The 143856-nt window shown below is 47.1% G+C and overlaps 4 protein-coding genes across 16 annotated transcripts in view; all 4 read left to right on the top strand.

Moving 5' to 3' along the window:
* brpf1 (bromodomain and PHD finger containing, 1) overlaps positions 1-26873 on the top strand; it is a 63350-nt gene extending 36477 nt beyond the window's left edge. For 3 of the 12 annotated variants that reach the window (XM_038812459.1, XM_038812458.1, XM_038812461.1), the window contains exons 6-15: positions 1-313; positions 2356-2667; positions 7076-7363; positions 8871-9018; positions 10422-10555; positions 10632-10688; positions 12231-12346; positions 14989-15143; positions 18174-18315; positions 26302-26873. In XM_038812459.1, the coding sequence (XP_038668387.1) occupies positions 1-313; positions 2356-2667; positions 7076-7363; positions 8871-9018; positions 10422-10555; positions 10632-10688; positions 12231-12346; positions 14989-15143; positions 18174-18315; positions 26302-26418 (1782 nt within the window). In that variant the 3' untranslated portion in view covers positions 26419-26873. Of the gene's footprint in view, positions 314-2355; positions 2668-7075; positions 7364-8870; positions 9019-10421; positions 10556-10631; positions 10689-12230; positions 12347-14988; positions 15144-18173 lie in introns of all 12 variants that reach the window. The other 9 variants (XM_038812460.1, XM_038812462.1, XM_038812463.1 and 6 more) reach the window with 7 other exon arrangements.
* A 23621-nt stretch (positions 26874-50494) lies between these two features.
* On the top strand, positions 50495-69978 carry ogg1 (8-oxoguanine DNA glycosylase). 2 transcript variants are annotated; one of them, XM_038812477.1, is made up of 8 exons: positions 50495-50612; positions 54842-54983; positions 57337-57803; positions 58995-59174; positions 63503-63681; positions 64552-64699; positions 66239-66288; positions 68383-69978. In XM_038812477.1, the coding sequence occupies exons 2-8, from the start codon at positions 54874-54876 to the stop codon at positions 68464-68466; spliced, it is 1218 nt and encodes a 405-aa protein (XP_038668405.1). In that variant the 5' UTR covers positions 50495-50612; positions 54842-54873; the 3' UTR covers positions 68467-69978. The 2 variants fall into 2 exon arrangements, with proteins under 2 accessions (XP_038668405.1, XP_038668404.1); XM_038812476.1 differs by having other exon boundaries at positions 50497-50537.
* Positions 69979-71255: 1277 nt separating this feature from the next.
* Positions 71256-103679, top strand: LOC119973892 (elongation factor 1-alpha, oocyte form-like). The gene is made up of 8 exons (XM_038812475.1): positions 71256-71579; positions 94101-94272; positions 95216-95395; positions 96852-97148; positions 98365-98515; positions 98602-98858; positions 99298-99532; positions 103272-103679. Exons 1-8 carry the CDS (start codon positions 71560-71562, stop codon positions 103391-103393), a joined length of 1434 nt encoding a protein of 477 aa, XP_038668403.1. The 5' UTR covers positions 71256-71559; the 3' UTR covers positions 103394-103679.
* A 37418-nt stretch (positions 103680-141097) lies between these two features.
* LOC119973894 (flocculation protein FLO11) overlaps positions 141098-143856 on the top strand; it is a 144356-nt gene continuing 141597 nt past the window's right edge. The window contains exon 1 of the mRNA XM_038812479.1: positions 141098-141496. The gene's annotated coding sequence lies outside the window, so the exon portion shown is untranslated. The remainder of the gene's footprint in view (positions 141497-143856) is intronic.

Below are 143856 nucleotides of genomic sequence, written 5' to 3' on the forward strand. Positions count from 1 at the left end.
GTTCCAGATTATTTGGATCACATTAAAAAACCAATGGATTTCCAGACCATGAAGTCACAGCTTGAGGGCCATCACTATCGGACGTTTGACCAGTTTGAAGAGGATTTTAGCTTGATTGTGAACAACTGCTTACAGTACAATGCCAAGGATACAATATTTTACCGTGCAGCAATCAGACTAAGAGACCAGGGCGGTGCAGTGCTGAAATATGCTCGCAGGCAAGCAGAGAAGATTAGCTTTGATTATGAGACAGGAATGCATGTGCCTGAGCCTGGGCCAGCAGCAGACACGGGACAGCTCTACTGGGAAGAAGGTGAGTGCAGTTTGAACGTTCGGTAATATGTATTAATTTTAAATTATTGGTTGGGAAGAGTCAGCACATCATATCCCATGTGTTTTATAACGACCAGCTTACCAAATTTGATAGCTCATTGCATTCCATTTTACTTTGGAGCCCAATTTCAATTCTCAAACCAATTTCTGCAGGTCCTTGGCCATATATTATATCCAAAGCAGAGAAGGCAGAGGTTTGATAATTGCAGCTGTTTAATGAATTTCAGAAATTTGTTTTTCATATTCGATGTTCTCCCTTTTCTGGCATGAAGGATTTCATGCTGGGCCCATTTCCACAGCAAGTAGCAGCCTACGATTAATCTTTTCTTCTTCTTTGGCGATCACTCGCTAACGAGTATGATTGTCCACCTAAGAAACTCCGTGTAACTGGACTAATCTATGCGTGCAATCTTAAATAGTGACTGTGGCACGACTTTTCCATTTTGAAGGGTATCAATTCAGAGGCTGATCCTGTCCTCACCCGATTTGTGGAATTCTTTGCTGTAGAGGTTTGGACCTTAAAACATGTTCAAGGCTGAGATAGACACAGTTCTAATCAGTAAGGGAATAAAGGGTTATGGGGATAAGGAGAAAAGTGGAGTTGAGGATTATATCAGATCAGTCAGGATCTCATTGAACAGTGGAGCCGACTCGATGGGCCAAATGGCCTACTTCTGCACCTATGTCTTATGGTTTTACAGCCTCATGGACAATGGCATGCATACACTTTCCAGCAAAGGTGGGCCGGCAAAGTCAGCAGTTTTGGCTGCTGTTCTTTCAACCTTCCTGAGCAAAGGGTCATGGCCCTTCCACCATCATCCCAACTGAGCTCACACCATAAGAGATGAAACCCAGTGTTTGAGATCAATTAATTCGGAGACTAAATCTGTCACCTTTCTTGGCAGCGTGATATCTGATGAATCTCTTGTTACAACTCAAAGAGTTCAGTGTTTAAAAATTAAACCTTGTTACCTGCAAGGCTCAGCTTGTGTAGTTAAGTAGAACAATAAAAAGAAAGTAATAATACCATTAGCTGAAAGTAACATTTTTTTGTTAAAATACATGTACAAGTCTGAATCTTGAACCTGCGCAAGATCTTTTAGATACCATAGTTTTAAGAGGTCTGTCAATGCAAGAGATCCCCCCACCCCCATTTATTTAACTGATGAAAAGAACTTTGAAATAGCTCTTTTAGTAAAGACAAAATGTAACAACACTACAGATCGAATGGTGTCCAGTTTATTTCCCAACCTCTAATATTAACTGCAATCGCAACGCCAGCAGAGATGTGGCAAACAGCACTCGTGTTCTAGCCTTGGAGAGGGAAAATCCGTCCTAGCTGGAACAGATACTTGTAGGTTCAGCAAGAATCTGGGCAACCTCAATTTCTCACAATACTGTACAGTCTGCTATCTGTTAACTAATTAATCTCACATTAGAAGAACAGTCACTTTGATTCGCTGGCCGAAACCTGCTATTGCTCGGGAAGAATCGATGTTTTCCAAAGAAGGAATTCTCCAAGAGAAAAATAACAATAAAAAATTACACCGAGATCTTTGAGGTTTTATAACATTGTTATACATTTAAAAGAGGCATTGGTGTGGCATGTCTATAACCTGCACTGGGATGCCTGTGATCTTTGTTCCAAATCATTAAAGTTGTTCAAGATTTGTCTTGCTTTATAATTGAAACAAAATTGGAGCTGTTAATGTTGTGTGTATTCTTGAATCTAATTGGCGTTGTAGGTATTTACACAGTACATGAACAAAAAAATGTACGATCAGTAATAAGTGGCAAAAAGCTCTTGCTACTGCTTTATCATTTTGTCTACTGCTGAGTCCCTAAGATCATGATAAAATAATTGTAATGTATCTTTACAGTCACATCCATCATTAGAAACCTGATTGTGAATGTTTTCTTTGGCTTGCTTCTTTTCTATCTGTCTGTTTCTTTCTCGTTTTCTCTCTCACAAACAACTTCTCTGTTTGCCTCGGCCTTTCTCTGGTCTCCGTGTCTTGCCAGAAGTGGATCGACTGCTGGTCCCCGAGAACAGATCACATATGCCATTGGAAGAACAGCTGAAAGTGCTTCTTGACAAACTGGACACAATGGGATCCACGAAGCAGAACAACGGGCGATCACGTCGAGCCAAGCTCCTGCGAAAGGAGATCGCCATGATTCGACGGAAACTCGGTCAGCACAGAGAGCCAAATGTAGGATCAGACCGGCACGGTGCACCAGGTCGTGGATCTGCGGCTGGACTCAACCCGTCGGCTAAAGACGGACAGACAGACAGTGCTGCCGAGGAAAGCAGTAGCCACGAGACTGGGAAAGGTATGGATGATCCTCGTTTTTTTTACCCAGAGTCTGCAGAGAAATGTTAAAAAACCCAGATGAGGAACCACTAAATTATTTCACGCTTTAAAAAAATGGATTAAGAAAATATATGGATAGATGGCAAGGGTGTGGGGCATTGAGATCACATGAGGAGATTTGAAACCAATTAGATTGTGGGAAGATCAGTGTACTCCAGTGATTGGGACTCTTCAAACGTTATTTGAGCAAGTACTTGTGTCTCAGCACATGATATAGAAATTGCCAACATTTACCTCCCTAACCTTTGTTTCTGGTACAGGGGAACCAGATGTTTACTTCAGTTTTAAACTGTGTGTGAAGCCACACACCCCACAATCTACACAAAGCTTTAATATCAGCTTATTAACGGGAAAGTACATTCCATGAGTTTTCATGTCGTCCTAAAAGTTACAAAGGGATGATATCAACACAATTATTAGTGTCTCTCAGTTGCCCATTGTTTTAAGTGTTTGAGAGTGCGATTCTCTCAAAACGTTTCAAAGTTAATGTGTGGCGGGTTTTTCAGAGAGTTTCCTGCCGGTTCTGCCGGCGAGTTCCCCATTCAGTGACACGTTTTGGGGCCCTGGGGAGTTTCTCATCGGTTTAGCCCACACTTAGAATTATTTTTAGCATTGGGGAGCTGAACTCTGAAATCGGGCCGCCATTTTGAAAGTGTGCCCCGATCTCTTAAGTGAGCTCGTGGGTCCCCCATATCCCCCACCCATGGGCAATGTCACCCCCCACACACATGGTCACTACCATTCCATGGCCACCAAGCTCCTTTACAGCGCCCCCTCCCTTCTAGGACCCCCATCCATCCCCATCCCCCCCCCAACCTCTCTGAGGCCCCCTACTTACCTGCCCTGAGGCCCCTACGTACCTGCCCTGAACTCCCCCACCCTTCAAACCCCACCATCAACCTTTGTTTCAATGGCATGGCCCCCCCTTGCCCCCTTGGCAGTGCCACACTGCACACGGGCATCCTTGCCTGGCACCTAGGCAGTGCTCCTGCTGGCTTGGCAGTGCCACGGTGACCACATTCCAGAGGGATAGCCAGGGAGCCACCGTGCACTTACCCTGACCGCCCAAAGGTCTCCGGTGTACCGGGAGACATCCTGGGTGCTGTTCTGCCTGGCCCGTGTTTGTGTGGATCAGCACTGATCGGCGCCTGGCTGCATCCTCCCTGGGGAGGCTGAAGAATCGAGGGAGGCCGGTGGATCCTGCGCAGGTAGGTAAGTTGGTTTAAGACCTACTTCCGCAAGCGTTATTCGGTCTTGCCCATTTGGGGCGTGGTTCTGATTCCTCTGTCCCGCGGGACTTCGGAGAACCTCGTCTCTGGAGAACGTTGGGAGGCACGAAGCCTGTCAGGGGGGGCTCACTGGAGGCCTTTCCCGGCATTCACCGGCTGCGTTACTCTGTCCCTTGAGCACAACGCGGCTGGAGAATCGTGCCCGTAGATTTTAAAACTCTTGGCTCAGTAGCCAGGGAGCAGGGGTTCACTGTGAAGTCCTAGCATTGCCAGTAGAATGAAGCGAGATGTAGAAACCAGCTTTTGCATGGGGTCCATCTTATCCTGGCACCGAATTGTGCCTAACACCCTATCTTTATGAATTACTCTTGTTCAGAGAAGATCAGGCTGCTAGCCTAACATTGGACGAAATTTCAGCTCGGGCAAATCCAGAAAATCTAGTTCTCCATAGCCGCACTGTGTCATCTTATAGTTTGTAAAAACAAATTAAGGTGTTAAGGAGTGACTGAGAAATAATGAATATACAAATGCTTCAACTCTTAATGTGAAATTAGTACAAAGTCCGCCATTAGTGTTTCCCCCTTTATAAGGGAATGTATGCCTTTGGTGAAAATCTGATTTTTGAAGAGGAAAATATGAAATCAAATGGCAATAGTATGTTGCATCTGTTGTGTCTTTTACTTTCGACCTATTGGTAATATTTTTATTTAATGCCTTTGCTCTTTCCTGCCTTCAATTTTCCAGATTGCTGATGCTGTGATGATAATGTGGTGGCAATTGCAGACTTTATCTCCATAAAGCAGCTGAATGTTTGTGTTTCAATGATTGGTTGATGAATTGAGATCTGTTTGGATTTGACTAATCTTGCAAATTCCCTGTTAGTGGAAATTTCAGTCAGTGACCGCTGTTCTCAGCAGAGTTCTCATTTGTAAAGCATCTGCTTCTAGTCACCCCTTAGAATGTGAATTGAACTAAAATCATTTACGCTTACTGTTGAAGAGAATTGCCAAGTGTTATATGGAATAATGTACAAATGTATGTTTGCAATTGGGAATTGTTTATAGTTCCTGGCTGTTTGATGCTTGTCAGTTTGCCTGATGGTTCATTAGACAACCAAAGGTTCCCAAGAGTATTGTTGGGATGTAAATCTCATCACGGCCCAGAGGACCATAGGCTGCTTTCCCCTTGGAGAGAAAGCTGACTGGTGGTGGTTTAAAAAAAAAAAAAATTTAGCGTACCCAATTATTTTTTTCCAATGAAGGGGCAATTTAGTGTGGCCAATCCACCTACCTGCACATCTTTGGGTTGTGGGGGTGAAACCCACGCAGACACGAGGAGAATGTGCAACCTCCACACAGACAGTGACCCAGGGCCAGGAACGAACCCGGGTCCTCAGCGTTGTAGGCAGCAGTGCTCCACCGTGCCGCCTGACTGGTGGTGGTTTAACCTGAAGGTCACCGCACCTCGCCGAGAGGCAAGGTTGACAAGGCGGGGCCTTCATGAATAACCTCAACTGGTTTGGGAATTGAACACGCACTGTTGGCATCGCGTGTCATCACAAACCAGCTGTCCAGCCATCTGAGCTAACCGACCCCCAACATTGTGTTTATGTATGCTTGTGCAGAAAGAAAAGCAAGGAGGAAAGAAGTTGAAGGGGGTAGGGCTTAGTAAGCTCCATGTGTACAGTATAATATTATGAGACAGTTTTAGGGCAATTTTAGTGTGGCCAATCCACCTAATCTGCACATTTTTGGGTTGTGGAGGCGCAACCCACGCAGACATGGGGAGAATGTGCAAACTTCCACACGGACAGTGACCCTTAGCCGGGATCGAACCTGGGACCTCAGCGCCGTGAGACAGTTGTGCTAACCACTAGGCCACCGTGCTGCCCTATTGTCCCCTTATTCTGAGACTCTACCTCTTGTGTTCTAGATTTCCCATCCAGTGGAAACAACCTCAGTGTCTCCCCTATCAAGCCGTTTCAGAACTTTGTGTGTTTCAGTATGATCATCTCCAAATCTTCTAACCTCCAGAGAATATAGGCCTAATTTTACTCAGCTTCTTACCATAGGCCAACCCCCTAATCCTTGGGACTAACCCTCACTGTACCACCTCCAGTGAAGCTATGTCGTCCCTTAAATATGGAGACCAAAACTTGGCACAGTATTGCAAGTGTGGTTATGATGAACCTTAATAAAACACTGGTTCGTCCTCAACTGGAATATTGTGTCCAGTTCTGTGCACCACACTTTAGGAAGGAAATGAAGGTTTTGGAGAGATTGCAGTTTTAATAAAAAAAAGATTAATGAAACTGGTTCCAGGGATGTGGACTTCAGTCATGTAGCTAGATTGGAGAAACTGGGGTTATTGAGAGGAGATTTGATGGAGGTGTTCTAAATCATGAGTGGTCTAGGCAGTGTAGATAGAGATGAGCCATTCCCATTGTCGAGAAACAGAGGACACATATTTTTTTTTTTTTTTTTTATAAATTTAGAATATCCAATTCATTTTTTCCATTTAAGGGGCAATTTAACGTGGCCAATCCACCTAACCTGCACATCTTTGGGTTGTGGGGGTGAAACCCACGCAGACACGGGGAGAATGTGCAAACTCCTCACAGACAGTGACCCAGGGCCGGGATTCGAACCCGGGTCCTCAGCGCCGTAGGCAGCAATGCTAACCACTGTGCCACCGTGCCGCCCTGAGGACACATATTTAAGGTAAATGGCAAAAGAATCAAAGCTGACATGAGGAAAAAGCTTTTTATGCAGAGTGGTTTGTATCTGGAGTGCATTGCCTGCGAGTGTGGTGGAGGCAGATTCAATAGGAAATTGGATAAACATCTGAAGGGGAAAAGAACCTTGCAACACTACCAGGATAGGGCTTTTGCAGAGATCTGGCATTGACACAATGGGCCAAATGGCCTCATCCTGTGCTATAACTGTTCTATGATTTTTTTTTTCCAAAAATCCCAATGCTACCATGAGGATTTGATTCTATTTGATTTTAATTTTAGAAACTTTTAGGTAGTCATTTGATTATGTATTTTAAGTGATGCAAAGGACATTCTTCTCTCAAAGGATCTTAGAGCATTAACGTCTACCATTTGGCTTTTATTGAAAAATATTCCTCTTCCAGGTCTTGGCACTACCTCTTCGTCCGCCTCGGCAGCAGAAGTGGGTAGACGGACAAAATTCCTTTTCACAGCAAAATCCAAAAACAAATGTGTGGGTCTGCCCAAACGTCCAGGTCGACCACCGAAGAATCGTGACACTCAGCTCCCGCCGAACCAGGGCAGTAGCCCTCCGAATCCAACTGCACCACAAACTCTGAGCAGATCCAGCCAGCCAAGGAAACGAGGCCGCAGCCCAAGCACGAGCTCCGAAAGCGACAGTGACAAATCGGCTTTAGGCGACGCACACATAGGTAAAATTAGTGCTTGAGAGTGACTTGAAATAAATTTATCTGTCTGGATTACCAGCGCTAAACATTTGAAATTCTGACAATGAAGCTGTGATTAAAATGCTGAAGGAGCAGTCAGTTAGAATGTTGGCCAAAGCTAATTGCCATTCATAGTCAATAGGCGGAAGGAAAATGCATCCCAGTGACATTTCAACTCTGGGACCTGATGTTGGCTCAATCCACTATTGATGAAATGAACATCTTTTTTTGTGTGGTTCATGCAGTTGCCATATAAATTGCATTTTTGGCAATCTCAGTCTAGTTGCTAGTGAAGTTGAATTCACAGTTCAAATCTGATTATAAATCGGCACAAACCATAAATTTAGCTTTTTGGACTGTAATTTAGCAGTGTCGATTGCTTGCATTCATAGTATTTATAAAGAGGGGGGGGGGGGGGCAATCTGTTTAATCAAATTACCATCCAAACAGTAAAGACAAAAATCTGCTCATGATCTGATTTGGAGAGTCTGCAGCTTTGAGGCAGTGTGCAGGATACTTGTCCTGATCGAATCTGGCAATATTCAGTCTGGGAGCACTTGAAGTTGGCAGTGGAAGCAGCGGGCATAAAATAGTCTGTTTTCCAGCACTGACATCCGTAAGCATGAGGGGTACCTAAAAACAAAAAGTTTCTTGGGTATGTAACTTTTCACTTGTGTTGAGAAATCGTAGTTTTCTTTCGTTCTCAGTGGAAATTACCATCTTCTCATATTATCAATATTCCTATATCCTGTTGTGGGGCTATTTAAGGCAGAGTGCACAGTGCTGTAACATTCAATATTTTGAGCTCTTGCTGGTGTTATAATGTACTGCAGTTGTGTTCAAGGTTTCAGTTGCAGTTTTCACTCTATTGTCAGATACTGACAGGAAGATAATTGACTGACACTTCCACCACGTAGAGAGAGGGGGAAAAAAGGTGTTGTTTGCCTTCCTCTAATAGTCCCCAAAGGCACTATCGGAATGATGGCAAAATCAATTTGTGAGAAAGCTTTGGTAGAACAAAGGATGTAAAGGAGAAAGGTTCGGTTCATCAAACTGGGTTTTCCATTGACCCCTCGCCTGTAGACCAGGTCAGACCTTTCCTGTGGCGGAATGAACCCAATCTTTAAACGGTTACGCCGGTAAAGGTCTTTGAAATACCGTCTAAATTCTGAAAACTAATCAAGCAAAACTCCGGGATTGTCACCAGTTTGATGCACCTTTTGATACCTGTACAATTGTGGCCCTTATTACTCGTGGTGACCCAAAGTATAAAATGTTAATTTGACTTGAGTAGCACGGGTGGCATGATTTTGGTGGAACCACAGGCCCGCAAGTGAAGATCTGATTATAATGTAAAGGCCCATGTAATTCCAGTACAGAACATCAGTAAATAGAGCTGTGTGAGGAATTAAGCGGAAAATGACCATTGACAAAATAAACTGTGCTTATTGCGTGCGTAACAGATCTTTTCCAATCTGGTTTGCATTTTCAGGTTTGCCAACAAATGGGTTTGATGGAGGAAATCAACCTGTGAATGAAAGTTTCCGTGTGTATCGGAACGAGCGAAGCCTCCCACGTAGCAGTTCTGACACTGAGTCCAGTTCCAGCACAAGTAGCAGTGCAGCTTCAGACCGCACTAGGTAACTGAGATTTCTTTTGTGTATTCATTACCAAAGTAAATAATCTATGTAGCTCAATGTCTTGTCCATTTCCAGTTCTCTCTTACTTTGATAAAGAGTCATCCAGACTCGAAACGTTAGCTCCCTTTTCTCTCCACAGATGCTGTCAGACCTGCTGAAATTGTCCAGCGTTTCTGTTTTCGTGTCTTGCCCTGTCTCATGCCTGGGTTTGAATGCAGCCCAGATTTATGAGAGGCAAGTTTTCCATCTATAGCCATAGTAAGGATCCTACTCGGGCATTATCAGCTGATTTTAGTTGCCACAAGTCTTCTACACAAAACCTGGGACTATGCTTTTCCTTAAAACTAACACATTTACTAAATGAAACAATGATTTGGCAATCAATTGATTGTCTTATTCCGAAAGGCTATAATAATAGCTGATTGAATTTGTACTATTTCAGTAGGGTGTGCACTCCGAAGGTTTAAGATGCTTTGTTCAGGTAGACCAGAAAGATATTTTCTCTGATTTTGGCCTTGCTGGTCTGACCTTGGTTTATTGGTATAAATTATGTCCACAAAGCACTCATTATATAGGCGAAATTGTATTGATTATAACCTACAATACCAGTTAGGATGGTCACAATTTTGTTTTGTTGGTAAAAGTAAATCGATGTTCAGAGTAAATCAACAGAATCGTAATCACCTTCAGTACAACAGTGAACTTTGTGCCTTAGCTGGGTTTAACCAAACGATAATAGAGTGTAACAAAGTCACATTTGAAAAAATGAAATGAAAATCGCTTATTGTCACAAGTAGGCTTCAATGAAGTTACTGTGAAAAGCCCCTAGTCGCCACATTATGGCGCCTGTTCGGGGAGGCTGTTACGGGAATCGAACCGTGCTGCTGGCCTGCCTTGGTCTTCTTTCAAAGCCAGCGATTTAGCCCAGTGTGCTAAACAGCCCCTTTTGCTGCTCAAAGCAACAGTACGGATTTAAAAAGCATATGTTCAAAGTCTGTATTCAGCATGCAATTGGTAGGCTTCCTGTGTTCACGATGTCCCTTGGGTTAACAGAGTTAATGACATATGCTTTCTCTGAATAGCAGCTTAGCTGGAGGGTTGAGTAATTGTGTTTTCCTCTCTGATGCTTTGTTTTAGTGGTTAGGTTAGATCTGCGATGTGCTGTTTAGGTTAAAAGGGTCCCCTATGTCTTGCCGTGCTGCAACATATTTCATAATAGTACCACTTTTCACTAACAATGTCAAAGTTTGCAAATGATTAGTGAGAGGCACACGAAAGAGTGAGTAGCACACATCATCCGGAGGATGCTAAATAGAGTAGTGCATGCACAGAGGGACTATAGCATTTTCCTAGAACTCCCCAATGTAACTTCTATCCTAAAGGCATTTTCTTTCTCACACTAGCACAACCCCTTCGAAGCAGGGTCGAGGGAAACCTTCTTTTTCCCGAGTGAACTTCCATGAAGATAGTAGTGAGGACACTTCCTGTACAGAGAATGAATCCTATCCAATTGGATCAAGCAGGCATGGACATGGTGGTGAGTCCACTTTTGGAGGGGGTAAAAAGTTTTTGAATTTGTCACTTAAGTTCTAAAACATTTTCCTTCTATCAAGTCATAAACACAAATGGTGCTGTCAAGCAAGGAAGATTAAAGAATTTTCTGAATGAAGGTAGGTGAAAAGGTAAAAGTGTGTGTACTATCAAGTCTGACAACAGCAGTAGCACCTGACATTTTAGTAGCAGAATATATGAAAACATCATGTTTATACACATGTCTATGTGCACACATATGCATATAATATGATGTTGTATAAAATGCCACTGTATTAAATATGCTGCAGCTATATTAGGACATATATTGCATAACAATGTAGCACACAATATGAATAAGAAAAAAGTTCCCCTATGTAACAAAAATGGAATTGTATGAAGTTTACAAAGCATTAGATCAAAGTTAGTTACAAGGCCAGCATATAATTGCAAGACAGATAGTGTGAGAGGCTAATAGCAGATAAGATAGGTTAACATTTTGGGTGTACACCGTCAAAAGGTTCATGCATCTTTTTTTGCAGCTGCTGATGGACCTGCTTTGTGGTTCCAGCATTTTCTGTCCTAATTGCGAGGGCGGCACGGTGACGCAGCGGTTATCACTGCTGCCCACGGCGCTGAGGACCCGGATTCGATCCCGGCCCCGGGTCACTGTCTGTGTGGAGTTTGCACATTCTCCCCGTGTCTGCGTGCGTTTCACCCCCACAACCCAAAGATGTGCAGATTAGGTGGGTTGGCCACGCTAAATTGCCCCTTAATTGGAAAAAAATAATTGGGTACTCTAAATTTAAAAAAAAACTCTGTCCTAATTGGAATTGCCAGCAATAGTATATTTTTAAATATTTCTTTATGTTTAATATTTATGCCCAGTCACAATTCAGGAGAGGTTATGGGTTTGAATTGCTCTGACCAGTAGTGTGTGTTACATGCCATTTAACAGGTTCTTGAATCTGTACATTGCATGCACGCTCTACAGTTAAGTTTTCCTCTGTTCTAATGCAGAATGTAATCTTTGTGCACATCTTCTTCTGCTAACTCTGCCAGCATCACATTAGTTAGTGTGAATAGGTTGGGCATCATCCTGAGAAAACTATTGGTGAAAATGTTTGCACCCTGTTCTGGTTTTGTAGCATTCTCCCTCATGCTGTGTAGAAGTAACCCAGATTCCAAATAAGGATCTTCTAATGCAACTCTTAACTTGATTTCCCATTGTGGTCCTTGTATGATATCACTTGGGAAGGAGCTTGTTTATCATAACTGTTTTTAACATTTTGAAAATGGGCCAGTTGAAGCTTAATGACTTTTGTTTTAATGTATCGTTCCCTCATATCTTTTTGTCCAGTGCAATAATCTCAAGGACTTCAAGCTGTTTTAAAATGTGCTCTATTGCATGCGACTGTGAGGACATGTAGCATTTTAAATGTACCAAATCACTTGATTTGCAATGGGAGATCTAAAACAAACTCAATGCTAGTATTAAAAACAAGTGACTTCAATTATCTGTAAAAACACATGTTTTCTACTTTCCACATTGGGAAGTTTGAATGATTCCTAAATTTCAGTTAAATTTTGAAGTAGTTAGGATTCCTGCCACATGGTGCGACTGCATTCAGAACTTTCATTCGAATCTGTACTGAATGTACTAAATCTTTTTCTTATAATAGTGCGCAAGGGACTGAGCCGGTCTACAGGCTGGATGTCAGATGATGAGGACAGTCCATTGGAGTCTCTGGATTTGGTCTGGGCAAAGTGCAGGGGATACCCATCGTACCCGGCTCTGGTATGTCCTTTAACAATGACGAATCAGATGTTTGGCTGTGAGATATTCCTTGCTGCTCCTTTTACTTATGTGCAACTTCTTTTCATTGCCATTTAATTTCTATAAATTATAATATTGCACAAAGGGGTGGGACTAGTTTTTAATAAGATTTTTTAATGTATTTTTTTTAAGGACAGCATATCTCATTAGTAAATAGAATGAATAGACTGATTTCTAGGCTGTTGACCAATCAGTGAAAAAAAACTTGCATTTATTTAGCGCCTTTCACAACCAGAGTATGTTCTGAAGCACTTTTCAAAACAAAACTTCATTGCTCACTGTTGTAATGCATAAATGCAGCAGTCAATTTGCCCCCAGCAATTGCCACAAGTAGCAATGTGAAGAGCTGATTTGTGTAAAGTTGATTGAGGGATAAATGTTGACAGGACACTAAATCCCTTCCCATTCTCTCTAATTAAATCTAATTCATATCGATTGAATTATTCCTGGCGTATAATATTCCATAATATAATCTATTTCCATTTTGTAATATGCTCTTCAATTTCAGTTGTGACTATAATTTAAATAACTTGCTCAATTGTCCATGATGTGGTACAATTGCACTGACATCGCTGAACACGAATTGTCCATTTGTGTGGTCGTTAACTTCCTGCCGCCACTTTATGGAACTCCGAACAAAAATATCTGCTGTGTCCATTTTGACAAAACTAGACTGTAAAACATACTGTTAATAAGAATTAAGGGGCAGTAGTTCGGTTTATGTGATAACCAAGCAGCAGAATGCACTTCCTCACTTCCCCATCATTTGATACTGGGGCTAGTGGAAACTCAATTTCGACACAGTTTTGACCCTTTGGAAACAGAGCTGGCAGTGGTACATATCCATATTGAAAACTAAACTTTCCAAATTTTCTGAAATGCGCAACAAATTAAAATGAATCTCTGCAGCATAATACTCGCTGGAATTCCATACCTTCCATTTGAAAAATCAGATTTTCTGAAATAGACCTCTGGAGAAATGGCGCAGCCGAGATCAGGAACTTGCCACACAGAGAATCATTGGTGCAGATCCATGGCCCACCACTCTGTGGTGCTGTTACTTCTACTTCAACATGTTGCACTGCCGTTTATAAAATACTTGCCCAGGATTCCTGCACACAGAGTGGTGGCTAGACCTCAACAGAATCTGGCTACAAATATCGATGTGAAGCTGTAGTTACAAGGGAATCAGGTAGAGCATGCCCCTGAATGTGTGCTACTTCTTGCTGTTAGCTTCTAATGGGACAAACTCAAGCTGATCTTACATTACAGAGAACAAGGCTGGCATGAAGATTTCAAATTGTACCAATTGATCGCTGTTACAATCCTCGTAGGGATCAATAACTTAAAAAGATATTTAAATTTCCAGTGACTGACTAGAATGATTACACGACGAGATGACAAGTTTTAATCCAACAAACAAACCAAAAATAACATTGACTAAATGCTATTGCCCATTTAACTTTTAAAATGACTGAAAATTCCCACGCCATGATTATATTTACATTGTTTCTGAAGTGGATGTTATTCTTCTACAACCAGTTCAAGTCAGGGGCTGGTTTAGCTGGCTTTTAAAGCAGGCCAGCAGCATGGTTCAATTCCCGTACCAGCCTCTACGAACCGGCGCTGGAATGTGGCGACTAGGGGCTTTTCACAGAAACTTAATTTGAAGCCTACTTGTGACAATAAGAGATTTTCATTTCATTTTTTCATTTTCAAGTTATTCTCCATTCAAATGGCCAGCTTCCATTATCCTTTTCCAGCCAGGTAACTTCTAATCTCAGGACTGACTTTATGGTGAGGGTTACCCTGGAGATTCCTCTCACTAGCCAAGGATGGACAAATCTTCCAACCCTTTTAAATCTTCATGAACGTGGTTGCTTCAATCTGAAAATGGACTCCCACTCGCCTTCTGTGTGGTGAATAATGAAGACAAAATGTTCTCTGCTTTGGATGCAGGACTGTCTCTTTCTCTTTGACTCTTGTAGACTTCCTCGTCTCTTGTGAGTTTCAAAGTATATCAGAAAATCCCTGTAATCTAATTCTACAATGGATTGCTATGGTCCCCTCCCCTCGCAACACTAATTCCCATGGCAATGTGAATCATATGGCCTTGTATCCAGGTGGAAATGCTAATTCGCTATCCTCTGGACTCCTAACTCCATTCTGCCTGGGAATTAAATAGACAGTTCAAAGTACATCAGTTTATAAAAATTGACTTTCCTGACACCTCCTTGTAACACTTGGGAGACTAATGGTCTATCCACTGTCAGCACAGATGCCTTTGCCATTGTCTAGAGTGTACAGGTGTGAACATCTTGCACTTCCTTCCTCTTTAACCTTTAACAACCAAGTCACCCAGCCTCGTTGAGGGACAGAATTTGGAGTATGTCACATGATCCCTTTCGTTCCTCCATTTTGGCCTAAATTAAAGCGACAGTCCCAAAACATAAACCACCTTTTTCTGTTTGTATTTGTAACATTGCTGAGAAGAAAAATAAATTATTTTGAACCATCTGGTATAGACTGTATTAGAAAAGCGCAAAGATTCTAGAGAATGTAGTTATTAAGATGCCATTGTAAATCCACATCTACTTCCACAGATTATAGATCCGAAGATGCCTCGGGAAGGGCTGTATCATCACGGTGTTCCAATCCCTGTTCCACCATTGGATGTGCTCAAACTGGGAGAACAAATGACCGTGGAAGCACGGGAACACCTCTACCTCGTTCTTTTCTTTGACAACAAGAGAACATGGTAAGAATGAAATAACTTTTGTTCAGGCCACAGGGTTTAATCAGATCAATTTGAGAGGATGTAGGTTCTGGGAAATCGCCAAGTTCTATTAATCACTGAGAGTAAGTGGAGATGACAGGAGAAATGTATTTATAGGGAACAGTGAAGAATTTGCCACAGGAGTAACTGAGGGAGAAAGTACTGCATCTTTTAAGGGAAAAGTAATTCAATATTTGAAGCAGGGTAAGATATTGGGAGATATGAAACAGCAAGGTATGGTGATTAAATGCAGATTGCTCCAGCAAAGAGCCCTTGAAAGGTTGCATTCCCTTGTGGTTATTCACATCTCTGGGACAAAATCAATTCAGTAGATTCTATAATTGTATAAATTCCATATGACCTGTTGAAAGGACAAGGCTGAGTGAGCTAAATGGCCTCTTACCTGTCCATGTTTTCTTATGTTTTCATTTATTTACTCTAATGGATCACATTTCAGCTTTGCATAAGGAGCATTTGGTGAAATGAGAGTGAACCTGTTAAATTCGCAAAACACTATGGAAATGAGAGATTAAATCAAATAATCCGATTGAAGTTTTCTTTTAAACATATGGCTATAAAGTAAACAAGTTAATTATATTATCAATGTTGCATTAATATCCCTGGGTCACTGTCTGTGTGGAGTTTGTACATTCTCCCCGTGCCTACGTGGGTTTCACTCCCACAACCCAAAGATGTGCAGGTTAGGTGGATTGGCCATGCTAAATTGCCCCTTAATTGGGGAGAAAAAATATTTGGGTACTCTTTAAAAAAAAAATTTTTTTTAAATGTTGCACTAATATTTACCAAAGACAGCATGTTTTGAGATTGTGAACCCAGATAATAAAGCTCCAATTTGTACATGGATGTTTATCGCAAACAAGGGAAACATTTGGCCGATTGTCCCTCGGCTGACTCCTTGCTAGAGCAGTCTGAAATTAATTTTTGCCCTCTCATATTTCTCTATATCTTTCTCTGCTTCAAATAATTATTTACTTTTCCCTGAAAAGATGCAGTGCATTTTTTTTCAGTTGCTCCTGTGGCAACCTCTTCTCTGCTCTGGATAAATACATTTCTCCTATATCTCACCTTACTTTCAGTAACAATTTTGCAGCAGCACGGTAGCACAAGTGGATAGCACTGTGGCTTCACAGTGCCAGGGTTCCAGATTCGATTCCCCGCTAAGTCACTGTCTGCACGGAGTCTGCACGTTCTCCCCGTGTCTGCGTGGGTTTCCTCCAGGTGCTCCGGTTTCCTCCCACAGTCCAAAGATGTGCAGGTTAGGTGGATTGGCCATGCTGAATTGTCCTTGGTGTCCAAAAAGGTTAGGAGGGGTTATTGGGTTATGGGAATAGAGTGGAAGTGAGGGCTTAAGTGGACCAGTGCAGACTCGATGGGCCGAATGGCCTCCTTCTGCACTGTATGTTGTATGTACAATTTTACATTGGTTAGCCGTCATTAGGGAGTCCCACGTATAAAGAAAATAGTATTTTCCAATGCACGCTATCAAAATCTTTTAACAATTTTACAACGTCTATTAAATCTCCTTGTTTCTTTGTCTATTATAATCTCAATTCACAATTTTTTACAACCCCCTAACTAATCAGATTAAAATTGCTTAAACATTTCAATATATTATGAATAAATCTACTTCAGTAAAGCAATGAAAATGTTTTCTTTTCTCAGATATGGGTTACTAGACTAGTCAATCTAGGCTCCACCATCACTAATAATCCAGAGAACATGAATTCAAGTCACACAATGTCAGTCCGACAATTTTAATTCCGTTTATAAAAATTTGGAAATCCAAAAGCTGATATCAGTAAAAGTTATGATTTTTAGTCAATAAGGATTTATTTGATTACCATATTAACCCAACTAGTTCACTCATGTCAATTTTACACTTGCCATCTTTACCAGCTCTAGCCCAATCTCCAATTCCACTCCAATGTGGTTGACTCTAATGTGCCCTTTGAAGCAGTGGTTCAAGAAGACCCATTGCCATCCTCTCCGGACACCGAGGAATGGGCAATATCTTCTAATTTTGCCATGAGCACCCGTATCTGAGAATTATTTTTCTAAAAAAAAAAATCAAAGGATGTACGCCACAGTGGCAGAGTGGCTGCCTCACAGATCCAGAGACCCGCGTTCAATTCCTACCTTTGGTGACTGTGTGGTTTGCACTTTCTCCCCGTGTGTGCGTGGGTTTCCTCCGGATGCTCTGGTTTCCTCCCACTGTCCAAAGATGTGCAGGTTAGGTGGATTGGCCATGCTAAATTGCCCCTCCAGGAATGTGCAGGTTAGATGGGGTTACGGGGAGTAGGGTGGGGTGCTCTTTCTGAGAATCAGTGCAGACTTGATGGACCAAATGGCCTCCTTCTGCACTGTAGGGACTCTATGGATCAATCTACCGTATATATTCAAGCAATAGTCAATCTCGTGTAAATATCGACCAAAAATCCTTATTCACTAAAACAGTTTGGAGTGTCATTACATTCGCCTAACATCCAATGAGTGCAGTAAAAGTAAATCAGTCTGGAATCGAGTGCCAGGCCACCTGAAAGACTGGGCGCTCCAAATCAGGTTCAAAATCCATGGAACTGGAAAAAAGGATCTTCAGGGGCCGATTAAGCCCTGGCACTGTGTTTGGAAGCAAAGATAAATTCCACAGTTTAGAACTGTTCATGGGCATGTATCCAAATGATGAGAGTGCAAGTAGGATGTTTCCATCTGTTTCGGCAACAGCTTCCCCGTTAGCTTTTAGTTGAAAGTAAGCCCCTCAAAAACAGCACCCGTGTAAAAGTCCACAAAACTTTTGCTGAAAAAGCGGGTCTCAGAAATTTGATGCTTACACAAGTATACATGGCGTTTGACCAGCGGGAGCAGGGGGATACAGGAAAAGATGAGATTGAAGCAGATTGTTTAGTGGCAAATAAAGCTTTTGTGAAAATATTTGCATATTTAAGCAGGCCATTTGTAGACAATGCTGGTACATAATGTGTTCTTATTACCCAGGCAATGGCTCCCTCGAACAAAACTCGTTCCTCTTGGCGTGGACCAGACCCTGGATAAAATGAAGATGTTAGAGGGGAGGAAATCAAACATCAGGAAATCGGTGCAGATTGCATATCACCGTGCCATGCAGCATCGAAGCAAGGTGCAGGGCGAACAGAGCAGCGATTCCAGTGACACTGACTGACCATAGAAAGTTCATTCATTTTTTAATGTTTTATTTTTTTAAAATAAAAGTGGACCTGCAGCTCAGTGATACTGAGCGTAAAATGCAGAAGACAGCAGCGTCTCAAAGCACTGAATTTTAAACTATAAAGTATGGAGCAGAGACAGAACAGTGCTGGCCGCTAGACATGAACCGATGGACAGCCGAGGGTTCTGAAAACAGGAAGCAGAGCAGCTATTCCAGCAGTACTAAACTGTGTTGAGCAAGAGTCAAACCATTCTTTAAAACACAAAATTAAAGCAAGGGACAGAGTCATCAGATCTGGTTAAACCCAAGTCTAGATTTTTAAAAAATATAAAGCTGGCGAGATCAGAAGCCATATAATTTGCTTTAATTAAATTCAGAGCATAAAATGAGCAATATAGAGCATCGGATACTGTGAAGCCATGGATTGCCTTAACTCTTTTAATTGCTTAGAATTATGAATAAGTGATATTATGGACTTGTGATTCCTGTATAAAGTCCATCTTTTATGATATTCACATTTACATAATGAAAACCCTGCTTATAGAGGACAGGTCTATACCAGAACTTAAAACTTCTCTATTACATTATTTATGCATAATCTCCAGTTGAAAAATATACCCTACCAGATGACCGAAAAAAGAAAGTGAGCGTGGAGAGCTCTGATCAGAGGGGTATAGTACCCGAAAAACCATTGACGACAATTAAATGGGGAGAAAAGCGACTAATAATGGAAGTGAATGTGTTCACTGCTAGATTTCAGTTCTTCTAAATTACAGAAAGACAACTCTCTATTTGTTTTGGGACAGTAATTGTGATTTTAAACCTGCTGCTAAATACCACACTTCAAACCACACATAACTGTAAGACGTACTCTGCATTTTAATCAGAAGTAAAAGTCCTTTTATTCCTTCCGATAAAATCAGTAAAGACTTATACTATTGAAGTTACTTACCCTGATTACCCTTATCTACATTACATTCATGTTGCACACACTTATCTGTAACTCTGGGGTTTCTCTCACACGATCACATTTGTATGTTCTGATTTAGCCTTAGACTCACCTGTTACGTTGCAGGAAAAGTGTTACTGTCTGACCTTCTGCAAAACAAGTTAAGCATAGAACTTACCCAAAGATAATATGGTCTCCCATTCAACTTTTGTTTTTGTTAGTTGGCTGAAGTTATGCTGACGGTACTTTTGAAACTGCTGGTCGGAAGTATTTTTCTTGACCAAACAATATGTGTGAGTCAGTTATCAGAGCTTTACAGGCTGTTAAAGTTGCACGTTCACAATCTGGGTTTGTGAATTGTTTGCACAGGTGGGGTGATAAAGTGACCATCTTCTGCACTCCTGTTCACAGTCATATTTTCACCTGAGAGTGTTGTGGTGAGAGGGGGGATGTGGTACCTCCTCAGAGAAGGCACTTTAATTAATGTGGCTGATTAACTGGTTAAAGTAGGCTGCATATGTAGTTTAATAAATCTATGAACTGAATTGTTTCCTGCTCTGAGTTGGACTTTAAGCCTGTGTTTTAAAAAAAAGACTATGATGAGCTTAGTAGAATTATTAGGTTTCTAAATCTTTGTGTGCATTCCAGATAGGGGAATCAGAGATACGTAAAGGCTGTGCCTTGTGTAATGTTACTTTTAAAGCAATTGATAGCCTCAGCTGAGCACAATTAGTTTTTATAGAATTTCCCAGGTTGTTTACAATTTTCAATTAATTTGCCACCACTTTCTGTCTGAAGCATACACCATATTTGGTTGTTGGTGCATGGTTTAAGGGCATCTTGCGTTGTATCAATAGCAAGCACAAGATTGCTGTAGGGCCTTCTGTTTTGAGGCAACTTATGGCCTAATAGAGACCTGAAAGAGGAAGTCACCAGCACTGAGTAGCTAGACGGATACAGAAGCCCATAGTTACAATAACGTGAATGGAGTTTGGTGCACCTCCTGAAGACCCTAATTAAAACTTGAGCATTGAGGTGATGAGTTCTGCTGAAAACCTGCATCTGTGGTACTTTAAACAGGAATCTATGATTGAAAGATAACGTTTTTAGGAAGACAGCTGGGACACGTGTGTCCCCAGTGGAGGGAGGAGTACTTTTAATGTAAAGTATTTCAATGCCCCTCCCTCCCCCAGAGAAAATGGAAAACGATGAATTAGAATATTTCATTCCTGGGTTAGTCTCATTGTGGGTAAATGGATCGCCTGATATAATACTGAGCCACACAGACCAAGAAGGTCCAAATTCACTCCCTGGTCTCTGCTGTTTTCAGCTCCAGGGATAGTGGAGATTTTACAGTTGATCTCGATGTTGAGTACAAGAGGAATTACTTACCTAGGGCCTCTGCTTCTGATCACAATCCAGTGTCACCCCGACTTTCGTCCACCGAATCGCTACTGGAAAACACACAAGGTGAATGATGCCCAATAGACACTCTGCACTTGCGCTTAAAGATTTAGCAAGTTATAGGATTGCTGGTGTCTGTGGAACTCTACGCTATCCAAAGATGTGCGGGTTAGGTGGATTGGCCATGCTAAATTGCCCGTAGTGTCCTAAAAAGTAAGGTTAAGGGGGGGGTTATTGGGTTACGGGTATAGGGTGGATACGTGGGTTTGAGTAGGGTGATCATTGCTCGACCGAAGGGCCTGTTCTGTGCTGTACTGTTCTATGTTCTATAACAGTTGAGGTGTCCTGATCAGCAATCAGAAATAAAATACTAAGAGTACATTTCTACGGGTAGATATTCCCAGTTGTAATCCTGAGATTGCAGTGTGATGACCTGCCTATTTTGGTTGTTCATGTAGAAAAAAGGTCATAAATGGGTGGCATATCCAGTCGGCTGTCATAAGCTGTGTTTTTATGGTGGACAGGAATGGAACCTTGTTGGTCTTGAAGCTGCTTGTCAACCCAGTGATGGTATTGAAAACTTCAGCTCTTGTCAGTATTCCTGATATATATACATTTGTGTAGCACCTGATCATACTGAAATACCAAAAGCACTTCACCATACTTTTTTGAAGTACAGTAGCAATGTCAACAAACATGTAATACTACACCAGCATTGAAATCGCAGGCTGAGAGCAATCCTGATCTCCACTCTCAACTTTTTAACAGGCGTCAGTGAGAATATGTGCTCCTGGGAAGGCGATGTTTTAAGTTTTGATTTAGTTTTTCTGAGCGTCAGACTATAAATAGGTATCATCGTGTCTCCTCCACCCCGTCACTATTACTGTTTGAGGAGATCTAAAGGAGAGCGTACAGTCTCTCCATTAAGTGCTCAGATGGATTCTTATGTAGAACCAACAACTGTCTTATGAACCCTAGTTTATGGTAGAAACATACCAAGGAGAAGAATTCTTGGACAAAGCCCCAATGCAATTTTATCCTTGAGTATTTTTCTGCAAAATGAGATCCTGAGTTTGATTTTTACAGACAAATGTTTTTTAAAAGTATGAGTTTGCTGATCTTTCAATTGGGTTTACCATCTTCTGTTTTTTTTCCAGAGGCTCAGCATGAAAGCACTATATTTCATTGCCTAACCTTGGATTCTAGTACTCATGCAGCTTATTGAATGCAATGACTGAGAGGAGTGTAAATGGCAAAATATCACATTATTGTGCCTAGCCTCAAGACTCCCAAAAACATGGTGGCTTTCATTAGGAGAGCAGCCATCTTTGGTGAGTTGAATATAAAAGTATTTGAATGCAGCAATGTGCTGATGCCACATTGTACCACATCGAAGAATTATAGAATGTAGACTTGTACCCTCCCGTATCATGGCATGCTGTGATGGCACACTGGGCTAAATCGCTGGCTTTGAAAGCAGACCAAGGCAGGTCAGCAGCACGGTTCAATTCCCGTACCAGCCTCCCCGAACAGGCGCCGGAATGTGGCGACTAGTGGCGTTTCACAGTAACTTAATTTGAAGCCTACTTGTGACAATAAGCAATTTATCTTATCTTGGAGAAAGGGTTTTTCCTGATTTAGCACGTAGAAAACCCTTACAGGCTTGCTTTTGGCTGACTTTAAATTGACATTGGTTCAATTTATTTGTGTTTCCGATGATTGCGATTGCGCAGAAAATCTGGGAAATGGGCTACAATACCTTACTGGAGAAAAATAATATTTCAAGTCATTTCAAATCAAACATGGGCATGCATTTTGCAGAGGAATACTTAAAGTTACTGTATTTGTATGGTTGGAATTTTCCCTTCAAAGAATAGCATAGTTTCCCAAATTGGATACAAAGCTTGCTAGTAGCTTTCGTGCGAGCCTTTACGTCTAGTTGGTGATGTCTAACTCTTCTGAAATGCTGTTTGGGTGACACGGGTGTCAAAGGTTAAAATCAAATTTAGAAAAGTGACCATTTGTAAAGGGGCACAACAAATAAACCTCCAAATTATAAGAAAAGCGAAAGGAAAATGATAAAGTTAAATTGTTAATATTGTCACCCATGCCTACTTCAGTCCCTCCTGTGTCGACCTGTTGTAGAAGGCATCAAGCATCCCAGTGGACACTCCCTAGCAAGACCCAGGCATGGATGGTGCCATGGAAGAAAGGCAGTCAGTTGGGCCAGTTAGTGATATCTGCAGCAACTACTTGGGGACACGTTACTGTTGGAAATGGCAGCCTCAAATTTATCGTTGTCAGTATTAATGCATGAATGTCCAGTATGTGAATTTTATATTCTGCTATATGTTGCATTAATGAAAGTATTACTACGTCTATTAGATTCCCCTTTCAAATAGCAAAAACGATCCAATGTTTGTCGACTAATACCACCAGCAGTAATTTCTTACTTTTAAAGTATTCTTATCCGATTCTAGAAATCAAAGTCAGAGTGTTTGTGTATTCATTGCTTTTTTCTGAGATGCCTTTAGTCTGCTTTATACATATGACCAAGTGTACATTCAATCTGCTAATAACCTCTGCTAAATATGGTGCAAGGCTTTATTTAATGGCATTCAGAAATTGTATTAGCGGGTCATTTTTATCCTTTCCACGCTGTCTAATTGAAATGACAGCCACCAATTGGATATCTGACCAGATCTAGCAATAGGTGGATGAATGAGCCATGCACCAGCCAGAACTTTTAAATATGTTCAATATATAGCCCGATCCTTAATAATGTGTCCGCTAAAAAATATTTTGCTGCATAACTTTTTCAGCTTTGATTAACAGATGGTGTGTATGGTTTGTCTATAAATAAAAAAAGAAATGGCAGTACAAAATAAAAAGAAACTTTTTAAAAACTTGCTAATAACCTAAAACATAAATTCGCAAATTGTTTTTTTTTAAGCAAGGAACAGAATAAATCAAATCTAGATCCTCTTATATTTTCAAGTTTACTATCTTTCCATACTTAGTAATAGTTACTTGGTGTCTTGTATTGGTGAATACAAGCCTAAATTACAAATCAGCATCAAATATGATGCTGAATTGTGGTAGTGAACCTACTCTATTGAAATTGTGATTTTGCTCTTTATTTAATTTTTGTCCCCTTTTCCACCCACAATCCTATCTTTCCTCTGCTGGGCCCACTCTGCCCTGGGCCACCCTCCTCAGCAAGCAGTCTGGAATTTCTCGAACCTTCAAGTGAGAGCAGAAGGACTCATTTCAAGCGGGTTGGGCATGTTTACTTCCTGCTCGTCCAAGTTGGGAGTGTTTGTCATGTGTAATTGCCTCAGTATCTAAGGGAAGTGGGTTGGTAGGCTTGTCTTTTCGGAACATTTGACCCGTTGGATGTTGGTGGAACATTCAGTGCTTGAACTGCTGAGCTTCTTTCCTGCTTTGTTTCTAATCACTCGCTGTATATTAGACCAAATTAGAACACACAAATAATGATTCTCTGTTACTAAAGATCTTGTTTATCTGGCGACCTTACAATGCGACACCCGCACTGAGTTTTGGTCTAGACTAAGTAAGCTAAGCTAGTTTTCCATGCAGCCCAGTTCTTTGTTCTTTCTTCTAATCCCTCAAGGACTTTTTGTGAAGATGAGTTTTGGATGGTTTGAAATTCAATTTAGTTAGACCAACAAATAAAGGATTCTGTTTGCTTAGTATTGATTGCACCTCAACAGATAGATAGTGATTTAGACTCTCAGCTGCCATTCGGGAATTGGATTGTTGAAGATGTTTCAGATAAAGTAATCTTTTCGAGCCCATGCACAATGATAACTCCACTTGTGCGATATTTGTATACTATATAGTTCATGTCATCAATCCCCATGTTATTTAAAACTCATTCCGGAATACGTCTGGAAGAATGGTCCTGGAATGAACAGGTGCCACAGTGAAGTTTTTTAATGGTTTTAATTTACTTCAGGGATCTTTCACTGGCTCATATGATTTGAATTTGCTATTTGCTTTCCTGAAAAAAATGCCAGCTCACAGCGACAATAGGAAAATTGTAAAGTAGAAAAGTACTCAGACTATTGGCACTGGTTAGAAGCTGTGAAATTGGGCAGTGATTCAGAACACTAGGCTTTAAGGCACTAATGTTCAGTTTATGTTTGACAGCTCAACCATTTCCTCTTGAAACAGTGTCATACACACTTTACAGCTGACCACAGCTAACCCTGAGTTTAACAAGATGACTCACCTTGGGTAAGAAGGAATGGTTTGATTATTTGTCTTGCAGAATAAATTTGTATGTTTTAAAGGAAAAATTAAATTAATCCATTTCTTTAATTGTTCCCATCTATTTTGTAACATTTCCGACAACTCGTTTATTTTCACATTGTATATCTAACTCTTTTCATTAGTTTTTGTTTTGTATAAGCCCAGCTGATATAATTGTGATGTTAGATCTCAAACATGAGAAGGACCATGAGTGTTGCTATTGAAGACTGTCTCTAAAGCTATGTTGATGTTTCCTTTCTCGGGGAATCTGGGCAGAATATTCTGCCAAGTGTCCATTTTGGATGTCCATAGTTAACGGAATTTTACTGTAACCTAAGTGATTTACAAAGTAGTGGATTCCACTTGAAGACTTGAGCAGAATGTTGTATTTGCTTGCCGTTTATGGATATATATATACATACCCTTCGCTCCAGAAAAAACGTATTTTACTAATTTAAAAGTGTTGAAAAGGGGAATGGTTTAGAGAGATAAAACTGCTGAGCATGTTTTGCCACTACATGAGACTGTTTAGTGTGGTAAGTGGTTCCAGCGAGAAAACCAAGATCAGATGATCAGTGGTCATTAAGCGTATTGGGAGGTTGTTAAATACAATTGTAACTATCCGGAGCAGTAGTTTCAGTATAATGACATCCTGCTCCCCTGTACAGCTTATCTTTGTAATGGAGTTGTCATGGCTGTTAGTATGCAGCAGGAAGAGTGGTTGTTAACTAGGAAACTCCATTTTAAATGTAAACCTGTACAGGAAGACAAAAGGATTTTCTTAATCTTGACTGTTCTTCCCTCAAAATTAGCCATCTACTTTAAATTTAATGGTTCACTTTTAATGTGTGTTTAAGTGGCACTAATTTTGCAGAATTGCTGTGTACTCTGATCCAGTGCCATTCTTGATCTGGAAATGCTTAAGCCTGTCATTTCGCAAGGTAGAAAAATGGTCAATCTCTTTCCCCTCCATCTTATCTCTTACCCTTTAAAAAGCCCTCTTTCCCCCAACAAGCGTACAAGAGCGCTTTTCTGCATGAAGGTTCAGACAGTCGATGTAACACCCCTTTTGATCAAACTCTAAACTATCCACAAAGTGTGATATTTTGCAGCGTCCCTCATTACATTTCCATCAGGTCTAAAATTACATTTCAATTGTAATAAATATGGAGATATTGAACCGTCTGCTAGTTTGTTGGGTAGACTTCCCCCACCCCCTCCCAAACGAAGATATATTTTTTAATGTAATTTGCTTTCCAAAAGGAAAAGAAACATTTAAAAAAACAAACCCTCTGGTTTTTTACACACAGGACATGGGTACCAAAATTGGTGGTTCATTGGTGGAGAACAAGGACACCAAACAGTGCAATGCAGAAGGAAGTTGTCTACCTGGAAAACGCATTTTATATAAAAGCTCTGTCTGTTAACAGGTGAACATGAATCGATGGCTCAGTCAGCTCAAGGTTATGCCCTAGGCAAATCCATTGTAAATAATGTACATTGTTATGTTAAGGATTTTTAAATTATTTTTTGTTTGTAAACTTCTCTTGACATTTCTAGGCTTTCAGCGAAAACACTTCTTTGAGTACATTTAAAATGAATATCATGAAACCTTTTCTAAATTTTTGCAGGTAACTCTAGTGGGCAGCAAACTGATGTGGTGTGATAGCAGAAGCACTATTTTAAACAAGTACATTTAAAAACAACTGTACTGCAAACCCTTTCATACTTTGGGCTGGGAGCACGGTACTCCAATCCAGCAAAAAAAAGACTAGATACTCCTTTAATTTCTAGAATGTTTTTTTCAGTTTGTATTTATTTTGGAAGAAAAAGATCTATCTGATTCTTAGGAAAATAAATAAATGGCTATTTGAAAACCTGACTCACCTGCCTCACATTATTCAAACTCTTCCCAACTCTGACCTCACCTCCTACCCTGACACTACGGGGAAAACTGATTACAACTGCTCGAGAAACCCACAAATAAGAAAATACTGACATCACATTCTAACTAGTTCATATCTGATGAGGGAAAATTAACATTTTCGGTGTCGGTGGTACTATTCTGAATGGGCTCAAGAGCAGAGGGACCTGGGAGTGCATATTCACAAATTCTTCAAGGTGGCAGGATAAGTCGAAAAGGCAATTAGGAAAGCATGCGGGTTACTTGGCTTTGCAAATCAGGGCATTGAATACAAAATGGAAGCCCCTTTAAACCTGGAAAAATTTGCATTTATATAGCACTTTCCAAGACCACTGGACGTCCCAAAGCATGTTACAGCCAAATGAAGTGCAGTGACTAGTGCACTGCAGGAAACAGCAACCAATTTACACATCACAAGCTCCCATGAACAGCACCTTGATCAATGATCAGATCATTTTTCTTTTGTGACATTGAGGAAAAAATAGTGGCAAGGACACTTGCTATTGTTCAAATTACTGCAATGGAATCTTTTCCAGCTGCCTTAGAGAAGACGGGTCCTCAGTTTAACATCTCATCCAAGGGACAGTGTGTCCAACAGTTCAGTATTCCTCAGTACTGCAATAGATCCTCAGCTTTGATTTTTGAGCTGAAGTCCTGGAGTGGAATCTGATCTTCTGATTTGTCACAGAACTAACCAGCTGTGCCACAGTTGGCCTTGTGTACAATTCTGGGCCCCACACTTTAGGAAGGATGTCAAAAGCTTGGGAGGATATAGAGGGTGTCTACTAGGATGGCATCAGGGACGAGGGACATAAGTTATGTGGATAGACTGAAGAGGATTTTGTTATTCTCCCCAGACAGAGAAGGTTAAAGGGGGACCAAATAGAATGATTGTAAATTACTTTGTTTTGAGCGAACACGTCGAGAGAAACTCCTTTTTATAAATGGGTTGGTAACCAGAGGTCATAGATATGAAACAATTGACAAAAGAATTGGAGGAGAAATTATTTCACATAGATGGTGGAATCGGATGCCATAGGAACTATCAATAGACAATTCCACATGTATTTTAAGAGTTTTTTTCCCGGGTTATAAAGTCTAAATAGTTCATGTTTTTCTCCAATAACTTACGCTGTGAGAGACCAAATGATAGTTTCCGATATTAACTCATATTTTTCATGAGCTGTTATTGGTGTTTTTTATTCTCTGCGCAAGTAAGTGATCCCAAGTCTTAACGATTAACCCTGATCTGTGGTCAATTAATGATTTGAGAAGATGCTTGGTGTGCATTACATCTGTGAATTTGAGAGATGGAAGGATCACACTGGTCAAAGTTGTAGAGACACTTTACAGCCCAGATTTATTCACAAATAAAATGATTACAGAAACAAAACCAAGATAAAGTAATGGACAACACAATCATTTGAGTGACACAATTGCATGTTGGTTGCTTTGATTTTTCAAAGAAATTATTTGAATTTCAAAGAGGAAAATAAAAGCGAATTCTTAGCGTGGTTTCTGTTTGTTGTGTAATTACAAATGAATTGTCAATCCAGCTCCATATTTACAAACGCCTGCTTTTCAACCAACCGTTTTAAGCCAAATCTAACAAAGGCAGTTATTGCTGGAGAACTTTGATTCCAACAATGAAAACTATTGGGCCCAAATTTGATTCTGTAAGTGAGCGAGTTGAAATCTGTAAATTTAATCCTCCTGATTATTGACCATATCCCTAAATTTGGGGTCATCCAAATATTTGGATATTGTGTTTGTTGATTCCAAAGTCAAAATAGTTGATGTAAATTGTGAACAGTTCCTGTCCTAGCACTTTGGAACACCTCTTCCCACCTTCCATCACACTGAATAACTACTCTTTACTCACTCTCTGCATTCTGTATTGAAGCAGCTGGCACTCCATTCTGCCACCTGTGCCCTGACTCCATATTCTCTGACCTTTTCATCAACCTATTCTGGGCCACCTTATCAAAGGCTTTTTGAAAATCCAGATAAATTGCATCTACTGCCATACTATTGTCAACTCTGAATCGAGTTATACAGCACAAAAAGAGGCCCTTTGAGCCATCGTGTCTGCACTGGCCATCAAGCACCATATCTATTCCAACCCCTCTTTTCAGCACTTGGTCAGTAGCCTTGTATGCCATGATGTTTCAAGTGCTCATCTAAATGTGAGGGTTCCCATCTCCACCACTCTTCCAGGCAGTGAGTTCCAGCTTCCCTCTAGGGGAAAAAGCTTTTCTCAAATCCCTTCTAAATCTCCTGCCCCTTACCTTAAATCTATGCCCCCTGGTTATTAACCTCTTTACTAAGGGGAAAGGTTCCTTCCTATCATGTCTATGTCCCTCATAATTTTGTACACCTCGATCAAGTCTCTTCTCGTAGCTGTAATGCTCCAGCTCAGGCAAGAAACTGGTGAATCTCCTCTGCACCCTCTCTAGTGCAATCAATCTTTCCTATAGAAGTCTTACACCAGGCTGAAGTCCAACAGGTTTGTTTGGAATTACCAACTTTCGGAGCGCAGCTCCTTCATCAGGTGAGTCTCACCTGATGAAGGAGCTGCGCTCTGAAAGCTAGTGATTCCAAACAAACCTGTTGGACTTTAACCTGCTGTTGTAAGACTTCTTACTGTGTCCACCCCAGTCCAACGCCGGCATCTCCACATCATGGCTTCCTATAATGTGATGACCAGAACTGTACGCAGAACTCTAGCTGTGTTTTTTTTTTAAATAATTTTTATTGGAATTTTTTACAGAAAATATAAAAATATAACAAGTAATAATATGCAACTAACTGCCCCATAACACCCACAAATCCCCCCAAACCGTAACATCACATGTATCACAGTCCCCCCACCCCCAACAAGAAAACTTAACCATAAATTAAAATTAAATAAATCAAATTTAAATAAAATAAACAAACATAGTCATCGTCTCCCCCCCCCCCCCCCCCCCCCCCCCGGGTTGCTGCTGCTACTGTCCCAGCACCCTATCGTTGAGCCAGAAAGTCGAGGAAAGGTTGCCACCGCTTAAAGAACCCTTGCACCGATCCTCTCAGGGCGAACTTGACCTTCTCTAGCTTAATGAAGCCCGCCATGTCATTGATCCAGGTCTCCACGCTTGGGGGCCTCGCGTCCTTCCATTGTAGCAAAATCCTTCGCCGGGCTACTAGGGACGCAAAGGCCAGCACGCCGGCCTCTTTCTCCTCCTGCACTCCCGGCTCTACCCCAACCCCAAAGATCGCGAGTCCCCATCCTGGCTTGACCCTGGATCCCACCACCCTTGACACCGTCCTCGCCACCCCCTTCCAGAACTCCTCCAGTGCCAGGCATGCCCAGAACATATGGGTATGGTTCGCTGGACTCCCCGAGCACCTGACACACCTATCTTCACCCCCAAAGAACCTACTCATCCTCGTCCCAGTCATGTGGGCCCTATGCAGCACCTTGAATTGAATGAGGTTAAGCCGCGCACACGGGGAGGAAGAATTAACCCTCTCCAGGGCATCAGCCCATGTCCCGTCTTCGATCTGTTCCCCCAGTTCCCCCTCCCAATTTGTTTTCAGCTCCTCTACTGACGCCTCTTCCACCTCCTGCATAAGCTTGTAGATATCGGCCCTAGGGATAAAGATGGGCAAGCACTGGAAAAGGAACAAGAACCTTGGGAGAACCGTCATTTTGACGGATTTCACTCTGCCCGCCAGCGATAACGGCACCATGTCCCAGCTTTTAAATTCCTCCTCCATCTGTTCCACTAGTCTGGTGAAGTTAAGCTTATAGAGAGCCCCCCAACTCCTGGCCACCTGCACCCCCAGGTACCTGAAACTCTTCACTACCCTCCTGAAAGGGAGCCTCCCAATTCCCTCCTCTTGATCTCCCGGGTGCACTACAAATACCTCGCTCTTTCCTAAATTTAGCTTATAGCCCGAGAAGTCCCCAAATTCCGCTAACAGCTCCATCACCCCCGGCATTCCCCCCTCTGGGTCCGCCACATATAACAGCAGGTCGTCCGCATACAGCGATACCCGGTGCTCCTCCCCACCCCGTACCAGACCCCTCCATTTCCCTGACTCCCTCAACGCCATGGCCAGCGGTTCAATCGCCAGTGCAAAGAGCAGGGGGGGACAGGGGGCACCCCTGCCTGGTCCCTCGATAGAGCCTAAAGTACTCCGATCTCCTTCCATTTGTGACTACACTCGCCATCGGAGCCGCGTAAAGCAGCCTCACCCATTTGATGAATCCCTCCCCAAATCCAAACCTCTCCAGCACCTCCCACAGGTACCCCCACTCAACTCTATCAAACGCTTTCTCTGCGTCCAGCGCCACCACTATCTCAGCCTCCCCCTCCACTGCCGGCATCATGATAACATTGAGCAGTCTTCGCACATTCGTGTTGAGCTGCCGCCCCTTGACAAATCCTGTCTGATCTTCGTGAATTACCTCTGGCTCACAATCCTCTATCCTGGTAGCCAGGATCTTCGCCAGCAACTTAGCGTCCACGTTAAGGAGCGAGATAGGCCTATATGATCCGCACTGCAAGGGGTCCTTATCCCGTTTTAGAATCAAAGAGATCAGTGCCCGCGACATCGTCGGGGGCAAATCCCCCCCCCCCCTCCCATGCCTCATTGAAGGTTCGCACCAACAGGGGACCCACCAGGTCCGCATATTTTTTGTAAAATTCCGCCGGGAACCCGTCCGGCCCCGGGGCCTTACCTGACTGCATTTGTCCGATCCCCCTAACTAGCTCCTCCAACTCTATTGGCGCCCCCAGCCCCTCTACCAGCCTCTCTTGAACCCTTGGGAAACATAGCCTGTTCATGAAGCTCTCCATCCCCTCTCTCCCCCTCGGAGGTTCCGACCGGTACAATCCCTTGTAAAAGTCCCTAAAGACCCTGTTTACTTCTGTCCCCTTCTGCACTACATTTCCACCCCCATCCTTCACTCCACCAATTTCCCTAGCCGCATCTCGCCTACGGAGCTGATGCGCCAACATCCTGCTCGCCTTCTCTCCATACTCATATACCGCGCCCTGCGCCCTCCTCCACTGTGTCTCTGCCTTTCTGGTGGTCAACAAGTCAAAATTGGCCTGCAAACTGCACCGTTCTCCCAGCAACCCTTCCTCCGGTGCCTCTGCGTATCTCCTGTCCACCTCCAGGAGCTCTCCCACCAGTCTCTCCGTCTCCTTCCTCTCCCTCCTTTCCCTGTGGTCCCGGATGGAGACCAGCTCCCCCCGGATCACTGCTTTCAGAGCTTCCCAGACCATCCCCTCCAGATACCCCTCAATGCTTCTCCGAACCCTCTTACACACCTCCTCCTCCGCCAGCATCCCCCCCATCCAGGCGCCAGAGCGGGCGCTGGTCCCGCGCCTCTCCCATCTCCAGATCAACCCAGTGCGGGGCATGGTCCGAAATCGCTATGGCCGAGTACTCGGCATCCTGCACCCTCGGAATCAATCCCCTGCTCAGGACAAAAAAGTCTATCTGGGAATAAACCCTATGGAGGTGAGAGAAAAAGGAATACTCCCGCGCTCTCGGTCTCCCAAACCTCCAGGGATCCACCCCTCCCATCTGGTCCATGAATCCCCTCAGCACTTTGGCCGCCGCCGGTCTCCTACCCGTCCTTGAACTGGACCGGTCCAGTGTGGGATCCAGCACTGTGTTAAAATCTCCCCCAATGATCAGGCCCCCTGCCTCCAGGTCCGGAATGCGGCCCAACAAGCACCTCATGAAGCCAGCATCATCCCAATTCGGGGCATATACATTCACCAGCACCACCTTCTCTCCCTGCAGCCTACCCTTCACCATGATATATCTGCCCTCCTTGTCCGACACCACCTCAGCCGCCTCGAACGCCACCCTCTTCCCCACCAGAATCGCCACCCCCCGGTTCTTCGTGTCCAATCCTGAATGATAAACCTGCCCCACCCACCCCTTCGTCAGACGAACCTGGTCCGCCACATTCAGGTGGGTCTCCTGGAGCATAGCCACGTCCGCCTTCAACCCCTTTAGATGGGAAAACACCCTGGTTCTCTTAACCGGCCCGTTCAGCCCCCTCACGTTCCAGGTAAACAGCCGGATCAGAGGGCAACCCGCCCCCCTCCCCCGCCGACTAGCCATAGCTTGGCAGATGTTCGCCCCAGGCCAGCACACCCGCTCGACCCGTTCCCCATGGTGATAACACCTCCTCTTCCCCCCGGCCCCCATCGGCTCCTTCCTAGTCGGTCCAGCAGCAACCCGGTATCTCCCCCCCACCCCCACCCCCCAGGCTAGGACCCCTCCTAGCCGCGACGCACCCTCCATGGTACTTCCGTGAGTCAACTGACTTCTGCTGACCCCAGCAGCTCCCGTCAAAACCTATCCCCTCCCGGCATGGGGTCATCCCCCTCTTGCCACACCTCCTTGGCATTGCTGCAGCGCGGGAAAGAAGACCCGTAGAGGCCCTGCCCCCACCACAAGCTCCACCCCCCCTGCCCCGCAGCGCGGGAAACCAGAGGGAAGCCCGCGCTTTCACACTGCCACACCCCACCCTTCTGACGCAGCTCCCCAAAATCCAGTTTCACCCCAACCCCCAGCCCCGTACAGAAGAAAACATATAAAGCACATACCCCCAACGTTCCCCACATACCCCACACCCATACCCAACAGACAAACCCACCCGGAAACAGCAAAAAGAAAACCAGCATACATAACACACATGTCGAAGTTAAAAAAGTTGAAACAGTTGAAACAAAACAGCCACAGCGGAAACAACGAAGGCCAAAGTATGTCCCCAGGCCCGAGTTCGAGGCCAGCTTCTCTGCCTGTACAAAGGCCCACGCCTCCTCCGGGGACTTGAAGTAATGGTGCCGGTCCTTGTATGTCACCCACAGGCGCGCAGGCTGCAGCATTCCAAACCTGACCTGCTTGGCATGAAGCACCGCCTTCGTCCGGTTGAACCCGGCCCGCCGCTTAGCCACCTCCGCACTCCAGTCCTGGTAGATCCTCACTACCGAATTCTCCCATTTACTGCTCCTCTCTTTCTTGGCCCAGCGCAGCACACACTCCCGGTCACTGAATCAGTGGAACCGCACCAGCACCGCCCTCGGGGGCCCACCTGTCTTGGGCCTCCTGGCCAGCTCCCTCAAGCTCCAGGGGCAAATGGAAGGACCCCGCCCCCATCAACGAGCTCAGCATTGTGGTCACATACGCCGGGAGATCCAACCCCTCCAGCCCCTCCGCCAGGCCCAGGATCCTCAGATTCTTTCGCCTCGTGTGAACGTCCAGCTTCTCCAAGCGATCCTGCCACTTTTTATGTAGTGCCTCGTGCAACTCCACTTTCCCCACGAGGACCACGGCCTCCTCCCTTTCAACGGCCTGCTGCGCAACTCCCGAATAGACTCCTCCTGGGCCACCTGGGTCCCAAGCAGCTTGTTCGTAGTTGCATTCATGGAGTCCAGCAGCTCAGCCTTCAGCTCAGCAAAACAACGTAGGAGCGAGGCCTGTTGCTCCGGCGCCCACTTCCACCAATCCTCGGGTGTTGCGCCGGCCGCCATTTTGTTTTCCTTCCCCGTTTTTTTGGGGGAGTTGCTGCAGCCTTTTTCTTCGTCCCACTCCGGGTGAGCACCATATAGTGTGGGGCAAGTTCTTCCAGGCACCTTCCCCCACCGGGATGCGTAAAAACAGCGCCGTTTGGGGCCCTCGAAACAGCCCAAAAGTCCCTAAATAGCGGGAGCTGCTGAACGTGCGGCTTAGCTCCGCATAGCCGCAACCGGAAGTCCTCTAGCTGTGTTTTAACAAGTGTTTTATACAGTTCCATCAAAACCTCCCTGCTCTTATATTCTATGCCTCGGCTAATAAAGGCAGGTATCTATATGCCTTCTTAAACACCTTTTCTGTCTGTCCAGCAGCCTTCAGGGATCTATGGACATGCAGCCCAAGCTCCCTTTGGTTCTCTGTACTTCCTAGGGTCCTACCGTTCATTGTGTATTCCCTTGCCTTGTTAGTTCCGCCCAAAATACATCACTTCACACTTTTCAGGGTTAACTTCCATTTGTCATTGTTCTTCCCATCTGATCAGCCTGTCTATATCGTGCTTTAAGCTAAGGCTTTCCTCTTCTCTAGTTTCCACATCACAAATTTTTGTGTCATCTGCGAACGTACTGATCATACCTCCTACATTCACGTCTAGATCATTAATGCGCACTACAAAAAGCAAGGGACCCAGCATCAATCCCTGTGGTAAACCATGAGACACAGGCTTCCAGTCACGAAAAGAACCTTTGAGCGTCACCCTCTGTTTCCTGTCACTAAGCCAATCTTGGACCCAATTTGTCAAATTTCCCTGAATTCCATGAGCTCTTACCTTCTTGACCAGTCTCCCATGTGGAACTTTGTCAAAAGCCTTACTGAAGTCCATGTAGACTGCAGCAACTACATGGCCCTAATCTACACACCTCGTCACCTCCTTGAAAAATTCAAGTTTGTTAGTCATGATCTCCCCCCTGACAAAGACATGCTGACTATCCTTGCCTCTCCAATTGGAGATTAATACAATCCCTCAACATTTTTTCCAGCAACTTCCCTGCCCCAACTTTAGATTCACTGGCCTGTAATTACCTGGTTTATCCCTACTTCTGAACTTGAATAAAGGTACCTCTGTCCTCTAGTACTTCTCCTGCAGCCAGAGAGGATTTAAAATTAGCATCAGAACCTCGGCAATCTCCTCTCTTGCCTCACAAAGCAGCCTAGGATACATTGCATCTGGGCCTGGGATTTTATCCACTTTTAAGCCCGCTAAAATCACTTATACCTCCTCCCTCTCAATGCTAATTTGTTCAACAGGGAGGCGGTGGTATTCTTGCTTGACAAGTAATCCAGGGTAATGCCACGGGGACCCGGGTTCAAATCCCACTATGGCAGATGGCGAATTTAAAAAGTCTAAATATCTGGAATTAAATGTCTAATGATGGCCACAAAACCATTGTCGATTGTCACTAATGCCCTTTAGGGAAGGAAACCTGTGTCCTTACCTGGTCTGGCCTACAGCAATGTGGTTGACTCTTAATGCCCTCTGAAATGACCTAGCTCAATTTCAACCACTATCATGGATCAAAAAGGAATGAAACTTGACAGACCACCGGGCATCGACCTGGGCACCGGAAGCGACATCAGCAAACCCCGCCCTTCCAATCCTGCAAAGTCCTCCTTACTAACATCTAGGGGCTTGTGCCAAAATTGGGAGAGCTGACTCACAGACAAGTCTAGCAACAGCCTGACATACTTATACTCACAGAATGATACCCTCCAGTAAATGTCCCAGAAATCACTTTCGCCATTCCTGTCCCGTATCACCAGCAGGACTGATCCAGCAGAGGTGGCGACTCCGTGGTATCTAGTCGGGGGGAATTACCCTGAGAGTCCTGAACATTGACTCTGGTGCCACGTCAAACATGGGTAAGGAAAACTCCTGCTGGTTACCACATTCCATCCCCCTTCAGCTGATGAATCAGTGCTCCTCCATGTTGAACACCATTTGGAGGAAGCACTGAAGGTAGCAACGGTGCAGAATGTACTCTGGGTGGGGGGACTTTAATGTCCATCACCAAGAGTAGGTTGGTAATACCACTACAGACCAAGCTGGCCAGGTCCTAAATGACATAGCTGCTAGACTGGGACTGTGGTAGGTGGTGAGAGTACCAACAAGAGTGAATAACATACTTGACTTCATCCTCACTGTCCATGACAGTATTGGTAGGTATGACAACCGCACAGTCCCTGTGCAGACAAAATCCCATCTTCATATTGAGGATGCCCTCCATTGTGTGGTCCCATGCTAAATGAAAGAGACTTTGAATAGATCTTATTAGCTGAAACCTACACATCCTTGTGGTGCTCTGGGCAATCAGTAGCAGCAGATTGTACTCAGCCACAATCTGTAACCTCATGGCCCGTCATATCCCTCACTCTACAATTACCACCAAGCCAGGCGATCAATCCTGGTTCAATAAAATGTGCCAAGAGCAACACCAAGCATATCTAAAAATACCTGATGAAGCTCCAAAACAACAGGTCTACTTTTATGCCAAACAGCATAAGCAGCAATTAATAGAGCTAGGCGATCTCACAACCAATGGATCATAAATAAGCTCTGCAGTCCTTCCACATCCAGACAAGAATGGTGGTGGACAGTTAACTCACTGGAGGAGGAAGCTCCACAAACATCCCCATCCTCAATGATGGAGGAGCCTGGTACATCAGTGCAAAAGATAATGTTGAAGCATTCGCAACAATCCAGAACTGCCGAGTGAATGATCCATCTCAGCCTCCTCTGAAGGTTGTCTGCATCACAGGACCAAAGCAACCCAGCCGATTACTATCCCATTGGTCTACTCTCAATCATCAGCAAGGTGATGGATGGAGTCATGAACAGCACTATCAAGCGGTCAGCGCCGGCCCTAGGGTTGCTGGCGCCCCGGGCAAGCTGAACTTCGGCGCCCTTGGGGGGGGGGGGGGGCCGCGGGGGGGGGGCCGAGGGGGGGGGGGGAGGGGGGGGGGGGACCGAGGGGGGGGGACCGAGGGGGGGACCGAGGGGGGGGGGACCGAGGGGGGGGGGCGGGGGGGGGGGAGGGGGGGGGGGGGCGGGGGGGGGGGGGAGACCGGGGGGGGGGGGGGGGGACCGAGGGGGGTGGGGGGGAACCGAGGGTGGGGGGACCGAGGGGCGGGGGGGGACCGAGGGGGGGGGGGACCGAGGAGGGGGGGAGTGGACCGAGGGGGGGGCGGGGGGAGCGGACCGAGCGGGGGGGGGCGGATCGAGGGGGGGGCGGACCGAGGGGGGGGCCGCCCTGGGGGAGGGCGGCCACCGCGCATGCGCTGGTTCGCACCGGCCCAACTGCGCATGCGCGGAACCCGAGTCTCTGGCGCCCCCTAGCACATGGCGCCCCGGGCGACTGCCCGAGTTGCCGGTGCCTTGAGCCGGCCCTGCAAGCGGTACTTAAATCATAGATCATAGAATTTATAGTGCAATACTCAGCAATTACTTACTCAGCAATAACCTGCTCACTGACACTCAGCTTGGGTTCTGTCAGGGCCACTCAACTTATGACATCATTACAGCCTTGGTTCAAACATGGACAAAAGAGTTGAACTCCAGAGGTGAGGTGAGAGTGACTGCCCTTGATATCAAGGCAGCATTTGATCGAGCATCAAGGAGCCCTAGCAAAACTGGAGTCAATGGGGAAACTCTCTGCTGGTTGGAGTTATACCTGGCACAAAGGGTGATGGTTGTGGTGATTGGAGGTCAATCATTTCAAATCCAAGACATCATTGTAGGAGTTCCTCAGTGTTGTATCCCAGGACCATCCATTTTCAGCTGCTTCATCAATGACCTTCCAACATAAGGTCAGAACTGGGGATGTTCGCTGATGACTGCACAATGTTCAGTATAATTCGTGACTCCTCAGATACTGAAGCAGCCCATGATCAAATTCAACAAGACTTGAACAATATTCAGGCTAGGGCTGTCAAGTGGCAAGTTACATTTGTGCCACACAAGTGCCAAGCAATGACCATCTCCAACAAGAGAGGACCTAAACATCAGCCCTTGACATGCAATGGCATTACCATCGCTGAATCCCCCACAATCAACAGTCACAATCAAATGGGGGTTACCATTGACCAGAAACTGAACTGGGCTAGTCACCTTAATACTGTGGCTACCAGGGCAGGTCAGAGACTAGGAATCCTGTGGCAAGGGATTGAGTTCCGGAGCCATGAGGTCATGTTGCAGTTGTACAAAACTCTAGTACGGCCGCATTTGGAGTATTGCGTACAGTTCTGGTCGCCTCATTATAGGAAGGACGTGGAAGCTTTGGAACGGGTGCAGAGGAGATTTACCAGGATGTTGCCTGGTATGGAGGGAAAATCTTATGAGGAAAGGCTGATGGACTTGAGGTTGTTTTCGTTAGAGAGAAGAAGGTTAAGAGGTGACTTAATAGAGGCATACAAAATGATCAGAGGGTTAGATAGGGTGGACAGCGAGAGCCTTCTCCCGCGGATGGAGGTGGCTAGCACGAGGGGACATAGCCTTAAATTGAGGGGTAATAGATATAGGACAGAGGTCAGAGGTGGGTTTTTTACGCAAAGAGTGGTGAGGCCGTGGAATGCCCTACCTGCAACAGTAGTGAACACGCCAACATTGAGGGCATTAAAAAATTTATTGGATAAGCATATGGATGATAAGGGCATAGTGTAGGTTAGATGGCCTTTAGATTTTTTCCATGTCGGTGCAACATCGAGGGCCGAAGGGCCTGTACTGCGCTGTATCATTCTATGTAAGTAGCTCACCTCCTATCTCCCCAAAGCCTGTCCAACATCTACAAGGCACAAGTCAGTATAACAGAATACTCCCCACTCCCCTGAATGAGTGCAACTCCAACAACACTCAAGAAGCTCAACACAGGTCAAAGCAGCCTGCTTGATTGCTCCCCCTTCCACAAACATTCAATCCCTCCACAACCAATGAACGGGGCAGCTGTGTGTACCATCTACAAGATGCAATGTAGGAACTCACCAAAGCTCCTTAGACAGCGCCTTCCAAACCCACGACCAATACCATTCAAAAGGACAAGGGTAGCAGATTCCTGGGAACACAACCACCTGGAGGTTCCCTTCCAAGTCACTCCCCTGGCGGAGCCCAAACTGAGTGTTCGTGAGCAGGTTATTGCTGAGTAAGTGCTGCTTGATAGCACTGTTGATGACACCTTTTCAATGGTAAATAGGGCTGGGCAATAAATGCTGGTCTAGCCAGTGTCACCCACATTCCATAAATTAATAATTAAAAACTTATATCACAGTCCTCCTCCCTGATTTTTAACCTACATCATCACCCAAAGTGAACTCTCTGTTATCTCCTGAGAAAATCAATAAAGTTGGTCAAGTAAGATTTTCCCTTTTGAAATCCATATATTCATTATGATATTTAAAACCTCTAGATGCTGTTCTATTCTCTCCTTTGGTAGGAATCCATTTACTTTCGATTTTGCAAAAATCTACTTTATTCATAGGATAGCTGAAAGAATATTACAAACATTTCAAAGTGGCCAGCGCAGAAAGTGCAATAATATGCAGGTTTTCAACATAGATCAGGTTTTGATTTGATTTGATTTATTATTATCACATGTATTAGTATACAGTGAAAAGTATTGTTTCTTGCATGCTATACAGACAATGCATACTGCACATAGGGAAGGAAGGAGAGACTGCAGAATATAATGTTCCAGTCATAGCAAGGTGTAGAGAAAAGATCAACTTAATACAAGGTAGGTCCATTCAAAAGTCTGATGGCAGCAGGGAAGAAGCTGTTCTCGAGTCGGTTGGTACATGACCTCAAACATTTGTATCTTTTTCCTGACGGAAGAAGGTGGAAGAGAGTATGTCCGGGATGTGTGGGGTCCTTAATTATGCTGGCTGCCTTTCTGAGGCAGCGGGAATTATAGATAGAGCCATTGGATGGGAGGCTGGTTTGCGTGATGGGCTGGGCTACATTGACAACCTTTTGTAGTTTCTTGCGGTCTTGGGCAGAGCAGGATCCATACCAAGCTGTGATACAACCAGAATGAATGCTTTCTATGGTGCATCTGTAAAGGTTTGTGAGAGCCATAGCTGACATGCCAAATTTCCTTGGTCTTCTGAGAAAGTAGAGTCGTTGGTGGGCTATCTTAACTCTAGTGTCAGCATGGGTGGACCAGGACAGGTTGTTGGTGATCTGTACACCGAGAAAACTTGAAACTCTCGACCCTTTCTACTTCGTTCCCATTGATATAGACAGGGGCATGTCGCTCTCTGAGATGCTTCAATACTGTAAAATAAAATGACAGGCATTTCAAAATGGTCATTACAAATGGTGCAGTGGTACATAGATCAAGTTGCACTCTGAAGTGCTTCCATACTGTTGTGTATTCATGTTTGTTCCTAGTTGGAATGAGGTCACTTTAGAGACCGATCACGTGATGTATTGATGAAATCATCGGCATTTTAGATGGGCTAACTGTCAGTCTACCTTTACAGCCTGTGGAGTAAATACGTTTCAATAAAGCTCTTGTTTGTTTACACCTGCGTGGTCTGCAAGCCTCCCATCCTTTAAAAATACCACAAAGAAACTGGCGATGAGGTTGTTGATCCACACTACAAACATCCGAAAAAGAACTGCAGAAATCTGGTGGAGTGAGAAGAATTGTCGATCCACAGCTGCAGCCATCCAAAAAGGATCAAGAAGATAAAAACATTGCAACACCAAAGCTGGCAACGGAAGGGTGCAGCAACCATCAAAGGAATCAAAGTTGGAACACAAAATTTCGAGGAAAACAACATTGAAAAGAAGCTTGCCACGTGCTCTGCCCGGAAAGTTTTGTAACAGGGCTCCCTCTATTGTGAGTAGAAAATACCCTGCAACAATAGTTTAGAGCTATTGTGGCACATTGTGCTCACTCAAGCCATTTCCATAGTAAAAATGGCGCAAATATTTGGGGTCGTGGGAACGTACAATGAGAACATTGAGTGGTGAAGTTTATATACTGAAAGATTTGATTGTTTTGTCCCAGCAAGCAAAATTGCAGCAGACATCGTAGTCCCAACTTCTTGACTACAATAGAACATAGAACATAGAACAGTACAGCACAGAACAGGCCCTTCGGCCCTCGATGTTGTGCCGAGCCATGATCACCCTACTCAAACCCACATATCCACCCTATACCCGTAACCCAACAACCCCCCACCCCTTAACCTTACTTTTTTAGGACACTACAGGCAATTTAGCATGGCCAATCCACCTAACCCGCACATCTTTGGACTGTGGGAGGAAACCGGAGCACCCGGAGGAAACCCACGCACACACGGGGAGGATGTGCAGACTCCACACAGACAGTGACCCAGCCGGGAACCGAACCTGGGACCCTGGAGCTGTGAAGCATTTATGCTAACCACCATGCTACCGTGCTGCCCTAAATGAGGGGGAAAACCTTCAACCTCCTATGAAGTCTGGTGCTACAAGAAAAATCAGGCTTGAAAACCTATGATGAGATTGTGGAAATATTGCAGGGCCATTTTTCACCTCAACTTTTGGTCATCACCGAGAAGTTCAGGTTCCATCAACGTAACCAACAATAGCTGAATATTGTGAATTTGGAGATGTCTTGAATGACACTATTAGAGACAGACTAGTGTGTGGGTTAGGAAGTGAAGCTATCCAAAATAGGCTGTTAACAGAAAGCAACTTTAACCTAAAAAAGGCTTTAGAAGTCGTGACCTCTATGGAATTAGCAGATGAGGAAGCCCAACTATTAAGTTTCAGCACTGAAATTCATAAAACATCAGCCGAGACCTCAACACAGACACAGGTTCGAAACAACAACCAATGTGCATAAACTGGTCACCCAGCAGTGGGTTAAAGATGCAAAATGCAGAAATTGGGGTCAAAGGGGGCACATTGACCATGGGTGTTGGAGAAAGAAACAACAAGCTCCAAACAAGGACTATAAAAAACAAGAATTAAGTGCGCATCATACGGAAACCCGAATAGAGGGAAAAAGATGCACATGATAAAAAAGAGGCATGCAAACGGACCAGAGTCACAGTCAGATGATGAAATGTCATTGAACGTACTAACCACTGTGGGTGAAATGAACCATTTCTGGGTTATTCCTTTACTGGACGCTCAACCGGTGAAAATGGAGGTGGACACTGGTGCAGTTGTTTCATTGGAACCAGAAACTGTTTAGCAGAGAAACGACATATCACTGTAAAATCCTCAAAGATAACACCGAAACTGGGAAAGTAGTGCCATTGAGGGGTCGTATTGATGTAAATGAGCAGCTAAACAGATAGACCGCAGACTTGTCCCTGCGTGCCGTTAAAGGCAACTCTGCAGTCCTAATGGAGAGAACCTGGCTGGAGAGAATCAAACTAAACTGGGCCAAGATGAATCTCATATTGGAGTCTGAAGCAGGTCTACTGAAGATTTTAAAGAAACATGCCATTGTCTTTAATGGCGAGCTGGGAAGCATGAAAGGGATCTCAGTCAAGCTAAAGATTAAGGACAAAAACCAAGCAAGATGTTTAACAGCTAGATCAGTGCCGCAAGCCATTAGGCCTCAGGTGAAAGCAGAATTAGAGAGGCTGGTCAAGACAGGGGTCCGCGGACCCATTAAGATAGGTCACGCCTATAGTACCAATGGTTAAGTAAGATGGTTTGGTATGCACATGTGGCGATTGTAAAGTCACTATCAATCCGGTACTGTGTGTCGAGCAGTACCCTCTGCCCTTTATTGATGATTTATTTGCTGGGTTGGCTGGTGGCCACCATTTCAGTAAAGTTGATCTTAGTCAAGCCTATCTCCAGAAAAATGTAGATCCAGATTCACAACAATATTTGGACAATCGAGGGGGCAGCAGCGTGACACAGTGGTTAGCACTGCTGCCTCACGGTGCCAAGGTCCCAGGTTCAATCCCGGCTCTGGGTCACTGTCCGTGTGGAGTTTGCACATTCATGGGGACTGTTTACGTGGGTTTCGCCCCCACAACCCAGAGAAATGAAAATGAAATTAAATGAAAATCACTTATTGTCACAAGTAGCACAGACTCGCTAGCTAGGGCACACTGCCACCCACGTTAGCACAGGCCTCAATCTCGCTGATACCTAAGAAAGACAAAGACCCAACGGAATGTGGGTCATACAGACCCATATCTCTGCTGAACGCAGACGCCAAAATACTGGCCAAAATCCTAGCCAAAAGGCTTGAAGACTGTGTACCTGAGGTGGTCACAGAGGACCAGACGGGCTTCGTCAAAGGTAGACAGCTTACCGCGAACATCAGGCGCCTGCTGAACGTGATAATGACCCCCTCCGGGGAGAGAACACAAGAGGTGATCGTCTCCCTGGACGCAGAAAAGGCCTTTGACAGAGTCGAATGGAAATACCTCATAGAGGTACTGGAGCGGTTCGGGCTTGGAACAGGGTTCACCGCTTGGGTAAAGCTCCTATACAACGCTCCCATGGTGAGTGTACGGACCAACAATACCAACTCCCAATACTTCCAGCTGCACAGGGGCACCAGACAAGGATGCCCACTGTCCCCGCTGCTGTTCGCACTAGCAATCGAACCGCTAGCAATCGCGCTCAGGGCAGCAAAAAATTGGAGGGGGATCCGAAGGGGAGGTAGAGAGCACAGAGTCTCACTCTATGCGGATGATCTGCTCCTCTATATCTCGGACCCACAAAGCAGCATGGACAGAATCATAGCGCTCCTGAAAGAGTTTGGAGCCTTCTCGGGGCTACAAACTCAACATGAGCAAAAGTGAGATCTTCCCAGTACACCCGCAAGGGGGGGGGGGGGGGGGGGGGGGGGGGGGGGGGGGGGGGGGGCAGCACTAAAGGGGCTGCCGTTCAAACAAGCCCGAAATAAATTCCGCTACCTGGGGATCCAAATAGCCCATGACTGGAAAGGGATCCACAAATGGAACCTCACCAGCCTGACGGAGGAAGTTAAAAAGGACCTGCAAAGATGGAACACACTCCCGCTCTCCCTCGCGGGGAGAGTTCAGACGATCAAAATGAACGTACTGCCCAGGTTCCTTTTCCTGTTTAGATCCATTCCGATCTACATCCCCAAGGCCTTTTTCAAAGCGCTGGACAAACATATCATGGCGTTCGTATGGGGGGGTAAAAATGCTAGGATCCCAAAGAAGGTCATACAAAAAACAAAATCCAGGGGGGGGCTAGCCCTCCCGAATCTACAATTCTACCACTGGGCGGCAACAGCCGAGCGAGTAAGGGGATGGATCCAGGAGCCAGAAGCCGAGTGGGTGCGTGCGGAGGAGGCCTCCTGCATGGGAACCTCCCTCCGGGCCCTCGCCACGGCAGCACTCCCATCCCCACCCAAAAAACACTCCACCAGCCCAGTGGTGACAGCCACCCTCCAATCCTGGAACCAACTGCGGCAGCAATTTGGCCTGTACAAAATGTCGGACAAGGCTCCCATCTGCAACAACCATAGGTTCAAACCAACACTGACCGACGCCACCTTCAAAAGGTGGAGGCAGGACGGGGGGACACTGACAGTCAGGGACCTATACACGGACGACAGGATCGCAACACTGGACGAACTGACAGAGAAATTTCAGCTAGCTGGGGGGAACGAGCTACGGTACCTGCAGCTCAAAAACTTCCTACGAAAGGAGACAAGGACGTACCCACAACCGCCACGACAGACACTATTGGAAGACCTACTGGACGCAAGTATCCTAGAGAAAGGGAACTGTAGTAACATGTATGACCGACTGGTAGATAGGGACGACACCGTACTGGACGCAACAAGAAGGAAATGGGAGGACGACCTGGGGATGGAGATAGGGTGGGGACTCTGGAGCGAAGCACTGCATAGGGTCAACTCCACCTCCACGTGCGCAAGGCTCAGCCTGACGCAACTAAAAGTGGTACATAGAGCCCACTTAACGAGAAACCGTATGAGTAGGTTCTTCCCGGAGGTGGAGGACAAATGTGAGCGGTGCCAGAGAGGCCCGGCCAACCACGCCCACATGTTCTGGTCTTGCCTCAGACTTGTGGAGTACTGGACAGCCTTCTTCGAGGCTATATCCAAAGTGGTGGGGTGAGGGTGGAGCCATGCCCGATAGTGGCGGTCTTCGGGGTTTCAGACCAGCCAGATCTATTCCTGGGGAGGAGGGTGGACGCCCTTGCCTTTGCCTCCCTGATTGCCCGCCGTAGAATCCTGTTTGGTTGGCGGTCAGCAGCACCACCCAGAGCTGTAGACTGGCTGTCCGACCTCTCGGAATCTCTCCAAATGGAGAAAATCAAATTCGCCATCTGAGGGTCGGACGACGGCTTCCACAGAACGTGGGAGCCATTCATGCAACTGTTCCGGGACCTGTTTGTGGCCAACGTACATGAGGAAGAATAGTCGAGTGGCCAAGAACCAGGGGAAAATGGACGGGAATCAGGGGAAGGTAGCCGGGGGGAGGGGGGGGGGGGGATACGGGCTCGGTATGGGGGTTTGATGGCAAGCCAAGGCCCAAAACCAAACTATAAATACATTTTTTTTTTTTTTAATTTAGAGTACCCAATTATTTTTTTCCAATTAAGGGGCAATTTAGCGTACCCAATCCACCTATCCTGCACATCTTTGGGTTGTGGGGGTGAAACCCACGCAGACACAGGGAGAATGTGCAAACTCCTCACGGACAGTGACCCAGGGCCGGGATTCGAACCCGGGTCCTCAGCGCCGTAGGCAGCAATGCTAACCACTGTGCCACCGTGCCGCCCCAAACTATAAATAAATGCCTATAAACATGTGCCTCGGCCATATTGGGGAATGTAAAATATGTATGCTGGCTAAAGGGGGCGGCTACAATTATTGTTATGAAGATGCTTACCTGTAAATATTCATGTTAAATTTTTGTGTTTTCCTTTTTTTTTCTCTCTCTCTAATAACTTGTAATTTGTCATATATAAAATATGAAAACTCAATAAAAAAAACATTTATAAACTCTAAAAAAAAAAAAAAAAATTGTCACAAGTAGGCGTCAAAGGAAGTTACTGTGAAAAGCCCCTAGTCGCCACATTCCGGCGCCTGTTCGGGGAGGCTGATACGGGAATTGAACCGAGCTGCTGGCCTGCCTTGGTCTGCTTTCAAAGCCAGCGATTTAGCCCTGTGCTAAAGATGTGCAGGGTAGGTGGATTGGCCACGCTAAATTGCACCTTAATTGGAAAAAATTAATTGGGAACTCTAAATTTAAAAAAAAATAATAATATTTGACAATCGTGACACACAAAGTGCTATTCAGATGTAAAAGACTTCAATTTGGCATCACGTCCACACCTATGTTGTTCCAACGTGCCAGGGATCAAATCCTAAGTGGACTAGAAAGAGTCCAGCGCTACTTAGACAATATCTTAGTTACCGAAGAGAACGAAAAAGAGCATCTTCAAAATGTAGATGCTGCACTCCAGGGACTCCAGAAGATTAGAGCCTATGAGAGCGGAAGGATAAATGTGAATTCCTCAAATCTTCTACTGAATACCTGGGGCGTGACATAGATGCAAAGGGTTGCACAAATCGCCTTCAAAAGTAAAAGCCATAACTGAGGCACCTACAGCTCAAAATGTAACTCAATTTTGCTTGTTTTTGGGCTTATTAAGGTATTATGGAATATTTGTCCCTAATCTAGCAACTGTTCTCAATCCTTTACACAACTTATTGTGTTAAAATGGGAAATGGAAATGGTTGGATCAGGGTGAGAAGGCCTTCGTACAATCTGGGGAGGCACTATTAAAGTCAGAAATCCCGACACACTTTAACATAAAAGATATCTATTGGTCCGAATCATCACTCCTGGGGTGAAGTATCCTTTCTTTACAGTTTTACACCTTTAAAAAAAAATTGTTTAGGATTCTCGTCCGGTATCCTAACAAATGTTGGCGTCTGGTGCAGTATCTGAACACATCAAGTGGCTACACTTCAATGGTAGGGTGACCAGACATCTTGATTTTGGTAGGATAGTCCCGGTTCATCATTAAATATCCCAGTGTCCCAGCACTTTGGTGCAGATTACTCAGAATTTCCTGGTTTTGTCTGCTCACTTTCTCTCCCCAGACTCCCCTCCCCTTTACTCCACTCCTTGTGTTCAATTTACTGTCGGCAACCCAAAAAGAAAACCTTCTTCTCCACTGTGCTGCACACACGGCAATTTAAATGCTGCGTGCACGCAAGCCTTGCCAGAATGCTCCCACAGGCACGGAAAACCTTCTCACCAACACCCAGAACCAGGTGTGAATTTATTTTCCTCCTTACTTGCCTTTCAATGGCCTGATTGGCCTTTGTGTCAGGACACTTGGATTGGCCAATTGGGGATGTCCTGGGAAGGCACATGACCTAATGGTGGTCACTGTTTTGAAGAATTCACCTTTTACCAAGCTGTCATACTCTCACTGTTTGAACTGGTAAGATTGGGAGAAAAAACATCAACTCCCAAAAAATATTGCTTTGACTGCGGCTTTGAATGTTTGTGAAATAATTGAAGGTAGGGCAGCATGGTGGCGCAGTGGTTAGCACTACTGCCTATGGCGCTGAGAACCTGGATTTGATCCTGGCCCTGGGTCACTGTCTGTGTGGAGTTTGCACATTGTCCCCGTGTCTGCGTGGGTTTCACCCCCACAACCCAAAGATGTGCCGGCGAGGTGGATTGGCACACTAAATTGCCCCTTAATTGGAAAAAAAAATTGGATTTTCTAAATTTAGGAAAAAAAGAGAAATAATTGAGGTTAATTCTGCTGGTGCCAATTTATAGGAGGTACAGGGGTTAATTTATGGGAGGTATTGATACTGATTTATAGGAGTGATGATGTGGAGATGCTGATGTTGGACTGGGGTGAGCACAGTATGAGGTCTTACAACACCAGGTTAACATCCAACAGGTTTATTTGGAATCACAAACTTTCATTGACCTGAAGAAGGAGCTATGCTCTGAAAGCTTGGAATTCCAAATATACCTGTTTGATTTATAGGAGGTACTGGGAGTGATTATTAGGGGATACTGGGGTTAAATTCTGGGAGATACTGGCATGATCTCTTATTCATTAATCCCAGTACCTCCTATAAATCACCCCCATGACCTCCAGTAAGTTAACCTCAACACCACTCGGGAACCAGGAAGAATCAATCCACCACTGGGTGGTGACAGAGGATTGACAGCAGCGCCCACCAACTGCAAACAGCACTTGTAGATGTAGGCAGTCAGCTCCATCAGTAATCCACCAAACTGCACTACTGTGGCCGGCAAGTTTGGTTCAACCAAACCTCTCAATGAAAGGCTGTGAGGCTTCCTGTTTGTGGCTCTGGGTGCAAACAAAATCTCCCACACTGGAGGCATCTTTGCTTCCAGTTTTAAATCTAGCTTCTAGCTGAAACATCAATTGTTAGAACCCAGAGTGCAAATTAAAATAAATGGGTCCTTTACATGGAGATAGGTCTTAGTAAAATTAGAGTGGAAGAGAGGAGTCTGGGATCTTGTGACAAACAAAGCCAGGTTTCCGTTCTTTTAAGAAAGTGTGGCAGGAATGTCATTGAAACACGAGGCTGTGGTTCAAAACTGCTGCTTTCAATAATTGGTTGCTGTAATGAACTCCAATTGGCTTTATTGGTTGGCCAATTGGAGTATGAGCTCCCTCAATGATAGCTCATTGAGGGGGCCCATATAAGCACCTGTGTAGGCTTTGTGAGCCAGTCTTAAGTTGACTGGACTGCTAACAGCACTGTTTGTAGCTGCTCCTGTAATATCATTATTGTAAATACATATTGGTGTGATGACGGAACTCCTGCCTCCTGTGGATTACTACAGTTGCCTTCCTTGGGTTTTCAATTCCAGCTGGACCTGGGAGATATAATCACTGACTTCCTACCTTCAACCTTCCCTTCCTCAGACTCCTGCCCAACAGCTCTAATCATCACAGAGCCGCACCTCCTCTCGGCCTTTCAATGTTCCCTGGTTTTGACTTCTGAAAAATCTGGTCATCCTATTGGTAAATTCACTTTGTGGTGGTAAAGCACTTTGGGATTTCCTGCGGTTCTGAAGTGCCTCAGGTTGATGAAGCTGTAAAGGCAGAACTGCAATGCAGTGGTTGGCACGGCTGCCTCACAGCACCAGGAAACCAGGTTTGATTCCGACCTTGGGTGATTGTCTGTATGGAGTTTGCCCCTTAGTATCAAAAGATGTGTAGATTGGATTGTGGGGATAGGGCGGGAGAGTGTGCCTAGGTGGGGTGCTCTTTCGGAGGGTCGTGCAGACTCGATGGGCCAAATGGCCTCATTCTGCCCTGTCAGGATTCTATGATATGGAAATGGCAAGGTAATGATAAGTCTACAAGATCGTAACAGGGTTTCAATTTGAGTGCAAGGTGCAGTATTTGGCTTGACTATAAAGAGTATATAGAGGGTTGAAGGCAGCGCCACCAAATAAGGAAACATAATTTTCACGCAGTGAGGGCTGCCTAAGCTTCAATTGGAGCATTCAAAAGTAAATTTGACATTATCTGAAAAGGAAGAATATGCAGGGTCCCGGATGAAGGCAGGGGAATAGTAAGAATTGAATTAAAAACAGGAAATGCTGGATAGACTCAGCCGGTCTGCTATGGAGAAAAAAAAAACACAGTTCATGTTCCAAGTCCAGATACAGAACTCCATTGATGATTTGATTTTTTGGGGAGCCAGTGCAGACACGAAGGGCTGAATGGTCAGAGCTGTAACAATTCTGTGATTTAGTGATGGTATAATGCAGATTCACACTCTGCTCTTTTGAATTATGCATTTAGTACTTTTTAAAAATAAGATGCGTCAAAAAGATGAATCATTTTTTAAAGATAGAGCCTTTCACCATGGATAAATGGCAGGCTCTTGTACAGCAAGCAATTTGCTGCCGGCCCATCAGTGAGGCTGGAGCTGGCTGGTGCGAACTCCGGGAGACGCACACTCGGCCAACATGTATACTGGGTACACGCAGTTTAAAACAGACACTCCGCGAAAGGTTCACTCGGCCACCGCGGGATGAGGCTCAGGCTGCGAGGCTCAGGTACCAGAGCGGCGGATGGTCATTAGACCGGGACCGGGACCGGCACCCGGCCGGTGGGGGGAGGTGGGAATACAGGTTAGTGGCGAGGGGGGGAAATGAACCAAATTACATTGGCAAACCGTCCAGAATAGAGGCGGAAGTGAGAGTTCTGATGGACAGGAGGCGGGGTCTGGGTGCTGATGGACAGGGGGCGGACTCTGGGTGCTGATGGATAGGAGGCGGGGACTGGGTGCTGATGGACAGGAGGCGGGGTCTGGGTGCTGATGGACAGGGGGCGGGGTGTGGGTGCTGATGGACAGGGGGTGGGGTCTGGGTGTTGATGGACAGGGGGCGGGGTGTGGGTGCTGATGGACAGGGGGTGGGGTCTGGGTGTTGCTGGACAGGGGGCGGGGTCTGGGTGCTGCTGAACGGGGTGGGGTCTGGGTGTTGATGGACAGGGGGCGGGGTCTGGGTGTGGATGGACCGGGGGTGGGGTCTGGGTGTTGATGGACAGGGGGCGGGGTCTGGGTGTTGATGGACCGGGGGTGGGGTCTGGGTGCTGATGGACAGGGGGCGGGGTCTGGGTGCTGCTGGGCAGGGGGCGGGGTCTGTGTGCTGATGGACAGGAGCCGGGGTCTGGTGCTGATGGACAGGGGGCGGGTTCGGTGCTGATGGACAGGGGGTGGGGTTTGAATGGTGATTAGCAGGGGGTGGAGTTTGAATGGTGATTAGCAGGGGGTGGAGTTTGAATGGTGATTGGCAGGGGGTGGGGTTTGAATGGTGATTGGCAGTGGGTGGAGTTTGAATGGTGATTGGCAGTGGGTGGAGTTTGAATGGTGATTGGCAGTGGGTGGGGTTTGAATGGTGATTGGCAGGGGGTGGGGTTTGAATGGTGATTGGCAGTGGGTGGAGTTTGAATGGTGATTGGCAGTGGGTGGGGTTTGAATGGTGATTGGCAGTGGGTGGAGTTTGAATGGTGATTGGCAGGGGGTGGGGTTTGAATGGTGATTAGAAGGGGGTGGAGTTTGAATGGTGATTGGCAGTGGGTGGGGTTTGAATGGTGATTGGCAGTGGGTGGAGTTTGAATGGTGATTGGCAGGGGATGGAGTTTGAATGGTGATTGGCAGGGGGTGGAGTTTGACTGGTGATTGTCTGGGGGTGGAGTTTGAATGGTGATTGGCAGGAGGTTTAGTTTGAATGGTGATTGTCTGGGGGTGTGGTTTGAATGGTGATTGGGGTGGGGTTTGAATGGTGATTGGCAGGGGGTGGAGTTTGAATGGTGATTGGCAGGAGGTGGAGTTTGAATGGTGATTGTCTGGGGGTGTGGTTTGAATGGTGATTGGCAGGGGGTGGGGTTTGAATGGTGATTGGTAGGGGGTGGGGTTTGAATGGTGATTGTCTGGGGTGTGGTTTGAATGGTGATTAGCAGGGGGTGGAGTTTGAATGGTGATTGGCAGGGGGTGGGGTTTGAATGGTGATTGACAGGGGGTGGGGTTTGAATGGTGATTAGCAGGGGGTGGGGTTTGAATGGTGATTGGCAGGGGGTGGGGTTTGAATGGTGATTGGTAGGGGGTGGGGTTTGAATGGTGATTGTCTGAGGTGTGGTTTGAATGGTGATTAGCAGGGGGTGGAGTTTGAATGGTGATTGGCAGGGGGTGGGGTTTGAATGGTGATTGGCAGGGGGTGGGGTTTGAATGGTGATTGGAGGTGGGGTTTGAATGGTGATTGGCAGGGGGTGGGGTTTGAATGGTGATTGGCAGGGGGTGGAGTTTGAATGGTGATTGGCAGGGGATGGAGTTTGAATGGTGATTGGCAGGAGGTGGAGTTTGACTGGTGATTGTCTGGGGGTGGAGTTTGAATGGTGATTGGCAGGAGGTGGAGTTTGAATGGTGATTGTCTGGGGGTGTGGTTTGAATGGTGATTGAATGGTGATTGGCAGGGGGTGGAGTTTGAATGATGATTGGCAGGGGGTGGAGTTTGAATGGTGATTGGCAGGGGGTGGAGTTTGGTGATTAGCAGGGGGTGTAGTTTGGATGGTGATTGGCAGGGGGTGGGGTTTGAATGGTGATTGGCAGGGGGTGGAGTTTGAATGGTGATTGGCAGGGGGTGGAGTTTGAATGGTGATTGGCATGGGGTGGGGTTTGAATGGTGATTGGCAGGGGGTGGAGTTTGAATGGTGATTGGCAGGGGGTGGAGTTTGAATGGTGATTGGCGGGGATGGAGTTTGAATGGTGATTGGCAGGGGGTGGAGTTTGAATGATGATTGGCAGGGGGTGGAGTTTGAATGGTGATTGGCAGGGAGTGGAGTTTGGTGATTAGCAGGGGGTGGAGTTTGAATGGTGATTGGCATGGGGTGTAGTTTGGATGGTGATTGGCAGGAGGTGGGGTTTGAATGGTGATTGGCAGGGGGTGGAGTTTGAATGGTGATTGGCAGGGGGTGGAGTTTGAACGGTGATTGGCGGGGATGGAGTTTGAATGGTGATTGGCAGGGGGTGGAGTTTGAATGGTGATTGGCAGGGGGTGGAGTTTGAACGGTGATTGGCGGGGAGGGAGTTTGAATGGTGATTGGCAGGGGGTGGAGTTTGAATGGTGATTGGCATGGGGTGTAGTTTGGATGGTGATTGGCAGGGGGTGGGGTTTGAATGGTGATTGGCAGGGGGTGGAGTTTGAATGGTGATTGGCAGGGGGTGGAGTTTGAATGGTGATTAGCAGGGGGTGGAGTTTGAATGGTGATTGGCAGGGGGTGGTGTTTGAATGGTGATTGGCGGGGTGGAGTTTGAACAGGGAGTAATAGGGACAGTGTTGTCTTGTGCTCGCTGACCTTCGTTGGCTGCCAGTCAAGCAACATCTTGATTTTAAAATGATCATTCTTGTTTTCAAATCCTTCCAAGGTCACGCCCCATCTTATCTCAATAATCGTCTCCAACCTAACAAATCTCCAAGGTATCTGCGCCCTTCCATGTCTGCACGTCCTCCCCGTGTGTGCGTGGGTTTCCTCCGGGTGCTCCGGTTTCCTCCCACAGTCCAAAGATGTGCGGGTTAGGTGGATTGGCCATGCTAAATTGCCCGTAGTGTCCTAATAGTAAGGTTAAGGGGGGGAGTTGTTGGGTTACGGGTATAGGGTGGATACGTTGACTTGAGTAGGGTGATCATTGCTCGGCACAACATCGAGGGCCGAAGGGCCTGTTCTGTGCTGTACTGTTCTATGTTCTATAATTACTGCACCATTGGTTGTGCCATGACTGTCAGTGTGTCAAAATCCTGGAACTCCCTCTCTCTCTGACAGTCTAGTTGTTGCCGAGGAACCAAGCTCTCGAATGCCCACTGTACAACTCTCTGCCGCTCTATCTTGCTTTCCTCTTTCAGACACCTCTTAAAATCTACATCTTTGACCAAGCTTGTGGTCATCTGACTTAATAGTGACACAAAACTTGGAAGCATTGAAAACTGTGAGGAGGACAGTGTAGAACTAAAAGGAAGACAGACAAGTTGTTGGAGTGGGCAGACAGGTGGAAAATGAAGTTCAATGCGGAGAAGTTTGAGGTGGTGCATTTTGGTTGGAAGAACACGGGCAGAAAATATAAAATAAGGTGGTATAAATCTTAAGGGGGTGACGGTAGCAGGACAGGTGGAGAGAGTAGTTGATAAATCACACAGGGCTTTATTAAATACCCTCTGCAATGGCCTACAAAGCCATTCAGTTGGAGGGCAATTAGGGATGGGCAATACATTCTAGCCCAGCCAGCGACGGCCACATCCTGTGAATTAATTTTTTAAATAAATAGAAGTAAAATACAAGAGCAAGGCGTTTATGCTGATCTTATACAAGGCGCTGGTCAGACCTAAGCTGGAGTATTGTGTACAGTTCTGGGTGCTGCACTATAGAATGGATGTGGGAAAGGTTTTTCTTCTTGTGGGTGAGTCCAGTGCTAGGGGAGGGGGCACTGTTTTAAAATGAAGGGTCGCCTGTTTAGGACGAAGATGAAGAGAATGTTTATTTTCTCTCTGGGGTTGTGCGCCTTTGGAACTCTCTGCCTTGGAAGGTGATGGAGGCGGGGCATTGAAAATGTTTAAAGCGGAGGTAGATAGGTTCTTGTTAGGGAAGGAAATCGAAGATTATTGGGGACAGATGGGAATGTGGAATTCAAAACTCTACCGGATAAACCACGATCGTATTGAATAGCAGAGCAAGTTGGAGATGCCTAATGGCCTATATCTGCTCCTACATCTTGTGTTTGTATGCCGAAACATTAACTCTGTTTCTGATCTGGAGTAAGCTTTCACATTTGTTGTAATAACATCCCTTCATTCTATTTGTTTTACAGGGTCATTGGGATAATACCTAACTGATTGAACCATGCAGCGACATGCTGTACTGACTTCCTGCCCAGCACTGTGGCACTCACTCCCCTGCACTCGCTCCGAGCTAAGGCTAAACATTGTACTTTCTTGTGGTCAGTCGTTCCGGTGAGTTTATTATACTTGTGAGATTTTGGTGTTGTTTGGACTGGGATGAGTGTGTTTCAGCATCGTAGAATTAATTCTAATGTTTATATACAGGCACTTGTGAGCAACATGACGGTTATAATTCCGAGTAACCTTTAATTAAATTATTAATTCACAGGATGTGAGGGCTTCCAGGTTAGCCCAGCATTTGTTGCCGATCCCTGATTGCCCTTGAGAAGGTGGTGGTGAGCTGCCATCTTGAACTGCTGCAGTCCATGTGGCGTAGGTACACCCACAGTGCTGTTAGAGAGGGAGTTCCAGGATTTTGACACCGTGACAGTGAAGGTGATGTACTTCTAAGTCAGGCCAACGTGTGGCTTGGAGGAAAGTTGCAGGTGATGATGTTCCCCTGAATCTTTGTGCTTCTAGGTGGTAGAGATCATGGGTTTAGAAGGTGCTGTTGAAGGAAAGTTGGTGAGTTACTGCAGTGCATCTTGTAGATGGTACACACGGCTGCTACTGTGTGTCGGTGGTGGAGGGAGTGAATTTTTAAGGTGATGGATGGGCTCCTATGTCTTGTTAAATTTCTTGAGTGTTGTTGGAGCTGCACCCATCCAGGGAAGGTGGAGAGTGTTCTATCACACTCCTGTGCCTTGTAGATGGTGGACGGACTTTGGAGAGTCTGGATGTGAGTTACTTGTTGCAGAATTCCCAGTCTCTGCTCTTGTAGCCACAGTATTTATACGGCTAGTCTAGTTCAGTTTCTGGTCAATGTTAACCCCCAGGATGTTGATAGTGGGTGATTCAACAATATTTGATGTCAAGGGGAGATGATTAGATTCTCTCTTGTTGGAGATGGTCATTGCCTGGCACTCGTGTGGTGAGAATGTTGCTTGTCACTTTTCCGCCATGGGTGCTGAGCATTGTGCAGTCGTCAGTGAACATCCCACTACTGACCTTCTTATGGTGGGAAGATCATTGATGAAGCAGCTGAGGGTGGTTGCGTCTACAAACTGTGCTGAGAGACTCCTGTGATAATGTCCTGGGACTGAGATGATTGACCTCCCACAACCATTGTCCTTTGTGCTAGGTATGACTCCAACCAGTGGAAGCTTGTCCCCTTGATTCCCATTGACTGCAGCTTCGCTAGGATTTCTTGATGCTACACTCAGTCAAACGCTCTGTCGATGTCAGCAAATTCAGCTTTAAATTCAGGGTAAAGGGCTGACTGCTTCGTCAAGCATTCCAAGGCCAGTTATCGCCTGGCTCAGGTGAAAGATCATTGAATTGAATTGTGAACTCTGTTTCTATCTCCACAGATGTTACCTGGCCAGCTGCGTATTTCAAGCATTTTCCTTCTTTATTTTAATGGTAACCTGGGTTGGATGTCAAGTAAAGACTTCCCCTCCTTTAATACGGCTCCAACTGTGTGCCAGAGTCCCAACTTCTTGAGACTATTCCCACTGGAACAGAGTAACGTGACAATTGTAATTTCAAACATTATTTCTCTTTCCTTCACTGCTACTAACATTGTGGCCTCGGACTGGATTTTCCTCTGCTCTTCCACCCCAAACTGGGAAGGGTATGAAAAGGGAGCACGGGCCACTAAAGCCTACTGCCCTGGGCTCAGTTTAGCCCCCAGTCCCTGCACCAGTGGGAAAGCTGGCATTGCCTTCCCCAGTTGCCACATATAAATGCTAGTTGAGTAGCCGGGTACCCATGCCCATTTCCAACCATAGCTTATGCCAAGAGAAAGGTAACAGAAGGGCCTGGGTCAGTGATTTAGTCCTCTGGTGGGGTAACAGGACCAGGAAATGGACTCCTCTCCTTCCACAATGGTGCAGGCTCGAGTTACAGCAAAGAGGGGTGGGCCCTGTCTGTGCGATTGCTGAATGGAGGAAGTGAGAATCTATACCCAATCGTTTTGACCTGGAACTGGGTTGGAAGTATTTCATAGATTTCATAGAATTTACAGTGCAGAAGGAGGCCATTCGGCCCATCGAGTGTGCACCGGCTCTTGGAAAGAGCACCCTACCCAAGGTCAACACCGCCACCCTATCACCATAACCCAGTAACCCCACCCAACACTAAGGGCAATTTTGGACACTAAGGGCAATTTATCATGGCCAATTCACCTAACCTGCGCATCTTTGGACTGCAGGAGTGTTGTCAGGGTGGCTTCTGATACTCTGATCACCGAGAGTGTGGTATGGGCTTGAGAACTAAGGGTTAAGTTGAGGGCAGGATCGCAGGACTTGTAATTGAAGGAGAGGACAATGGAACCTGAAGGTTGAGAAAGCAGCAGGTAGCTGGAACTAAAAGGCAGCGCCTGTATTTAATCAGCACCAGTCTGAACCCAAATCTTATCTTGCAGATGGCAGGAGACGAGCCCTGGGCACTGGACAGGCGTCTTAGCCAATCGTGTGTGGACCCTGACTCAGACCGAGGATAAGATCTGGTACCGGACCTATTCCCGGGAGGAAGAAAACGCCACCCAATTATCATCAAGAAGTCACAAGAAGAGAAAAGGACCTGCTGCAAATGCGATCGGCATTAAAGTGAAAAAGGAAAATGGAATAAAAACGGAATTTAAAAGGGATGATAAAAACTTCCCAAAAACAGAGGGGATGTTTCCTGAAGTGAAAATGGAACCGGTGGAGTACATGTCACAGACCGACATTACCACAGCTGGTCTGGTGAAGGCAGAAAGCAGTGCCGTGGAGGAAGGGGAGTGCAGGATTTTAACCGACTATTTTCAGCTGCACGTGCGTCTCTCGGAGCTGTATTCCCACTGGAGCCAAGCTGACAAACACTTTGAGCGAGTAGCACAGGATTTCCCTGGTATGTAAGTTCCTCCAGGAGCTCAAAATTGATACATAACGGAATGGGTGAAGGTCCGATTAATATTTTGCACCCAGCACTGCAGACACTGTACAGAAGGGATACTAGCTATTAGATACTTCCTATTAGAAGAATGAATGGTGGTATTATTGATTCTGAAGGGGTTGACAGGGTACATACGGAAAGGATGTTTCCCCTTGTGGGTGAATCTCAAGCTCGGGGATTCCGTTTAAAAATAAGGGGTCTCACATTTAAGACAAGAGAGGAGGAGATTATTTTTCTCTCCGAGGAATTTTGATCTTTGGAATTCTTTACCCCCCCAGAGCACTGGAGGCTGGGCCGTTGAATATATTCAAGATTAAGTTCGGAGTCGAGGGTTATGGGGTACAGGCAGGAAAATGGAAGTAATCATAGAATCCCTACAGTGCAGGAGGAGGTCTTTCGGCCCATCGAGTCTGCACTGACCCTCCGAAAGAGCACTCTACCTTGGCCTACTCCCCACCCCATTCCCGTAACTCCACCTAACCTGAACACTATAGGGCAATTTAGCATGACCAATCCATATAACAAGCACATCCTTGGACTGTGGGAGGAAACCGGAGCATGCGGAGGAAACACACGCAGACACGGAGAGAAAGTGCAAACACCATACAAACAGTTGCCCAAGACCGGAATTGAAAGCGTTTTAGCTCAGTTGGCTGGACAGCTGGTTCGTGATGCAGAGCGAGGCCAGCAGCGCGGGTTCAATTCCCGTACCAGCTGACATTATTCATGAAGGGCCTGCCTTCTTAATCTTGCCCCCTCACCTGAGGTGTGGTGATCCTCAGATTAAATCACCACCAGTCAGCTCTCCCCCCTCAAAGGGTAAAAGCAGCCTATGGTCATCTGGGACTATGGCGACTTTATCTTTATTTATTATGAATGGGCTTTTGATTGAGTACATATTCTTCAGAGGTTTTGGAGTGATACTTGTCGGGGTGTGTTTCCTCTAGCAGCCAGCCTGCAGGGAGTGTGAGTTAAAAACAGAACATGCTGGAAACACTCAGTACAAAATTTCCTCAGATACACATTGTATGCGGGGTGTGTGAAAGAGAAAGCACTCGACTATTGTGGAACGGTTTATTTATCCAGCTCGGCAGTGAGTAATGATTTTATTTCTAATCTGTGCCTCGGTGTTCTGTGCTGTTTCAGGGGTCCGCATCCTGCGTCAGGATCCAACTGAGTGTCTCTTTGCTTTCATCTGCACTTCCAACAATCACATCTCGCGTATCACCGGAATGATCGAGCGCCTGTGCCAGGCCTACGGAAAGAGGCTGTGCAAGCTGGATTCCTCCACCTACTACTCGTTCCCAACGCTGCAGGCATTGGCAGGTTGGTGTCAGAGCGGGAAGGGTTTGGCAGGGCTGCTGGCTGGAGAGGCAGGCGGCGGGGGGACAGGGGCATTTGAACCCAGTGCTGCTGGGTTAAAGAGAGGTTGGAAATAATGGCGGGGTGCTCAGTCCTTCTCGCTACCCAGTGACCTCTAGCTGGAGCAGGCGAGCACAGATGCCCGAGGCCGTGTTCGACCCTGAATTAGGGTTGAGGTCTTTGTTGTTATGCCCCACGTGGATGCATAGCCCACTAACATTCAGCATCCAGGCTTAGACATATGGGGAATGACCACTTGCTCAGGTTGTTACAATGCAATATGTGGCCTGGTGATCGGAGCTGCTGCACTTGCTTTGTGAGCTTCCAGAAAGAGAGACTCGGGCACTTCTGTTTGAAAGAAAGGCTTACAAACACAGCGCCTTTCACAACCACAGGACCTTCCAAGGCACCTTGCAGCTAATGAAGCACCGTCACTGCTGTCACAGGAGCACAGCCAGCTTCCACAAACTGAAATGTCCGAAAAACCAAACAATCAAAATAATTTTAAAAACAGTCTGTTTTCAATGAAATAAAAGTTAGAAATGATCAGTAGGTCAGGCAGCATCTGTGGGTAGAGGAAAAGGGTTCATGTTTCAAGTCGATGACTTTATCTTATTGGACGAGGGTTCAATTTTAGGTAGGATGCCAAGGATGGCTTCTCTGCTGTTCTTCAAAATAATGCAAAGGCATCTTTTCTGCCTGCCCGAGAGAGCAGGCAAGGCCTCGGATTACAAAAGGTGGCACCTCCAACAGCGCAGCAGTCCGTAAGTGCTGGAGTGGCAGCCTGGATTTCTGTGCTCAGATCTCTACAATGGGACTTGAATTCATAATCTTCCGACCTGCAGTTGGCACAAACCCTAGGTTTGTCGCAGTGGAGCGAGCGGAAGGAACCTGTTGTATTTTCCCTGAGAGTGATTTTGCCTGTAGCATTTGTCGGTTGCCACCAGGTGGTGATATCACACTGGAAAACTGTTCAAGCACAGTGGTGCCTTTTTTATAACTAAAGCGCAGGGCCACTGTCTGCAAATTGGACTCCCAGTAAACCCTCTGGCTGCACCAGCAACACCGGACCAAGCTTCAGGTCTCTTCCACAGAGAAACTGGGAAATTCTTTGGTCTTGAACTTACTCCGTTAACTTCAAATGCAAAAAATAAAAGAAATCTTACTATTTTAGAATCGGACATTGGTAATGCTTCGCAATTGAAGTTTCTTTAAACTCTTTAGTAGTCTGCTGTTGCAGTCTCTATATCTAAATCTTGCATTGGTGTATTGTTTATTTCTGTGATTTCTGGTTGTGGGTTGGTTGTATTTCTATTAGCAGCTGGGGCTAGTCATCATATTAATTCCTACAGTGCAGAAGAATGCCATTCGGCCCATCGAGTCTGCACCACCCATTGTAAAGAACACCTGACTTCATATAATAATAATCGCTTATTGTCACAAGTAGGCTTCAATGAAGTTACTGTGAAAAGTCCCTAGTCGCCACATTCCGGCGCCTGGTCGGGGTGGCCGGTACGGGAATACTACCCACGCTGCTGGCCTTATTCTGCATTACAAGTCAGCTGTTTAGCCCACTGAGCTAAACCATCCCCTAAACTTAAGCCCAAGTCCCCACCTATCCCCGTCACCCAGTAACTCCACCTAACCTTTTGGACACTAAGGGACAATTTAGCATGGCTAATCACTTAACCTGCACATCTTTGGACTGGGAGAGGAAACTTGAGCACCCGGAGGAAACCCACAGACACGGGGAGAAAATGCAGTTACAAAAGAGTGTAATAATTATGTTTTAAACAGAAAAGTGTAGAAACTATCAGTGCCGGTCTTGGCTCAGTAGTAGCACTTTCAGCTCTAAGTTATTCTCCTACCAGCACCACTTAAAACAGGCAAAGTGGACATTTACCTCACCGCACTTTGTGGGACCTTGCTGTGTACACATCACTCACAATGTTTTGCTACATTACAACAGTGAATACACTTCTCAGGTACTTCATTAGCTATGAGGTGCTGTGGGACATCCTGACAAAGTGAAAAGTGCTATATAAAGGCAACTTCTATCTTCATTCCTCAATAAATCAGACCAGAAACAAAGAAACAGAAAACGCAGACTGATAGAAGCACATTACTTTCTTACCAACTCATCCAGACATTCTAACATTGTAAATGGGATTCCCCCACCATCGGGAACATTCTTTCTGAATCTACCCTGTCTAATCCTGCTGGAATTTTACAGGTTTCTGTGAGATCCCCTCCCACTCGTCTAAACTCCAATGAATATAATCCCAACCGACTTAGTCTCTCCTCATATGACAGTCCTGCCATCCCAGGAATCAGCCTGGTAAACCTTCTCTGCACTCCCTCCATAGCAAGAACATCCTTCCTCAGATAAGGACTAAAACTGCGCACAATACTCCAGGTGTGGCCTCACCAATACCCTTTACAATTGCAGTAAAACATCCCTATTCCTATGCTCCAATCGTCTCACTATGACGGCCAAAATGCCATTTGCCTTCTTTACTGCCTGTTGTACCCGCACGCTTACTTTCAGTGACTGATGCACGAGGACACCAAGGTCTCGCTGAGTATCCACCTCTCTCAGTTTACACCCATTCAATATTAATCTGTCTTTTTATTTTTGCTACCGAAGCGGATAACCTCACATTTATCCACATTATACTGCATCTGCCATGCATGTGCCCACTCACTCAGCCTGTCCAAATCCCGCTGAAGCATCTCTGCATCCTCCTCACAACTCTACCTCTTACACAACTTTGTACGATCTGAAAATTTGAAGATAATACATTTAGTTGCCTCGTCCAAATCATTAATATATAATGTAAACAGTTGGGGTCCTAGCACAGATCCCTGCAGTATGCCACTAGTCACTGTCAATCAGAAAAAGACCCATTTATTCCAACATTTTGCTTCCTGCCTGCTGACCAACTTTCTATCCATCTCAAGATACTACCTGCATCCCATGTGCTTTAACTTTACATAGTAATCTGCTATGACCTTGTTGAAAGTCTAAATAAATTACATCCACCGGTTCTCCCTGGTCAACTCTACTCGTTACACCTTCAAAGAATTCTAATAGATTTGTCAAGAATGATTTCCTTATCATAAATCCATGCTGACTTTGTCTGATTAAACCACTGCTTTCCAAATGCTGTGCTATGAAATCCTTGATAATGGACTCCAGCAACTTTCCGACAGACTCGCTGGTCTATAGTTCCCTCTTTTCTCTTTTTGGATAGCGGGGCAATATTAGCTGCCCTCCAATCTGTAGGAACCATTCCAGAGAATTTTGAAAAATGACCACCAATGGATCTACTATTTCGAGGGGCACTTCCTTACTCTGGGATGAGGATTTTCGTGCTCTGGAGATTTATGCGCCTTCAATCCCATTAATTTCCCCCAAACCATTTCTCTACTGACACTAATTTCCTTCAGCTCCTCACTAACACTTGTGTTACTCAGAACTTCCGATACATTATTCATGTCTTCCTTTGTGACAGAAGCAAAGTACAAGTTTAGTTCCTCGCCCATTTTTTGTTTCCCGTTATGAATTCCCCTGTTTCTGACTGCCAGGGGCCTACATTTATTTCTATTAATCTTTTTCTCTTTACATACTTAAGAGGTTTTTTATGTTCCCCGCCATCTTACTTTCATATTGTATTTTCCCCATCTTAATCAAACCCTTGGTCCATCTTTGCTGAATTTTAAACTGTTCCCAATCCTCAGGTCTCTTTAAATTTAACACTGTCTCTAATCTCATTTGTAAGCCATGGTTTGGCCACAGTTCCCTTTCTACTCTTGGGCCAACTAGGAATGAACAACTTTTGGAGTTCACCTATTTGTTCCTTAAATGTCTGCCATTGCATGTCCTCTGTCCTTCCTTTCAGTAATGTTTCCCAGTCCATCATAGCCAGCTCATACCATCATCGTTACCTTCATTGAGATTCAGGACCCTGGTCTCAGAATCAACCACCTCACTATCCAATCAGGAGTTGTTTCATGGTCAACATTAGACATTTAATTCCAGATTTGTATTGAATTCAAATTTCTCTGTCTGCCTCAGTGGGATTTGAACTTGGGTCCCCAGAGCATTACCCTGGGTCTCTGGATTACTGCCCCAGTGACTCATCTATGTTTACATAGTAATGTGGAGTGGCGTGGTTGAGGTGGGGAATGATGGGAAGAGGCGGGGGCAGGATGATGGTGATGTGGAGAGGGCAATTGTGAGAACCTGGATCACAGAAAAGAGTGATGATTCCTTGTGTCATCCCATGCAGGAGATGATGTGGAAAAGCAGTTGCGGGTTCTGGGATTTGGATACAGAGCAAAGTTCGTCAATCAGAGTGCAAAGATGATACTGGAGACACATGGTTCCGACTGGCTGAATTCACTCCGTCAGGCACTATATGAGGAAGCAAAACGTGCGCTGTGCACTTTACCTGGTGTGGGGGCAAAGGTGAATGAGTCAGTCAGCGGATGGGGTTTTAATATTTAGTTGCTGCTATTCCTAAGCTGAAAGAAATTTGTTTCACCTTCTTCGCTCTTGATTCTCTGGGATTGCTCCCAAAATTGGTTCAGCCTTAACTGGAGGCAGAAGAAGTCAGTGGGGAGCAACAATTGCCGATTTTTGGGTGCCGATTTTTCTTTTTGGATCATGTGTTTATCAAAATGAGATCTAATAATGCTGGGGAGGTGAACTCCCATTTTAAGCTAAAGCTGCCTTCTGCCGTTGAAAGTTGGACAAGGTTTGTAATCTGTGCCAATAGCTTTTCGCGGCTTTCGCTTTCTGTTTCCACCCACCTCTCTTGCAGAATCGAGATGTGAAACTAAAGCTGAGTATCTGGACAGATCCAACGTCGTAATTATACCACAGGAACAGGCGTAGACCATTCAGCCCCACTCCACCATTCTATTAGATCATGGTTGGTCTGTAACTTCACTCCATTTACCTGTATCCCTTGGAACCCCTGACCGAACGTGAATCTAATCTCAGGCTTGAAATCTGTAATTGAGCCAAAATCCGCAACTTTATGGGGGAACGATGTTAGAATTTTGCTACCTTCTGTGTAGAAAATAATGCTCCCTGATATTCCCGCCTACATGACTAATCTCTAATTTTGAGATTATGTCCCTTTGTTGTGGATTACTCCGCCAGAGGATATAGTTTCTGTTTCAGATCTTTCCCCCCCCCCCCCACCTTGATTAGATCACCTTCAGCCTCCTAAATTCAGGGGAATACAAACCAAGTTCATATGTCCTTTCTTCATCAGACCAGTTCCAAAGCATAGTCTTCCCTGTGTTGACTGATTCTCTGATCTGATTCTAGGTGGCTGACTGTGTTTGCCTGATGTCTCTGGATAAGCCGGACGTTATTCCCGTGGACACACACGTCTGGCAGATCACTAAGCGTGATTATCACTCCCACCTGGGGGCAGGTCAAAAAACTCTCACTGACAGAGTGTACCGGGAAATTGGTAAGAAAAAGATCGCCCGGGTTGTTAATGGCATCAAAAAGCCGCTATGTGACGGCCGCTGTCTAGATAACTAGTTATAGAATCTCTGAATCGTAAAACTCTATAGTACGGAAAGTGGCTATTCAACACATCGAGTCTGTGCCAGCCTTTGCAAAGATCAATCCAGTTAGTCCTGCTCCATCGATCCCTGCAATGTTTTCCTCCAGTATTTATCCAATTCACTTTTGAAAGCTACTGTTGAATACCCATCAGGCAAGATGCTAACCACTCGTTGCATAATAAAGAATTTCCTCAAGTCGCCTCTGGTTCTTCGGCCAATCACCTTAAGCCATTGGAAACAGTTTCTCTTTCTGTCCTCTAAAGCGTTCATGGTTTCCCTCTATTAAGTTACCCCCGAGCCTTTGCTATTCTGAAGAATAACCCCATCTTCTCCAGTCTATCCATATAACTGAAGCTGCTCTCCCCGAAACCATTCTAGTAAATTTTTGCTGCACTCTTTCCAAAGCCTTCATGTCCTTCCTAAAGTGGGTTGCCCAGAATCGCCCACAATACTCCAACTAGGGCAGAACTAGCATTTAATGTGGGTTTCGTATATCTTCCTGGTTTTTGAACCTCCCTGCAAGGACACATCCCATTTCAGTTCAAATGCAAACCGTCTGCCAGGTCCCACCATCCCTGAAAACGGTCTCAATGTCCCAGAAATCTAAAGCCCTCCCTCCTGCACCATTTCTCCAGCCATGCATTCATCTGAACTAACCTCCTATTTCTATACTCACCAGCACGTGGCACCGGAAGTAATCCAAAGATTACTACCTTCTGGGTCTTGTTTTTTAATCTACTTCCTAGCTCCCTAAATTCAGCTTTCAGGACCCCATCCCTTTTTCTGCCTATATCGTTGGTACCAATGTGCACCATTTATATCTGTCTGTTTGCCCTCCCCCTTCAGTATGCCCTGCAGCCGTTCAGTCACATCCCTGACCCTGGCAGCAGGAGGCAACATACCATCCTGGAGTCTCTTTTGTGGCCACGGAAATGCCTGTCTGTTCTGCTTTGCATGCTACAAGCTTTGGTTCAGTGCTTTTCTATTCTGTGATCTTTAATTGTAAAAAGACTCAGGAGGCCCAAGAAGGTCAATTCAAACAAAGTTTAATTCAGTGACAAAAGCAAGGGTTGCAGTGCAGCCCAAAGGTCCCAACCGGCACTCCCGACCACACCGGTCCCAATCAGGGCCGGCTTTTATGAAGTGATTTCTATGAGCCCTTGCAGATGGGCCTCACCCACTAGTGGGGGAGCTCGTATTCCATGAGTGCCACGGGAAGATCAATTGGGGTGCCCCCTTGTGTCTCGGGATGGATATTACACTGTCATAATGTTATTGTGTCCATTTATATTTGCTTGAACTGATCAAAGAATACACAGAATGCACAGAACCCATCACCGGGTCATCATGTATTGAGCATTAAACACAATACTTACAACATGGAGCAGCTCTTTAGTAATATCTGGAAACCTTCACTACCTCCTGTGTTTTAATTTTAGGTGATTATTTTCGTAGCCTGTGGGGTCCTTTTGCTGGCTGGGCACAATCTGTAAGTAATAAAAATACACAATTCATAGATGACTGGAAGAAGCATAATGATCAAAAGAGCTAAAGGGGAATACAAAAATTCTAGGTCTTATAACAAGAGATATGGAATATAATGCCAAGAGGTAATGATGAACCTATCTGTGTAAAACCTCAATAAGACCTCAGTTAGGTAGTGTGTGTAGTATTCACACTATGTTAGGGTATTGAGGCTTGAGTAAGAGTATGGCATAGGTGCAATAGGATACCGGCTGGATGATCAAATACACAGCCAAAGATGGATTTGAAAGATTAGGGGCGCGATTCTCCGCAAATGCGGCGAATCATAAAGGCTGCCGTGAAACTGGCCGTGTTTCACGGCAGCCTCCGCGCCCCCTCCTGGGACCCGATTCTCCCCCCCTCCCGGGCGGGGCTAGCAGCGGGGCCCCGTGAAGCACGGCATCGCGGGCTTAGCGACCATCGCTAAGTCCGCGCGCCAAGCGTCATGCCGGCTGACGCGCACGATGACGTCAGCCATGCATGCGTGGGTTGGACGGCTCCAACCCGCGCATGCACGGATGACGTCATCACGCAGACGCCTCAAACCCTCGCATGCGCGGGCCGTCATGCCCCTCAGCTGCCCCGCGGACTGATCCTGCAGGGCGGCGGAAGAACAAATAGTGCGTGGGTATCGGACCCGTTGCCCGCGATTGGTGCCCACCGATTGCAGGCCCATGCCACCCTTGGCACGGCCGTGGTCCGGCCGTGCCAATCGGTGCCATGGTTGTCCGGGACGGGCAGTTTGCGGCTGTTTTCACGAATGCTGAAAGCAGGTGTGATCGCGGCCGTGAAAACGGGCGTAAACTCCGCGGTCATCGGCCTGCGGAGAATCGCTGTTCGCCGTAAAAAACGGCAAGCAGCGATTCGTGTCGTGGGGCGGCCAGAGGGGGGGGGGTAGGGGGGGAGAATAGCGGGAGGCCGTGAAAATTGTCGGGAAGGCCCTCCCTCTATTCTCCGACCCGTCATGGGCAGCGGAGAATCGCGCTCCAGATCTTTGTTTTTTGGTAGAACAGTGCAGATTATGGGATGATGTGATAGAAGTGTTTGAAATGATGGAAAGATGGATAAGAGCAGATTTATTTCTCGTAGTTAAGAGACCAGAGGCCCCATCAACAAGTCCAGTCAATTGGCGAGCGAGGAGGTTTTTCGACCTGACTGCGTAACTCCCTTCTGCTGTTACATTTGCGCCAGGATTTCCGAGGAGTGGGAGAATCCAGTGGCCACCTGTACACGGAGACCTCCCATGACCGCTAACCACTGGGAGTGACTGGAATGTTTCATCAACACCCGGCACCAAATTTTAATTTGTTTGGTTAAGTTTCCTTTACATGTTTGCATTAAGTTAGGGTGTCCCTTTAAGAGGAGGGCATGTACAACCGTTTAACCGATTGATTAGCATACCTGCCAATCGTGGTTCATGAAAGATTTAGAACAAGACAATGGATACAAGATTAAATGTAAGACTTTTGGAACAGGGAGAAAGAGTTGCAGTTGAACTCACATCCAGGGTTAAATAGTTGAAGCAGAAGTTGTCAACGTTGAAGATTAGATTGGATAGGTGGATAAAGGAGAAGGAGATAAAGGGATATGGCGAAGGATGATGAAATGTGATTCGAGCTACTTGCTCGAGTGGAGAGTAAACACCAACTTGAACTGGATGAGCTGAAAAACCTTTGTCCAAGCTGGAATTCCTATGTAATCTATGCACTGTAATGTGATTGATGGGTTCAGATAGAGCACTGGGGAAAGATGACGCAAGACAATGATAGAGATTATAGCATAATTGATGGGTTTAGACATGATGTTGGATACTGAGAGAGTGTGTATAGTAAGAAAGAATCTCTGTCTGGGATTAATCCGTTGTGCAATTTGCGATAACTCACGTGCATCTTGGTTGATAGATTGGTGCAAACCTAAGGGGTAGCAATTATAGAATTACAGTTTCCTGATAGCAAAGTAAATATGGCTTAGAGAGTCAGTATTGACCATTTACTGCCACTACTGTGTGTTCTCCCTCTCCGCCTCACAATAACTAATTATTTGTACTTCCCTATTCCAGGTTCTGTTTTCCGCCGATTTGAAGAAGTTTCAGGTATACAAGTCCAAGCAAGAGTTACAGCAGAACAGAGACACCAGGAGCTGACAGCGGAACTTACTATTAGTCCGACGTAATGCAGAGGATAATGTCATTACTATTTGACACTCCTCCAGTGATGTACCTCTTGTGACCCCTGTCCTGTTTCACTGTTTAAACTTGCACTGTGAAGGAACATAAACCTGTCTATTTTTCTGGTCCTCTCATCAACCAGCTTTTACTGTGCAAGTGCTATTCAGCTTTATCAAAGCCGGAGCCCTTTGATCTTCTGAGGTTTCCTGTCATGACTTTTACACTGAGGAATGTTCCGGCCAGAGCAACCTGAAGGCTGAACTGCAATAATATGGCCAAATTATCAGTGCAAATGCTATTTTGGACTGGGGGATAATTGATTCAGTGCGCACCCCGACAGAAGTCAGCTTGGCTGTTACTGTGGAATGGGAGAATTCTGCAAAGAACGTTTAAAGACAATCTGTTTCAGTTACAGGTGAATTTCTGGTTGCGTTATGGTCCAACCCACTCGGCATCCAGTCCCCAGACTCCCCCACATCCCCAACAAAACGTATACGGTCATGTCCTTTTGAATTGTTAACCAAGGCCGAGTGGTGACCTGATAGAGGCTCTTACCATAAATAGGAGCATGAGTAGGACATGAGTCTTGAGCCTTCTCCCCCACTGAATAACATTAGATCTTGGCCTTAATTCCTGCCTGTTTTCCATCACCCTGGACTCCCTTTTAAGATCACAAAAGGAGTTGATAGGGTAGACTAGAGAAGATGTTTCTACTTGGGGAAGCCTAAACTAAGGGGGTTAAACATTAATGAATCACTGATAAGTCCAATAAATAATTTAGGAGAAATCTTTCACCACAGAGTGTTGAGGATGTGGAACTTGGCACCACTTGGAATAGTTGAGACAAATGAGCAAAGATGCATTAAAGAGGAAGCTGGATATACACGACTGAGAAAGCGAGAGCAGGATCTGCTGATAGGGTTGGATGAAAACGGAGGAGGCTTGTGTGGGGTAAGAACAACAGCAGAAACTAATTGAGCCAAACAGTCTACCGGGGCGGCACAGTGGCACAGTGGTTAGCACTGCTGCCTCACAGCGCCAGCAACCCGGGTTCAATTCTGGCCTTGGGTGACTGTGTGGAGTTTGCATTTTCTCCCCGTGTCTGCGTGGGTTTCCTCCGGGTGTTCCAGTTTCCTCCCACGGTTCAAAGGGTTAGATGGATTAGCAATGCTAAATTGCCCCTTAGTGTCCAAAAATGTACAGCTTAGGTGGTGTTATGAGGATAGGGTGGGGGAGTGGGGCTGGGTAGAGGACTCTTTCAGAGGGTCAGTGCAGATTCGATGGATCAAACGGCCTCCTTCTGCACTGGGAATTCTATGATTTCTGCAGTATGGGTTCTAAGTAACTACAACAGTTGCATATCAAGTTGCCTTTGCAGGGAAGGTTTGTGGAAAAGTGTAATATGTAAATGAATTTGTTGCATCGATGGATAAATGAAGATTTTGATCATGTATTTTTGTAAACCTAATAAAGAATGCTGATTATTAATATTGGATTCCACAACATGTCATTGAAGATGAGGAGGAATCCAGTTAGAAGCTACAATATAATTGAGTGAATCAGGTAAAATATTAACAACATATTACGATTGGCAACTATAAATACTTGATTGGAGGATATTTGCAAGCCTCTGGGGAAAGAGCACAGGAGGAGAATTATCTCTACCAAGAGGCGGCACAGAAACTGTGGGGCGAATGGCCACCTGCATTATGTCATTCTAAATAGAATCATAGAATGGTTACTGCACAGAAGGATCCCATTTATCCTCTCTGCAAGATTAATTTAGCTGGTCCCACTCTCCTGCCCTTTCCCTGGAGTCCTGCCAGCTTGATCCCTTCAGATGCTAATCCCGTTCCCTTTTGAAAGTCACAGTCGGGCAGCACATTCTGAGAACCTCATGTCACCTTTGGCTTTTTTGCCAGTCACCTGAGTTTAAACGGAATCAGTTTTAGGCAGGGAGGCTTTGAGGCGATGAGCAAGTTTGCAACTTAGAACGCCATCCCGAAGAAGCTTATTTACAGAAGAAATCTTGTAGATATGTTGAAAAACAGCACCCTAGTACAGTGAATATTGGCTGAGCTGAATCAGAAATGGGAAATCGTCGGCATAACTAAGATCAAAAAACATGCCAAAACTGAGCCCCCAAATGGTCTGGTTTCTCTCTGATGTTCTGAAGAATTTGTCCAGCCCTTTAAGCCCAGCAACGCAGAAAGTACTGCTCCGATCTGGAGATTATTATAGCTTAGTGCTGGGTGCAAACAGTTTCAGCATGGGATGAATACTTGTGTACACATTTTTCTGAAGTCATTAGTGAAGGATTTTCAAGATCTAAGCACTTAAACCAAAGCCCAACAAGTGGTTGCCATAGCAGCTCCAATCCACACATTGGAATACATATTCCAGGGCATTCTGTTGCTCCCAAGTGCCTGGCCTCATAAAATCACATGCTAAAACCTAAAGCCGCCACCATAACGTTAGCCGGCGACGTTATATAATTCATCATGTGCTTCGGCCAAGGTGTGATGGACTGTGGGAAGCAGTTAAAGTTAATTGCAAGGGATTCAGTACTAATTGCAAGCGCAAAGTTCTTGCTGACAATTTTATCTGATTTGGAAAAACAAACCGCTCAAGACGACGTTAACCCAGAATATGCTCCAGGTAGTAACTAGCTTGAGAGGTGGATTTATTCCATGAGAAATTCACCATTTGGAATGTGAAAATTCGCCATCTGGAATATGAAAATTCACCATTTGGACTAAAAAATTACATAAAACTTGTCAATTCCATTTAGTACTTTTGCTGCTAGTGGTTTGTTAAATGGGAAACAATTGTGAAAGCAGCTCATACCGCAGCTCCTTACAAATCAGGCAGACTGCTCTTCTCTGTAAAAGCTTTAAGTTGTTACATAATGGTCACAACTGGGTTTGCTTCATCCAAGCATTTTTACAACTGACTTTTTGATGAGAACAGATCGTAGTGCTGTCGTATCCTCAGCCCATATCACCCCAACAGCCAATACGTGCCTCTATCGTGTGTTCCGAACTGGTCTGCCAAGAGCAGAAGGAATCCATGTGTCAAAGCATAAACAGGTGACAGTTGTATTTTAAAATTAACCTAATTGAATGGAGCATTTCACATTTCTGCAAACAACTTTGAGTCTTGCACTCTGGTTTGTACATGGCCAAGTCTTTGGAGCATTTAGACTTTTCTCCACAGGATTCTTCCAGTGGGTAATGTAATTAAAGCTAAAAATGTAACCTGTTCTGAACCTCAGTGTAAATGTAAAGCAAAGAATAGCATTTTATTGATTCAACATGGCACGAGGAAGCTGAATCTTGCATCATATGAAGTCATGCGTCATAGGGCGGCATGGTAGCACAGTGGGTAGCGCTGTTGCTTCACAGCATCAGGGTTCCAGGTTCGATTGGGTCACTGTCTGTGCGGAGTCTGTACGCTCTCCCCGTGTCTGCGTGGGTTTCCTCCGGGTGCTCCGGTTTCCTTCCACAAGTCCCGAAAGACATGCTTGTTCGGTGAATTGGACATTCTGAATTCTCCCTCTGTGTACCTAAACAGGCGCCGGAATGTGGCGACGAGGGGATTTTCACAGTCACTTCATTGCAGAATTAATGTAAGCCTACTTGTGACACTAATAAAGATTATTATTATTCAGTTATCTACTGCATACAAACCTTATGCAGATGAAAATGTTTGCTTTGTGAACATGATCTTAATTTTTGTTGCACTTAAGCATCTTTTCTTCCTCACCATTGGACACTACCTGTTTTGAAGGTCATTATTCAGGTCTGTGCCTCTTTGTATTTTTCTCAATGCTAATGGAATGATATTTGACCAAGAAGATTTCAGTCATTTGTATTCAGCACCATTTGGTTTCAATGCCTTCTGATCAGGACCCAGTTTGACAAGGATGACAAGGAAATAAGGGAGAGTAACAAATTGAAGGGAAAAGCATACAAAGTTGCAAAGATTAGTGGGAGACTAGAGGACTGGAAAATCTTTAGGGGGCAACAGAAAGCTACTAAAAAGCTGTAAAGAAGAGTAAGATAGATTATGAGAGTAAACTTGCTCAGAATATAAAAACAGATAGTAAAAGTTTCTACAAATATATAAAAGAAAAAAGAGCGGCTAAGGTAACTATTGGTCCTTTAGAGGATGAGAAGGGAGAGTTAATAATGGGAGATGAGGAAATGGCTGAGGAACTGAACAGGTTTGTTTGGTCGGTCTTCACAGTGGAAGACATAAATAACATGCCAGTGACTGATAGAAATGAGGCAAAGACAGGTGAGGACCTTGAGATGATTGCTACCACTAAGGAGGTAGTGATGGGCAAGCTAATGGGGCTAAAGGTAGACAAGTCTCCTGGCCCTGATGGAATGCATCCCAGAGTGCTAAAAGAGATGGCTAGGGAAATAGCAAATGAAATAGCAAATGCACTAGTGATAATTTACCAAAATTCACTAGACTCTGGGGTGGTCCCGGCGGATTGGAAATTAGCAAATGTGACACCACTGTTTAAAAAAGGAGGTAGGCAGAAAGTGGCGGGTAATTATAGGCCAGTGAGCTTAACTTCGGTAGTAGGGAAGATGCTGGAATCTATCATCAAAGAAGAAATAGCAAGGCATCTGGATGGAAATTGTCCCATTGGGCAGACGCAGCATGGGTTTATAAAGGGCAAGTCGTGCCTAACTAATTTAGTGGAATTTTTTGAGGACATTGCCAGTGAGGTAGATCATGGGGAGCCAATGGATGTGGTATATCTGGATTTCCAGAAAGCTTTTGACAAGGTGCCACACAAAAGGTTGCTGCATAAGATAAAGATGCATGGCACTAAGGGTAAAGTAGTAGCATGGATAGAGGATTGGTTAATCAATAGAAAGCAAAGAGTGTGGATTAATGAGTGTTTCTCTGGTTGGCAATCAGTAGCTAGTGGTGTCCCTCGGGGATCAGTGTTGGGCCCACAATTGTTCACAATTTACATAGATGATTTGGAGTTGGGGACCAAGGGCAATGTGTCCGAGTTTGCAGACGACACTAAGATGAGTGGTAAAGCAAAAAGTGCAGATGATACCGGAAGTCTGCAGAGGGATTTGGATAGGTTAAGTGAATGGGCTAGGGTCTGGCAGATGGAATACAAGTTGACAAATGTGAGGTTATCCATTTTGGTAGGAATAACAGCAAAAGGGATTATTATTTAAATGATAAAATATTAAAACATGCTGCTGTGCAGAGAGACCTGGGTGTGCTAGTGCATGAGTCGCAAAAAGTTGGTTTACAGGTACAACAGGTGATTAAGAAGGCAAATGGAATTTTGTCCTTCATTGCTAGAGGGATGGAGTTTAAGACGAGGAAGGTTATGCTGCAATTGTATAAAGTGTTAGTGAGGTCACACCTGGAGTATTGTGTTCAGTTTTGGTCTCCTTTCCTGAGAACGGGCGTACTGGAACTGGAGGGTGTGCAGAGGAGATTCACTAGATTAATCCCAGAGCTGAAGGGGTTGGATTACGAGGAGAGGTTGAGTATACTGGGACTGTACTTGTTGGAATTTAGAAGGATGAGGGGGGAATGTTATAGAAACATATAAAATTATGAAGGGAATAGATAGGATAGATGCGGGCAGGTTGTTTCCACTGGCGGGTGAAAGCAGAACTAAGGGGCATAGCCTCAAAATAAGGAGAAGTAGATTTAGGACTGAGTTTAAGAGGAACTTCTTCACCCAAAGGGTTGTGAATCTATGAAATTCCTTGCCCAGTTAAGCAGTTAAGGCTCCTTCATTAAATGTTTTTAAAATAGAGAGAGAGAGTTTTTTGAAGAATAAAGGGATTAAGGGTTATGGTGTTCGGTCGGAAAGTGGAGCTGAGTCCACAAAAGATCAGCCATGATCTCATTGAATGACGGAGCAGGCGCGAGGGACCAGATGGCCTACTCCTGCTCCTAGTTCTTATATTCTTATCTGGGATAAGAATTGAAATTTATAATATTCAATTTACAATTGACCACCAATACCTCCTCTGAACCTCCTGGATGTTCATTAACAACGTGATAAAATGCACGAGCACTCAAGCATAGGATGAAGAGAGCTTGTATAAGACACTCGAGTGGTATTGCCTTTGGTTAATGTCATTGAAAATCTAGGTGGGCTTAGAGAGTCTCAAAAGCTCCATTTATACAGATTAATCAGGTTCTCTCTGAGCCCCCACCACCCCCACTGATCCAATAATAATTCACAAGCGCCCACATTACCTGCTTGAAACTATGATTGCAAAAAAGCTCAAAAGGATTGATGTTACTGGACAACTCTCACCAAAGGGAAAGTAAGAGAAGTTGGGTGGGAAGTAATTGTGTTTGACATAGAGGCCCACTTGGGCACCACATGCAGAAGAAAATTAGATGAGGAGCATTAAATGCCCAAAGTGTCTCCCTGATTTTCCTCTATTTGATGTGCCTCGGCAATCTTCTGCACCAAACACAATCATAGGAAAGTCTGCCCTGAGGACCCCACACACGTGCACTTCCTTGGGACCATGACAAGGGTTTCATTTTCAAATCACCAGATCAAGAGTTGGACATGGATTTCCTGTTTGTAATTTTCCACCCGTTCCCGTGAATGGGAAGAAAGATACAGATGCTGAAACTCCGAGCCTCAGTCCTCTCCTTCTGGACGACCAGCACGATCTGCTGACCACCTGGCTCATTGCTCCATTGTGCAACCCCTACAATGTGGGCAGCATGCATATAACAAGACCCATTCTATCACACAAAATGTTGTCGCCCAGAACATTGGAACTTAGGCAATGCTTCCGCTGCCTTGTTCGCTCTCGAGGAGACATGCAGCACTTCCTTTGTTCATCGTGGTCTGGTGCAACCTCACCTTCATGAGGGCACAGCCATTGTTGCCAAGTATCTGTGAGAGACTGAGGAGAAGAACAAGGAGGAAGGGAGGAGGCAACCAGCCCATGCTTTCTCTGGTTGAACTGCCCGTGATCGGTAATTATGACTGCAACACCAATACATACAACCCTAATTCCCCAGACAACAACAGTGCCCACTTTATCATCTCTCTGTTACTGACCATCATGGCATCCTCTTGGCCACAAGATCCACCTTCCAAACCAACTTTATCAAGCAAACCATCCAGTACTCTATACGAAAGTCAGTAATTTACACTTGCACATACCCTCCGTGTCTATCTCCCATGTACCTTTGCCCATCCTAGTGCTCCTAGACAGTGATACCCCAGTGGATGCAGCGTGGCTGTGGGGCGTCTGCTGCCTTTCAGTGGGCAAGACAGGATGCCTTGCAAGATTATATTGTGGACCTCTCGTCCTGGAAGGCCGGGTGTACAGGCTGCAGCACCTTGGCATGGGTAGCAGTAGTCTGGGCTTGCTGGGTGACAGGCACACTCCATAAGGCCATTACCAGTGGTGGAAGGAGGAATACTGCCATACTGAGAGAGCACAGCAGGTTCATGCTCCATGAAACTGCCATCCCTCTGGAGTGCTGTCTTAGCAATCCTCGTAACCCGCTGTAACACAGATAGTTGAACTACACTGGCATTCACAGTCATGCCAGCAGCAGTCGGAGTGCATGGCACTGAGTTAAGCTTATGTGACTTCAGTCTGAGCTTCCACTGCAGCACTCAGACACAGAGTGGTTTCGGCTTGGGCTGTGATAGAAGCTAAGTCAATGGCCACAAAATGTTGCATCAGGGCATCAAGTGTTCTCACTGAGTTGCTCACTATTTCCATGCTGAAAAGTGTGGGATCCCAGCTTTTCGCAAAAGCCCTGTGTATGGTAGCCCCTGGACTCCTCCATGTTTTAGGCATCATTAGGCCTGCCAATCCACCAAAACGTTTCATTGCTCAAATCCAGCAGATTTGTTTTCTGAACGCTGGCCATCAAAGTCCTCATCTGAGTCCACTGCAGCAGAACACCTGTGTGACCCCTCCCTCTGGCAAGCTGCCGCATGCGCTCTCCCTTCCTCCTATCCTGGCTGCAAGCTTCTCATGCTTGGTGTCACAACATTCGCTGGTCCCATCTCTAAGCCATCCTCTAAAATATGCACCTGAAATCAGCACCTGAGCTGCTCACTTGGTTGTTCCAATAATTGCCAACATCATCTCCTCCATGGGCGTAAGGACATGCAGCCATACCTGTCCCCACCGGCCAGTGGCTGCTGCCTCCAGTTTCACACTGCCTTGTCCTGCAAGAAAGAGCAAAGTGCATTAGTGAGTTTGGTGCAAAGTGTTTGATAATGTAGTTGGCTGTGTGTGCAAACTGGGAACTGTGAGTATGAAGCTTGCAGCAATGCCAAGTGTACGGTACTGAAATGAAGTAAAGAAGATGCTTTTTGGTCCTCCTGAAACTTGTTAGTCTTCCAATGCAAAGTGTTGTCCCAATCAAGTGTTGCAGACTGGATCAAAAATCTAACTCATTGAATGTATTCAATTACCCAACCTCCACTGCTCTCTGTGGAAGACAGTTCGAAAGATTAATTTCTCTCAGCGAGAAGAAATGCCTCCTCATCTATGTCTTAAATGGGATGAGCTGGATTTTACCTGTCCTCCCAGGGAACTGGGAGGCAGGGATCCTGTAAATGGCAAGGGAAGGCAAGAAGTGGGGTGCAGGCCCATCATTTTCCCACCACCATGGCATTTTACCAGCGGCGAGGAAGGTGGGGGATGACTATTCTGCCCAGAGACCAATTGAACTGGCCATCATTGGGCCCTCCCCTCTGTGGGAGGAAACGCCTGGTGAAATCTGGCCATCTCCATGAGGCTTGGGATGGTCCTCCTAATCGGGTTCTGGGCACCGGCCCACAGACAAGTAACACTCATCCTTGTCATCACCGACTAGCTGCAAGCCCTGTTGGGGCCTCCCTTCCCGGTCCCTGGTGACCCCAAACACCACTCACCTCATTTTATGGGCATCCATCGCTGCCTCGCTGATGGCACCTCTGAGATTGATTGGCCTGGCAGCTCTTGGAACTGGGGATCCCATCTTTAAAGGGACAGGAGACACAAAGGCAACTAATTAGTTGCCAGATGGTACTAAAATGCAACCAAGACTCCCACAAACAGCCAAGGTGGGTTTGACCTTGGCCTTTAGGTCTGTCTTTGGGGCCCTTGCTAAATTCAGTCGAACATGACATTTGTGGATGGATTCACTGACATCAACCTTAAGAGCATAAGACATAGGAACAGAATTAGGCCACTCGGCCCATCGAGTCTGCTCCACCATTCAATCATGGCTGATATTTTTCGCATCCCCATTCTCCTGCCTTCTCCCCATAACCCCTGATCCCCTTATTAATCAAGAACCTATCTATCTCTGTCTTAAAGACATTCAGTGATTGGGCCTCCACAGCCTTCTGTGGCAAAGAGTTCCACAGATTCACCACCCTCTGCCTGAAGAAATTCCTCTTCATCTCTGTTTTATAGGATAGTCCCTTTAGTCTGAGATTGTGTCCTCTGCTTCTAGTTTTTCCTACTCGTGGAAACATCCTCTCCACGTCCACTCTACCCAGGCCTCGCAGTATCCTGTAAGTTTCAAGAAGATCCCCCCTCATCCTTCTAAACTCCAATGAGTACAGACCAAGAGTCCTCAACCATTCCTCATACGACAAGCTCTTAATTCCAGGGATCATTCTTGTGAACTGCCTATGGACCCTTTCCAAAGCCAGCACATCCTTCCTTAGATATGGGACCCAAAACTGTTCACAATACTCCAAATGGGGTCTGTCCAGAGCCTTATATAGCCTCAGAAGTACATCCCTGGTCTTGTATTCTAGCCCTCTCAACGTGAATGCTAACATTGCATTTGCCTTCCTGACTGCTGACTGAACCTGCACCTTAACCTTAAGAGAATCGTGAACAAGGACTCCCAAGTCCCTTTGTGCTTCTGATTTTCTAAGCATCTCCCCATTTAGAAAATAGTCTATGCCTCCATTTCTCCTTTCAAAGTGCATAACCTCACACTTTTCCACATTGTATTCCATCTGCCACTCTCTCCTAGCCTGTCCAAATCCTTCTGCAGCCCTCTTGCATCCTCAATCCTCTATAGATCTTTGTATCATCTGCAAACTTAGCAACAGTGCCTTCAGTTCCTCTTTCCATATCATTAATGTATATTAATGGGGCTGGTTTAGCACAGTGGGGTAAATCGCTGGCTTTTAAAGCAGACCAAGGCAGGCCAGCAGCACGGTTCAATTCCCGCACCAGCCTCCCCGAACAGGCGCCGGAATGTGGCGACTAGGGGCTTTTCACAGTAACTTCATTGAAGCCTACTCGTGACAATAAGCGATTTTCATTTCATTTCATTTTCATATTGTGTGTTGAGGTCGTTAAACTTTTTCTGGCATCATCCAGGCCTTGGGGCTCCACTCCATTGGCAGCCGTGGCTACCTTCTCCCACTGCCTTCGAAAAGTGTCTCAAGAGCCTCCTGGCCGTCTGCAGATAGTCTCCAGGACTGTGTCAGATAAACCCGGACCCACATTCTCTGCCCCGATGCTCACACTCACTCTCCTTGCAGGGGTCGGACAGTCACCTCCATCCCCTGCTGCAGTCAGAACAGGCCGGCTTTGTGTAATGCTGGCTGGGTTGAAATGGTGCTCGCCTCACATGAACTTGGGGGGGGGGGCTCCCTTGCTGAGGCCTGCAGCCTCTCTGCAGCACACTTCAATGAGCAAGCGGCACAAAGTTGATCTGCTGGCTGCATCAGAACAACCGGGTGTTGGTTAACCCTGGGTTGCAATTCCTGTGTCCACTTTGGAGGGGGGGGGTGGGATATCAAATTTTTCCCACTAAATCTTTCCCACTGCTATTCTTTTTCATTTCCTGTCAGTAATTGTTTCTAGATTATTTTCCCCAGTTCCATTCTCATCCCATAAATGTAGCTTCTCGTCCCCCACCCCCCACCCATTGTATGACATTGTTTCATCTTCAGTGTGACAACTGCAAACAATGGTGAAGTATGGAATTCAAAAGTTTAGGGGTTTTTTTTGGCGACATTGTACTTCAAACTGAACGACCGATAAGCATTTCTTATGAAAGCATCACCTGACATTCCAAATATTAGCACGCCAACCACAGCTTTAAAAAAAAAACAAAGCTCGCCCATTGTGCTTTTGATGCGTAGCAATTAACCTGAACCTAAAAGTAACTGTAAGAGCAAATGTCGCTGTTGGAAAATGCTCGAGGGCAAGCATTCCAACGATTCCCTTGGCTAGAGGACCACAGTTTGGCCACAATAATGCTTTAAATTAAGATCCTAGCCTATCTCTCCTCTCCCGTGGTTATTTTGCGTTTGCAATGATGGACAGAAACAAGGCAAAGGTTTCCATTAATAAAAATAAAGAATCTCTAGTAGTCTAAACCCTTTTTAATAAACTGCAGTTTGTGACAAGATAAATAAAATGTGAGAGGTCCCTTTTTTCTTGAACTTTGTTCTGCATGGTAACTGGAGTTGAGCTGTAGTTAATATGTTATTCATTAGAATTACCAGGATATCAAATTATAAACGGATATGTTAGAGTTTGGGAATATAGGAACACAAGAACGCCATTCAGCCCCTCATGGCTGTTCTGCCATTCAGTGAAAACATGGCTGCTCTCCTATCTCGTCTCCATTTGTCTTCCTTTGTTCCTCAGCCTTTGATAACTTCACCGCAAAGAAATTTCCCGTCTGCAGTCTTGACAATTAAAATTTAGGGGAGCGAATTCCAGATTTGCATCAAAGCAAACCATCGGGTGGCACGGTGGCACAGCGGTTGGCTCAATGGTTAGCTTTGCTGCCTCACAGCGCCAGGGACCCAGGTTCAGTTCTGGCCTCGGGTGACTGTGGCGTTTGCACGTTCTCCCCGTGTCCGCGTGGGTTTCCTCCGGGTGCTCCGGTTTCCTCCCAGTGTAAAGATGTGCAGGTTAGGTGGATTGACCATCATAAATTGCCCCTTAGTGTCCAAAGGTGTGTAAGTTAAGAGGTTATTGGAATAGGATGGGAGGTGGAAGCTCTTTCATAAGGTCAGTGCAGACTCGATGGACTGAGTGGCCACTGTGGTGACACTATTGTTGTGTTGTAATTCACCGACTGACCATTAGAGTCTTATTACTATATAAGTGAATGGTAGAGTCAGGTGACCTTAGACTGACTTGCGAGCTGGAAGAGAGAGGTTGCTTGTGCATGTTAATATTGTTATTCATCTGTTGTTTTGTATATATTTGACCCGCAGTTAATGTTAAAAATTGTTATAGCTTTAGCTACAAGTGTTCTTGTAATATAAATCAGGCCATCCGACAAGAACATTACAGCCTCCTTCTGCACTGTAGGGATTCTATGAAACATATATATTGCTTTGCATTTATATAGTGTTTAACATCCCAAGCCACGTTACAAGCATGTAATCAGGCAAAATGTAGCACCCAACCAGGTATGGCAATGTTCAGACTGGTCACCAATGCTCTATAAAAGAATAATAATAATATTCTTTATTAGTGTTACAAGTAGGCTTACATTAACACTGCAATGAAGCTACTGTGACAAGCCCCTAGTCTCCACATTCCGCCACCTATTCAGGTACACAGAGGGAGAATTCAGAATGGGGAATGGGACAACTCATCGCCGCCGACTCATCGCCGCTGACTCATCGCCAGCCCAACTCATCGCCAGCCCAACTCATCGCCAGCCCAACTAAAAATTGAAATTCATGGTGTGCTCAATAAAAATTAATGGAGGTGAAAAGACTTATTTAAAATTGAAATTCATGGTGTGGTCAATAAAAATTAATGGAGGTGAAAAGACTTATTTTATGTTATGAGAAATACCGCGTAAATATTCAATAGGAATCCTTTCATTAAAATTTTGGACTATCCTAAGAATGCGGTTATCAGTATCTAGGTATCTTTTTAATTTTGCTGGTGGTGCACTGCCAGCTATAAGCAATTCCAAATAACAGTCTCGTCCTTTTTGAACTTTTCTGAGTGCATTAATGAATTTCCATATTGTAGGATGCTCCATCCCTAATTCCATTTGTAGTCTTCTGTTTGCTGCTTCTGCGTGGTAGTTGGTTCTGTCTTCATGATTTAAAGTTCGAACATACAAATTCCACATTTCCATTGGGAAGAGTGGGGCACGTCTGCTATTTCCGCGTCTGTTTAACCGACCTATATAATTGTTTTCGAGCCAATTCAGGATTGGCAAATGCTCTGTAGACAATTCATCAACTAAGGCATCAATATAGGAATCTATATGTTCGACAGGGACAAATGCAAGAGCCAGTATCATCTTGACTTGTAACGAAAACTTGCTGTCGTTATTATAACGAGAAGTCAAGCCTTCGGTTTTACTGAATTTATCAAAAATGAACAAATATCCATTATGAGAAAACTTCTCTTTGCCTCGCTGACTTAAAATTTGCTCCATTGTAAAGGGTTTAAAATTGGAAGAATTAAAATTGAAGTAAAGGGTTTAAAATTGGAAGAATTAAAATTGAAGTAAAGGGTTTAAAATTGGAAGAAATAAAATTGAAGTTCCTGTCCTGAAGGTAATTTGTGGATCTAGTTCGGTTATTACTTGTTATGTGGAGGAGCAGATTTATTTGTTGACAAATAGGTGTGTTGGTAATTGAGTAACTTGTGGATCTAGTTAGTCGGTAATTACTTGTTATGTATGAAGAGGTGTTGCGTTGGTAATTGAGTAATTTGTGGATCTAGTTAGTCGGTAATGACCTGTTATGTATTTGTTTTTATTATTATTGTGGGCTGGCGATGAGTTGGGCTGGCGATGAGTTGGGCTGGCGATGAGTTGGGCTGGCGATGAGTTGGGCTGGCGATGAGTTGGGCTGGCGATGAGTTGGGCTGGCGATGAGTTGGGCTGGCGATGAGTTGGGCCGCCGCTGAGTCGGCCGCGATGAGTTGTCCTAGACCCTTCAGAATGTCCAATTCACTTAACAAGCACATTGATCGGGACTTGTGGGAGGAAACCGGAGCACCCGGAGGAAACACACCCAGATACGGGGAGAATATGCAGACACCACACAGACAGTGACCCACACCGGGAATCGAACCCAGGTCCCTGGCACTATGAAGCAACAGTGCTAACCACTGTGCTCCAATGCCTCCCAGAAAAGTAGCTTTTAAGACAGGGATTCCCAAACTGTGGTTCACAAACCTATGATCCATGGGGGGGGGGGGGGGGGGGGGGGGGGGGGGGGGGGGGGGGGGGGGGCATGAGCTCCAAGGCAGCACAATGGCAGAGACTCTGGTGGGACAGTCCGGAGACTGACTCCATGATATATGTGCGCAGGTTTATTTCTCTATCTGTGATTCGAATGATGCACCCTCAGAGAATTTTCTCTGAGGTCCTATCAGTACTTGCAAAATGATCATTGAATGCACCATCAGTCTCTTGTGGCTCTGCACCCTCCCACTTGTAGTGTACCAGTGTGTTAAAATTGCAATATGTATGCATGGTTCAGTTGGAGCTGCCATACAAAATTATGCCAGCAGACAGAGTCTGCAAGCAAAACAGAGTCAAAAAAACATTTTAATAAAAGAGACATGTTCCTAATTGTTATGGGCCAGGGCTTAAAAACTCCAAAGGATATTATGAAGTCCACCTGATCGACAACGTTTATGTTGAATTTGGCTAGGATGAGCACAAGAGCCTTCCCTTCAGGAGTGATTCAACAGTCTTCTTAGACACTTTAATCAAAATATACTTTATTCTAAGAACTTCGTTGACATTTATATAAACACACAGCAAGCATTTTTATCAATTATAAAAATTAAAGACACCCCACAGCTACTGTAATCTATATATAACACGAAACGAATTCCCCCTTAACTGTTCCAATTCAAAAACATCCCATAAACCAAAACCCACTTTCAAGGGCGTGGCCTAGCACTCTGCATTCTTACTTGAATAAGACTGGCCTTTCCTGAGATTCTGACCCCATCTCACCAGCAGGTTTAAACCCTTCCGGAAAGCAAACTATCTCTTTTAAGTTACCATAGCAGGTCGCTATAATCAATATGATTTTTTACTGGACAGATATTTAAAATGAAAATAGAGAGAGACAGGCCAAAACACTTATTTTCTCTGTCTGTAGCCTATAGCAGTTAAAAGTAAAGTGAAAGTAAAAGAAACCTCACAGCCACAGCTGGGCTCCACCCACAAAATTACATCACTGAAGCCATATGATAAGACAAAACGTTTTCTTAAAGGGACACTTCCATTCTGGTTGGTTCTTGTCCCAAGTCACACACCGTTCTATCAGCTACCATGGCCAACCTCCCTCCCTCCCCTGCAACCAATACAGAATCATGTAAAGTTTCAAGTGCAAAAATGAGGTTACAGTGGGAAAAGGTTTGGGAAGTACCATTTTATGAAGTGCCTTACAGAAATCAAGGGAGGGGGAGTGAAAGAATTTCAGAGCTTAGGGTCTAGAGCTTAGGGTCTAGATGGCTGAGGCTTGTCAATGTTGGGTCAAAGGAAGTAGGGGTACAGTGGCGACCAAACTTGAAGGAACACAGAGTCCTTGTAGCGTTGTCGAGCTGGAGGAAGGTAAAGAGATATGGAGGAACAGCACAATAGATTTGGGAAACAGCCCCAGCCTATCCAATGTCTCTTCCTATCTAAAACTCTCCAGCCAGGCAACAACCTGGTAAATCTCCTCTGCACCCTAACAATTTTAGTACCGAGGCTTGCTTTTCAACACATGCAGAAGATTAAAGTTTCTTTTCATAAGAGGCAGGGTGAGCTTATGAATTGTGAGATGAACATGAGCGATGAGTGTTGGGAGCTGTCACCATTGTGAGCTTTGTTCACTTAGTGAAGGGAGTTTGAGGTTATGAAGCATTTCTGACTCATGTGCAGATGCACCCTGGAGAAGGCTTATTGACATTGTCTCTCTCGGATTCCTAACTCGCATCTGTAACCATTGTTGCACAACAGAGGCCTTCTCCTAGAATAATAAATGATGAATGCCCACAATGTATTGATTGCAATGTTCAGAATCACAGATAAGGGACAACTAAAACACAGGGGGCCAGCCAGATTTACTGTACAGGACCTATGTGTAGAGTCACAGAGATGTGTCGCTCATTTAGAAAACGTAGACAGCTTGTTACTATTGCCTTGCTTCTATCAAAGGAGTCATATCTAAAATATTCTTTTTGATAATCTTTATTGTCACAAGTAGGCTTACATTAACACGGTAATCAAGTTACTGAGAAAAGCCCCTAGTCGCCACATTCCGGCACCTGTTTGGGTACACGGAGGGAGAATTCAGAATGTCCAAATTTCCTAACAACACGTCTTTCGGGACTTGTGGGAGGAAACCGGAGCACCCGCAGGAAACCCACGCAGACACGGGGAGAATGTACAGACTCCACACAGACAGTGACCCAAGCCGGGAATCGAACCTGGGACCCTGCCACTGTGAAGCAACAGTGCTAGCCAATGTGCTACGGAGTCGTCCAAGAATGTGTCAACAACGGGGGCAGCATGGTAGCCCAGTGGTTAGCATTACTGCCTCACAGCGCCAGAGACCCATTTGCAATTCCAGCCTTCGGTTATTGTCTAGTGGCGTTTGTATGGTCTCCCAGTGTCTGCGTGGGTTTCCACCGGGTACTCCGGTTTCCTCCCAAACCAAAGAAATGCAAATTAGGTGGATTGGCTATGCTAAATTGCCTCTTAGTGTACAAAGATGTATGGGTTAAGTGGGGTTACGGGCGTAGGGCAGGGTAGTGGGCCTAAATTGGGTGCTCTTTCAGAGGTCAGTACAGATGCGATGGGCTGAATGATCTCTTTCTGCACTGTAGTAGTGCTATTGTTCTAAGTAAAGCAACACCTAACATTTTTATGGAATATAACATAAGTGTGTCAAATGCTCATGTGAACTTCCCCAATAGGAAGTTCTACTATAATATACTTTGTTTACTCAGGCATCACGCCATTAACACATGTGCAAAAATGAATTCAGTTCTACAAAAACACCGGCCCTTGTGGTAAGCAGAATACCCTGGAACATATCAGCAAAGTGCTATTGCTCGCTCCAGCCCTTAGCTTTACCAGGTGTGCAAACATAGGTGTGCTCAGTAATCTGACTCATGGTGTGATAACATCATTACATCAAAGGTACTTGTTTGACCATGAACCTCGTGCAGCTTTAATCCAGAAATAAAAAGCTTGAATTGCAGAGTTGTTTGCTGTATATGTATCACTCCTGGCACAAACTCCCCTCCAAGGCCAACCTGGCACTCTGGGCTGTGCTACAGACTAGCTCAGTCCTAAATCATTGCAATATGCCCAGGAAATACCTTTTTTTTTTTGGTTTCTAAATATTTTCCCCTTTCCCCTCCTTCAGCCTTCCAATGGGAATATATATTCTTTTGCTTAATTAATCATCAGTCAAGCCTTCAGTTTCGCTCTTGATTTATACGTGAGGGGTGAGGGGTGGGTCAATTTTCATTCTCTCTCTCACTCTGAAAGCTTGTCAGTCATAAGCCTCACACTGTGTGGAACTGGAAAAAAAGTTTTGCATTTGCCTATTGGCTCAAAATGCTATACAGCCATCATAGTGCTTTTCCCCCCAAATACATTCACTGAAATAACACAGGGAACATGGCAGCCATTTTGTATACAGCACAACTCCACAATCAGTTTTTGTGTTACTCAAATTGGTTAAGGAACAAGTATTGGCACGGGTGGCTGTCCTTAGAAACCTTACTTCATTCAGCTGATATCCAGGTCCGGAGTGCAAGGTTGTTAAGTAATGGGCTAAGAGACTTTGCAATTAGTTGTCTCATTTATGTTAAGTGTTCAATGATTGTCCATTTATGTTAAGTTGACTCTGGAGCTTGTGATGATCTATGGAGTTCTGTGTAGAGTGAGTTTGAACCGTTAAAGGTATGTTGGTGAAAAAGGAGCTGAACTCTTGCCTCTTCATACCACAGCATCTAGTACATAGAGGAACATAGAACATAGAACAGTACAGCACAGAACAGGCCCTTCGGCCCTCAATGTTGTGCCGAGCAATGATCACCCTACTCAAACCCACGTATCCACCCTATACCCGTTACCCAACAACCCCCCCCTTAACCTTACTTTTTAGGACACTACGGGCAATTTAGCATGGCCAATCCACCTAACCCGCACATCTTTGGACTGTGGGAGGAAACCGGAGGAAACCCACGCACACACGGGGAGGACGTGCAGACTCCGCACAGTTAACAAAGTTAACATGTTAACAAAGGTCACGGGCAAGGGTCTCTGTAAACACTTGCCCATGTGTACATCTTTTTATATGCCCGGTTAAACACAGAATATGATTTTGTGGTATCCATAGATTTGCTAGAAACTTTATGTGACCTGTGGATACTGCGGAAATTGAATGGCCTTTCGATACAGATTTCAGAACTATGTAACTACGGTTAGTTTGGACAAGCTATCCATTTTGCTGTCCATCACCTGCCCAAATTGTCCTGACAGCAATAGCTTTCAATGCTAGCTGCCATAAAGTAGAATATTTCTTTGCTGATGCAAAGCTGTGACTTAAATCTTATAATTGAGGTAGATTTATCGTGGGGCGATGCTTTTGTTTTATCAGGCTCAGCAAGGCCTTGAGTAAGCAAGCAGTCTTCATGGGGGATAATCACTATCATGGGACAACATGTGGGGCAGCATGTGCCTCTTGTGGGGCAGCAGGGTGGCACAGTAGTTAGCACTGCTGCCTCACAGCACCAGGGACCTGGTTCAATTCTGGCCTCTGATGCGCTATCAATTGCACTTAAAGACTCGCATCGGTACAAGAGAGGCTTTATTACCGTGAGATGTTTATCCTCCAACTGCAGCTGGTAGAATAGCAGCTCAGGAGAACTCATACATATTTATACTGCTCTCTGTGGGCGGAGCTAGCCGGCAGGGGCTACCGACAAACCTGTAATACAGGTATTGCTGTACATCCCCTAATACAGGCACACACATAATTACACAGTGGTGGATCACCACATTCACCCCCTGTTAAAAATGAGTCCGGCGGGGGTGATGTGGAACTATATACATGATCCGTGAATTATTTACAGAGGGGAGGGGAAAAAAAATTACGTGTCCATTTTGCAACCCAGTGTCCGTCAGAGGTTAAGTCTGACCGGTGGTCTGACGGTTCGTCGAGAGCGACGCAGCAGTGGTGGCGACGTCTGTACAGGCTGTGTCGGCGTCATCGGTGCTGGCGGTGTTGGTGCTGGCTGTTGGAACCAACAATTCTACAGACACGTGCTTGTAGGATTAGAATAGCGGTTTTAATATAATCACAACAGAGCCAGCCTATTAGCCATTGAACTTTCGGTGAACTGGCCGGCTGACCATGTGGCACTGACCTTTTATACAGCAGCTTCCGGTGGAGGAGTCCTGGGCTAAGCCAAGGGAGAAGCATTCCCAGAGCTACTCCCCCTGGAGGACAGGTAGTGCAACTGCACTTACAATACAGACACATGTATATACAGATTACAATCTGGTGTGAATCACATTCACCACACTGGCCAGTGGCTGGATGACTCCGGGAGCGTACCGAAATCTTCCATGTCCTCTAGTGTGGGCAGGGGAAGGAGGGATGGACAGGGTGGGGCTGATGCTGGAAGCGCTGGGGGAGGGGAGGGTGGCGCGTGGGTGGGGAGGTGTGTGGGAGGGGGATCGGCACCCGAGGGAGCCAGGTCCCTGAGCGAGACTGTATCCTGGCGGCCGACGGGGAACTCCACGTAGACATACTGGGGGTTCACGTGGAGCAGGCGTACCCTGTCCACCAGAGGGTTCGCCTTGTAGAGTCGGACGTGCCTACGAAGTAGGACTAGCCCTGGAGCTGCGAGCCAAGTCGGGAGCGACACCCCGGATGTAGACTTCCTTGAGAAGGTAAAAACACGTTCATGGGGCGTGTTATTCGTGGCGGTGCACAGTAGAGACCGGATGGAGTGCAATGCATCCGGGAGGACCTGCTGCCAGCGAGCGGCTGGGAGGTTTCTGGACCATAGGTCCAGCTGGACAGCCCTCCAAACCGTCCCGTTCTCCCTCTCGACCTGCCCGTTTCCCCGGGGGTTGTAGCTGGTCGTCCTGCTGAAGGCGATACCCCTGCTGAGCAGGGACTGACGCAGCTCATCGCTAATGAATGAGGATCCCCTGTGACTGTGGATGTAGTCGTGGAAACCGAACAGAGCGAATATGGAATCAAGGGCCTTGATGACGGTGGCAGACGTCATATCCAGGCATGGGATGGCGAAGGGGAACCTAGAGAATTCATCGACCACACTAAAGATGTAAGTGTTGCGGTCGGTGGAGGGGAGGGGCCCTTTGAAATCCACGCTGAGGCATTCAAAGGGGCGGGACGCTTTCACCAGGCACGCGTGGTCTGGCCGGTAGAAGTGCGGCTTGCACTCCGCACAGACCTGGCAGTCTCTGGTGACTGTCTGTACTTCCTCGACGGAGTAGGGCAGATTGCAGGCTGTGACTAGGTGGTACAACCGAGTGACTCCCGGATGGCAAATGCTGTCGTGAAGGGCACAGAGCTGGTTCACTTGTGCGCTGGCCCATGTACCTCGGGAGAGGGCGTCTGGGGGCTCGTTGAGCTTGCCGGGGCGATACAAGATCTCGTAATTCTAGGTGGGGAGCTCGATTCTCCACCTCAAGATTTTATCGTTTTTGATCTTGCCCCGCTGCGTGTTGTTAAACATGAAGGCTACCGATCGTTGGTCAGTGAGGAGAGTGAATCTCCTGCCGGTCAGGTAATGCCTCCAGTGCCGCACTGCTTCAACGATTGCCTGGGCCTCCTTTTCAACAGACGAATGTCGAATTTCAGAGGCATGGAGGGTGCGGGAAAAGAATGCCACGGGTCTGCCTGCCTGGTTTAGAGTGGCGGCAAGGGCGACATCTGAAACGTTCCTCTCTACTGCGTGCATCCCGGCCTTGGCTATGTCTGAGCGAATACGGGCCTCGGCCGTGAGGGGAAATTGAGTGGACTGTATAAGTGGGCGGGCCTTGTCCGCGTATTGTGGGACCCACTGGGCGAAGTAAGAGAAGAACCCCAGGCAGCGTTTGAGGGCCATGGGGCAGTGGGGAAGGGGGAGCTCCATGAGGGGGCACATGCGGTCGGGATCGGGCCCCAGTAGTCCGTTTTGGACTACGTAGCTGAGGATGGCTAAGCGGTTTGTGCTGAATACGCACTTCTCCTTGTTATAAGTGAGGTTGAGGAGAGATGCGGTGTGGAGAAATTTGGCAAGGTTGGTGTCGTGGTCCTGCTGGTCGTGGCCACAGATGGTGACATTGTCTAAGTGCGGAAACGTGGCCCGCAGTTCGTACCGGTCAACCATTCGGTCCATTTCTCTTTGGAATACCGAGACACCATTAGTGACGCCGAAGGGAACCCTAAGAAATTGATAGAGTCGACCGTCCGCCTCGAAGGCAGTGTAGGGACGGTCCGATTTGCGGATGGGGAGCTGGTGGTACGCAGACTTCAGGTCAATCGTTGAGAAGACCCGGTACTGTGCAATCTGATTGACCATATCAGAAATGCGGGGGAGGGGGTACACGTCGAGCTGCGTGTACCGGTTGATGGTCTGGTTGTAGTCCACGACCATCCTGTGTTTCTCCCCAGTTTTAACCACCACCACTTGGGTTCTCCAGGGGCTGTTGCTGGCCTCAATAATACCCTCCCGAAGCAGCCGCTGGACTTCGGACCAGATGAAGGTCTTGTCCTGGGTGCTATACCGTCTGCTCCTGGTGGAGACGGGCTTGCAATCTGCAGTCAGATTGGCAAAGAGGGAGGGAGGGTCAACCTTGAGGGTCGTGAGGCCCCAAACGGTGAGTGGGGGTAGGGGCCCGCCAAATTTGAGGGTGAGGCTCTGGAGGTTACATTGGAAATCTAGGCCCAGTAAAAGTGTAGCACAGAGGTTGGGGAGAACGTACAGGCGGAAACCATTGAATTCAACGCCCTGTACGGTGAGGTTGACCAGACAGAAACCCCGGATCGGGACAGAGTGGGATCCGGAAGCCAGGGAGATCCGCTGGTTGGCGGGATGGACCGCGAGGGAGCAGCGCCTTACCGTGTCCGGGTGGATGAAGCTATCGGTGCACCCGGAGTCTAGTAGGCAGTAGGTCGCGTGGCCGTTGATGAGCACCATCGTTGAAGCGGTAGCCAGGTTTTGAGGACGGGACTGGTCGAGCGTCATGGAGGCGAGTAGCGGCCGATCATCCGAGGAGTCCGACGAGGAGCGGCAGCGACCCGGGTCCCGTGGTCCAGTCCCGAGGGGAGGACAAAATGGCAGCGTCCAAAGTACCTGTGGGGGAGAAGATGGCGGCGCCCATGCAGCGCACGTTGTGGGGGCGGGGCAAGATGGCGGCGCCCACTGGCCGCACGTGGACCCGGGGGGGAAGATGGTGGTGCCCATGGTGCGCACGTTGTGGGGCTGGCGCAAGATAGCGGCGCCCACGGGCCGCACGTGGACCTGGGAGGAGAAGATGGCGGCGCCCACTGGTTGCACGTGGCCCCGGGAGCAGAGGACGGTGGCGCCCATTGCGCGATCGGCTGAGGGAAGGGGGAGAGGTCGGGCGCGATAGCGGCAACTGTGCGGGCCTGACACACCGCTGCAAAATGGCCTTTCTTGCCACAGGATTTACAGGTCGTGGTGCGGGCCGGGCAGCCCTGGCGGGGGTGCTTCTGCTGGCCGCAGAAGTAGCAGCGGGGTCCCCCAGAGTGCGCGGTGTGGCAAGCAGCGCAGGTATATTGCGCGGAAGTGGCCCCAGTCGGGGGGGGGGGGGGGTCGGTTGCGGGGTCCACGAGGGGTAGGATGGGTGGGCCGCGCGGTGAGCGGGGTAGGACTGTACATTACGCGAAGCGACTGTCATGGAGAACGCTAAAGTCTTTGTCGCCATTAGGTCGAGCGCGGCCCCTTCCAGCAGTCGTTGCCGGATGTCAGGGCAACACTCTGTCCAAAGGGCTTGCAGCGAGGGGCCTCCGATCCCTTGGGACATCCCTATGAGTGCCGCTCCGTCTGGTCCCCGTTTGCGAGGATAAGTGCTGAATGGCGCTCGCCCGAGGTCTCCAAGGTGAAGGAGATGAATCCCAAAGCCTCAGATACCTCGGGAATCTGCACATTTGCTAACTGCCACACTTTAATGTGCAGATGTGCTGCAAGGTGATCCCGCCCACAATGGGCACGTTTCACATCGCATGTCTCGTGGTATCTCATTGGATCTTGCGAGGCGTGGCAAGCCGGGTAGATCCCGGGAGCAGCGTGTTCCGACTTTCATCGGCCATGCTGTGCCGCGGCAAACTGCCTTTCTGGTGCAGGGTGGTGCTGGATCGCGCCCTGAGCATCATTTTGGGCAGGTTTAGCAGGGTGTTTCCTGCTGGCTTTTTGGTTGTGATCTTGATCTGGATTCACCAACGGGTGACTCATGGTTGGCTTGATGGCCGGCGCAAAGCCCATTTTGGGCCTCTCCTGCGATGCACCCAGCATAATGGGATCGGCGCTAAGCACAACACGGTAGGAAAATCATGCCTTATATGTTTGCCCCTACTCCCACCCCCTCAATCCCACCATAATAAAATTAACATTTCCCCCAATTCAAAATGTATCTGTTTTTCTGTCAGAAATGTCCTGATTGTGGAAGTGCCATTTGTTGAATGGTCCATTTGAATGGGCCATTATGACCTGATGGTATAACATGGTACTTCTATTTTTATTCAGTCAAGGGGTGTAGGTGTCTCCGGCATTCATTGCTCTTCCCTAATTGAGAAGATGGTGGCGAGCTGCCTTCTTGAACTGTTGCAGTCCCTGTGGAGTAAATGCACCCACCATGCTGTCGGAGAGGGTGATCCAGCATTTTGCCCCAGCGACAATGAAGGAACAGCGGTAAATTTCCAAGTCAGGATGGTCAGCAACTTGGAGGAGAAGTTCACAGTGTTCTCCTGTGCCTGCTGCCCTTGTCCTTCTAGATGCCAGCATTTGCGGGTTTGGAAGATGCTGCCAAAGGACCCTTGGTGAGCTCCTGCCATGCTTCTTGTAGATGGCACATACGGCTGCGACTGTGCATCGGTGATGGAGGGAGGGAGTATATGTGGATGGGGTGCCAATCAATCAGGCTGCTGGATGGAGTGGAGTTTCGTGAATGTTATTGGAGCTGTACTCAACTGCCCCCACTGGCTGTCCTGTCCGTCACAAACTGGGACGGACAGTAACGTGGGTGCATCTGCATTTCACATTTGCACAAGAGTGTGAGAGCTTGCAGCCCTTTTTCCATTTTGGCTGTGGATGTTGCAATTCCTCATCTTTTAGCTCCACTTCAGTCTCACACACCTGATCTTTGGCCACCCAGTGTGGAGAGGTGACACAGGGAATTCATAGGAGCTCCTGGTGTATCGGTCCCTGGCCTAAGGTGGCCAGCCATTGGTGAAGGTTGGACGTGACTAGTGAGACTGGTCACTCTGGCTGCCCTTCTGAGTCCCTGTTGCCACCTGGGTGCCCCTGGAGAAGGAGCACACATCTCCTGGTCTGCTCGAGGCCTTTGCATCCGGTTGGTAGTGCAGGGACTGACATTTTTGGTGCATGTTGTAAATAAACATTATCATTTATAAGCTGCCTTTGTTTAAGTTTTCTATTGGTCGTGAACCTCTCAAAAGGGGGCACTTTGGTTAGGTTTTTTCTTATTCAATTAGAACATAGAACATAGAACAGTACAGCACAGAACAGGCCCTTCGGCCCTCGATGTTGTGCCGAGCCATGATCACCCTACTGAAACCCACGTATCCACCCTATACCTGTAACCCAACAACCCCCCCCCCTTAACCTTACTTTTATTAGGACACTACGGGCAATTTTAGCATGGCCAATCCACCTAACCCGCACATCTTTGGACTGTGGGAGGAAACCGGAGCACCTGGAGGAAACCCACGCACACAGGGGGAGGACGTGCAATTATACTGGGGCAACCTGCCTTTATCATTCACTGAAGAGGTAACAAACTGATTCTGATTCTGCTGTACCAGAATGCCTGGATATGTCTGTTTCACATTTATACAGAATGAGAGGCGCTTCTCCTTTGTTTCTGGTAGCAATTCAGAACAATGCTCCTAATCCTTGGTCACCCAGTGTGGAGGAGAGTGGGCAGGTCCGAGGATGTCCTCATTAGGTCTGCTGCTGGCCCTTGTGAAGGTGATGGCTCCAAGCAGAGTGAGGTCTGGAGGCGGCAGGGACGCTATTTAGCCCAGCTGCCTGCCTCTGTCTGGCGGATCTGTCCATGCCCTGGAGACCCTGGAGAAAGAGCGCCCAGTGTCTGCCATGACTGATGGATACCGTGACCAGAATGTCGAGTAGATAAAAGGAACATTGCTTTAGGTTTCTCTTAGGATTTGGTGATCGTTCTCTGTGCCCCTTTAAAAAAGACTTAATCATCCAAACTGGGTAGCAAGAGTGTTATTTGCCTAACTGAATGCTAACGAGCCCAATTTGTTGGTTCATTCAATGCAGGTGCATAGTGGCCCAAGAAACAGGCTAGCCAGCTGATATAAATGCTGCTCTTGGTAGCAATGCTATTCTTCTATTTTTTTTAAGGTATTGTTTTCTTGGAGTTACCATCACCATGGGTAAAGAGAAAATCCACATTAATATTGTAGTCATTGGGCATGTGGACTCTGGTAAATCTACTACTACTGGTCACTTGATCTACAAATGCGGAGGCATTGACAAGAGGACTATTGAAAAGTTTGAGAAGGAAGCTGCTGAGGTAAATGTGCTTTTGTCAATGCAAGTTTTTACTTGAGGTGTTGTAGTAACTATATTTCTTCTATCTGTCCTCCCCCTTATTCAAGACTAATCCTGAACTATTCTCAGTTGTACTGGTTTGTGAAGTTATGTTGCTGCCTTTTTTTTTCTTTGATTAGTTGGCTTCCAAGTTCAATGTTTTTATGGTCTGTTTATTGTAAACAAATTGTGAAATCCTGAAGATGCTTAAATTTGTGTGTTTGTCTTCATTGACTTGGGCAATGAGCCACTATGTTGTGTGGCAGTTTGATATTTGATTTGAGGGTTTTGGACAAGTTCTGTTTTATTTCTTTCTCCCACCCTGCCCCCGCAGCGTAATCCAGGCAACTCCTGCCTTAATAAATTTAAACTGCAAAGAAAATATGTTCTTTTTTTTTAAACCCAAGATAATTCTCTGCATTTTCTTTCTTTCTTGCAGCGTTACTGATTTATTTGTTCTTCTGCCCTATTTTCCCAGTGGGAGTCACAAATTTATAAAAATGTAGAAGTGAATTATCATCAAAGCAGTCGGAGTCTTCAAAGAATGAACTAAGTTCCTGGCATGTAATGTCCTTGTTTAGTTTGTGTTCCAACTTAAATGTGGGTTAGTTGTAAATGGCTGACAACATCCATATATGGTTAAATCCTTCAAATTATTAATAGAGTATTTGTTGAACTAATACCAAATGACATGATCCAGTACTGTTGGGTCACTTGAATCAAATTCTAGTTTGGCACATCAGTTGAGTCTTACTTAAGGTTACCCCTCCATTAAAGTCGTGAGGTGAATGCATTGCCATTCAGCAATGCAAGTATTCTTGACTGAAGATTTTTAATGTGTTGGGAAGAACCTAAAGTGCTGCATGTAACTGATGCAGAAATGGGAAGTGTTTTTTCTTTTCTCACACTATACTTTTACCTTGCAGATGGGTAAAGGCTCATTCAAGTATGCCTGGGTGCTAGATAAACTTAAGGCAGAGAGAGAGCGTGGTATAACTATTGATATTTCCCTGTGGAAGTTTGAAACTGCCAAGTACTACATCACTATCATTGATGCACCTGGGCACAGGGACTTCATAAAGAATATGATCACTGGGACCTCCCAGGTATGCTTTAAAACCAGAAAAATCAAATGTTTGTTAATATGAGAATAGTGGATCTTTGGACTTGTATCTGCACACTTGCAGAGAAAGGGTTTGAGGGGCAAAATAAATCAAATTGTTCTGCATCGCAAGCCTAAGTTTTTTTTTAAGAGTTTAATCTAATGACCATTTAAAAAAATATATTTAGTGTACCCAATTAATATTTTCCAATTAAGGGGCAATTTAACAAGGCCGCTCCACCTACCCGGCACATCTTTGGGTTGTGGGGGCGAAACCTGTGCAAACTCCACATGGACAGTGACCCAGAGCCGGGATTGAACCTGGGACCGCAGCGCCGTGAGGCACAATGCTAACCACTGCGCCACCGTGCTGCCCATAATCTAATGACAATTAACCTGTTAATTCAGTCGCCCTTTCATCCACCACACATTCTGCGAAACTATGCCAATTTACAAAGGCCCTGGCCTCTAAAGATACTGGTTCCCCACTCCTTTACAACCTTAGCCCTCTTCTTGGGCTCAGTGTCACACTCTGTATAACCTCCCCATCCTTCAACTGCACTAGTTTATTACTTAAGAATTTGATGACTAAATGTGAGCAAGTCCCTTTTCTGCCATAAGACCAAAGGACCAGAAGTAAGCCATTCAGCCCATCAAGTCTGCTCTCAATGCGATCATGACTGATATGATGATCCTAAATTCTTTCCTGCCTTATCCCCATAACCTTGATTTCCTTACTATTTCAAAAATTCTCTGCCTTGAACATAACAACCCAGCCTCTACAGCTCTCTGCAGTCGGAAATTTTCCCTCTGTTTTAGGAGATTAGAGACTGTCCCACAAGATGAAATTACCCCTATGCATCTACCTGTCAAGCCCACTGAGAATCCTATGTCTCTGGTTGCCTCTAGGACTAACCTACTCCACCTCCATGTAAGAAAATCCTGACATACCTGGAATCTAACCTGGTGAACCTTCTCTGTAAATCTTTCATTGGATTGATGGACCACACCTGGAGTATTAACTAGTGTATTGTACAGTTTTAGCAGGACTTTCCTATTTCTATGTTCCATGCCCTTTGAAATAAAAAAATAAATTGCCTGCTGAACTTGCATGTTTGCTTTTGTGACCACAAGGACCCCCAAATCCATGCGGCAGTCTTTCTGCCACTCTTTCTTTCAAGCAAAGTCCATAAGTTCACATTTTCCTACATTATATTCTGCCTTCAACATTGAGTTTGTAGATCTGTAATACTATAAGCAGAAGTTCCATGCTCCAGCCTACAAAGGACAAATTATACTATTGCTACCACCTTATGCTAATATAGGTATGGCATTATCATGGATGTCGTGTATGAATGTGAACCCTTCCAAGACCCGAGCGCACAATGGTGTAGCCAATGGCCAAATGCCTGTTTATCATGATGAGTAATATTGTCTAACAGAATTAAATCTCTTTTCAGGCTGACTGTGCAGTGCTGGTTGTGGCTGCTGGTGTTGGTGAATTTGAGGCTGGCATTTCAAAGAATGGGCAGACCAGGGAACATGCACTCCTGGCTTTCACCCTGGGAGTCAAGCAGCTCATTGTTGGCGTTAACAAGATGGACTCCACGGAGCCCAACTTCAGCAACAAGAGATATGAAGAAATTGTGAAAGAAGTGAGCACCTATATCAAGAAAATTGGCTACAATCCTGCTGGGGTGGCCTTTGTACCAATTTCAGGATGGCATGGGGACAACATGCTAGAACCCAGCAAAAAAGTAAGTGGACATTCACTTTTGCCTCTTGTGTATGTTTTTTATTTGGAGAAACAATCCCAGCCATACAATATTGTCTAATACTTGCAACTCAAAGTGGCCATTCTGCCTAATGGGTTTGTGTTGAGTATAACCAATCCCTTCCTTCTAGTTATCTAATTAGTAACTGTCTGTTTGCTGAGCAATAGATTTGATGCAAATTTTTTTAATGAAATTTTATCATGGATTGGTAATCCCCTCAACTGTACAGTCTTGTAGCTCATTTTAATTGCAACATGCCTTTGTGTTACTTAGCTACCATTGTTTTTTAATAGTTGTGAAATGGAATCTATTGGTTCTGCTGTCATGAATGTTAAAGAAATGGTAAGCCGATGGTTTAAATGTCTGATGCTATGATTTAAGGTGTTGTAACCGTGAGGTAATTCTTTGTGTTCTGCTAATAGATTTGACAGCTTTTACTTGTTCAGTGGGCTAATGGAATATTGTTTGGTTTGGAGGTCCTAGAGATGTAGATAATTTGGTCCTGGCTAAACTAGTCATCGGAAATTTGAGGGAAGAAACTAAAGAATGCCTTGTGCTTTGGGTATGGATATTGTGGGGTGGGGGTGAAATGATGGCATCATTCCTGGTGACTTGGCCATTGCACTTGGGTAGGGCTGGCTGGCATGAGTTGGGGTTGATTAAGAAACGTTGCAGCATGACTGATCTGGGGTTAGATTGTTACAGAATCTCTACAGTACAGACCTCCTACCTAACCTTTTTGACAAAGGGTCAATTTATCATGGCCAATCCACCTAACCTGCACATCGTTTGGACTGTGAAGGAAACAAAGTACCCAGAGGAAACCCATGCAGACACTGATGACAAACTCCAGTCTGTCATCCTGGAGCTGTGAGCCAGCAGTGCTAGCCATCTGCCATAGTGAGATTTGAACCTGAGGCCCCAGAGCTTTACCCTGCGTCCCTCTAGTCCAGTGACCATACCACTGCCATCACCTGTCCAGTTAGCTAGCTGTATCCCCATCACCCTCTTGGCAAAATAACCCTTGCAAGAATTACTTAACCAAAGATATTTAGCTCCATTAGCTTTAACAACTTCTTGGTAGTGTTCAGGTTGCATTCTCGCCAAGAATATCATTTTGCTGTACCTGAACTTGGTTTTAATTGGGTCTTTCATCAGTACAAGTGCTGTATCTAATAACTAACTACTGTTATTACAGATGCCTTGGTTCAAAGGCTGGAAAATGGATCGCAAGGAAGGTAATGCAACTGGCATCACCTTACTGGAAGCTCTAGATGCTATTCTTCCTCCAACACGTCCCACAAACAAGCCCCTTCGCCTCCCCCTGCAAGATGTCTACAAGATTGGAGGTGAGTTCAAGTTCATTTTATCTTTAACATCCAGTCAATGTATTTCAAAAATTTGGAATTTTAACTTTCTACCACAATCTATGCAGGGATTGGTACTGTGCCAGTGGGCAGAGTAGAGACGGGAATCCTGAAGGCTGGCATGGTGGTGACCTTTGCTCCTGTTAACCTGTCTACTGAAGTGAAATCTGTAGAGATGCACCATGAGGCTCTAGTAGAAGCAGTGCCTGGGGACAACGTTGGGTTCAATGTTAAGAATGTGTCAATAAAAGATATTCGGCGTGGGAATGTGACTGGAGACAGTAAGAATGACCCTCCTTTGGAATCTGGCAGTTTCACAGCCCAGGTGAGCAAACTGCATGATTTGGTCTTGTCATCTACCATGTTGGTAATTAATGGCAACTTGTGTCTCTTAACATATAAATAGGAACTGGAGTAGACCATGCTCAAGCATTCAAAATACCTATAGGTTGATCATTAAAATAAATGGAGATGCAGAAGGCCAAGGAACAAAGTCTGAGTTGATGTTGGAAGTGGGGCACCTATTGTTCAAATAGTTAAAAGATTATCCTGCAGTAATGAGCTAGATTAATATTTATCCCTTCCAATTTTTGGCTTGTAACTTGTACATGCACTGCATGACGTTAAAATATAAATCCACCTTTAGCAAGTACAAGAAATGGCACGATTGAATCTTGCATCTTAGCTTGGACTTGATCCCTTTCTAAATAAATGCTTGCAACTGGTGGCGTTCTGTGCTTTAATTATTGGCTGTTGGTTTTCAGGTGATCATTCTGAATCACCCTGGACAGATCAATGCTGGCTACTCTCCTGTACTGGATTGCCATACTGCCCACATTGCCTGCAAATTCTCTGAACTGTTGCAGAAGATTGACCGTCGATCCGGTAAGAAACTGGAGGACAACCCAAAGAGTTTGAAATCCGGAGATGCTGGCATTATTGTGATGATTCCAGGGAAGCCTATGTGTGTGGAAACCTTCTCTACTTATCCTCCCCTTGGTGAGTGACTTTTAAAATTCCAAATGTACACAAACAGGTTGCACAATTTCCCCCCCCTTTTTTAAATCTTACCCCCCCCCAACCCTGTGGTGATCAGTTCCTCCAAATGGCCTCCCCTGCACTTCAAAGCCCTTTTCTGACCACCTCACCCCCTCAAAGTGAACTTTATCTTCCAGCCAGAGAAAGTCTTACAAGTCTGTCAGGCCACCACCCCAGTGGCATATCTGACCTCGCCCATCTGTTCCCCCTGGAAGAACCCACTCCTGAGTGTACCCTGTGCAACACTTATCAAGTTCCAGTTTCCACAGGAGGTTTACTCACTGCATTGCAACTCACTGGAGTAACCATCCTATCTTCCTTCCACTGCGTTATCCTTACCACCAATCCCTTGCCCTGGTCTCCCAACCACCCACATGTCCCCAATCCTGACATAACCCCAAGTCACCAGGGAGCAGCAGTTGCTTCAATAGTGTACTTACTCCATAGTTGGGGGGGAATGGCTGCAACTCCTTTCGTGTGAAATCTCACTTCTCCTTGGCAACTCAAACCCTCTGCAGCTCATCCAGTCCAGCAGGCCTCTCCCGCTGTGAACATATCTCTAACACACTCTAGCCTCTTTGCCCTGCCCCCCCTCTCCGCGCCCCCAGTTTAAAACATGCATTCTCACACAGGTGGCTTCAAAATATCTTGACCAAATTGAAATACCTTCAATTACTTTATCCCAATCGTCAACTCTAGTGGGTCCTCACCCCCCCTTTTTTTTTTCAGGATCAACAAGATCAATGCCTGTGATGTTGCTGATAACTCCCCAGTGTCCACTGCCTCACTTGAACATCCCCATGTGGGGGAGGGGGGTGAACTCAAACTCCACCGGAAAGCTGCCGATCCCTGGGACCTTCCTCCTCCCTCCTCTTCTCTCTTCCCCCCCCCCCCCCACACCCTGCTCCTCCAGTGCCTGTCTCATTCTTTCTCCACCCCCCCCAGCTCAGAACTCAAAACCTGTCATGAAACAGCCCCACCTCTCCAACCAGCTCAGCTTTGCACAACCTCTCATAAGAATGCCTTGATCACCTCCATTATCTTTTCCTGCTGTCTCCCCTTCCTGCAAATATCCTTCAATGCTGTCTTGACACCAACTAATGGGTCAACCTATGACACTGCTTTGTCCCACACCTGCCCATCACCTTGCCTGTATCAACCAAACTAACCTGCAACATCTTCCATTCTGTCAACAACTCCTTCGTGGGGACTGCCAAGTATCTTCTATCTACCTCCATTACCTGGTCTAATAGCTGCTGCCAACACCTCACCATTCTGATTACGCTTCACATAGTTCGTAAACCCCACACTCCTTCTTCTCTCAAACACATTTTCCAGAAGTTCTGAATCCAACCTTCACCCCGGTCTTTGCACCTGTCCTGAACTTACCTCCAACTAAGTGTTGCACAAGATCACTATACTACCCCTACCATCCCTATCAGCACTGACTGGCCACAAAAACATCACTCCTAGAGTAGACCTACATGGCTGGCACAATGGTTAGCCCTATTTACTGACTGCTCCAGGGACAGGGTTCACTTCTGGCCTTCAGTGACTGTGTGTAGGTGGAGTTTCCCTGTCTGTGGGTTTCCTCCAGGTGCCTGGTTTCTGCCCACACCAAAGATGTGCAGGTTAGGTGGATTGGCCATGCTAAATTGCCCCTTGCGGGGTAGGGTGGAAGGGTGCTCTCTATGCTCGTGTGGACTCTAATGGGCTCTGTTGTAGGAATACTCCTGGGGTCCTGAACTTCCACAGATTCTACCCCCCCCCCCCCCCCCCCCCCCAATTCTTTCCATAAACCCTCAGCTCTGCCATCATCCCATTGACTTGGGGCTTGACCTGTCTAACTTTGGCTCCATAACACCAATACAATCCCCTCCTGTAATTGGTGGAAAATCTGGAATTGCCCCCAGTAACCTCTTTACAAGCCCAGCATCTTCCCAATTAGATGTGTACACATTGACTAACACTAATTAGTGTTCTCTCCTGCAACCTACTCTCTATCCCAAACCCTGCCGCTCAGATCTTGCACACTCTCACACCCTCTCTATGCAAACTCCCACACCCTCCCCATGCAAACTCTACCTTCACCTGTGCAACAGGCCCCCAAACCCTGCCGCTCAGATCTCTCACTCCCACGCCCTCCCCATGCAAACTCTACCTTCACCTGTGCAACAGGCCCCCAAACCCTGCCGCTCAGATCTCTCACTCCCACGCCCTCCCCATGCAAACTCTACCTTAGCCTGTGCAACAGGCCCCCAAACCCTGCTGCTCAGATCTCGCACACTCCCACACCCTCTCCATGCAAACTCTACCTTAGCCTGTGCAACAGGCCCCCAATCAGTTTTTTAAAAAAATCAACACTAAGAGCCCCATAGAAGACACCCCTTACATGGAAAAAACCAAAACCAAAAAGGGGGTGAGCAATCACCCCCTGCCTTCCCTACAAACTTACAACTCAGACTTGCAACCCAGAACAGCAGAAAACCCAACTTTCATGGAATTATCCCATACTACCTCTCTGCTCTCCCACAGCTTATGACTAAGTCATTCACGTCCACTGGCGTCCCACAATATTCCCAACATTCATTTTTCTGGCCAGGTACAACACTGCCACTGCTTTGGCCTTGTTGAACTGTGCACTCCTTTTTAGCCTGCTTCCATGTCCTGGTAAATCTGGATTCAATTGCCCTCATCCAGATTCATTGCACTCTGGCCCACCTCAAGATTGTGTCCAAAAGCATGTGCATCCACACAATCACTGCCTGCAGTGGCTCCTCTGCTTCTGCCTCGAGGAACTATGGACCCAGACCCCATCTGGGGCCTTGTCCACCAACCTGGCCAACATACTCTAAACATTTGTAGTGCTTGTTCCCTCCACTCCCTCTGGTGGACCTGCAATGGTCTGGACCTGTTCTCCTCCACCTTCAACTGCATAAATCTCCATCTCCAAGACACAAATCTGGGCACTCCAGTTGTACATTTTCCACCTCCTAGACTGTTGCCCCCTGCACTTCGAGGCACTTTCCACCTGATCCCGAGTATGTGAGGTGCCACTGCCCCCTTAACTGCCCTCGTCTAGTCATTTGGCATCTCCTGGCTGAAATAAATTCCTTTTTGAAGCTCATCAGTTGCTCCATCTGAGGTATCCAACCCTTCCCCCTCTGCCATTTTCACAATTAGTGCTGTGCCGCAAGTCTCCTCCAAGTCATTAGCCAGGATCTGCACTGTCTGCTAGCCAGTGAACATGCCAATCCAGGGGAGACCTTCTTCCCTTACACTCTACTCTTCTGCCAAATCTACCCATGACACTGGAAAGAGCCAAAACCAATACCTTTGAGCCGGAGCTGCCCTGTGTGCGACCAGAAGTCCACTTTTTTAAAAATTTCTTCCTTTTCCATCCCCATGAGCCCAACTTAGCTGGCAACAATTGTTTGTTTTATTTATAGACTGGTTACAGCACAGATCATGTCAGTGTTGCTCCTCCTAAAGGGGCTATTCGCCTGCCATCACGCCCCTGCTTTCTCCCCAGAGCCTTGCAAATTATTCATTTTCAGATAATCCAATCCCTGATTGGGGAAAAACCTCCATGTTGGCTTGTGTCCCTGAACACTCATTGCTGCTTAAGCACCTTTCTACCATGGCCTTCCATTTCACTTGTACAAAGGGAAGGGGTGTTCATTTTGGAACTTTGTTGCAGGTCGTTTTGCTGTGCGGGACATGAGACAGACGGTGGCTGTTGGAGTAATCAAGGCAGTGGATAAGAAAACAGCTGGGACCAGTAAAGTGACCAAGTCTGCTGCCAAGGCTATGAAAAAATGAACCCAAATTTAATGTATCAAAACTAGTTGTGCAATAAAGTCTCCAACTCTGTACTAGTTAAACTAGCTTGAATTTGTTATTTGACTCTTTGTCTCTTAACCTGGGGTGGCGGATATCTCTTTAAACTAGAAACCTGATGGACTAACATCATTTTCTTGATCATCCCTTAACAAAGATCTACTTTGTTTGCTGTAGTGCTTCCTTATTTGTACTGGCCTGGAATTTAATGCTTTACCTTGTAATTTAAATCAAGGTTCATTATAGTAAAACTTTACTTTTGACATTACAGGTATACCTGTCTTGGACTATTTTCTTGCATTTGGCACCTTCGAGTACATGTTCCTGTTCCAGGTTTAATTGGTTAATGTAGCCCTCCACTGGTTAATGTAGCCCTCCATTAAGAACACTGCTAGCTATCATAAGCTAGCAAATAAATGTAATTTTACTATCTGAGCAGATTTCAAATATTTTACCGTGCCACTTATGAGGTGACTTTACAAAGTGGCTGGTGGAATGAAAGAACTGGCTTGCTCATGTGTAGTTTTGTACATTGGTAGATAACTTGGGTAAATTGTCCAACCCTCCCTCCTAGATACTGATGTAAAATGCAAAGGTTTTAGGAGCCAGATACTTAAGTGGAATATGAAACGCTTTTTACTTTATTTAAAAAAAAAAAAGTTGATTACATTCCAAGATGACATTTACATTTCTACAAATTTCAAGCATTTAAGTCGTATCCTCATTTTGTTAAGATCAAGATCAACAAAAATAATTTTAAGTTGAAGCAAGCTGCTGAAGGATGGGTTGCACTAGAATATGGCTGAGGACTAGTACATATTGGAGCTCAAACATGTGAAGTGGGAGCAGAGTAGGTTACTTAACCCTGCTTTACCGTTCCTATCACAATCAATCATTCCATTTTAGTTGTGCAACTAACACTTTTGGGCAGTGAAAGCTGAGCATTTAAAGTTCCAAAGCCTCAATTCCTTCTCTGATAGATCCGTAGTTGTAGATTCTCCCACATGTTCACCCTGTCGGAATCTGGGTCTTGTTTCAATCGAGTTGACTACCTAACCACCTTTCTTCAGACTACCATTCTTCAGATTACCTATTAATTCTAGCTGTTTAGACTGGTAAACCTCTGAACTGCTAATGCATTTTCTTCTTTTGTTAAGAAGAACATTACTGGACACTAACAGTCTCCAGTGCCCTGTACAAGTAAAACCTCCCCTTGTAATCCATTTCCCTTGAAATAATGACTTGCTGTACCTGCATACTAGCCTTTCACGAGTCATGCACCAAGCCATCCCTTTGATAACCATGCCATTGGTCACTTCATCCAAGTCACATCCTGGCAACAAGAAATGCCAATGTTTCCTGTTGACAAGCCAAGCTTCTATTCATGCCACTGTTGCCTCTTTCTGCAGTAACCTTTGGTACCTTTATCAAATGCCTTCTTGAAATCAGGGCATCCACTGCCCATGTGACTGCTTCAAGGAATTCCAATGAGGTGATTTCCTTTTTTTTACAAAATCATGGTGCTGATTACCTTTTTCAAGTACCTGCTCTAAATTTTTTAAATTTAAATTAGCTTTTGACATGCTCGGCTGGCTGGTCTGTAGTTTCCTGCTCTGCCTTCCAACTTTTTAAATAAAGGGAGTTAAATTTGCTATTTTCCAATATAATGAACCCCTGGCCTCCTCCCAAAAATCTAGAATTTGGGAAAATTGATACCAATGCGTAAGCGCTCTCAGTAACCACTTTCAATATCTGAGGATGAAGTCCATCAGTCCTGGGGATTTGGCAGCCTGCAACACCAACAATCTGCTCAATATCACTTCCCAGGTGCTTGTAAGGGAGTTCCTCCTTCCCTTCCATTTCCTGATTTTATAGTTGCTCCTGGGATGTTACTTGTATCCTCTATAATGAAGACTGATGCAAACTATTATCTCCCTACTTTCATGGGAACATAGAAATTAGGAGCGGAAGTAGGCAATTCGGCCCTTTTGAACCTGCTCTACCAATCTTTTCCCAGTCTCCTATACCTGTTCCCCATATCTCTTTAACCCTGCCCTGGTGTTCTGGGCACGAGATTCCTCCATTTTGTAGCTTCCAGCAGTGCTGGTATGAATTCCAGGGCCTCTGGTGAACAACCCATAAATAAAAAGCTAAAAAACTGGAACAAAGCAGCATAAAGATGATTACTTGAGGTGTGGGTTATTAAGTGTGCCGATGCAAATCAAGATTCAAAGTTTATGCGCAGGGTCGCGCTGGCAAATGAAGTTTAAAACCCTCAACTTCAAAGACATTTGAAAACTAAGCAAGGTGAATTCAAGGACAAACCTCTTCATTTTGTTCAACGGCTGCAGTGAGATCTTAAATCATCAGCTAAAGTCATTGTTTTCATTAGAAAGATGGAGGTTGAGGGGCGACCTGATAGAGGTCTAAAAGATTGAGGGGCATGGATAGAGTGGATGGGCAGGGACTCTTTCCAAGGATGGAAGGGTCAGTTACCAGGGGGCATAAGTTTAAGATCCATGGGGCAAAGTTTAGAGGAGATATGCAAGGCAGGTTTTGTAGGCAGAGGGTGGTGAGTGCCTGGAACATGCTGCCAGGGGAGGTTGTGGAAGCAGATACATTAATGGCATTCGAAAGGAAGCTTGACAAACACGTGGATAGGATGGATTATAGAGGGATAGGGCACAAGGAAGTGCTGAGGGCTTTGGCAAAGGTTGGTATCATGACCGGTACAGGCTTGGAGGGCTGAAGGGCCTGTTCCTGTGCTGTTTTGTTCTTTGTTCATTATCAGAAATGTAACATTGAATAACAAACCAAGTGAGACCGTGAGGACCAAGCAGGCTCACCTTCAAATTAAAGATAAATGAAAATGGTGGGTCACGAAGGTTGGCTGCATGGGTCACTAAGGTCGGTTAGTGTGGGTCACGAAGGATGCCCGGTTGGTAAGAATGGGTCCACGGCAAAAAAGTTTGAAAAATACTGCTTTAAACGCACAAGCTGGCTGCGGCAAAACACAGACTCCGCTCTGGACCCAAGTGTGTATCTGTGGATTTCTCCTCCGACTCCCTCCAGATCGCCTTTGTACTGTGAGCCACCTTGTCTCACTGAACCGTGGCTTTCACATGAGTGATTTCAAATTCCACATTCAAAAAGATTCACTGCAAATATTTGCTTAAACAATGCTTTCTCTCCACTGCGCCCATCAAGAATTATAGGTTTTATATCTTCTGTCTTCAGGATTCTTTGTGTTCACAGTTGGCTTAACTATCGATTCCCAGACTCTTAAGATGGCACCAAAATTTTGATTTACTTCTGAAGTCTGCTTTCTCACTTTAAATCTGGTTACTGAAGCTGTCTCTTTAACTCAGCCATCTTTTCAGCTCTGCCTATCTTTACTATACAGTTCTGTGTTCTAGTACCATTAATTGGCTGCTTTTCTTTTTGTAATTACTACATTTTTGAAAGTGACTCATTTGACTGCCAAGCATTTTTGGCTATCCTGCAAACACGCCGGTCACTTGTCTTGTCTGCACAATGGCACTCCTGAGACTCCGTACTTAGTCCACAATGATGCTTCAGTTCAATACCGTGTGCTACACAGGGTGAGGCAAATGGTCATATCGAAGTATCTTGCTTTCCTCATCCCAGGTAGGGTATGAACATGCTCGATGGCTCTTGTTTTATCATTTACCTTGGATATATTGCTAAATAGGTTGCACAATAAAGTTTGCTCATCCTTCCATTTTAATGAAGCCTGTGGTTCTGAGCCACTGAGATTAAGTGATTTGCCTATCCAGTTCCTTGAGCCAGTTTCCAATGGAACAGTGGGGATTGCACTGTAAATGGCCTCCGCACCCTTTTAGCAGGAGAGCGGGATGGGGGGAGGGGGGTGCGTTGGATTGTTAGGGGAATAGACTCGTTGGATAGTGGGCAAAAATAATACCGGATGATATGCAGTCATGGTTTTATTTTATGGTCAAATAATCCACTACTATCCATCAAATGTGCAGATTATTTTCATTCTGTGGCATCTGGCATCATCACTGGCAAGGCCAGCATTCATTGACCATCCCTAATTGCCCTTGAACTGAGTGGCTTGTGCGGCCATTTCAGAGGCCATTTTAAAAAAGGGCCAACCATATTGCCGTGGATCTGAAGTCACATGTAGGCCAGACCAGTAGATTTCCTTCCCTGAAGGGCATTAATGAACCACATAATATGGCAATCGACAATGGTTTCAAGGTCATCATTTGACTTTTAATCCCAGATTTATATTGAATTCAAATTCCACCATCTGCCGTGGTGGGTTTAAAACCCAGGGCCTTATCCCGGGTCTCTGGATTATTAGTCCAGAGACAGTACCAGTGCGCCACCAGCCCCCTATGAATGGCTGCTTGGGAAAAGATACCAAAAGCCAAAATCACCTTTCCTTTGGAGGAATGGAGAAAGACAATTGGAGAGAATGTTAACACCCACTGCATCTTCCTTACTGTAGGGAGCATCCTTGCTGCAATTCTCCCACTGCCAAGGATGGAACCCTAGAGCAGCATTTGGCAGCATCTTCAACTACCGCGGGCAAACCAATATCAGCAAGTGCGACACAAAGTAGATGCAATCTGGAATTAATTTGCCGCAGTTTAACGTACTCTCCCGATAGGAATTCAGTCTGAAACAGTACATGAGCTGCAGCAAGAACTTGGAGAATTTAAGGTCTCAATGTCATCTGGTGTTTCCTGTGATGGTTTACCTCTTTAACAGTCCAAAGGGAATTTCTTTCAGGGTGGTGGCACTCTGTCAATTTTGTGGAATGATAATTAGATCCTGATTCAGTGCAGGCAACCAGCAAAAGATGAATCCACGATTAACTGTTGCCTTTATGTGATAATCCCTTTTGAGAGCATCGGGTTGCTCCTCTGCTCTGAAGCTAACTGCCTGTTTCTCGCAAAGCGTTCTCTTTATCCCCCAAGTCGCTGAGGCCTACTTAATGTAATTCACACATTATTTCCCTTGAGTAATTTAGCATCTCCGTTTTGGACTTTTCCACACTGACTGCAATCTGCTGGCCTCAGTTTTGTGCCCAGAATGTCTTTGAAACAAGCACCAAATCTAAAATTGTGCGCGCCCATTCATAATTGTGCCCCTGCCACCAGCGCTGGCATGTAGACCTTGATGCCGAGTCTGAGCATAGCTCCCAAAGGCCAATAGTTAATCATAGCAGTCAGCTATCTTTGGAATTTTTAATTAAAATGGTGATCAGTTCTTGCGTTGCTGATTTGAGGGAATGGGTTGCAGCTTTTCCCTGAAACATTGAGGAAAATGATCAACGGTATTAATATCAGACGTGATGGGGACTGAGGATGGATTCCTCCTAAGCAGGAAGGTGTTGAAGGTTCCAAATTCTCTAGTTTTGGGGGAACCAGCTGTAGATTTTATTTTGGTACAGTCTGCTCCAGTTAGAGGACTTGCTTCTAAGGCTGGGATTCTCAGGCGGGTTTGGTGGTGGGCGGGAGAAAAGAATCTAACAGGAGCCAAGAAGGCAGAAACTCGTAAAATCTGGCGTAAAATCACATTGCAATTCCCCCATTGGCGGGTTAATGGGTCACTCTTCCCATTGGCTGGTGGCGTGAATTTCATTTGCACCTCACGAATGTTCATTAAAACAGTTGGCCACGACATCCTGACAGGCCTTCCAATCTTGCCTCGCATCCAGTGCGGCATTACGTTGATCTAAAACCTGATTGGTGAAGAGTGGTGTGCACAAGGCGGTCCTCAGTTTGCAAAGGACTTTGAAGCAAGAGTAACAGAGCCTTTCAGCCACGGTGCTGCACTGCCCCTAATGGGCTGTACACCACTCTGCCAGGGCAGACCAGTCCCTACCCTTCATCAACATGCTGAGGTAGTCTTCATGCACAGCATCATGCTGCTGGACCCATGGACCCTCCTGTGTCACCATGTCGGATCAATATAGTGCCTGGAGTCAGGAAGTACAGGGGTCTCCTCATCCTGATGCTACACACCAGTGACCATCTGGACAGCACCTTGCTGCGGGACTCATAAAGTTGGGCTGGGGGTAGAGTGCAACATGGCCGGGGGGGGGGGGGGGGGGGGGGGGGTGCTGACGAAGACAGGTTGGGCAATGTTAAAGGAGGACTGTGCAAGAGTTGGGGGGGTTTATGGGTGAGAGCTCACAAAGGCAGGCAAAGGGGCAGGGAGGTGGTTGAAGAAGACGAACAATGGAAGGCAGAGGGAAGACTGGGGGAGGGGGGTGTGGGGGGGGGGGGGCTGAGGGGGTGAGTGGAGATGGACCCTGGCAAGGCTGCAAGAAAACCTCACAAGAAAGGTCAAAAGGATACTAGATTGTCGACTGGAAGGGAGGCTTATAGACTCCAGATGCAGCTGGTAGAGGTCCAAGTGGGGCATGGGCAGCTCACAGGTGGCACTGGCTGCCCTGTGGCTCACTTTCTGGGACCCTCAGGGGAACAGGACATCTCTACCGACCTTGACCACCTCTAAGAACCTTCCCAGGTCTGCGGCTCCAAATCTTGGGGCTGGTCATGGCTGCGAGCTGAGTGGGGTTGGCTGTGCAAGACCTTGTTAGCAGGGGGGGCGCTGGCAAGCACGGTCCCGGCGAATCAGCTCGCGGAGGGTGGTTGAATCGAGGAACCGACTTCTTCTTGAGGCTGCCAGCCTCTTCCCTCTGGGTTACTGACATCCTGCACAGTCGGGTGAAGATAGATGGGCTGGAGAGTGATATGAATATGCTGGACTGGTATTTAAATATGTTTCCAGGACCTTTGAACATGCCAGCTGCCAACAGACGAATGAATCGGCTGCCGGGGCACCAGGTGATTGTGGCGCTAACAATTGCACACAAAGACTCAAATCGGTACAAGAGAGGCTTTATTACAGTGAGATGCTATTCCTTCGGCTGCAGCTGTAGAATGGCATCTCAGGGAAACTTATGAATATTTATACTGCTCCCTGTGGGCGGAGCTAGCCGGCAGGGGCTTACCGGAAAACCTGTAATACAGGTACTGTCGTACATCCCCAAATCAAGCACACAGATATATATACAGTGGTAGATCACCACATTCACCCCCTGTAAAAATGAGTCCGGCGGGGGGATGACGTGAAACTATAATACATAAATGTGATCTATTTACAGAGGGGGGGGTAAAAAGAACCAAGTGTCCATCGGGCAACCTGGTGCCCGTCACAGGTTGAGTTGGACCGGCGGTCGGACATTCCATTGTGAACGACGCAGCAGTGGTGGCGACGTCTGCACAGGCGGTGTCGGCGTCGATGACGTAGGTGCTGGCGGTGTTGGTGCTGGCGGTGTTGGTGCTGGTGGTGTTGGTGCTGGTGGTGTTGGTGCTGGCCAGTGGCTGGATGACTCCGGGAGCGAGCCAAAATCTTCCATGTCCTCTAGTGTGGGCAGGGGAACGAGGGACGGACCTGGTGGGGCTGAAGTCGGGGGTGCCGGGAAAAGGAGGTTGGCGCATGGGTCGGGAGGAGTGTGGGCATGGGATCGGCACCTGAGGGAGCCAGGTCCCTGAGCGAGACTGTATCCTGGCGGCCATCGGGGAACTCCACGCAGGCATATTGGGGGTTCGCGTGGAGCAGGTGTACCTTGTCCACCAGAGGGTCTGCCTTGTGGAGCCTGACATGCCTACGAAGGACCGGCCCTGGAGCTGCGAGCCAAGTCGGGAGTGGCACCCCGGATGTAGACTTCCTAAGGAAGGCAAAAACACGTTCATGGGGTGTATTGTTAGTTGCGGTGCACAGCAGTGATCGAATGGAATGGAGCGTGTCAGGGAGGACCTGCTGCCAGCGAGCGGCTGGGTGGTTCCTGGACCGTTCTCCCTCTCCACCTGCCCGTTTCCCCGGGGGTTGTAGCTGGTCGTCCTGCTGGAGGCGATAACCCTGCTGAGCAGGAACTGACGCAGCTCATCGCTCATGAACGAGGATCCCGTCACTGTGGATATAGTCGGGGAAACCGAACAGAGCGAATATGGAATCAAGGGCCTTGATGACGGTGGCAGACGTCATATCCGGGCATGGGATGGCGACGGGGAACCTAGAGAATTCATCGACCACACTAAGGATGTAGGTGTTGCGGTCGGTGGAGGAGAGGGGCCCTTTGAAATCCACGCTGAGGCGTTCAAAGGGGCGGGACGCTTTCACCAGGTGCACGAGGTCTGGCCAGTAGAAGTGCGGCTTGCACTCCGCACAGACCTGGCAGTCTCGGGTGACTGTCCGTACTTCCTCGACGGAGTAGGGCAGATTGCGGGCTTTGACCAGATGGTACAACCGAGTGACCCCCGGATGGGAAAGGCTCTCGTGCAAGGCACTGATCATTGGTCAGTGAGGAGAGTGAATCTCCTGCCGGCCAGGTAATGCCTCCAATGCCGCACTGCTTCAACGATAGCCTGGGCCTCCTTTTCAACAGAGGAATGTTGGATTTCGGAGGCATGGAGGGTGCGGGAAAAGAATGCCACGGGTCTGCCAGCCTGGTTTAGAGTGGCGGCAAGGGCGACATCTGAAGTGTCGCTCTCTACTTGGAAGGGCAGTGTCTCGTCTACTGCGTGCATACCGGCCTTGGCTATGTCTGAGCGAATACGATCGAAGGCCTGTTGGGCCTCGGCCGTGAGGGGAAATTGTGTGGACTGGATCAGTGGGCGACCCTTGTCTGCATATTGTGGGACCCACTGGGCGTAGTAAGAAAGGAACCCCAGGCATCGTTTGAGAGCCTTGGGGCAGTGGGGGAGGGGGAACTCCATGAGGGAGCGCATGCGGTCGGGATCGGGCCCCAGTAGTCCGTTTTGGACTACGTAGCCGAGGATGGCTAAGCGGTCTGTGCTGAACACGCACTTCTCCTTCTTATAAGTGAGGTTGAGGAGAGATGCAGTGTGGAGAAATTTTGCAAGGTTGGCGTCATGGTTCTGCTGGTCATGGCCACAGATGGTGACATTGTCTAAGTGCGGAAACGTGGCCCGCAGTCCGTACCAGTCAACCATTCGATCCATTTCTCGCTGAAATACCGAGACCCCGTTAGTGACGCCGAAGGGAACCCTAAGAAATTGATAGAGGCGACCGTCCGCCTCGAAGGCAGTGTAGGGACGGTCCGATTTACGGATGGGGAGCTGGTGGTAAGCGGATTTCAGGTCAATTGTTGAGAAGACCCGGTACTGTGCAATCTGATTGACCATATCAGATATGCGAGGGAAGGAGTACGCGTCGAGCTGCGTGTACCAGTTGATAGTCTGGCTGTAGTCCACGACCATCCTGTGTTTCTCCCCAGTTTTAACCACCACCACTTGGCTCTCCAGGGGCTGTTGCTGGCCTCGATAATACCCTCCCGAAAGCAGCCGCTGGACTTCGGACCTGATGAAGGTCTTGTCCTGGGTGCTATACCGTCTGCTCCTGGTGGCGACGGGCTTGCAATCTGCAGTCAGATTGGCAAAGAGGGAGGGAGGGTCAACCTTGAGGGTCGTGAGGCCGCAAATGGTGAGGTGAGGTAGGGGTCCGCCGAATTTGAGGGTGAGGCTCTGGAGGTTACATTGGAAGTCCAGGCCCAGTAAAAGTGTCCCACAGAGGTTGGGGAGAATGTACAGGCGGAAACGGTTGAATTCAACGCCCTGTACGGTGAGTTTTTTCCAGACAGAAGCCCCGGATCGGGACAGAGTGGGATCCGGAGGGCAGGGAGATTCGCTGGTTGGTGGGATGGACCGCGAGGGAGCAGCGCCTTACCGTGTCCGGATGGCTGAAGCTATCGGTGCTCCCAGAGTCAAGTAGGCAGTAGGTCGCGTGGCCGTTGATGAGCACCGTCGTAGAAGCGGTGGCCAGGTTGCGAGGACGGGATTGGTCGAGCGTCATGGAGGCGAGTAGCGGGCGATCGACTGAAGAGTCCGACGAGTCCGATGAGTAGCGGCAGCGACCCGGGTCCGTGGTCCAGTTACGAGGGGAGGACAAAATGGCGGCGTCTGGAGTACCTGCGGGTAGAAGATGGCGGCGCCCATGCAGTGCACGTTGCGGGGGCGGGGCAAGATGGCGGCGACCATGGAGCGCACGCTGTGGGGGCGGGACAAGATGGCGGTGACCATGGAACGCACATGGCGGGGGCAGCGAAAGATGGCAGCGCCCACTGATCGCACGTGGAGTTGGGGAAGGAGGATGGCGGCGCCCACTGATCGCACGTGGAGTCGGGGAAGGAAGATGGTGGCGGCCACTGATCGCACGTGGCCACGGGAGCAGCAGACGGCAGGGCCCATTGCGCGATCGGCTGAGGCGAGGGGGAGAGTTCGGGCGCGATAGCGGCAACTGCGCGGGCCGGACACCGCTGCAAAGTGGCCTTTCTTGCCACAGGATTTGCAGGTCGCAGTGCGGGCCGGGCAGCGCTGGCGGGGGTGCTTCTGCTGACCGCAGAAGAAGCAGCGGGGACCCCCAGGGTGCGCGGGAGCGGCCCCAGTCGGGGGGTCAGTTGTGGGGTCCATGAGGGGTAGGATGGGTGGGCCGCGTGGCTGGCGGGGTAGGATTGCACATTACGGGAAGCGGCCGTCATTGAGACGGGAAGCGGCCGTCATTGAGAGCGCTAAAGTCTTTGTTGCCGCAAGGTCGAGAGCGGCCCCTTCCAGCAGTCATTGCCGGATGGGGTCCGATGCAATACCCGTCACGAAGGCATCCCGCCTGAGGAGATTCGAATGTTACATGGCCGAGACGGCCTGGCAGTCGCAGTCCCGTACTAGAGGGATAAGGGCCCGCCAGAAGTCCTGAATCGACTCACCTGGTTGCTGAATGCGAGTGGAGAGTACATGTCTCGCAAACAGAGTGTTCGTCGACTGGGCATAATTCTCTTTGAGAAGTTCCATGGCCCGGGCGTAGTTAGGCGCGTCCTGAATCAGGGAACACTCTGGAGCTCAACCTTGAGTATAGGAGTTGTACCTTCTGACCCTCCGATGGTGTAGTGTCCGCTGAGGTGATGTAGGCCTCGAAAACAGCCAGCCAGTGGTTAAAGTCTTTCCTGGCGTGCGGCAACTGCGGATCCAGCTGCAGGCGATCGGGCTTAATTCTGATGTCCATGATGTTGGAAAATCTCACTCTAATAAATCGTGGCGCTAACAATTGCACACAAAGACTCGAATCGGTACAAGAGAGGCGTTATTACAGTGAGATGCTATTCCTTCGGCTGCAGCTGCAGAATAGCATCTCAGGGAAACTTATGAATATTTATACTGCTCCCTGTGGGCGGAGCTAGCCGGCAGGGGCTTACCGGAAAACCTGTAATACAGGTACTGTCGTACATCCCCTAATTCAAGCACACACATATATATACAGTGGTAGATCAACACAGTGATGTTGAGGGGAATGTGTCTGTGCATAATTAATGAGGTTCAAAGCAGAGGTTCTGACGCGGGAGTGCGCCATTCTGACCAGCGGCAAAGGTGTCGGCAGAGTCTCAAAAATGGAAAATCCCACCCTATGTTTCCACCAGGGCCACAGAGTTTCGAGCTCATTGCCTGAAAATTAGTCCTTGCACCTTCTGCGTTTTGTCAATATAACAGGCACAATTCCTGCTTGGCATCTTGAAATAACGTTACTGATGACTAGTCTTTGTTGACAGACCGTCCAGTCGCGTTGACGCACACCTGCTCAGGAAAATCACCTTGATGGAGCAGCTGCCTGCGGAGCGACACTTCAAAGCACATTGTTTCCTAAGTGCAAGAAAATAAATATTTTAACTGACCTGTTGGGATGTGCCCACACTTTCCAGCTTCTGTTTAATCTCAAAAAGCAGCTGCTTATTGAGATAGTGTGATAGTTTCAGAATGAAAGGATGCGTTGCCAGAAAGGTATATGACCAATTTCTGTCTTTCGGGAAAGGGGGCACATTTGCAGTAGAATACAGAGATATGTCAGATATATGGGACTGGATTCGGCGCAACCCAACACCAAAATTGCTTCTGGCGATGGAGCGGAGAATCCAGTCTCACGCATGAAATTGGGACCGCCGCCAGATCCGCAATTCTCTGCTCCGCAAAAAGCGGGGTACTCCGCATCCACCACCTGAGGCCATTGCTCCAGGCCCGCCGCGGTATTCTCCGCCCCCGACCGGCAGAATTCCCGACGGCGTATTTCTAATGTGGTCCTGCCGGTTTGGGATACTCGCGAGGTGGCTGTGGACTCAGTCCGCGGCCCCCACAGTCGGGGGCGGGCCGATCGGAGGGCAGGGGCTGCCCTCATTCGAGACTGGGCTTTTATCGTGTGGGCGGCCCGGGTCGTGCGCACGGCTGGTGTTTCTGGCATAAAAGACCACGGTTTCACAATGGCGTGGGGACATAGTCCCTGAAACAGAGAATCCAGCCCATGAATTTACTTGTTCCGTTGGTGGATACTGTTTGGTGATCAGAGCTTCCTCAAAGTCTGGAATTGAGATGAACAGGCCTCTGGTTATTTTAAATTAACTTCAAAGTGCAGACCCTGTGATTCGCTGTTTAATGTTTAGTGCTTACCAAGGTCCAATGTGTTTCACGCACAATTTATCAACTTGTGGGAAGAATTTGCGGGCTGAAGGTGGAATGTGTTTTATCATTGGAAATTATTGCCAGAATTATTCCATGGTGACCAGAGGATATTGTTTCTTTGTTGTCTAATTTCCCAATTGAAATCAGTTTTGCTTTACAATTCCTAATAATGGCTTTAATTTCAGTGACTTTTCCCATCACCTTTTGAGATGTTTACCCTTTTTCAATGATACCTTGTTTGCATCTTTCCTTCGCGGAGTTACTGTGAGTATGAATCATTACTACAGAAAAGTATTGTCCCGAAACCCTGGGTTAGTACGCGGTCAGATCCAGCCACACTTGACCCGGAGTCGCAACAGAGGTGAAATTAGATTTTGGGTGAAATTCACCGGAAAGATCTAAGTGTGGTAGTGAGCGGGAACTGCCGTGAGCTTCCCGGTGCCCGGCCCGGGAGACCGGCACCGCAATCTTACGCTAATTGGTCCACTCGTGGAGCCCCATGGGCTTCATGCCGCAAATGAAGGCTCGCCAGCCGATTTGCTGGGACCTCGCTTGCCCGCCTCCCGCTAGCAAGGTGGAGCAGCACTTAATCAGCTCTTGTACAGCTAACCACACTCAGCTGGCAACCATGGCGCCAAGATGACCGGCCCCAAGATGTGGAGACACAGACCTGGGGAGGCTTTGAGAGGTAGTCGAGGTCAGGAGAAATGTCATGTTTCCCAGAGGGTCCCAGAGAGTGAGCCACGGGGTAATCAGTGCCAGCTGGGTTGAAGTGGCAGCGGCCATCAGTTCGAGCAGCTTGATGAGGAGGGCCAGAACCCAGTGCCGTAAGAAGGTCAATGACCTACACCAGGCCGCATGTGAGAGTTGGCACAGCACATCCCCTCGGAACCTTCCCACCCCCATGTGAATCCACCCTTCCCAACCCTTCCTCCCCACCCCCAGTGAACCACCCATGCGGCTAACGATGCCCTCTCCATGTCCCCTCAGGAGAAGGTGTCCCGCAATCGTCGAGAGAGGACCCAGATGCCGGTGGCATGCCGGATATCAGAACCTTCACCGCATTCGAGAAACGGGCCCTGTTTGTAACAGGGTTGGTTGAGGACAGAGAGCTCACTAATGTGGAAGTCAGCAAACGTCACAAGAGGTGAGGATCTACTGGGCCCCACCCAGTCAAACGTGAGTTGTTAACGCCATGCAGACTGACCCATCCCTCCCAATGATCACATGCTCATTCTCCTGCAGGACCTCCAGCCGACGGTGCCGGCCCATCCGGGGTGGTCCACCCCCTGCCTCCCATGAGAACACCTCGGAGGAGAGGTCCGAGGGTGACATCATAGATTCGTCGCAGCTGTCATCCCCACCCTCTACCAGCTCAGAGATACACACCTTGGGCTATGTTAGTGTTCAGGCTTCTGCGGCACATTCTGGTGAGCACCTCACAGTTGCAGATGCACATCAGGTGGAGGCAGGAACCCCCAGATGAGACAACAGTCGGAGGTCTGCTGGATCCCAGGACACAGCTGGATCCCTGGCAAATGTTGAGCCTCTGGAACAGTTTCCTGGAGCTGATGCAGACTTTAGGGTGCGTTCGGCACATTCAGAGGGCGATGTCAGCGACACTCCAGCAGGTCCATAGCCGATTGGAGGATCCCAGAGGCAACGGGCACAGGAGATAGTGCTGGCAATGTATGGCACTGAGGCCAACACTGCTACGGTGGTGACCGCAGTGGACAGCCTGGTGCACGACATCGGCGGCATGTGGAGTCCAAGGCGTGGCTCAGGAAGTGACGGCCATGGCTGAAGGTCTCGGCAGAATGTCTGACTCGCTGGGGAATGTAACCCAGTACCAGGCTGACCTTGATGAGGTTCTGCGGGACATGGCCCGCTCTCCGATGGGAAGGGCCAAGGCGCTGCGAAGCTTGTCCCAGTCACAGGTGGGCATTGCTGAGGCGCTGCAGAGCGTGGGCCAGTCACTGGGGGACGTGTCCCAGTCGCTGAGGAGCAGAACCGAGGGCGTCAACACCATGCTGCAGACATTGGGGAGCCACCAGGGCTGGCAGGGCTCAATCCAGCTGCCTTGTCATCTTTGGGTGAACCCCAGGGCCCTATGGGTACCAACCTGGAGGACGGGCCCTTGGTGATTACCCAGACCCATTCTATGGACTGACGACAGTGCCCACCAGCTCCCCGAGTTCCACCCCTCTGACAGCACTGTATCTCACAGTCAGCACCTGGAACAGGGCGGCCCAGCTGTGCAAGTGCTGCCAGAGAGTGCGCCACGGCCCTTCGGCCCCAGAGGATGCACACCAGGGGCATCAAAGGCCTCGGGGCATGGTAATGGGATCGCTTAGTTCTGTCTATTACTTGCTGATAATGCTGTTTGGCACACACGTAAACCGTTTGTTGCAGCTTCACCAGGTAGACACCTCATTTCTCGGTATGCCTGATGTTGCTCCTGGCATGCTCTCCTGCACTCTTCATTGAACCAGGGTCATCCCCTAGCTTGGTGGTAATGGTAAAGTGGGGGATATGTTGGGCCACAAGGTCACAGATTATGGTTGAGTACAATTATGCTACTGCTGCTGGCCCACAGAGCCTCATGGATACCTCTTGAGTTGTTAGATCTGTTCAAAATCTATACCATTTAAAACGGTGGTAGTGCCACACAACATGGTGGAGGGCAGCCTCAATGCGAAGATGGGGCTTTGTCTCCACAAAGATTGTGCGATGCTCACTCCTACTGATCCTGTCATGGACAGATGCATCTGCAGCAGGCAGGTTGGTGAGAATGAGGTCAGGTATGTTTTTCCGTCGAGTTGGTTCCCACAGCACCTACCGCTGTCCCAGACTGGCAGCTCTGCCCTTTGGCCAGCTCAGTCAGCAATAGTACTACCGAGCCACCCTTTGTGCTGGACATTGAAGTGCCCCACCCAGAATACATTCTCCGCCCTTGCCACCCTTAGTGCTTCCTTCAAGTGGTGTTCAATGAGAACCAGATGGAAAGGTCTCCTGGGATCGGAGGCCCCAAGGTGTTTTTACTCTGAGCAGGGTGGCACCCTGGCACTGCTGGTGTCAACTTGGCACCTTGGCACTTCCCACCTGGCACCCTGACCATACCACCCGTGTGCCAATTTGGCACTGCTGAGGTACCCAGGTGGCACTGCCAGCTGGCAGTGGCACTGACACATGCCAGGCTGTGATTTTCCCTGAGCAAGGAATCAGGCCCAGGGTGCCCCGCCCATGTGAGCTGAGGTGAAGGGGGCCCCAAGGACCCTCTTATAGGTGAGTTGGGGCTTTGGAGGGGTCCAAAGTTGAGTACAATTATGCTACTGCTGTTGGCCCACAGAGCCTCATGGATACCCAGTCTTGAATTGTTAGATCACATCGGAGGAGGGTTGAGAGATCAGAAAACCTTTAAAAATGACGTCCTGGCTTCCGGTGGCGTATGCGAGCAGGGCGGCCGCATTAGGAAGAGCTCCCACTGGTGGCAACGATTTGCGGCGCTTTTGGGGATTTCCCCGAGTCATCACTTACCCCCTGACTATCGCCGGCCTTTGGGGCTGTCACGGGCAGCTAGCGGGGCCAGTTTAAAATCCGGCGAAGAATCCCGTGCGGGTGTCGGGCGGCGGGGGCTGAGACACTGGGTCCAGCGCGGCGCGGAGGTCAGAGGAGCGGGTGCGGAGCTAAAAGGAGGCCGAGGCAGCAGGCCCGAGGCCAGGGCACGATGTAGGTGGGATGTCCCACATCGGATGGCTCCCACCTAGGATGAAGTAAGAAGGCTGATGTCCGGTCCCAGGGGAGCTCTGGGGGAATGTAAAGGAGAAGAGAAAGAAGGTTTAAGGAAGTTTGGTGAAGTTTTTTTTTCTCCCCTTTTTCCCTTTTTTTGTGTGAAGGAAGAAAAATTGTTTAAGAAAATTCAGATTGATGAAGGACAGGAGGGGGAAGGGGGAAGGAAAGAAAGGAAAACCAATAAGCCACTAAAGGATGCGAAGAGCAGCGTTGAACAAAGGAGGAAATGCGGGTTCGCCGCTGAATGAGAGGACGAGCAAAAGTGCTGACAGGATGGCGGAAGCCGAACCGCATGGTGGGGCCGCACTACTTATGGTGGAGAAGATGACAGAGGTGATGGCGATGGAGCTGGAAAAGCAGTTCGCGAGGCACATGGAAGCCTTGAGGAAGGAGACGGTGGTTGCATTGAAGTCATTGTGGAGGAGACAATCGCCCCGGTGAGGGTGGCTGTGGCAATGATATCGGCCGAGGTGGGAACACAGGGCGAGAAGATGAAGGAGGTGGAGGAGGCTGTGTCACGGCACAGCGACCAGGTCACCTCGATGGGGGACGAGCTGCAGAGGGTGGTGGAGGTCAACAGAGGAGTCCGAGCAAAGCTCGAAGACTTGGAGAACCGCTCGAGATGGCACAATCTGAGAATTGTGGGCTTGCCCAAAGGGACAGAGGGCCCAAGGCCAACAGAATACTTTGCTAAGAAGTTGGCGGAGCTGATGGGGGAGGGTGAGAACCCCTCCCAGTACGAACTAGACCGAGCTCATCGGTCATTAAGGTGGAAGCCCAAAGTGAACGAGCCGCCAAGAGCAGTAATTATCTGCTTCCATAAGTACTGCATGAAGGAGAAGGTGTTAAGCTGGGCGAAGCAGAAGCGCGAGGTGCAGTGGGATGGTACTGCGGCTCGGATCTACCAGGACTTGATGGTGGAGTTGGCAAAAAGACGAGCGGCGTTCGGCCGAGTGAAGGCGACATTGTACAAAAAAGGGGTGGGATTTGGTATGGTGTACCTGGCGAAGTTGAGCGTAACGTATAATGCCAAAGACTTTTATTTTGAGACAGCGGGGGCGACTGACGCGTTCGTGAGGGCAGAAGGCTTGGGACAGACGTGACGAGTGGGACTGGAAGAGAGACTGTGGTCTGTGTTTGAGCAGCTGGAAAATGTATAAATGCTACAACTTTCGTTTTACTGATGTGTATTGTAATTTACTTCTCTTTGCATTGTTACAGAGTTCAAGTTAATGATTGGGTTGATTGGAGTTCTGTGCTGCAACGGTTAAATGTTATGTTAGTGAATCGTGTGGGTTGGTTTGTTGGTTTTGTTTTTTCTTTCTCTGGGACTGGGTGGAAGGGGATAATATATATTGGTGGGGGGAGCCACCCGCGCTAGCTAACTAAAGTCAGCTAGTGAACGGAGGTGGGGTGAGAGGAGGGCTGCGGACGTGGGAGCCTGGATAGCAGGCTTCAATGGGCCCATGAGGCGAGCGAGGGGGGAGGGAGGGATGGATGTTGGGGGATGTTTTTTCAAGGGTAAATTTTCAAGGGTTCTTGGGAGAGGGGGAAGGGGTTCGATGTTAACAATGGACGGGGATGGCGAGTGTACAGACCAACAATACCAACTCCCAATACTTCCAGCTGCACAGGGGCACCAGACAAGGATGCCCACTGTCCCCGCTGCTGTTCGCACTAGCAATCGAACCGCTAGCAATCGCGCTCAGGGCAGCAAAAAATTGGAGGGGGATCCGAAGGGGAGGTAGAGAGCACAGAGTCTCACTCTATGCGGATGATCTGCTCCTCTATATCTCGGACCCACAAAGCAGCATGGACGGAATCATCGCGCTCCTGAAAGAGTTTGGAGCCTTCTCGGGCTACAAACTCAACATGAGCAAAAGTGAGATCTTCCCATTACACCCGCAAGGGGGGGGGGGGGGGGGGGGGGGGGGGCAGCACTAAAGGGGCTGCCGTTCAAACAAGCCCAACATAAATTCCGCTACCTGGGGATCCAAATAGCCCATGACTGGAAAGGGATCCACAAATGGAACCTCACCAGCCTGACGGAGGAAGTTAAAAAGGACCTGCAAAGATGGAACACACTCCCGCTCTCCCTCGCGGGGAGAGTTCAGACGATCAAAATGAACGTACTGCCCAGGTTCCTCTTCCTGTTTAGATCCATTCCGATCTACATCCCCAAGGCCTTTTTCAAAGCGCTGGACAAACTCATCATGGCGTTCGTATGGGGGGGTAAAAATGCTAGGATCCCAAAGAAGGTCTTACAAAAAACAAAAACCAGGGGAGGGTTAGCCCTCCCGAATCTACAATTCTACCACTGGGCAGCAACAGCCGAGCGAGTAAGGGGATGGATCCAGGAGCCAGAAGCTGAGTGGGTGCGTGCGGAGGAGGCCTCCTGCATGGGAACCTCCCTCCGGGCCCTCGCCACGGCAGCACTCCCATCCCCACCCAAAAAACACTCCAGCAGCCCAGTGGTGACAGCCACCCTCCAATCCTGGAACCAACTGCGGCAGCAACTTGGCCTGACCAAAATGTCGAACAGGGCTCCCATCTGCAACAACCATAGGTTCAAACCAGCACTGACCGACGCCACCTTCAAAAGGTGGAGGCAGGACGGGGGGACACTGACAGTCAGGGACCTATACACGGACGACAGGATCGCAACACTGGACGAACTGACAGAGAAATTTCAGCTAGCTGGGGGGAACGAGCTACGGTACCTGCAGCTCAAAAACTTCCTACGAAAGGAGACAAGGACGTACCCACAACCGCCACGACAGACACTACTGGAAGACCTACTGGACGCAAGTATCCTAGAGAAAGGGAACTGTAGTGACATGTATGACCGACTGGTAGATAGGGACGACACCGTACTGGACGCAACAAGGAGGAAATGGGAGGACGACCTGGGGATGGAGATCGGGTGGGGACTCTGGAGCGAAGCACTGCATAGGGTCAACTCCACCTCCACGTGCGCAAGGCTCAGCCTGACGCAACTAAAAGTGGTACATAGAGCCCACTTAACAAGAACCCGTATGAGTAGGTTCTTCCCGGAGGTGGAAGACAGATGTGAACGGTGCCAAAGAGGCCCGGCCAACCACGCCCACATGTTCTGGTCCTGCCCCAGACTTGTGGAGTACTGGACAGCCTTCTTCGAGGTAATGTCCAAAGTGGTGGGAGTGAGGGTGGAGCCATGCCCGATAGTGGCGGTCTTCGGGGTTTCAGAACAGCCAGATCTATTCCTGGGGAGGAGGGCGGATGCCCTTGCCTTTGCCTCCCTGATCGCCCGCCGTAGAATCCTGTTTGGCTGGCGGTCAGCAGCACCGCCCAGAGCTGCGGACTGGCTGTCCGACCTCTCGGAATCTCTCCAAATGGAGAAAATCAAATTTGCCATCCGAGGGTCGGACGACGGCTTCCACAGAACGTGGGAGCCATTCATGCAACTGTTCCGGGACCTATTTGTGGCCAATGTACAAGAGGAAGAATAGTCGGGGGAAGGTAGCGGGAGGGGGGGGGGGGCTACAGGTTCGTTACGGGGGTTCGATGGCTAGCTAAGGCCCAAAACCAAGCTAAATAAACATGTTGAGGGGGGGAGGGGGGGGGGGGGGGGGGGGGCGCAGTTACTACTACGAAGATGCTTACCTGTAAATATGTATGTTAATTTTTGCGTGTTTGTTTTTGTTTGTTTTTTTTTCTCTCTCCTAACAATTTGTAATTTGTTCAATATAAAATACGAAAACTGAATAAAAACATTTATAAAAAAAAAACAATGGACGGGGCGGGTCAGGCTTATGGGGCAGGGCCCGGTGGTATGATGATGGTGGATAAGAAAGGTGGGGGGTGGGGGTGAGAGACCCCTAGTAAGGATAGTCACGTGGAACGTGAGAGGGCTAGAAGGTCCGGTCAAGAGGTCAAGGGTGCTTGCGCATCTTAAAAGTTTGAAAGCCGATATTGCAATGCTGCAGGAGACCCACTTGAGGGTGAAGGACCAGGTGAGACTTAAAAAGGGTTGGGTTAGCCAAGTGTTTCACTCTGGATTTGATGGAAGGGCTCGAGGGGTAGCGGTGTTGGTCAGCAAAAGGGTACGCTTCCAGATGGAGAAGGTAGTGGCAGATCAGGTGGGTAGATATGTGATTGTGACAGGGGCGCTGGAGGGGAGATTAGTGGTGCTGGGACGTGTAAACGGTTCCAATTAGGACGATGTGGGATTCGAAACAAAGGTGTTTGGGGCCAACCCCGACTTGGACACACACGAGCTGATTGGGGGGGGGGGGGGGCTAGAACTTGGTGCAGGAGCCAAGGTTGGACAGATCACAGCCACACTCGCTGGTCCCATCAGGGGGGGCGAAGGCGTTGGCTGGGCTAATGGTGGAAATGGGAGGGGTGGTAAGAACCTTGGAGGTTCCTGCACCCAAGGGAACAGAAGCACTCTTTTTTGTCAGCAGTCCATAAGGTATACTGACCCCGAGGCTAGGGGAGGGGAACAGGGCTGCATTAGAAGGAGCGATAGTGGAGCAGGAGATAAAGGATGCGATTTGGAGGATGCAGTCGGGGAAGGTGGCTGGGCCGGATGGGTTTCCGGTGGAATATTATTAAAAATTCAAGGATAAGCTGGCACCCTGATGGTGGGGATGTTTGAAGAGGCGATAGGGAAGGGGGTGTTGCCACAAACCTTGGGGCAGGCATCGATTTCCCTGTTGCTAAATAAAGATAAGGATCCGACGGAATGTGGGTCGTATAGGCCCATATCACTTCTGAATGTGGACGCAAAAGTATTGGCGAAGGTACTGGCGGGTAGGCTGGAGGAGTGCCTCCCGAAGGTGATAGGTGAGGATCAGACGGGGTTCGTGAGAGGGAGGCAGCTCTTTTCGAACATTAGGAGGGTTTTGAACGCGTTATGGCACCGGCAGAGGGGAAGGGAATGGAGGTGGTTGCGGCATTGGATGCCGAGAAGGCATTTGATCGGGTAGAATGGGGGTACCTGATGGCAGTGCTGGAGCAGTTTGGGATTGGAACAAGATTTGTGAACTGAGTACAGCTATTGTATAAGGAGCCAAAGGCGAGTGTCCGCACGAACAATATCAGCTCGAGATACTTTTCTCTCCACCGTGGGACTGGGCAGGGATGTCCTATGTCCCCCCCTGCTGTTTGCACTCGCGATTGAGCCGTTGGCCATCTCATTAAGAAGTTCGGGGGAATGGAAAGGAATAGTGCGGGTGGGGTGTGGATAGAGAATAGGGTGTCCTTGTATGACGATGACTTGCTGCTGTATGTGTCGAAGCTGAGTGTGTCGATAGGGGGAATATTGGAGCTACTGCGAGTATTTGGGTCTTTCTCGGGGTACAAGCTGAACCTGGACCAGAGTGAGTATTTTATGGTGTCTCGGTCGGGGGTGGGGGGGGGGGGGGGGGGGGGGGGCTGCCATTCCGGAGGGCATTGACTCACCTGCATCTGGGGGTGCAGATTGCCCGGGAGTGGGGAAGGCCTCGCAGATACAACATCACTAGTTTGGTGGGGAGAGTGAAAGCTGACCTGGCAAGGTGGGATGATCTCCCTCTGTCACTGGCGGCCGGGTACAGGCGGTTAAAATGAATGTGTTGCCGCAATTTCTGTTTATTTTTCAATGCCTACCGATTTTCCTGCCAAAGGCTTTTTCCAGGGAGATTGAGGGAAGGATTACCTCGTTCATATGGGGAGGGAAGATGGCCAGAGTGAGGAAGGTGCTGCTACAGAGGGGGAGGCAGGCAGGGGGTTTGGGTCTCCCGAACCTGATGTACTGCTACTGGGCGGCGAATTTGGAGAAGGTGCAGAGGTGGGTCAGAGGTGTTGATTCCCAGTGGGTCAGGATGGAGGAGTGTTTGTGCAGGGGGTCGGGACTGAAAGCACTAGCAACAGCGCCGCTCCCGATAGCTCCGGGGAAATACTCAGGGAGTCCGGTAATAATAGCTTCATTGAAAATCTGGAGGCAGTTTCGCCAACACTTTGGGTTGGGGGCAGGGTCAAGGGTAATGCCGATTGGGGGAACCACAGATTTGAGCCAGGGAAGTGGCATGGAAGTTTTCAGAAATGGGAGGAGAAGGGGATTGAGACGCTAAAAGATTTGTTTCTTAGGGGTCGGTTTGCAGGATTGAGGGAGCTGGAAGCGAAGTATGGGCTGGAGCAGGGAGAAATGTTTAGATACATGCAGGTTCGAGATTTTGCCAGGAAGGAGTTACAGAGCTTCCCGGAGGAACCGGCCTCCGCATTGCTGGAGGAGGTGCTGGCGACAGGGGGACTGGAGAAGGGGGTAGTGTCAGCGGTGAACGGAGCTTTTTTGGAAGAGGATAAGGCACCACTGGAAAGGATCAAAGCAAAGTGGGAGGAAGAGTTGGGAGGGGTTATAGAGGAGAGGGTCTGGTGTGAGGTGCTCTGGAGAGTAAATGCCTCCACTTCATGTGCGAGGTTGGGGCTGATATAGCTGAAGGTGGTATACAGGGCACACCTCACGAGGGAGAGGATGAGCCCACTCTTTGAAGGAGTAGAAGATGTGTGTGAGCGTTGTGGGGGGGGGGGGGGGGGGGGCACTAATCACGTTCATATGTTTTGGTCCTGTCCAAAGCTAGAGGATTACTGGAAGGATATTTTTAGGGTAATTTCCAAGGTGGTGCACGTGAAACTGAACCCAGTTGGTAGCATGGTGGTTAGCATAAATGCTTCACAGCTCCAGGGTCCCAGGTTCGGTTCCCGGCTGGGTCACTGTGTGGAGTCTGCACGTCCTCCCCGTGTGTGCGTGGGTTTCCTCCGGGTGCTCCGGTTTCCTCCCACAGTCCAAAGATGTGCGGGTTAGGTGGATTGGCCATGCTAAATTGCCCGTAGTGTCCTTAAAAGTAAGGTGGGGGGGGGGGGGGTTGTTGAGTTACGGGTATAGGGTGGATACGTGGGTTTGAGTAGGGTGATCATTGCTCGGCACAACATCGAGGGCCGAAGGGCCTGTTCTGTGCTGTACTGTTCTATGTTCTATGTATGTCCCCGGGAGGCCATATTTGGGGTGTCGGACCAGCCAGGGTTGGAAACGGGTGCAGAGGCAGATATCGTAGCCTTTGCCTCGTTGATCGCCCAAAGGTAGATCCTGCTGGGATGGAGAGCGGCCTCTCCACCTTGTGCCCTGGCGTGGCGGGGGGACCTGTTGGAATACTTGACCCTTGAGAAGGTTAAGTTTGAACTGAGGGGAAGCTCTGAGGGGTTCTACAATTCATGGGCATTATTCATTATGCACTTTCAAGAACTGGATAACATGAAACATTAGTTGGGGGGATGGGTGGGAGGGTTGGGAGGGGGGTGGGGGCTGTGTGTATAAGGGTGACTATGGGTAATCCCTGATTCCTTTTTGTCATTTGTTTATGTAAACATGCGGGCTGATGTTTGGAGGTTGGTGGGAGGATGGGATCATTGTTATTGTTATGGGGATTGACATATTTGTTGCTGATTATTGTTTATTGCTGGTGGGTGTAAATTTGTGAGAAAATGTGAAAAAGGAGGAGAATAAAAATATTAAAAAAAAAAAAAAAATGGCGTCCCGTTCTCCTCCTGCACTGAGGTGTTCCAGCGAGCCGAGCTCCTCAGTGCAGTAAACGGGACTGAGTGGGACCTTGGTGGGGCGTTCCCCACTGAGGCCCCAGATTGCAACAAAGTCTCGTTAGAGAGCGTGGTCTTTCTCCGTGCTGCTAGCGCTGGGAAGCACCTGACTAAATGCACTCGACACGGGACTCTGTTGCAATTCGGTTAGATTGCACCCGGCATGTTGTTAAAACTGCAGTTCCTGGAACTTGGGATTGCAGTAGACATTTGGCTGTCGCATTGTGAACACTTCAAATGCGTGTGCACTTTTCAATTAAAGTTATCCATGAGCTATTCATCTGCTATTTGAAGACAAAGTCAGCCATGGTGATTTGGTAAGTTGCAGCTGCTTTAGACTGCAGGGGTTAACATTATAGAGGAAACCTGTGCAAACAAGGCTGTCAGGCGATCCAGAGCAATTCTCCAATTTAAGTGGTCTGCAAGCCTTTTTAATGGGCTTCACTTTAAGACTCAAATCGGGTCTGTTGCTATTAGATGTGCACTCTGATAGTAGCTCCAGTCTCATTTCTCACTTTAATAAAAATTCCAAATGGGTGAATGTACGTTTTGGCAGACGGGTTACCAAAGGGCCGAAGCTCGAGAGATTGACGAGAGGCGGGGCCAGATGAAGATCACTGTAATTCATTTCACTTTTTTGATTAAGAATTATTTGGGGATTGTTTATGATGTATTCTGGAAATTTCCCAGTGCAAGCCCCTTTCATGTTAAATCTCGCCTTTCAGAGGAAGCTGTGATATCTCAGCCTGTCATGGCACACGCAGACACAACACACACAGGGTCAAGATTAGCTGTAACTGGATTAAAGTGGAGAATGTGAAAAAACCCACTGCTGGGGGCTCATTCTGGGGAGCATGCCTCCATCAGTTTTAATTGACCTGTGCCATCTCGGTGTGACGGGCAGGAGTAGGGTCAGATTGAGTTGTCCTGACTTTCCCGCTCTCTACCCGTACTGCCCGTAAACAGAAAGGTGCTTTTTGTTCTGATGTCCTCTTTGAAAATGGTGGCGTATTTTCCTCAACCTTCCATTTGGAAATGTTCCAATCCTCGATTAATAATTTGCACTGGGAACTTGAGATAAGATAAAATAAAAGGGTTGGTTTATTTTTACACATATACAAGCGAGAGAGGTTTCGGAACGTCCACCCTTTTACCCAATAAATGGGGGATAAGGAACATGGAAGAGGGTTCAGAGCACGGCCTGTTCTATCAGGGTACAGTTAATTGATTTTTCAATTCAGTTCAGACTTTTGCATGGAAGCCGAATCTCTGTGTCCTTTATTACCATGTTTGAAGTTCAGCTTGGTGCTTATCACGTCTGTTTTATCAGCAGTTTCACACAGCCTGCCAAGGAAATGTGGACGGTGAAGGCCATTCAGCCTTTTGTCATTTATTAAAAAAACATAACAGTCGTCGAATCACAAGATCCAAGTCTCCGAAATGATTCCACCATTATTGTCCCCCATTACTCAGAAGCACACTCCAGGTGAAGAATATATTTTAATAGCCTCTGAATGCGGACAGCTTTAGCTTAGTAGACCCTAAGCTAAATCCTTACTTTCTAAAGCTGTTAGGCACCCACTGGGGTCAAACCGAGTGCAAAGGAAGATGGTTGTGACTGTTGGAAGCCAATCATCTCCACCTGAGAACATCTCTGTAGGAGTTCCTCAGGGCGGTGTCCTAGGCCAGTGGTGGGCAACCTGAGGTCCATGGGTCTCATGCGGCCCATTAAGATAGATAGATAGAACAGTACAGCACAGAACAGGCCCTTCAGCCCTCGATGTTGTGCCGAGCAATGATCACCCTACTTAACCCCACGTAACCCGTATCCCAACAATCCCCCCATTAACCTTACACTACGGGCAATTTAGCATGGCCAATCCACCTAACCTGCACATCTTTGGACTGTGGGAGGAAACCGGAGCACCCGGAGGAAACCCACGCACACACGGGGAGGACGTGCAGACTCCACACAGACAGTGACCCAGCCGGGAATCGAACCTGGGACCCTGGAGCTGTGAAGCATTGATGCTAACCACCATGCTACCGTGAGGCCCCAAAGGCCTGAGGTCTGAGTGCAGCACACGAGACATTATGTTGATTCTTGCCCACGCGCAGAATTGCCAAATTCCGCTGATTTCCATCCGCGAAGCTTTTTGTCTACCTGTGTGACTGAAGCGATACGCGTGTAAAGCAAGGGCAAGTGAAGTAAGGTCTGTGCTGACTGCTCACAACATTGACTCTGAGAGCCGTGTGCTCCCTCTGTGTACAAAGTGTAAATATTTATTTTGTTTTTACCACTTGAAGTCGATGACAGTTGTTTGGAAAATAAAGATGGTTTTAAGGGATTCATATTTGTATTGGTAAACTTTAGAAATAAGGTAAGTGGGTTTAATTTAATGTTTCTGCGTCTGGAAAGGTAAAATCTATAGTTAGATTCATGCTGGACGAAAGGTGTTTGTATGTGTGAGGGTTGGTTAAGTTTCAACTATGTTTCTATTGTGCACAGAGAGGGCTCCAGTTCAAAGAATAAATAAAAGGCATAATCATGTGTTGCATAGCAACTGGGGTCTTGTAAGGCAGAGACATTTTTAAGTTTTAGTTTCAGCTGAATTTGTGGGCAGTTGGAGACAGGACCTCATGGAGTGTACATATCTCAACTCTGCCAGAAGAAAGACTGGACAGGATGGGAGTAGCGAAGAGACAGGCTTCCTAAAGTACAAGTTACAGTCTAGATAACTGGGGAATTGGGACAGAAAGAATGTTTAAGACAACTGGAGGTAAGTGAACAGAAACAAAGGTATTGTTCAGAAGAGTTCAAAGATGAGTAAATGAAGTGTTCTGAGTTAAAGAGATGATCGCAATAACCAGATTTAAAGTGGGCAAGAGTCTTCAAGGGTGAAACAAACATCTGATGTTATTTTAAGAGTTTGGGAATCGAGAGTTCAAGCAATTGTGAGCAGTTTTTGCATAGCAGTCAAGACAAAGAAATCCTAAACGGGTTGGTGTGAAATCCTGGACTGCTTTCGCCGTTAAAAGTGGAGTGGAAGTTTTGTTTAAAAGTGTCATATGTAAAACTTGGACTGGATGTCAGAATGCAAACTGCTAAGGGAAAACATGATTACGTGAAAAGATTTTAAAGTTTGCTTTTGGGAGTGGAGTTTGGAAATTCTCATGTGATCATCATCTGGGTGGATTCTGAGAAGAAACCCACATTCACTTGGGGTTTAGAGTGGAGAGTGCATTTGCTCACAGTCATCATGTGTGCTTAAAAGAGATTTAACATTAATGAGACCATTGTAGATTAAGATATACTTTGTAATCTGTGTTGATCCTAAAACCTGTCTGTAATTGGTAAGCTAAGGAGGAAGTAAAGGAGTATTGTATAATAATCCAACTTTTCATGTTTAATAAATGATTTTTTTCCATGTTGTTAAAACTAATTAGCGGTCCTGTGATTCTGATCCTCCATGTTTTATGAAAAAAAGTTACGGTATTTTGAGCCAGGGATCAATTCTGGGATCTTCCTGTACAGCTATAACAACAACTGTGATCGTAACAGTTGGTAAAATTGGTTTCTGCCTCAAATCATTGTTGTACCCAAGATGATCTCACAGGTCACATGACTACATCAAGCCACAGAACACAAAGGTCAACAGTGCACAAAGGCATTTCCCCAAACCCCTTTGCGTAAAACGAAATATTGCAGACACTATCATTTGTGTTTGAAGTTGTCCAATTCATAACCTGTCAAGAATCATCCCATATGAACAAAAAACTTATTCCTCATCTGTTTTGGGGCGTCATGTCATGAGCTGCTATTTAGCAAGTTTAGCTTGATGTTCATAAAAAGCACTGCACCGGCTGATCCGCAGAATCCCTACAGTGCCGAAGGAGGCCATTCGTCCCATCAATTCTACACTGACCCTCTCAAAGAACCGTACTTCAGCCCACTCCCCTGCCCTATCCCAGTAACCCCACCTAATCTGCACATCTTTGCACATTAAAGGGTAATTAAGCAGAGCCTCCGGAGCATCTGGAGGAAACCCACGCAGACATGGGGAGAATGTATGGGACCACATGTGAACCACGCCGGCTAAACTCGGCGTAACTCGGCAGGCACTCGGCCCGTAGAGCATGGAGAATCACCGCGGGGGCTGCTTTCAACTTCCCCTGACCGGCGCCGCGTTGATCTCGCGCTTCGACTGGCAGCGATTCTCCGGTCCCCCGAGAATCGCGTGCCGGCATAGGAACCTATTTTGGGTTATTCTCTGCTCCTGCGCCGAGCGTGATTTCAGCGCGGAGGGTCGGAGAATCCCGCCCAAGAAGTCTACCATTTAAGATGGAGAGGAGGACAATTTCTTTCTCTCAAAGGGTCGTTAATCTCTGGAATTCTCTTCCCTAGGAAGAAATGAAGATTGAGTCATTGAAAATATCCAAGGCAAAGTTAGACAGATCTTTGAAAGGCAAGTGAGTCTTGGGTCATGGCAAAGTGGAGTTGAGACACAACCAGATCAGCCATGAGCTTATTGAATGGAAGAGCAGGCTCGAAGGGCTGAATGCTCCTAAGTTCGAGGTTCCTATGCTCCCTGTGCCACAAGACCCCCAAATGCCTAATACTCACTTATAATAACAAAGTGTGTCTTTGATGGTTTCAGACTGTCCTCTCATCACAACTTCCTGCAGCAATTGGAGAGTTGCATCTCCTTGTGTAATTTGCTTGATCTGAGCAGGACGTTTGTCAGATTGAATGCCTCTGTTGGGTTGATTCATCCCAGAGCAGTTTGTGTTCTTGCTGCTCATTGAATCTGGAAGATTTCACACTCTGTATGAGCGTCATCAACATCCTTCAAAGGCAGTACGGCTTTTGACAGCATGTCAGTGATACATCTGCTTCCCCGTTTGGACTTCATTTCCAAATGATATCTCTGCAAAAGAAGTTACATAATTTGTAGATGCTTTAGAGCAGATAGAAGTGGTTTGAGAAAGATGCTTTGAAGTGGCTTGTGTTCAGACCCTGCCATCACTTTGAATCTACCAAACAGTTATACATTAAAATGCTCACAAGCAAAGGCAATAGCCAGGCACTCTTTCTCAATCTGTACCGAGTTCAGTGTGTGTTCTGGATGCAAACACAGCCCGTTGACCTTGCTGCATGAGTGTTGCTCCAAGCCCTGTTTCACTGGCACCTTACTGCAGACATCGTAGAACCTCAGCACTAGTTGTCTGCCACAAGTGAAAGCTGCTTCTTATTCTGTGATACCACTGATCATTCTTCGCGGTGAGCTTGCAGAAATGATAACACTCTGATGACAAATATGCCAAGAACCTGGCTAGGCAGTTCACAAATGCTGCTAATTGTCCAACTGTTTTCACATCAGCCAGCTGCTACATCGCCACTACAAGCTCTCTCCTTTTATCAAGATCAGGGTGAAGTCCTTTCGCTGTTCGGCAGTCAGTTGAAGTTTTTTTTCCTGTTCCTCTTCAGTGCCATTTGCGAGTTCTCCCTAGCAGCCTCACTTGATTCTGATCATGGTCTGCGTTGGCTTCTTCCATTGTATCTCCACATCCATTAGCTAGCCAATCATCCACCATCACTTCCACTCCTGGAAAGTCCTTGACTATCTCATGCTGTCTGTCCTGATGCTCTTCCAGAGCAGTGGAAATGCCAAATGGCATGTGCACCCATCTGTGCCTCCCAAATACCATCCTGATCATAGTCTATTAAATGCTGCTTTCATCCAACTTCACTTACCCGTATCCACCCTTCAGATCAAAGAAGGCAAAGACCTTTGCCTTGGAAGATTGCAGCAACATTTCTAACAGGGGGTAGCGAAATGTCTTGAAATCTTTATCGAGGTTCTTTGGATCTATGCACACACACACTGATTTCAAAGTTTTGTAACTATTGCCATGCTGCTAATGCAGTCCATAAGTGATGTCACTCTCTTGATTACTTCCACCTTTTCATACCCTTCTTTCCTGTCTTTCAGAATGGACTTGAAAGCAACTGGGAGTCACTTCGGAAAATGTTGAGTTGGTCTCAAACGCTCATCCAGTTCAAGACGATATTCACCAGGAAGTCGTTCAAGAGCCTGTGAAAGTATTTTTATAATGTGTTGGGATCTATTCGGCAGTCAATGTCTTGGTGTCATGTGAAGAACAGCAAATCCATTCTGGTATATTGAGGGTTATCAGTCCAAGCTTTTGACTTGATTCAGCTTGGTGTCTACTGCCTGGAACTGTAAATCTTCTTTCTTCCCATTGCATTGGACTCTCAGCTTAGTTTGTCCTCGGGGGACGAGCATCATTCTATCGTACAGCCTCGACTTTGCCTATGATGGCTTTATTTACGGGTCACCATCTCAAGCAATTTCACACAAGCCTGCGAAGCTCATGATATTACATGTAGCACCGGTGTCTATCTGACACCACATTAACTTGATGCTGTCCTTCTGCAGTCATTCGAGAGTGTGAATGCTTTGTCAGAATTATTGTCCCATATTTTTCCAGCAACCATCTATAGACACTTTCTATTCTTCTTTCCAGCTAAACACTTGCGTGCAAAGTGATTCAGCTTCTTGCAGTTAGAGAACTGTTTTCCCCACGCTGGACATGCTTAATTTCCCCTTTGTGTCAAATTCCCTGCCATATTTATATGCGGTACTCTGGCTTTGATCTTCCTGATGGTCCTTTTGTAAACAGTTCTTCCTTTTCTCCATTGTCTTGTGCTTGAAAGGCCTCAACTGCCTCTTAGCAAAGTGCACAGCCTCATCAGTTCTCCCATCAATATGTGATGATTAACCACCCCAGAGGTTCTACATGAGCAAGGCTCTTGTCAATATCTCTGTATGCACCCCCTTCATACCTCCTCAAGCAGAATTTAATTATATATAACCACAACACACAGCTCAGTCCTGAACTGTTTGAAACCCCATAATTAATCCGTTGCCAACACCATTTACTTGTCACTCTGCAACATCACTTGCCTTTTGCTCTTGTTTCACCCAAACCTGCATGAAACAGTTATCCATGCTTTATTGACTCCTAACTTAGCTTCTCCAGTGTCTCTTCAGGAGCCTGCTGAGCTCCACCATACACAAACTCCAACTCATCTAAAAAGCTGCTGCCTGCATCCTATCCCATGCTTTAACTATCTTGGAGCAATGCAGGAATGGAACTGGTTTCTAAGTGTGCAACGGATCTATTTGCAAGAGTTTTAAAATATCTCTGCAATTATAAAATGTCTGCACTCATGCCGGCAGTTCAGCTTCTCGTATCTTCTGTGATGTCAGTTTACTTTAGCTCACAGTCCACACCCAGGCTCAACTAATCAAGCACAGTGAGCATAGATCAGTTAGCAGGCTCACATAATTGAACGCAGAACAAATGAACATGACAGTCCCAACCCATGTCAGTTTGGCTTTTAATTCTAGCTTCCCCTCATTGACAGAGACTTTAGTTGTTTTGGACCTACTCACTGGAATTCCCTTACTGGGATATGTTTGCTGGTCTTTATTTTTATTCAAATATTTTTATTCAGAAAATGTTCAAATCATCACGTACGAAAAGGAGAAACAGATTTATACAATTTTTAGAAACCTATCCCCACAACCCAACCCCACCTTTTCCGTATTTACCCAAACCTGGCTCCAGCCCCTCTCTCCTGTGATTATATGCATAAGCAATCATGTAATAGTGATGCACTCCAACCAGCAGGTGGCAGTGTAAATCTACCACGTGGCACTGTACCTTGAGGAGATAGTCGTGTTAGTGGATAGTCAAACTTACAGTAGCTCTAGGATAATTTATCATAATTAGTAGTTTGTAATAGATTTCTCATAGTTATCTGAAACACACATTTATTTTCTAATAAAACATTTTATCTAGTCAAGAACTAGATGTTTTATTCCAAGCTGGTGGCCGGCGGAGCACCAGAGGAGTGGAGGCTGTGGGTGCAGGAGCAGCAAGCTGCTCTCCTGCACTGTTTTGCAGATTTTAAGGCTGAGGTACTGAGCTCTCTGCAGGAAACGAATAAAAAGCTTTTGGAGATTCAGATGACCCAGGGTGCTGCCATCCAGGCGTTGCAGGCGCAGGCCGCTGAAATGAAAACGAAATGAAAATCGCTTATTGTCACGAGTAGGCTTCAATGAAGCTACTGTGAAAAGCCCCTAGTCGCCACATTCCGGCGCCTGTTTGGGGAGGCTGTTACGGGAATCGAACCGTGCTGCTGGCCTGCCTGGTCTGCTTTCAAAGCCAGCGATTTAGCCCTGTGCTAAACGTGAGGAGGAGGCCATGGTCCTCGTGAGTAAGGCGGAGGGGTGCGAGGCACTCCATAAGAAGTGGCAAGACCGCTTCGAGGAGCTTGATCACCGCATGAGGCGGAAGAATCTGAGGATCTTGGGCCTTGCGGAGGGGCTGGAGGGGTCGGATCTGACAACCTACGTGGCTACGATGCTGAACTCGCTAGTGGGGGCAGGATTTTTCCATCTGCCCCTGGAGCTGGAGGGAGCCCACGGAGTACTGGTCAGGAGGCCCAAGGAGAACGAACCCCCGCGTGCGGTGCTGGTGAGGTTCCACCGGTTCAGTGATCGGGAGTGTGTGCTGCGCTGGGCCAAGAGAGTGAAGAGCTGCAATTGGGAGAATGGGGTAGTACGGATCTACCAGGATTGGAGGGCGGAGGTGACTAAGCGGCGGTCCGGGTTTAATCGGACGAAGGAGGTGCTCTATAAGAAGAAAATAAAGTTTGGAATGTTGCAGCCTGCGTGCTTGTGGGTAACTTATTTGGAGCGGCATTATTATTTTGATTTCCCGGAGGAGGCGTGGGCCTTCGTGCGACGGAGAAACTGGACTCGAACTAGGGATTGGGGGTTGCGGGGTCAGTTGTAATACTTTATTGCTGGTTTCTGCTGTTGTTGTGTTTTTTTTCTGCACTTTTGTAATTTTGATATGGTTATTTATTGGGGTGTTGTTCTATTTTTTGTTGGGGGGCATTGTTTGGGTTTTGTATTTTGCGGGGGGGGGGGTTGGGGGGGTTTGTTGTATTCTGTATAGGGTTGGGGGTATGGAGTGGGGCTGGTATTTGGGAGCTGCGTCAGAAGGGTGTGGTGGGGCAGTGCGAAAGCGCGGGCTTTCCTCTGGTTTCCCGCGTTGCGGGGCTGGGGGGTGGAGATGATGATGGGGGGGGGGGGGGGGGGGGTGCAGGGCCTTAACTGGTTCCTCCCCGCGCTGGAGCGGTGCCTTGAGGAGTGACAGGATTGGGGATGATCCCACTTTGGGAGGGGTCGGGTTTTTGGCGGGAGTTTCCGGGGTCAGCAGAAGTTAGCTGACCCACGGAAGTACAATGGAGGACGGTTCACGGCTAGGAGGGTTCCTAGCCTGGGGGGGGAGGGAGGGGGCGAAAGGGGAATACTGGGTTGCTGCTGGCAGGGTCAGGAAGGAGCTGGTATGGGCCGGGGGGGACAGAGGTGAGGTGTTGTCGCTGTGGGGACTGGGTCGAGCGGGGGGGTGCTGGCCTGGGGCGGGCAGTCGACGGGCTATGGCTAGTCGACGGGGGAGGGGGGCGGGACGCCTCTGATCCGGTTGGTCACCTGGAATGCGAGAGGACTGAATGGGCCGGTGAAGCGGTCTGGGGTACTTGCTCATCTGAGGGGGCTAAAGGCAGATGTGGCAATGCTTCAGGAGACCCACCTGAAGGTGGCGGACCAGGTCCGTCTGAGGAAGGGGTGGGTGGGGCAGGTTTTCCACTCTGGGTTGGATGTGAAGAACCGGGGAGTCGCGATTCTGGTGGGGAAAAATGTGTTGTTTGAGGCATCTGAGGTGGTGGCGTATAAGGGGGGTAGGTTTGTTATGGTAAGGGGCAGGCTACAGGGAGAGAAGGTGGTACTTGCTAGTGTGTATGCCCCAAATTGGGATGATGCGGGCTTTATGAGGCGTATGCTGGGACGTGTCCCGGATCTAGAGGCGGGAGGTCTGATTATGGGGGGAGACTTCAATACGGTGTTGGATCCTTCACTGGATCGGTCCAGTTCAAGGACGGGTAGGAGGCCGGCGGCGGCCAAGGTACTGAGGGGGTTTATGGACCAGATGGGAGGGGTGGACCCATGGAGATTTGTGAGGCCGAGGGCACGGGAGTACTCTTTCTTCTCCCATGTACATAGGGTTTATTCTCGGATAGACTTCTTCGTGGTGAGTAGGGGACTGATTCCGAGTGTGGAGGAGGCCGAATATTCGGCCATTGCAATCTCCGACCACGCTCCGCATTGGATAGTGTTGGAGATGGGGTTGCGGGAGGTGCGGGACCAGCGCCCGTTGTGGCGGTTGGATGTGGGGTTGTTGGCGGAGGAGGAGATGTGCAGGAGGGTCCGGGCAAGTATTGAGGGGTACCTCAAGGTGAATGATACGGGGGAGGTCCGAGTGGGGATGGTCTGGGAAGCCCTGAAGGCAGTGATTCGTGGGGAGCTGATATCCATCCGGGCACACAGGGAGAGGAGCGAGAGGTGTGAGAGGGATATACTGGTGGGGAAGATGCGGGAGGTAGATAGGAGGTATGCGGAGGCACCAGAGGAGGGATTGTTGGGGGAGAGGCGCAGCCTACAGGCTAAATTTGATTTGTTGACCACTAGAAAAGCAGAGGCACAGTGGAGGAAGGCACAAAGGGCAGTGTATGAACATGGTGAAAAGGCGAGTAGGATGCTGGCTCATCAGCTCCGCAAGCAGGATGCGGCTAGGGAAATTGTTGGAGTGAGAGACAAGAGTGGGAATGTGGTGCGGAAGGGGGTAGAGGTGAATGAGGTCTTCAAGGACTTTTACGGGGAACTGTACCGGTCGGAGCCAACGGTGGAGAGGAGGGGATTGGAGAGTTTTCTCGACGGGCTATCTTTCGCGAAGGTGCAGGAGGAGCAGGTGGAGGGGTTGGGGGCGCCGATTGAGCTGGAGGAGCTGGTTAAGGGGATCGGGCAGATGCAGTCAGGGAAGGCGCCGGGGCCGGATGGGTTCCTGGTGGAGTTTTATAAAAAGTTTGTGGACCTAGTGGTCCCCTTGCTGGTGCGGACACTTAATGAGGCGTGGGAAGGGGGGACTTTACCCCCGACGATGTCGCGGGCGCTGATTTCTTTAATCTTAAAGAGGGACAAGGACCCCCAGCAGTGTGGTTCATACAGGCCCATATCTCTCCTTAATGTGGATGCCAAGGTGCTGGCAAAGATCCTGGCCACCAGGATAGAGGACTGTGTGCCTGGGGTTGTACACAGACAGGTTTTGTTAAGGGAAGGCAGCTGAACATGAATGTGCGGAGGTTGTTGAATGTCATCATGATGCCGGCGATTGAGGGGGTGGCTGAGATGGTGGTGGCGCTGGATGCGGAGAAGGCCTTCGATAGAGTGGAGTGGGGGTACTTATGGGAGGTGTTGGGGAGGTTTGGATTTGGTGAAGGGTTTATTAGATGGGTGAGGCTGCTATATGAGGCCCCGATGGCGTGTGTGGCCACGAATGGGAGGAGGTCGGAGTACTTCCGGCTTTACCGAGGGACCAGGCAGGGTTGCCCCCTGTCCCCCTTGTTGTTTGCATTGGCAATCGAGCCGCTGGCGATGGCGTTGAGGGATTCAGGGAGGTGGAGGGGTTTGGTGTGGGTGGGGAGGAACATAGGGTGTCGTTGTATGCCGATGACCTGCTACTGTATGTGGCGGACCCGGTGGGAAGGATGCCGGGGGTGATGGAGCTGCTGGCTGAGTTTGGGACCTTTTCAGGCTATAAAATAAATCTAGGCAAGAATGAGGTGTTTGTGGTGCATCCTGGGGACCAGGAGGAGGGAATTGGTAGGCTCCCCCTTAGGAGGGCAGGGGAGAGTTTTAGGTACCTGGGGGTGCAGGTGGCCAGGGACTGGGGGACTCTTCACAAGCATAATTTCACCAGGCTTGTGGATCAGATGGAGGAGGAGTTCAAGAGGTGGGACATGCTGCCATTGTCGTTGGCGGGGAGGGTGCAGTCCGTCAAAATGACGGTGCTTCCGAGGTTCTTGTTCCTCTTTCAGTGCCTGCCCATCTTCATCCCCAGGGCCTTCTTTAGGAGGGTGACTAGCAGTATTTTGAGCTTTGTGTGGGCATATGGGACTCCAAGAGTGAAGAGGGTTTTCCTGGAGCGAGGGAGGGATAGAGGCGGGCTGGCGCTGCCCAACCTTTTGGGGTACTATTGGGCGGCCAATGTGTCAATGGTGCGTAAATGGGTGATGGAGGGGGGAGGGTCGGCGTGGAAAAGAATGGAGATGGCGTCTTGTAAAGGTACGAGCCCAGGGGGTCGGAGAATTCCGCCCCATAAGTTTATACCGGCTGGGATGGATTCATTGTTTAAGATCTGGGGGAGGGAGAGGGCTGAGAAGCTTAGGGATTTGTTCATGGAGGATATGTTTGCTGGGCTGGGGGTGTTGGTAGAGCAGTTCCAACTCCTAGGAGGGAATGTTTTTAGATATTTGCAGGTACGGAACTTCATGCGAAAGTAACTCTCTTCATTTCCTCGGTTGCCGGCGCCTTCCCCTACGGATAAGGTGCTGTCTTTTGATGAGCTAGGGAAAGGGAGGATATCAGATGTATTTGGGCAGTCGATGGAAAGGGTGAGGGCTTTACGGTAGCATGGTGGTTAGCATAAATGCTTCACAGCTCCAGGGTCCCAGGTTCGATTCCCGGCTGGGTCACTGTCTGTGTGGAGTCTGCACATCCTCCCCGTGTGCGTGGGTTTTCTCCGGGTGCTCCAGTTTCCTCCCACAGTCCAAAGATGTGCGGGTTAAGTGGATTGGCCAGGCTAAATTCCCCTTAGTGTCCTAAAAAATAAGGTTAATGCGGGTTGTTGGGTTACTGGGATAGGTATACGTGGGCTTGAGTAGGGTGATCATTGCTCGGCACAACATCGAGGGCCGAAGGGCCTGTTCTGTGCTGTACTGTTCTAATTCTAATTCTAATTCTAATTCGCTCGATGGAGAGGGAGAGGGCTTGGCTGGAGGAAGTAAAGGGGGAATGGAAGAGTTAGGTTTGGCTTTCGGGGGGTGAGTGTGGGACGAGACTCTGCATAGAGTCAATTTTACATCCTCGTGTGCAAGACTGAGTCTGATTTGGTTTAAAGTGGTACATAGAGCGTACATGACCAGGGCATGTATGGGTGGATTCATTCCTGACGTGGAGGATAGATGTGAGCGTTACTCAAGGGGCTGGTGAACCACTCTCATATGTTTTGGTCCTGCCCTACGTTGGTTGAGTTCTGGGCTTCCTTCTTCTGAACAATGTCGGAAATATTGGGAGTTAAGTGGAGCCTTGCCCAATGGTTGCGATCCTTGGAGTGTCGGACTTGCCGGGGCTGCAGGAGGGAAAGAAGGCTGATGTCTTGGTCTCCTGATCTTTAAAAGGCTTCTCAAAACCTTGCTATCTGTCAATATAGCGACCGATGCCCAGCGCACGTCTCACCCTGGTCAATTTTTGACATCCAAGTCGCAATATAAGCTATCTTCTGCTGATCATGTTGACAGAGAGTCTTGTCAAGAGAGAAGTTGCCCCAAACACAGATCCAGAAAGGAGAGAAAGTGATTTGTTTCTATTTCGAGAGAGAGTGACAGACAGACAGACAGACAGATGGGCAGCAGCTGCTTCTGGGAAGGTTCGAGCCCGCAGTATGAAACTGTTTAAATCTTGCCAGAGTGAGGCACGGGGGCTGGGCCAGATCTGGGCTATAAGCAAATTAATTCTTTGCAGTCAAAGCCCATTATAACCTCTGTGATGTGTGAGGCAGGCTTCAGTGAGCACCGCCCCCCCCCCCACACATGGAGCCTTTGCCCATATGCAAGAACACATTACAGCTGGATGTGCTTACTCGGCTAACAGCAGTCAAGGGGAGGGAGACTGTCTGTTTGACATGTACTGCACTCTGCTCGGAGCCACAGGAATCTCTCTTCTCTACCAGGAAGCATTGGACTTTGAATGCATAGAAATTTAATTCAGATTCAGCTGCAGAATTGAGTCGCCGGTTATATGCTCCAGTTGATTTAAAAAACCATATCTGGGTCAAAGATACCTACTGCGGGGAAAAAAAAAGAGATATCGAACTGAGCTCACTGTATGAGAGGACTTTGCTGGATTTTGAAAGCAAAAGGGATTTTCTGTGTCTGCCGCACCAGGTGAGTCTGAATCTTCAAAGTGCCTGAAACAATACATGCTGTGTGACAAAGGCAATTCAATAGCAGGCATGACACGAAGGATTTCAGAGAGTTGGTATGTCGCCAAGGAAAGTTGCCGGTGGATAGGTAACCATGGAAACTGAATAGCAGCAAGGTGACCAAGGATATGGGAGAGTGGATAGGCAATGAAGGGAACTGTCTCAGCCTGCTGGGGAACCAAGGCTTTGGGAATGAGAGTGTGCGATGGTGGGCGCACAACGCCAGAGTGGCTATGTTTAGGACAGAGGGCAGCAGCTGTGAAGCCAAGAATACATGACAGTGGCTTTGTGACGGAGAATCCGTCAGGATATGAGACAATGTCAACACAAGTGAGGTGCACAGTGATGGCGCGATGATAGTTGCTATGTGACATGACAGTAACCAGGTGACAGTCGCTGAACGCAGAAGGATAGATGATGCGTGACTGATGAAGTGTGATAGAGCTTGGGTGAATGAGGATATGTGACAGTTGTTACCTGAGTATGTAATTAGTATGGTTACACTGTTACAGTGTCCCAAATCCGGCAGTCCAAAAATGGAGTTGTTTGAAAACCGGACTTCTTTAGAATCAGGCATGCCCATTGAGTTAAATAATTTGGCTCGGCACTGCATTGGTGCGATGCAGCGCCGGACTATTTATCTGCTTCATCACTTGCTTGCCTGTCTATTCCCACACTCCAAGCAACCCTTGACCCCCACTTGACCCAGATTGGCCAGAAGCGCCCACAGCCCGAACCGGCAAGATCCAAAATCCGGCACGGCCTCAGTCCTGAGGTTGCTGATTTTGAATGACAGTGCTGTAAGGCAGTGTTCTTCAAACATTTTTCCCCATTTTTACCAGCCGGCCAACCTTCGGGACCCACGCAGGCCGACCTTCGCGACCCATGCCGGCCAACCTTCGCGACCCACCATTTTCTCTCACATTGTTTGCTGCTGACAAAAATGGAGGAAATGGTTTGGCCCTCGTACAGGCTCCTCCAATGGAACCTGTTGGATGAAGGTGAAGCCTTCTGGTGTCGGAAAGTATGGAGTCTCCATCTGTCCAACGTTCCGCATTTTTTCCCTGTAAAATTTTATTAAACAAAAACCCCCCCTGAACTTGTAAAAATAAAAATAAAAATAAAATGAATAAACCCCCCCCCCCCCCGCCGAACTTGTAAAACAAAAAGCTGTGACCGTTTAGAAAAAAAAGTGGCCGCACTGCACATGCGCGCCGATGATTGAGCACGTATGCACAGTGCGGCCGCACTTTTTTACATGTTCGTGGCCATTTTGAGGGCCTTGTAGCCGGTGTTATTAACAGCCAGCTGTTGTGTGCAGATTTGCGCAATCGGGAGCGCCGTGACGGACGGCTCCACGACCCTCCCGACACCCACCTGTGACCCACCTGCGGGTCGCGCCCCCGAGTTTGACAATGCCTGCTGTAAAGGTCAACATTTTAGCTGTAGGCCAAAGGAGGCATTGGATGTATGATAGTGGATGAACAGGCAACAGCGAATGATAACAAAAATCCAGGAACACAGGTTCCAGTTGTCATCACCTTTTGAAAAGATATCCCACATTCAATGGCTAAACTGTGATATTCGATGGGAGGAAATTCAGTTTTATTAACATGTATTAACATGAAGATTGAATATATTTTTAAAAATTATAAACAGGTTCACCGCAGCAAGGGCACACGTAATGCCATGGTAACGATGATGTAGCATGCAAATAACTTTAATGAGGTATAATTTGTAATCTGACTGTGCTGGATAACAAGATGTCCCACTGGCTTTACATGCACTGCTCAAGCTTCAGAAAAATTCATATGGCTTAAACGTCTCAAAAATATTAACCCTTTGAAAGTAGCATCAACAATCTGCCCATTACAGGATTATCACTATAGATTAAAATTTAATATTTCCAAAAAGGCAATAGGTCTGATTCATGTGGTAACATTTTTAAATGTTTTCATGGAACATGGGTGTCACAGGCTCAGCCAGCATTTTTATTACTCATCTCTAATTGCCCCTTGAGAAAGAGTTGGTGAGCAGCCTTCCTGAACCGCTGCAGTCCCAGAGGTGTAGGTACAGCCACAGTGCTGTTCTGGAGGGAGTTCCAGGATTTTGATCCAGTGACAGTGAAGGGGTGATATATTTCCAAATCAAGCTGGTGTGTGGCTTGGAGAGGAACTAGCAGGTGGTGATGTTCCCATGCACCTGGTGCCCTTGTCCCTCTAGGTGGTAGAAGTCGTGGGTTTACAAATCCCGCTGTTGGAGGAGCCTTGGGAAGTTGCTGTCGTGCATCCTCTTGCTCCTCGCATTAAAGACCTGATCACC

The sequence above is a fragment of the Scyliorhinus canicula genome, chromosome 11 (assembly GCF_902713615.1).
Source record: "Scyliorhinus canicula chromosome 11, sScyCan1.1, whole genome shotgun sequence".
Lineage (NCBI taxonomy): Eukaryota > Metazoa > Chordata > Chondrichthyes > Carcharhiniformes > Scyliorhinidae > Scyliorhinus > Scyliorhinus canicula.

Coding starts and splice junctions, on each gene's coding strand:
- ogg1 (XM_038812477.1), top strand. CDS start 54,874: ATGCAGCGACATGCTGTACTGACTTCCTGCCCAGCACTGTGGCACTCA. Junction 54,984..57,336: donor TCTTGTGGTCAGTCGTTCCG/GTGAGTTTATTA, acceptor CTTATCTTGCAG/ATGGCAGGAGACGAGCCCTG. Junction 57,804..58,994: donor AGTAGCACAGGATTTCCCTG/GTATGTAAGTTC, acceptor GTGCTGTTTCAG/GGGTCCGCATCCTGCGTCAG.
- LOC119973892 (XM_038812475.1), top strand. CDS start 71,560: ATGTGTCAAAGCATAAACAG. Junction 71,580..94,100: donor ATGTGTCAAAGCATAAACAG/GTGACAGTTGTA, acceptor ATTTTTTTTAAG/GTATTGTTTTCTTGGAGTTA. Junction 98,516..98,601: donor AGATGTCTACAAGATTGGAG/GTGAGTTCAAGT, acceptor CAATCTATGCAG/GGATTGGTACTGTGCCAGTG.